Raw genomic sequence first — 144,179 nt, 5'->3', positions numbered from 1 at the left:
AAAGTGGGGAAGTCATCTCATGATGTGTAAATATGAAGAGAGACAAGTCCCAATTGCCTTTGCAAGACAGCTTCTTTTCTGCAAGACTGCTCAGATTTTTTAGCACACTCATGTGCACCATGACTCTCTAGGAGACCAGGTTGAAGAGGGGTTTGAAGGAAAATCTTCATTCCATACCCCTCCTCCACAGCAGTTTATAATGACTCCACCTCTGGGTCCTAGATGCTGTGGAAATATTATTTATGACTATATATTACTGGGTAGGAAATCTGTAAGGTAAAAGTTTATCTATTGTTATTCATTGTACAGTTGTGTTCTATATTTATCCTCAAGAACTTTCTTATGTGAGGACCAGAAAGGGGGTTAGATAATGTAGTAGATTGTCTGCAAAGATAACTGTCCCTCCCACCAAGCACTTAAGACTGTTTTACTTCCCCTTGCCTCCAGTTGATCTTGGGACTTCTGTAACCTACAGAATGCATTGGGAGTGTTAGGCAAGAAGCCAGGCATTAACGACAGGAGGATGGACCTTGGACACTCTTAAAGGGAGCCCCGACCTAGGACCACCCAGGGAGCATCCCATTCCACCCATCTACCAGTCTGTCTGGTCCGTGGTTACAGCATTCTGGCAGCGGAAGAGTTAAGTTTGTTGTGCGCGTTGCACTGGTGCAGAAAGCAGCCGCTTGTCCTTACCTGACCTCTGCCTCTAGAATAGAAATAATGTTGCGGTTTCCTACCCCTGCAGGCATTTCGAATACGTCTTGGGAAAGGACATGCGTAGTTGGTTAATTATTATATAATCCAGGCCTGTCACTCAAATGTTGTAACCCAAGGACCCACCCAAAAGAAAAAAGTGTCTCAAGCCCACATCCTGGACTTTCTGGGGCCTTTGTCTCTTTTGGAGACCTGCTCCTCCCTTGAAGCGTACTTTAATAACACTTTGCTCTGCTTTGTTTTAGTTTCACTGTCCTGCGATTCTTTACTGTGGCAGTGAAAAGAACCTTGGCTTCTTTCTTTTTCCATCTCACTCCTGGTAAAGGAAGCAACGTTGGGCAAGTTCTAGTGCCAGCCCCTAAGCGCTCTGGAAGTTTCTGCCTTCCCTTGTTTATCAGATGAAATAAGAGTTGAACCACAATGTAAAAGAGAGAGAGAGACGACCCAGTCTGCTCCCGGCCATGCTGGCCACCTAGCTGAGGTGCCTGGCTTGTAGGCAAAGCCATTTTGGACACCCCAGGTCACACACAGCTTCCAGCTGACCGTAGTCACAGGAGGGATCCTAGTTAATGCCAAGTGAAAAGAACTACCAGCTGAGCTCAGCTAACTCTCAGAATCATTAAAATTAAATAGATAATTGAAACCACAGTAGAGACTAAAAGAGAACCTGGAGAGAGAAAATCGTGTGAAATATAAAATGAAAACCAATTGTCAGGACAAGGGTGCTGGGAATAGATGGATGGGGAAGGCCCCAGGCCAATAGGAGAGTACAAAACTCCTATCCTGAGTCCTATCCTGAGTTACGGTTCAATTGCTAGGACTGTATATTGCAGATGGAAACATTGATTTGTGGCTATAGGGCACCTGAAATATGGCTAGTACTGGGGTGCCTGGGTGGCTCAGTCAGTTAAGCATCTGACTTCAGCTCAAGTAACAATCTCAAGGTCTGTGAGTTCCAGCCCCACAATGGGCTCTACCCTGACAGCTCAGAGCCTGGAACGTGCTTCGAATGCTGTGTCTCCCTCTCTCTCTGCTCCCTCCTACCCCACTCATGCTCGTTCTCTCTCTCCTCTCTCTCTCAAAAATAAACACAAAAAATATGGCTAGTGGAGCTGGGTTTTAAATTCTGTGTAATTTTAATAAATTGTATTCAAATTTAAATAACACTATATGGCTAGTGACTACCATACTATAGTGCAGCTACTATATCACACGTCAAACTTTACCCTGATGAAGGGGTGAAAATCAATAACTTGCCCCCAAATTGTGCCTTTTCATCTGCTTCTTTCTCAGAATTCTGATAGGAACCTAATTACTTACACTGTGATCTGCTTGAGTCCCAGAGAACTGCTTAGAATGACCACATAATCTGTCAACATTTCCATTTGCAGAACAAGAATCAGAAGTGGGTTCCCCCTTGTAGTGGTTTCTGAGTGAGCAGAGATGAGACTGGGAATAACAACTTAAAAAAAATCTGTCTTTCTATGTTTATAAGTAGTCTTGAAGTGAAAGTACCTATTATGAAGGACATTTCTAAGAACTTTAATTAAGGCATTGAAATTCAAACCCATATATATATGTATGTACACACACACACACACACACACACATATGGCTGCTGTGTTTCCCAAACTTCTTTTAATATAGAAATATTTTGTGTGTATGCCTTCCATTAACCTTTTACAGCAGCAATAGGACACATTTTGGGAATGCTTTTTTAGAAAATGGCAGAATTTTTATTAAACTGGGCTAAATGTCATTATGAAATATTGAACCCTTCAACCATGAATACTACATGATAACTTTCCAAAATCAATTCCATTTCCTTAATTAGAAAATTAATCATTTGAGATTATTAAACAAATATGAGGCAAGATTAAAATGATGATTTTCATTTCCTTATGGGTTAATTTTTAAATATTTAACAAAAATAGGATAATACCCTTCTCAGGGAAGGCAAGATTTTAGCTGAGATTTAGTTTAATTATATGGTAACTAGACTCCAAAATTTTAAAACACTGTCTTTAACATTCCTACCTCCTGAAGGCAATATTGACATTCACATGAACAAAATCGTCTTTCTTTTATACCCACCACTTGGCAATAGGCCATGATTTTCCAAGGAGCCAAGGACAAACGATTATTTCAAGGACAGTTTTTGCTAGAGAGAAATTCTTGCTTTCTTAAAGAGAGAATAGAATTTGTTCTGCTTCACTGTCTGATTTAACACCCCTGAAATTGAAAATGTATTATTTCTACTTCTGTGAGTCCTCAAAAGACTCTCCTACCCTCTGGAGCTTGTCCTAACTGGATTGTCAAATTAAGGTACTCCTCCCTAAATTCCTATTCATGTGAATTTTATTGTTGGTAGCAGTCCTCAAAGATCATCTTCCTTGATGGTTCTCACGTTGGCTGCATATTGGGGGGGGGGCAGCTTTAAAAATATGGATTTCTGGGCCCTACTTCAGACTAATCTCAGTGGGGAGTTGGGGAGGGTGTGGGGAGCCAGCATAGACATCCTTAAAGCCACTTGGGAGATTTAATGATAATTACACTATTGAGCTAGTCCATCCTGTTCACCTAACAGATGTGGGGACTGAGGACTAGCCACCTAAGTGAGATGTCGCCATTTTGTTTCTTATTTATGAGGCTATTAGGACTGAAGCAGCCTGAACAAGCATTGGCTTCCAGCTTGTGCACAAGTTACCAGGGTTACAACTGGGTATCTCTAGGGCCACCTTGGGGGTAAAAGGGGACAGTGAAGGAAGGGGAGACTCTGATCTCCCACCAGAACATCTCTCTTAGCTGTTTGTTCATATTTTGTTTGAAGAGATGGTTCCACTGCTAAAGTATGCCCAGTCTGAAAAATCACCCCTCAAAAAATGTGAACATTGTGTGTCCATTTCTGAGATTTTTATCAAAATATCTTCGGAGCCAGACACCAGTTCAACTATTAATGAAATGTAAAAACACTTAACAAAACAGAGGACTGTTTATTCTTAAGTCACATTTCCCCCCAAGTGTTTGATGAGCAATAAAGGGGCTGTCTAAGCTCAAATATTTGCATCCATGAAAAATATGTGTACCAGGTAAGAATGTCAGGACACAAGTGCAAATTTTTAAAATGCATTTCATTTTTTTGCAACTAACTTAATTTCTATTTTATGTCCTATTACTTTGATACCTGATGCAGCCTGCCCCTGCCTGTGGTTGTGTCTAATCCAGGGGATGTCGGGAATTCTAAAACCTCATGGAAGAGGTCTGGTCCCTGGTCCTCTTCTGTCCTGGATGGCATCCTCTGAAATATACTCTTTTCTATCTGGCCTCAGGTCATGGGTACATGTGGTTTCTATTTACTCCTCACCACAAAGTCACTTATATCCGGCTCTATCAACAGCCTTTGTCCATACGTGGTCTCTCAGGAAAGCATTCTGTTGCTCCCCCAGTCCTCCTGGGTTTGGAGAACCATGTCAGCAAGTCTCAGGCTCCTCTGTGCAAGACCCCTCCACCACATCTATTCCATCGCTTCCCCCATCATGATGCTGAAAGGGAACCCATGAATCTTGCTGCGTTTCCTCGCTTCAGGAGGAGCTGTCCCAGCAGTGGGGACCAAGGCACAGGGTCGGTGTCCTGAAAACAAATGTCTAAGTGTCCTCTGATTCCTCTTTCTTATGGATACTGTGGTTGAAAGGATGGGAACATTGTCTTGAACTGAGAACACTTTCTTCTGAAACCATTATTCTGTACTAAAGCCTTCAGAATCCAGGCTCTGGCAACTCAAAACACCTTTCCTTCAAGACTGTTATTTCTGCTATCATTCCAAAGGTCTATTTTAATACTCAAGCACAGAGAATCGCCTACTTATTCTTCCTTTCTCTTGTGTCACCTCGTCCAAGAAGCCGCCCCTGTGGTGGTGAGGAGAGTCACAAGAGGCAAAGGAGGATGGTGGGGGTGGGCATGGGGGGGGGGGAGGGGTGTACACACACACACACACACACACACACACCAGTTAATACATCAATATCATACCTTTCTACATATGCGTAAGGGGGAAATATTGATCAAAACCTGACCTCCCTTCAATGCTTTCTTGACCTCCCTTCAATGCTCATCACCATTCATCCTTTTCCCCTTGTTCCTTATATTTTCTAATGCTTAGTAATAGGGATTCATAATATAAATTTCAGAATTTCCATATAATGGACAACTATGTAGTTATTTATAAACATATTAAGTTGATATTAAATTGCATGAAAAAACTGCCATGATTCTGGACATTGGAAATGTTAGTGTGCCCGCCCTGACCACACCCAGTAGTAAGGGAAACAGCCCCACCCTCTCCTCTGACAGCAGGGAGTGGGAGGGGAGCTTGTTTGACCACTTGGTCTTCCTTCCAGTGTCTCTGATTGGCTAAGGAGTGAGTAACAGATGCAAGGAGTAACCAAACAGTAAACTTACCAACAACGCAGTCTCTGTGCGGACTTGACAGAAAAATGAGCCGGGCAGAATTTGAATTTGTACTAAAACCCCAGAAAATCATGAGGCAATAAGGGTGAGGGCTCAGTTAAAAGGTCATAAGGTAAAATGGACACTAGCGGAGACAATGTGAGAAGTAGGAAGCTGAAAATATGGGGGAGCAGACATGAAGAACGAGAAAGTGGTTGAGAGAGTGAGTGGTTGAAAGCAGAGCGAAAAAGACAGAGATGGAGGGCAGCCACTAAACTCCAGCTCCCAGGGCTGAGGTCTTGGCAGCTGCTTGGGGTACAGAACTTTACTCCAGCTTGTTCCACACGGGACGTGCCCTAACCCGACCCCAGCTCTTAGATTTCCGAGACAATGTCCTCGGCATTCTTTGTAAATCATTTCAGTAAGCCCTTTACGTGGTCTATGCTCAGTGGGTCCCTAGCTTGCAACTGTTACAAGAGTATATAAACTATGAGCCCAAGTATATATCTTTAATGTGTGCTTACAAGTATGTGTGGATATGAAGCAGAGTCACAAACTTACTAACAATATTCTTAGATGTACCAAGATATGTGGCTCCTTTATTTCTTCATTAACTAATTTGATCACCTAAAAGATGATAATCACTGGGTGCAACTCGGCAATGTTCCAGTATTCTGTGGCACAATGTCTCCATCCAGTTTACATATTCATTTAAAGTTCAATTACCTAGGTTTTTGTTAAAGATATACCTCGTGTAGACAAAAAATGACATATTTACAAGGTCATTCATTGCACTACTGTTTGTAATAGCAAAATTTTATCTATGTCCATCCATAAGGATAGAGTTGAATAAGTTATGAAGCATCCTTACAATGGAAGACTTTCCAAAAAACAGTGACTACATTATATACCATACAGATATGAAAATACCAGTGATGTATTTTAAATGAGAAAAAAATAGTTTTGTTCCCTTTGATTTAAGAAAATGAAAAACAAGATTAAGACTATATATTCACATTTGCTAGTAATAGCATAAACTCTGGAAAGATATATCAGAAGCCAATTAAAATAATGCACTTCGGAAGGAGTGCTCTTGGGGGACTAGGAATAGGGTGGAGGGAAGCAGGTCTTTTTCCTGTAAGTCTCCATACAATTGTATCAGTTTATGGACCATGTAAATTACACTGTTATAAAAATGAGGCCTGTTTTGGGGCACCTGGGTGGCTCAGTGGGCTAAGCGTTTAACTCTTGGTTTTGGCTCAGGTCCTGATCTCATGGTTCATGGGATCAAGCCAAGCCCTGTGTTGGGCTCTGCACTGACAGCATGGAGCCTGCTTGGGCTTCTCTGTCTCCCTCTTTCTCTCGGCCCCTCATCCCTCTCAAAAATAAATCAATAAAATTTAAAAAATAAAAATAAAAATGAAGCATATTTTAAAAAGCAATTAACATCCAACCTATGAAAGTGATTTAAATAGTATCTTTCTGTGACTCTGGGTAAGAAGACTGGTTCCCTCAGACTTACCCTAATTCTCTGATTAGGCATAAATGAAGTCATCTCCCTGGGGTGGATTGAGGGGAACTTGGATCCCTGCAGGTGATCTCTCTTTTCTGCCTGGTCATGCTTTCCTTGCTGGCATCTGCAGCTGAAGTTGGCATTTGCTGTCCTCTACTGTCTGGGCTTTCTTAATGGGTCTGGCTGAGTGGTGCTACCAGGCTGACTTGGTCTTATCTTAGCACTTGCTGGTGCTCAAGACTTCCCGGGCCTCCCCCATATCCTCCCTCTGGCTCTACTTGAGTCTGATCCCACAGCCTCTGCCATAAGACCGTCCTGCCCAGGCCTGCCGACTTCTGTGGAGCCATCTTCGTATTTGACCCCTATCCCCTACCGCATTCCCCACCTTCACATTCAGGAAACCCTGGGCCCAATCAGTGGCACACAGGAACTGGAAGAGTTCTGGAAAGCTATACTTCTGTTCCCTCTGTATCTACCATGGAGAACACTTCCCAATTCACATTGATGCGGCCTACTCCCAGGTTGGTATGTGGAAAACTTGCAAAACTATGTCCCCCAGGGACACAAATGTGAACCTGGACAAGAGCTGCTGCCTTAGTATTCCCTTCCACTTTTCTTACACAATTGGCTTTGGCCCAGAGAGGGATTTTGTTTTATAATTTTCATTTTGAAAATGTTTTTAAATGTTAATTTTCTGTTATTATTGGAGAGAACATGAGAACTTAATGTATTATCCTTTGTACTCTCCTGAATTTGTTTTCTTCTTCTTCTTCTTCTTCTTCTTCTTCTTCTTTATTTGAAGACAAAATATTCATTTGAGCCCTAGGTTTGATGATGTTTGGGAATCATGTTTAGAGCTATTTCTTGGGAGATAAGCTAGGATTTGATTTAGCATAATGACTGGTTTGTGAACTGCACAGGTGAGATGGAGAGGGATTTAGAAAATTAAAAATGGAAGATAACACCCCCCCACACACACACCACAACATATACACACACAAAATGCATCAGTCATTGTTGTTGTTGTTGTAGTTGCTGTTTTACTATCCAGAAAATTGTCTCAAATCACTAGTTATTTGACTAATTCAAATGCAGCCTAGGAAACAGATAAGGCAAGATCACTCACATGGCTCTTCCATAACTATCTTTTCTCAGGTCTCAAAATGTGGTGTTTGAAATCCATCTGTTTGGTCAAGAGAATGCTGACTGTGTTCCTTAGTAATAGCAGATTTTATTTAAGGTAAAAATGTACTCAGAAAAACACTACCTCTTTGGAAATCTTGGCAAGTCTGCCTTCAGATTTCTTTAATGTAGAAAATAACTCTTGTGTTTTTAAGCCACTGCAGTTGGGTTTCTTTTAATACCAACCCAACTTAATGCCTAACTGAAACAATCATGGGTAGGAATATGTTCATTCCTTTATTCATTTATTCAACAGATTATAATTGAGCATCCAGATTCCAGGTACTGTATTAAGTATTTGGTATTCTGTTACCAGATACTGGAATAATGGAGATTTAAAAAGAATAATGGTAACAATTAACAATATTATGTTGAGTCGCTTTTCTATTTGCCCCTCCAAATCCATTCTTCATGCAGCCTGCATTGTGCCCCTGGGGCAGGGGTGGCTGACCCATGTGGATGTTGTCAGTGGACCCCCTAACTCTTTGGCTCCAGTTGGATTATTTTCCCCCAGCTCCCTCCGTGTGGGATTTTCATAAACTGGCTTCATCTCTCTCCTGAAAGTCACAGCTCCTGTCAGTCAGGCCTCTCCAACTATTTCGTCTTCAGGTTCTGACGACTGTCCTTTTCTTGTTAATTTAGGCCTCAGGTGGTCATACTGTCCTGTTATACCCAGCTTGCAGTCTCACTACATTCTTCCCATGCCTTTATAAAGAGCTCCTTTCCAAACCTCTTCTCAAATCAATCAATAGGAATGTCTGTTTCTTTTTGGGAACTTAATAACACAGCCCTCATTTATCAAGAACTCCTTGTGTGCTACACACTGCTAGGTACGCCATTTTGTTGAATCTTGTCCACACTTTATCATGGTAGGCTGACAAATAGAGGTTCAGTTAACTATGACCAAGTTGTTGGCTAGATTCTTTTATTTTCCTAACCAGGACACTTGCAGACATAGGCTCACCCTTATATGAAACAGTATAATCAACAGTCAGCATGGGTGAACCCCTCCGTCTTGTTCCCCACCCCAGCTCCTCTTTCTGTGTCTCTTGCTCACAGTATCGTGTGCTCCCTCTTGGGATTCACTTTTGTGGTGTCTCTCTCTGGTCTGTCACATTGGCAATTCTCCTTGCTCGGACCACAGTTACCTTCCCTGTGGAAGGAGTGGCAGATAATTATTATTACCTCTCTGGATTGGGAGGGGAGGGTAGCAAGAAGCTTAGTTGACCCATTACCTTAATTTAAACAAAGGGCTTAAACTGTACTGGTAGTTTTAGAGACTGCTGTGATGATTTAAAGACACATTTTGATGGTTATGTTCTTATTGGCTGCAGACCCAGGAGTACAAGGGGGTCTTATGAGAAGACACTAGAAAAACTCTCATATTTGGTTTTGTGAAAAAATTCTGTGGCAAATCTCCATGAAAGTAACTTGATTCCTGAAATTGTCTTCCCATATGTGTCTTCAGAAATTCTGAGTTACATATTCTACATTAGGGGAGGAATTCTCCAGGCAACATGTGGATTAACAGAGGTAAAAAAGAAAATCATTTTTGGTGGTGGAACGATACTCCCTGTTACCTTTAATTTGTGTAGAAAAAGCCCAGCCAAGTCCATTTATTGTTACCAAGGACAATAAGTAATTTCACTTCCGAAACACTTTCACATTCTCTTTCCGCAATTGTAATACAATTTTTAAAAAGAGCTTGTCCAAAAGTACATTCAGTATGTTTCCCCAGACAACGTACATCCTATAGTTTCAACTTATTTGTTTCTAGTATTACTGGGAGGCAGAGGGGAAAAAATCCAAATGGTTTGAATTGCATAACAAAACCTACAGGCTGAGAACTCTTTGAGTCACAATTCCAAAAGCAGCCCTCCAAATATGTATGTCATGTTTCCATTATCCAAACAATTTTTGAGTGGTTTAGTGTATCCTAACTACAGAAGCCTTGTTTGTAAAGAATGATAGTGATGGCAAAGAATTCTGCCAAAAACATTCTGTAGCACAGGTATGAGGCTTGCCTGGAACATAGAACTCAAGAAACCCAGTAGTCATTGGTGAAGTTTGGAACATTTAATCCCAATATAAAATTTTCAAGGATACATGGAATCCCTTGCCATATTCTCTTCCTATGACAGTGGAGAGAAATGTACTACTCACTCCTACTTTTCCTTGACGACTGCAGTAACAAGACAGATACTGAAGAGCAGAAAGTCTTCGGCAGTTTTAAGACATGGCTGCAAATTCTTTGACACTCCCATTGAGAGATGGGAGCTCAGCCCTTCCCCTTGAATTTGAAAAGCTTGTGACAGTTTTGACCAAGAGAGTATGGCAGAAGGAATGTTATGTGATTTAGAAGTCTGGGTCATAAAAGGCCATGCAAGGAAGCCTTCTTTGCTGGAACATTCTTCTTAGAGCCGTGAGTCACCATGTAAGAATCGGACTGCCTTGAGTCTGTTGTGCTGGGAAAGTTGGAGTAGGCATTCCAGTTGACTGAGTCCAGGCTTCCAGCCTATGCATCCCTGCTAAGGACACCTGAATGAAGCTGACTTGGACCCTCCAGACCAGCCCACATTTTCTAGCCGAATACCATCAAGCAAACAGAAATTTCCCTAGACAAGTTCTGCCTGAAATCCTGAACCACAAAATCATGAGATGATATTTTGACCACCAAAATTTTGGGAAGTTTGTTTTATAGCAATAGATAACTAAATTATCTAGTCGCTGGTCAGCACACCTATATTTAGTAGAATAGTAGAATATTTACTATAGTAGTATAGTAGAATATCTCATAGGCAAAAATCTGAACCACAATTCACACAGTGCCGCAGGGCTGGCGCATCATTTCAGTGATTCCTGAGAACTGTGTGTTCTTCCTTCACTATGGCATCTCTTCATGTTGGTTATAAAATTTTCAAAGTAGAATATTAAAAACAATTAAGTCCATTGGCTTTCAAATTGTGTTTTCTGGACCCTTAGTGTTCCAATAAAGGTGACTCAAGGATAGAATTGCCAAGAAAGGGAGGTTCTGGCTCTATTTCAAACCAAATTTACTCTGCTTTTAGTAGCTGTATAAAACATACTCATATTCCACTTAAGAGATCTTTAAAAAATGTTTCATTGCTAAAATTATCAAACAAAAAAGTTTTCAGAGTAGTGATCTCATCTGAAATTCTCACTTTACAATTAAAAAGCCAAGTCTTGGGGCGCCTGGGTGGCTCAGTCGGTTAAGTGACCGACTTCAGCTCAGGTCATGATCTCTCAGATCATGGGTTCGAGCCCCACATCGGGCTCTGTGCTGACAGCACAGAGCCTGGAGCCTGCTTTGGATTCTGTGTCTCCCTCTCTCTCTGCCCCTCCCCCACTCGCACTCTGTCTCTCTCTCCCTCAAAAACTAAACATTAAAAAAAAAAAAAAAAAAAAGCCAAGTCTTATGATTACACTTATCGTGGTGAACACTGAGTAATGTATGGAATTGTTGAATCAATATGTTGTATGCTTGAAACTAATATAACATTGTATGTTAGTTATACTTCAATAAAATAATAAAAAGCCATATCCTGAGAAACAAATATTTTATTCAGTATTATATCTAGTTATGGGCTAGTCAAATTCTGATTCCTATCATAGTGATTTTACCATGATTATACAATTAGCCTATGTCATGAATATTAGCAAGACCAAAGATTAAGATGAGTTCATTTATCCAATTAATATTTAACTGAACACTTGTCAGGTACCAGCTCCCATACCAGGTGGAGATGAGGTCTTGAACGCGATGGGTGTGGTCATTGCTCAGAATGAGGTTACCACTTGACAGGATAGAATTATCAACCAGTAATCCATAAGCTTCTTTTCTGTAAATGGCTTTGGTTTCCGTCACCATCTTACTCATAACAAGAGATAGCAATAGGGAAATGTTTAAAGTTGTAGCATTTAGTATCTTGCTGAGGAAAAATGCCGAGTTGTGAGAGAAAGAAAAGGAAGGATGCAGGGAACTATAATAATCCAGAAAGAGTGATAATTGGGTCCCAATTAAGCAGAGAGGGCCATGTGTATAAGAGTACAAGGCAGTCTGGAATTTTTAAATCATTATAAAATTACCGAAATGAATTTTCAAGAAGTGTTACCCACTTCATTGAGTTGTTTATTCAATTTTGTTTGAGAATATGTCCTTAATTGTTCCAAGAATTTTTTTTAAGTACTACATGATTCAGGTAGCATTTACATAGCCTGCTCTATAAAGATTAAACTAAACTTAAGTAGGAATGTGAGACGGCTTTGAAAAAGGAATAGGCCACTTGAGAAGTATGTGGACGTCGATAATTTCTGAGCCGCTCCAGGTACAGAGATAACATATCAAAATATCTCATTAATTGAGTGATAAAAATTCAATCTCTTTAGGCAAACCCATTATAGAACTTATGAACCAAGTAACTCTTAATGACTAAGTTAACACCATGGACTCTTCATTTTTAAAGGTGCAAAAGAGATATTTTAAGCTTTGTATTTTAATTTTAATTTTAATTTAAATAGGCAAGGGCTCTGGTTGAACTCTTGAGAAAATCTAGTTGTAGGAACAATCTTTCCAACACATTCTCTTCTTTAAAGACTCCAATTTTGGCAAAATCACCTTCACTTCATCTACAAATCTTTTACTTTGCATAACCCACGACTTAAACTGAAAGTATTTTCCCTTTATAATAGAAAAAGCTCATTTTTCTGGCATCGTCATCATGGGATAGTGTGTCACTGCAAACTAAAATTCCAGAGAGTGATTTTTTTTTTTAGTTTATATAAATTATTGTTTTTCATATTTATAAAATAGAAACAAAAATACCTCACACAAATGTATTTTTTCTTTTTAAAAATTGCTATTTTATTTGTTTTTATTGGTGTATAATTGACATATAACAGTACATTAGTTTCAGGTGTACAGGATAATGATTTGACATTTGTATACATTAAGAAATGATCACTATAAGAAGTCTAATTAACATCTGTCTACCGTATATAGTTACAAAAATTTTGTCTTTTTTTTTTCTTTATGATGAGGACTTTTAAGTTCTACTTTCTTAGCAACTTTCAACTCTGCAATACAGTCTTATTAAATATAGTCACTATGCAGTACATTACATGACCATGAACTCATTTATTTTACAGCTGGAAGTTTGTACCCTTTCACCACCTTCACCCATTTTGCTCCTCCCCTCCCTCATCCTGGCAACCACCAATCTGTTCTCTGTATCAGCTTGGTTTTTTTAAATTTGTTTGTTTTGTTTATTAGAATCCACCTATAAGCAAGGTAATACAGTATCTGCTTTTCTTTGTCTGACTTATTTCAGACATAAGCATAATGTCCTCAAGTTCTATCCATATTGTCCATATTGTCGCAAATGGCAACATTTCATTATTTTTTATGGCTGAATAGTATTACAATACATTCCTCTGTGTATAAATATCACATCTTCTTTATCCATTCATCCATATATGGACACTTAGGTTGTTTTCCTATCTTAGGTATTATAAATAATGCTGCAATGAACAGAGGCGTGCATATATCTTTTTGAATTAGTATTTTCTTTTTCTTTAAATAAATATCCCAAAGTGGAATTGCTGGATATGGTAGTTCTATTTTTAATTTTTTAAGGAACCTCCACACTGTTTTCCATGGTGGCTACACCAGTTTGCAATCCCAGCCAGCAGTACACGATGGTTCCCTTTTCTCCATACCCTTGCCAACACTTGCTATCTCTTGTCTTTTTGATAACAACCATTTTAACAGGTGTGAGGTGATAGCTCATTGTGGTTTTGATTTGCATTTCCCTGATGATTAAGGATGTTGAGCATCTCTTCATGTACCTGTTGACCACTCGTATGTCTTCTTTGGAAAAATGTCTACTCAGATCTTCTGCCCATTTTTAATTGAATTTCTTAGTTTTCTGCTAGGAGTAGTATAAATTCTTTCTATGTTTTGAATATTAACACTTTATCATATATATGATTTGCAAATATCTTCTTCTATTCAGTAGATTGAATTTTAATTTCATTGATGATATCCTTTGTTATGAAGAAACCTTTGAGTTTAATGTAATTCTGCTTGTTTAATTTTGCTTTTTCTGCATTTTCTTTTGCAGTCAGATCCAAAAAATCATCACTAAAACTCATGTCAAGGACCTTATGCCTGTGTTTTCTTCTAGGAGTTTTATGGCTTCAGGTCTTACATTCAAGTCTTCCAGTTTGAGTTCATTTTTGTGTATGGTGTAAGGTAATAGTTTAGTTTCATTCTTTTGCTTGTGCTGTTCAGCTTTTCCAACACCATTTATTGAAGAAGCTGTCCTTTCCCCATTACACATTCTTGATTTCCTCATTGTAAATTAATTGACCATATGTGCATGGGCTTCTCACACAAACTTATGCTGATGATTATTTAATAATTGATGATTCACATGGCACAACAAAAATTAAGCCTCAATATCACATTGCAAACATTTATTCTCACTGTTTATGATAATGTAAATGATGGCCAATATCAAGCCGGGTCTCTAGTAACGCATGAGTAAAACTTTGAAAAGGCCTTTAAAATAAATCTTGTATGTGAGCTTTTTACCTCCATTTGTTTAAAAAGCATCTCTAAAAATAAAAAAATAAACGTCATACACATACACAAACACACACATAGTTACATATATTTACCTATCTCCCTGAATCAGAGGGAGATTTTGACTACAGCCTTTTTTCTTGAAGCTTTATATATCATGCTGTTAATACAGAAGCCCATCCCAAAGACAGTACTCAATAAATGTTTGTTGACAGAACAGATAATAAATAGTACTTTTCAGCATCTCACTTACATTGATTAATTTTGTTTTGTTTTTCGCAGCAACATTATGACAAAAGAAGGTCAACACAAAAAATGAGGCTTAGAATGTTTGTCACTTTTACAGTCATAGTATTATTATGTGGTGGAACCAGAAGTAGACTTTCCCGACAGATCCTATCTCCTTTCCATCCCTGGATACTAGTTTCTCTTGTAGAAGGAAGAAATAAAAGCTTTCAGGTTTTTAATTGTTATTGTTGTTATTCCAGAAACATGAATGTGTTAGTTCATTCATTCATTCGTTCTCTAGCACTGTGCTTTTCTCATTTGTTTCACCGCACTTACACAATTTGTAATTCTCTATATGAGTGTGTATTTGCTTGTTTATTGCCTGTCTCTCCTACTAAACTGTAAGTTCCACAAGAGCAGGAAGAGGGTGGTTTTCATTACCCAGAGCCCAGCCCAATGCCTTTTGCATACCAGGCATACAAAACACACATAGGCATTCCAAAGACACTTGCTGACTGTTCAAAGTTACAGAATTGTTTCCATTCTGTCTTGAATCCCTAACTACAATGGCGTTAGGAAGCACGTTTCGGGTAGGCGGCAGGTGGCACTGAGGAAATGACGGCACAGCAGCACGAGAACCAGGCACCTACGATCCCATCTTTGTGAACGGGTCACACTCTCAGAGCTGAGTAACTGACATTTATTCTCAAATATTAGCTTTTTGTCTCATTCAGATGTCGATTCCAATAGAATCTGACATTTTTGTCTGAGATTTATTTCCTACATAGGAAAAAAAGTTCAGAACCCTTATAACTTGGTAAGTACCTCCTGTAAATGTTGTAAGCTTTTTTAATTTTGAAAGTAAAACACACACTTGATACAAAATTCAAACAAATAATATATTAAAAATAAATCTTCCACAAAACCTGGTGCCATTTCCAGAGAATACTTCCTGTGTAGTTCCCTAGGTTTGATTAATTTACTCCTGTAAAGCATGTGGGGACATGCATGTAAGTGTGTATGTGTGTGATTTTACGGTTTATCCACATCAGGACACTTTTTAGGGTGAAAGAAGGTGCTGTTAATAATTATGTAGGGGCAGCAAGCATAAACCAAGATTGTCCTTAGCAAACCTTGACATGTGGTCACCCAACCTTGATGTGTTACCCAAACCTTGGTAGTGCGCAACAAGGTCACGGCTGGTTCAGGGCCTGGTTTGCTGAGCTGTCCAGCTCTTCTGCCCCTTTGCTTTAGAGCTTAGCCTGTGATGAAGATTTCACTGGTCCATAGGGAAGAAAGAAGAATTAAAATCCAGTTCTTAGATTTTCTTTATAAGGCTAAAGTGATTGAATTTAAAAATTTATATCCTATTCTGAGATGATGCTCTTCGCACTCTTTTTTGGTACTTAAATGTCATTTCAAGTGTGTAACGGTTGTCTCTTTCTTTCTTTCTTTCTTTCTCTCCTTTATTCTTTCTTTTCTTCAATGTCAATTCCAGCTTGGAATTCAATTGCAAGAAACAATAACCCATTAAAATATATCTAACAAAAGTTTGGAGGTAGGTAGTCATGAGCTACTATAAAGGATCAGTGGTGTCACCAAAGACCCAGGCCCCTTCTATATCTCTGCCCCACCATCCTTACCAGGAAACCTCCTCATTCATGGTAGTAAGGCAGCCGCTGCATTTCCAGGAATCACATTCAAATTCTAGGCAGAAAAAATAAAGGGAAGGGCTTTCTGCTCCTAATGCTTAGCTTATTAAAAATTTGGCAATAGGGGCGCCTGGGTGACTCAGTCGGTTAAGCGGCCGACTTCGGCTCAGGTCATGATCTTGCGGTCCATGAGTTCGAGCCCCGCGTCGGGCTCTGTGCTCACAGCTCAGAGCCTGGAGCCTGTTTCAGATTCTGTGTCTCCCTCTCTCTGACCCTCCCCCGTTCATGCTCTGTCTGTCTCAAAAATAAATAAACGTTAAAAAAAAAATTAAAAAAAAATTTTGGCAATAGATGCCTAGTAGTTGTTCCTTAACACCCTTTAGATGAGTCACTGACCATCAACACAGCTAGAGAAGGGACATCAGGGGACATCAAGACAGCTAGAGAGCTGTGTAAGAGCAAATCCCAGATCATGTGATGCCTCTGCTCAAACCTCCAGTGGACTCCCCATTGTGCTCAGGGTAAAAGCCAAAGTCTACCTGACCCTATGCTGCCTGATTTTCACCGCTATATTCCCTCTCTGATCTTTTCCCTCACCCATTCTGTTCCAACTGCCCTGGCCCTTTTGCGGTTCTTTGACATCCAGCATGTCTCCTCAGGGCTGCCACGCTTGCAGTGTCTCTGCCTCAGATGCCAGTACGACTCGCTCCCCTTTCACCGAGGCTACCATCCTCCACCTCAACCTATCACGTCTTATCTCATCTTCCTCAATTTTTCTCCCTAGCCCACCATTTCACATACTGTATTTGCGTATGTATTTAGTAGCTGTGTCTCCTCCCACTAGAATAGAAGTTCCTTGAGGGTAGGAGCTTTGCTTTGTTCACTGCTGTATGCCTGATGCTTAGGACTGTGCCTGGTTCATAGTAGGTGTTCGACGACACATTGAATCAATGGGTGAATGAATGACCACATGGTCTAGAGTCTCATTATTCACCCTTAGGCCTGAAGGTGAGGCCTACCTTTCCTAATGGCAAGAGATCTCCCTCTCTAACCGAACAGGTGTGACTTAAGCAGGGAAGAAAATGCTGCTGAGAAGGTAACAGGCAGTGTCTGCTACAAGGCTCTTACTTAGGGAAATGAAACATTGAAAACCATCTTTGGTTCCACCCAATTTAAAAAAAAAAACAAAATTATCGTATCTAGAAACCTTCCTGGGCACTGACACTATTGCCTTGCTGGCTCATCTTTGCGCTGCCCTATCTACAGTGCTGGTGACCTTGGTCCTTCCCCTTCGGAGTTGGATGACACTTCTGGGACCCTTCTTAACTGTTGGCCTTCTCTGCCTTGAACCCTGACACTCTCCAGTTCCCAGGGCTGCCCTGTGAGTAGCTCCTTCTCTGCACTCCAATCTGTTGAAATTGGGACCCAAACAAACAAACCACTCTTCTTTTTGTCTTAAACATAAATTCCTAAGAAGCAAACCAACAATAAACCCTAAAAACTATATTAGTTAAAACTGAAACAGAAGGTACAGGCAATAAAACATTTAGCAGTGAAATAATTTCAAAATTATTTAAGTTGAATTTCGGAAAGATAAACTCTCATGCTCTTTGTTACTGATCCGAATCAAGATTTTAGTCCTTGGTCATTGATTGCCATTGGAAATGTAATTAGATTCAAAATAACATGTTCCAAATTGTTGTTTTAACCCTCACAAATTGTTTTCTGACTCTAAACTTTACCCCTCAGCCTCCACTCCTCCCCCCTTCCCCACCCCCAGGCTGTTACTAACTTGTGTGAACAAATCACCTCTATTATTAGTCTAAAATTGTTTTTTAGTAAAATGATGACCAAATGTCAGGAAATTGGTGGCATTCTGCTTAATACCGTATGGCAAAATTTGGAGAGAGGATGCATCTACGATGTGGACAACAGCCAGTGGGGTTGTGGGTGGGAGATAAGAAAAAGGAGGGCAGATTTCCCCCCATCCCTAGAGTGCACAGAACATCTGTTCCTTTATGTTAAATGGAAAATCAGGCTCACCACAGCATGATAAACCAACTTCTGAGGCATACTTGGGTATTTAATATTCAAAAGAAATAGTGTGCTCTATAAAAACAATTTTCTCTTGGCAAGTAGGACTTTATTTTTGAAATTTCATGTAAGATGAAACAAGCCTTTATCACCATTTCAACACTGGATTTCAAAACAAACCTAAAAGTGTTTTGTACTCATTTGGTCTTAAGATGATAAACAGATTGATGGCCCCATTGAGGAGAAACAATGTGTATCTTCTCATAGAATAAGGTGATGGCACCATTCAGTTGAATGTCTCCAACCCCTTGCTTTGTTCCCTGGGTGCACATGTGTATGTATGGGCACTTGTGGGGGACGTACATTCCGTTTGGTTAAATATCTACATATTTGAACAATGGCAAAGAACTGATTGGAGCAAAATTTATGCACTGACCAGTCTTAACAGAACTTCCCTTAATGGTGTGGAATTCAGAGGATGGGAGATCCCTTTTGTTCAGAGTGGGAAATTATGGTGAGTTCTTTTATCCCAATATATATTAAATTGTAGTATTTTTTTCTCTGTCTTGGGTGTTCCGCAAGCTGAATATCCAGTTAGCTCCATACAACCTAAGAACACTGTGTCTTAATTTTTTTAAGTTTATTTATTTATTTATTTTGAGAGAGAGACAGAGAGAGAGAGAGAGAGAGAGAGAGAGAGAGAGAATTCCAAGCAGGTTCTGCACTCACGAAACTGTGAGATCATGACCTGAGCTGAAATCAAGAGTTGGATGCTTAACTGACTGAGCCACCCAGGTTCCCTGAGAACACTGTTTTCTAAAATAATTACTTGGGTTCATATACAAAAGGTTGAAGCTTTCCAATAAAAGCAAATATGAAGACATGGTTTAGGTAAGCTAGGTGTGCCCTCCCATAGTTTTCTATGTCAAACTCACAGAGAAAAGCCCATTATTCCTCCAAATGAGTTTTCTGATTACTTAAACAAATAGAGCATTCTGTTACTCTCATTACTCGTCATAAAGAATTTTTTCAAGTTAATGTAACACAAGGTGAATATGTATGACATTGTTGTTTTCTTACAGATTTGCTGTCAAACTTTGAAATAAACAGGTCTATAGTCACAAGATAGATCTATACGGTTTCAAATATTTTCAAGGCTCATTTCTAGTCCTTCTATTCTAATGTCAGAATAACAGAAGCATAATAAGTGCTTCCTTTCTTGAATATAACTTCATGAATCTAGTGAGAAATATAGGACGCTAAAAATGCTAAGCCTCACGTCTGGAATCTTCCGATATTTGTTAACAGATATTAGCTTCTCATGTTCAGAAGTTGGCTTTCACAGATAGAATTTTCTATTGCTGTTGATGTGGTTTAGAGAAGTGAGATGGAGAGGGAAAAGAGTTGAGGATCTTCTTCATTTCTGTAGGAGAAGATGCTTTCTAAGATGAAGTTCAAGACGTATATAAATGTAGGTCCATTTCAAGTTAATATGGACATTAGGACACATTTTAGGATTATGTAAGTTTAAAAGGGGAAGATTTATTTTGATAGATAAAGTCAAAAGTCAAGGAGAATAAGTATGTATTTATTAAACAAAAGACCAGAAGATATTAAGAAATAAAGTGGTGCCTTTTTTTTTTTTTAAGAATAGGTGTTAAGTTCAGGATGATCAGTAATCTGGCTCCGATTTTCTTTCCCACGAAAAATTTTCCCACGAAAAATTTTCTTTCCTCAATTTTACCCTCCCTAGGTAATTTCTGTTCCCTTACTTTCTCCTTTTCATTTTCAGAACTGTACTATACTATTCAGTGGGGGTGCAATGGGGGTTTAGTAATTCAGATTTTCACAGTAATTACAGTAAATGTGTATGAATGGGTCCTTGAAGCCTCAAAGGAGGCCAAGAGAACTCCAAGCTAAAAAGAAATAAGTATTGGGGCACCTGGGTGGCCCAGTTGATTGAGCCTCTGACTCTTGATTTTGCCTCAGGTCATGATCCTGGGGTTGTGGGATCGAGCCCTATGTCAGAGCCTGCTTGAGATTATCTGTCTCCCTCTGCCCCTCTCCCTAGCTTGTGCATGCACACACACTCTCTGTCTCTCTCTCTCTCGCTCTCTCTCTCTCTCTCTCTCTATATATATATATATATAAGAAAAAAGAAAAAAGAAAAAAGAATAAAAAAGAAATGAATAGCGACAAAACAAAACAACTCAGGAAATGAACACCAAATGAACACCAAATAAAAGAAAAAAAAAAGAAAAAAGAGATGAATAGTAACAAAACAAAACAACTCAGGAAAGCACCAAATGAGCTTTTAACTTTAAAAAGAGCTTTGTTGGTGAACTCATTGAAAGAAAAAAGTTAAATGTATCCCTAGAAAGTGGGTTGTTAACTATAAGGCAGTTAATTTTAGGGGAACATTTTCCAAACATGATGACTTTGGTTATCTGTTACTCAGTATTAAACTAAAGCCTTTTTCTGCCAGTAATTAGAAAACTGGGTCATTTGTCAATTTCATGATGGATCAAAATTAAAAACTGTTTTTAGGCTTTTTTCACATCCACAGAGATATTTGTAACAAGACAGAATAATCATATTTTATGTCTGTAAAGAATCATGGGAAAGTCCTCCCCTATCCTCTCTTTCCCTACTTCTCAACGCACTTTCTGCTTATTTACTGATGAGAAAACATAGAGGCCAGAAAACTTGTGGAAGGCCACCAGCAGAGTTGGAAATAGCCTGGAATCAACCACAGGCAGCACAGAAGTTCAGGAAGATCCTGATTTTTCTCAGGAAGTTCTCACCATCTCAACTTTCTAAAACTCAGCTGCCATCTTACGAACTCTTGGAAAGTCTTATGGAAACCTTCACCTCACCCTTCCTCTGACATTCCTGGGCAAAACCATGACGCACAGTACACGGCATCCATCTGCTGTTTTGTAATCACTGATTTCTCTCTATCTCCTTCATTAGACTGTGAGGACAGATATTGTGTGTCTGACTTTCTGTATGGTCATATATTAGGATATATTAGGAGCTAAATGATCTATGTATTTAAAAGATTCAATCAGTAGAATTATAGTCTCCTTATTTCTAAGGCTACATTTTTCTCTATACATTCTATACTTAGGCAATGTAAACATTTATTTTTATTATTGCACCAAACATTTGGATTTTTTGTTGCTTGTCTGTTTTGTCTACATAGCACCCATTTCCATTTTTCAGTTAGCAATATTGGGAAATAGCTCATTCTATGTGTGGTTGGGTAGGATGGACCTCAGCTCCAGGGGTCTCAGGAGACCTGATCACTATGTTTTATGTCTTTGGCTAGAGAAATTGTTCCATGGAAGAGTATGGAACTCAAGCCATATGGATCTCACTAAATCCTAGGATGCTTTGGGAACTCTTTTGGAGGAAATTCTCCTTAAACTAAAACTGATTATCAGTTTTAACCACCTGGGGCCACTACCTGGAGCCTGACAATGAAGCCAACAGTGAGGAAAAAAGTTGTGAGAAAAACAGATAAAGATTTGATAATATCCTTTAAGCTTTTGAACCTAACTGTACCAGAAATCAGTAATAGCAGTTACAATGGCTTTAGCTGCAAATAACAAAACATTCCATTAGATGTGAGCACTTCATTTCATATAACAAAACATTTACGGGTAGATTGTTCCAGCACTGATTTGGTAGACCAAATTAGAGCTTTGGCCCCACACTTCATCTAACCACTACAGCACCACATCTCACACAACCATGACTAAAGACAGGAAAGAAAATTCTTTTATGAGGGTTCCCAGTTGACTTCTTCTTATATCTCATTGGCCAGTATTAGGTCACAGGCCAAACTCTAGCTACAAGGAAAGCTTGCAGATCTGTTTTTTCTCACTTCCACAGAGACAGGCCTTTCCGGAAAGGAAAAAAGTGGTATGGGGTGGGGGATGGGGGAAGAGAGCCACTACTAGCTGGGTCCACCATATTGATTTTCCATGGGATTTTCAAGTATCTGAGGAAAAATAGTTTATTTATTTAAGTTACTTTGAATCAGTTTCTGTCCTTTGCAACCAATCATGTTTCATTTCAATATATCATTTTAAAACTTTATCTTTTTGCTATAAATTTTAAAATATTTAAGAGAAATTTCTTATAAATTAGTACAATATTACCAAAGAAATAAAAAATTATAAAAGTTATTTCTTTTTAGAATATGGGTTTGCCATCCATATTTTCAGACAGATGACCCAAACATTCATGTGTATTAAGTAGACCACTCATGCACTCACTGAGAAGATAGCTGAGTCATTATCTCACAAGTAGAACTTTGGTAAAATTTCAACATAAAATCAGTTAGTATTTCATAGGGTTCTTCATCTTTATCTTGTTTTCAATCTCTGAGATAAAAATATTTTCAGAGGTTAAGATTACCGTGTTCTTTTATCTACCACACATTCTGTAAATGTCTGTCATTCCATTGTTCACTGCTTACAATTTTTTTTATAGAAAAAGACCAGAGAGCATAAAAACATAAAAGCTTAACTCAGACGACTGGCAGAATTGGACCTCAAAAATATTCTTCTCTTCACACACGCAAACAAACAAACAAACAAAACAAAAAACAAAAAACAACCGAAAGCAAAACGAGGGTACTTCCAGTGAAAATTTTATTTCTTTAGTGCATTTTTTGGTGATTAACTTTTAAAGACTTGAATCATAGTAAATTAGATATTCTTTTCAATTTTTTTTCTAAGTGATGTTGCTTTATTTTTTTCAAAAGCCAGGACCAGATGGCTTGTTTATTTTCAAATTCAATTATAGCTATACATAGGGGAAACAAAATTGTTGCTGCCTTTTGTATTAAATTTCTCAAAAAATTTTGGACAATTTAGGAAATACTAAATTTCCTCGGTTTTCATAATGGGTCTGGAAAATAGATATCATGTCAGCAGGGCAGCTGGACTAATTTGGAATGACTATTGTAAGTAAAAACGAATGGGGTGTTAGAGTGGCTCAGTCAGTTAAGCGTCTGATTTTAGTTCAGGTCATGATCTCATGATTCTTGAGTTGGAACCCCAGGCTCTGTGATGATAGTGTGGAGCCTGCTTGGGATTCTCTCTCTCCCTCTTTCTCTGCCCCTCCCCAGCTCTCTCTCTCTTTCTCTCAAAAAGCAAATAAACTTAAAAAAATTAGCTTTGTACCCCAACTACAATTATAGTGAGATATCAAACTCTTATGAATATAACTATAGATTAGTGAATAAAACTATAATCTGACGAGGGAACCAAAATGAATGCTAATCCTAACTGTAGTTTAGAACTCTCTCTAAAGTCATTCTGATTTTTTTAAACCTATGGTATATTTCAACTTATGTGTTAGAAATAATTACTATTTATTTAGTGCAAACCATCAGTACCTAAAAGATGAAGATGATAAAAATAGACACACTGAGAAAAGTTGGGGATAAAAATCAAACTTGAATGTGACCTTGCCTCTAGAGTTTCTCAACCTTGGCACTATTGACAGGTGAGCCAGATAATCCTTGTTGGGGGAAAGGGGCTGTCCCATGTGCTGGAGGATGTTTAGCAGCATCCCTGGCCTCTTTCCCTTAGATGCCAGTAGTACCCCCATTCACTATGACAACCAAAAATGTCTCCAGACATTGACAAATGTCCTCTGGGGTCAAAACCGCCTGGATGGAGAACTGCTACTCTAGATCCTACTACCAATTTGCAAGAATCTCAGAGGGCAGAGGCAGGACATGCAGTCAATAAAGCCTATAGTATGGGAAATTATAAAGATCAAATGACCTGGATTTTTCTACAAATAAATAGTAAGAAAAAGAAAAAAAAGGATTAGAAGAGACTTAAGAGGCATATCAATCAAATGCTATGTATGGATCATATTTTGACCCTGATTCATACAAAAAAAGTATAAAAATGTTAGGCAATGGTAATAGAACTATGAACACACTGGCTGGATATTTGATGACAGTAAGGAATTGTTTAAATTATGGGACTGCAGTTATGTTCCTAGAAAGAGATCTTGTCTTTTAGAGAGCCTCCTGAAATACTTTCAGAAGAAGTGAGATGTATATTGATATTTGCTTCCAGTGAATCAGGGCTGGGGCTGGAAGGAGGGGAGCAACTTAAATAAAGCAAGATTGACTATGATTTGATAGTGTTGGACCCAAGTGATGGGTTCATGAGAATTCATGAAATTACTCCTCTCTCTTAGGATTATGTTTAATATGTGTCATAACAAAGAATTTAAAAACATAAGGGCGCCTGGGTGGCTCAGTCAGTTAAGCAACAGACCTCAGCTCAGGTCATGATCTCACAGTTCGTGGGTTTGAGCCCCACGGCGGGCTCTGTGCTGACAGCTCAGAGCCTGGAGCCTGCTTGGGATTCTGTGTCTCCCTCTCTCTCTGCCCCTCCCCTATTCATGCTCTGTTTCTCTCTCCTTCAAAAGTGAATAAACATTAAAAAAAAATTATAAATAAACCAAAACATTTATGACTAAATTAATATATATATATATATATATATATATATATATATATATACATCTTTTTAAAACAGTTTTAGCCTCATACACTATCCTTGTACTAGCAGCTGAATTTTTTTACTCAGTGATTTAAGTTATTAATTACTAAGTGAATTGCCAAGAGAAAAACATAGTGCGTTTGCTTTAATCTAAATTTTTGGCTCAATTGATCAGCTTAAGTATCGATAAGTCACTCTCTTATCTTAAATAGAGCAAAATCTGACACAAGGCCCAGTAGGGTAGTTTTCAGGTGGTGCCCTTCATCAGTCCTGGGTTTCTACAGAAGTACTTCCAGAAAGACTTGATTCAAATTTCACCGTTTAAACATTTCCAAGTTTATTTATTTATAATTTCTTTTTAATATATATATTTTCTATTTAGTTTTGAGAGAAGAGAGAGAGAGTGTGAGCAGGGAAGGGGCAGACAGAGAAGGGGACAGAGTATATGAAGCAGGCTGTGTGCTGACAGCAGAACCCTGATGCGGGGCTCAAACTCATGAACCATGAGATCATGACCTGAGCCAAAGTCAGATGCTTAACCGACTGAGTCATCCAGGTGCCTCTCCAATTACTTTTAAAAACTGTCATTAAAAAAATCTCAGTAGGGAGATCTATCTATCTGTTAACATGTGGGCACATTAATTCAATTTTTCTAAGGCCAAGAGCAAAGTTACTTCTGCCATCACTGTTTTATTGAATGAAGAACACCCTAAGAGTACAAGGTGAGTGGTTGAAAAGTAGTATAATTTCCATTACTGGTTTGTGTGATTCCAAGTTTTTTCAGCGTTTTGTAACCTGCCTCCAAAATGTGAATGTTTAAAATACTTTATGACTGCAACTTGCAATCATAATACCCAATATTAACATTTTGTTTATTGTTATTTTTAATCAATGTACTATTATAGAAATGTTTGTATATATAATAAAACAATTTTATGCTAATCAAGTCCTGAGTTGTTTCTATGTTTGAAAAAATGGTTGTACTACAGCAAGAAGTTTGAATATCATTGTCCATGTGGAAAGAAAGTCAGGGCACCTGATGAAGCCTTGGGCATCAGCTTTGAACATTCCAGGTACACCTGAGGCAGGACCACATCTTGAGAAATGAGGCCTTATACGTTAGAAAATTCATTCCATCTAGAATCCCTGTTGGGTCAAGAATCCTATCTGGTTTATTCACAACCATATGCCCAGACTATTACTAAGGTTGTCGCATATGAAAGCTTTAGTTCCTGCCTGAATCTCTATTAGTTCTCACCAAGACACTGAACTCAAAATTTTAAATATATCAGTCAGGATACCTGGAGGGAAGAGAATTCAACTCAGAAGATTCAAGAGTTTCTGATGAAGGACTTCTGCCCTGAGATGTGAGCTGAGTGAAGGGAAACAAGGCATGGTGAGTTACCTAGGGTCCAGGAACCAGGGAGGCCATTGATGCTTCTGTGCCTAAAATGGTAAAGAGAGGAAGTGATACATACCCCTGAAACACAATGGCAGCTGGAGCCGTGAAGTAGAGGCAAAGCCTGGGAAGACATACAGCCACTACTCAAAGCAGGAGGGAATGAGGAAGAAACACAGACCCCTCCCTCTCTTCCCCCATCCTTCAACCACTGCCAGTGCCTCCCACTGGCTGAACCAACCAGAAACCAGTAGCAAAGGAGCCTGGAGATGCGGGTCACAGGGGTCAGGCTCCACAGCACAACCCAGGGCAAACGCAGTGTGAATGGATGATGGCCGTGGACGAACAGAGAATTATCAGAAACCATCTCCCTCCCCACAAAACTGGCAAAATGAATATTTAAAATCCTCAGGCTGATGATGTCATGTATTAAATAACAAAAGAATGAAATCAAGTAAATTCTTCCATGTAGGGTGACACTTGGGTGACCAGTGGGGATTAATGGCGGTCCTTGTTTCAGCTTCTACTTAAAGATTTCGTTTATGTCGACAGGGTCTACGTATTTCTAATATGTTCAAAAATTTCTTTTTGTGGTGATCTGTCAATTGAGCGTTGTTCTCTCCCTGGTGTGACAATCTTGCATGGTGTGACTGCCTCTGCGAGGGGTTCCTGGAGCCAGCAACTTCTACCCTCAGTGACATCTGCTGATGCCGCGCCTGCCTTGCTTTCTCCTTAATTGGAGGTCCACTAGCTGCTGAGATGTGCCTTCACTGCAAGGTCATTTCAGGTTCAGTTTTCTCTGCAATGTTAGTGCCCCTCTCAAAATGTTCAGGGATCTGCCTGCTGCTCCCAAGCTATGCCGGGCTCTGGGAGGGCTGTCAAAAACCTTTTCCCCTGGGCATGGGAACACTTCTCTGTTCCAACAAAGAGGCAAGGGAAATTTTGGAGCCTTTTTCCAGGGCATCTACCTACCTAGACACCTCACAAATCTTCCTCCTCTGAGGTCTCACTGCTTCTCCAGTCTCTATCCAGGAGTGAGGCCACATCCTCTTTATCTTGGACCCCCATCCTGTCTTGGGTGTCTCTTTTCCAGGGACACACAGTTTCTAAGCTCTCTTAACTTCTCATATCTTTCTTTCTTTCTTTCTTTCTTTCTTTCTTTCTTTCTTTCTTCCTGCTTTTAATTTTAGAGACAGAGAAAGAGGGGGAGAGAGGGAGAGGGGCAGAGAGCTAGATAATCCTAACATGGATGCAAGGCTTGATCCTACAGCCATGAGATGATGACCTGAGCTGAGACTGAGTGGGATGTTTCACCAACTAAGCCACCCAGGTGCCCCAGCTTCTCCTCATACTTTTCACCTCCCCTAACCAGTTGAATCTTACCAAGTTTGAGAGTGGTTTCTATGGTAGAAACCAGAGTCTTGACTTTTTTTTTTTTTTTTTTTTTTTTTAACAGCAGAAAACATATGGTTCTAACCGTATCAGATCCAGGCTCTCCTATTGTACTGTATTCTATTCTATTCTATTCTATTCTATTCTATCCTATTGCAAGTAGAAAGGTAGTGTAGTAGGCTCTAAAATCAAACAGATCTGGTTTAAGTCCCAACCAGGTGGCCACTTATTGTGTGAATTAAGCAAGTTACTTAATTTGTGACTCTTCCTCCCTTCTCCTGTATTCACCTTCCTCAGGCAGTGAGGATTTAATAAGATAACATATAAAGCACCAAGTATCATCACTACAGAACAAAAATACCAAGTAAATATTAGCTACTGCTGCTGTTATTATCATGTGTAAAATCTCCAGTTCATAGTTATCATGGGGCTACTGAAAGGATTAAGTTAATATCTAAGCAAACAGACTGCAAACCCATTTTTAAATAGGGAGAATATTTAGAAGGCATAGAAAACAGTCAGAAAAATGGAATGCTTTCCTAAGTACATCACTTAGTTAGCATACTAAGGTCCATAGAAGTAATTTAAGAGTAGGTATGTATGCTATGAAATTAAAGCCATTAGGAAAATATATACTACTATCCAGTAATGTAGGTAAGAAAGGAACTGACACCAATTAAGTTAAATCATAAGCTTAACATTAAGAATAATTGGTTAGTAGGACTATCAAGAATTGTGTTTTCTGGATAGTGATTTTGCTTATCTTTATTCTGCAGTTATTTTTACATTTTTTCCATTTTAATATTCATCTATAATTCAGCAATTGCTAAATGAAGTGGTAAATTCTATGGATACATAGAGGGAATGACCTTTCTCAAATATAATAATCATAGAAGAGCTTAACCTTTGTCAGAAACCCAGCATCTCTTCAACCTGCCCAAGATTCAAAGATTTAATTCCTACTCAACATTTCAGATCTGTATTCTTTACCATAACTTGCTAGGTAATTCTTGCTAATGTATCTTTTGCTAAAAGATAAGTCACAGTTAAATTCTTAACCTCTTGGGTTTTAGCTTAAATTAATAAGAGATTTGTGTAACATAGAGTCACAAAAATCCAAACCAGGGTACAAAATAATTAAAAAAATGAAAGCTGTTAATGTACCCTTTTATACCTTTAGCTAAACACCTTGAAAATAATTTTCTCCTGATCAATAGTGTAAAAATGAGAGGAAGGTTTGTACTGTGAAGTCAAATATAATTAATTATAGAACAAATCAATTTTTACAAAATGTATTAGAAGTAGAACTAATAAAATTACTACAGTAGTACCACATTAGTATACAATAATTAAAGAGAAAATGAGCACATCAAATTTAAGGGATGAAAACATGATTTATAATATCCATAAGGATTAATAACTTGCAAGAGAATTACTTATTTCTGTAAACAGTTTTGGTTTAGTAAAAAATAGAAGTGTGAAATGACTAAGACTCATTGCAAACTGACCTATTTTAGAAAAAAAGCAAGTTGATTATTAGGAAAGCAATTGAGAGCCAAGAGAAATTATCTATCCTAATTGATCATTAATTAATTTTGACTGGTTATTCTTGCTAGACATTTGTATGAAATTATTAATATTGAAAGTACTTCAATAATTTAGCCAAGTATTTGACATAAGTTATTTTAATGATACATGAAAGATATCTTGTTAACATTCTGGAATGAGTAACTTTATTCATACCATCATAAATATGATGATCATAATAATAGATTCAAATTTGTAGTCTCATTTTTTAAATTAATTACTATGGCATCAGACTGACATTTTACCTAGTATTGTATAAACTTTTGATATTAATCTTGTTAATTTGAGGTTTGATATGTAGCCACAGAAATAAATAATAATGATCCTGAAGAATTATTTAATGTTACAAAGTATATGAGAATAACGAGGCTGAGGGTGGAGGTGGCAAGGCTTTTTGTTGTATTTTTCATCTGAAAAATTAAAGACTTAATATTCAACAGATGAAATCCTATGTTTGGTTATACTTCCAACTATAACTTTTCTCCAATAAAAACTGTAAATAAATTTAATATTGAGGCTTACTCTGGCTTTAGAACCCTATCTTAAAAGCTAGATTTTGTTTTATATTTGAAGAGAAAAATTGCTGCTGCTACAAGGAAGAAAGAAAATGAATTTCTCAGTGGACGAATGACTGTATTTATTCTGTGGCGGGTGCAGCTGTACCAGAATGCAATCAAGGAAGGATTTTATTTAAAAGACATTGCAACTGTCACGGCCATTGAGCTCTTGGATGATTAATGTCATGTCTGATATAAACTATGCCAACTGGATCTGGAAGCCAGGAAAACAAGTATCTTGGCAGGCTCTTCAGTGGTGGGCATCTTTTCTTTTTCATTCTCTCTCTTTCTCTCCAGTTAACTGTCACGTCCAACAGCCCTTACAGCTCTTTAGGCTCACAGCTGGAAAGACAAGCCATAGCAGGAGCCTTGCACATATTACTTTAGTCCTGGGGAGGTGAACATAAGGAGATGGTCCTTGGGGAAATCATGTATCGCTACCTAGGTGAAACCCTTGCAAATACTGTAAGCGGTCATTTTTAAAAGATGGAAAAAGCATTGTGGTAGTTTATCATTAACAACCAATTCATGTCCTTAAGTAAATGTTGTCACAGAAAAGACCATCTCAGAAAACCACTCTGTGAAATGTCTTTTTTAATCATATATTGAAATTGTACCTCATGCCATATAATATATATCAATGTTTATATAAATACATAATAAATGAAAGCTGGCAATTTATCATATTGCTAAGATATTTTGGAAGAGCTTGCCAAGATGCCCAGTGGTATATTAAAGGTACTTAATAAGTAGTAAATTTTTTCATTATTTTTATAATGTTTTATAATGATTACATTATTTCTACTTTCTTCTGCAAAATTATAGAATAGAGCTGGATAGATACCCTCTAAAGCCTGTTCTACTTTCTAAAATTCTATGATTGAATCTTTACTCTGAAAATCCTACGATACATTTTGCCAATAGTCATAAAAATTCTGACCTGATTAAGCTATAAAGAACTGACATCAACCCAGATCTTTTTGTGCTAACATTGTTACATGATAGATTTTATTCTGTACCTTAGAAAACCATAGCATAGCATCTGCCTTGTACACTTGGTGATAATTACCAAACCATTCTCATATTTAAAATACATATTTATTTAACATATCTAACCAGTCTTTCTATTAAAATGAATTTTCTGGAACAATCAACATTTTTTTCAGGAGAAAATATCTTTTTTTGAATAATAAAAGGTGGTTAAATGCTTAATCAATAATTTATTTCCTCTAATAATGAATTAAGATATAGAAAAATTCAATAAGATACACAAAGGACTTTTAAGTATTTTTTGCTCATCTCCACAGACATTTTCAACTTACAAAACTCATGTTTGTTAATGCATTATATTAAAAAGTAATTTATGATAATCCAGATTTCCATAGTCTTTCTTTTTATTTTATTAATTTTATGAATTTGAAGCACAGTTAATAGAGGCAAATTTAGTTTGAGTAAATAAGTAATGTCCAAAGTTGAAACAAATTTCACTTTAAATAACAAAATACATATAATTTTGTATGTAATTCCTGTAATTCGCTTGAACACAAGAAACCATTAAGCAAAGAAGCAAAGTACAGTTCATCAGGGCACAACAATATTTTTATTTTAATGTTCATTTATTTTTGAGAGAGAGAGGGACAGAGCAAGAGGGAGGAGGGCAGAGAGAGAGGGAGACATAGAACCCAAAGCAGGCTCCAGGCTCTGAGCTGTCAGCACAGAGCTCAACGCAGAGCCCAAACCCATGAACCATGAGACCATGACCTGAGCTGAAGTCAGATGATCAACAGACTAAGCCACCCCAGGCATCCCTCTGGGCACAACAGTATTTTGAAAGAATATTTTGGTTAGACACTTTTCAAATATGAATCCAGTGTTATGATTAGTATATAGAATTCTTCAAGGTATTTAGAGTTACACATTCAGGAAGACACATTAAACCTACAGATAAAGTTTCAGATTTTATTTATACCATGCTAGGAATAAAAAGTGACATTGTTATAACAACATCCACAAAGCAAAGGAATGAAAATCCAAAAGATGAAGATATTATTAGGACATAAATAATTTAGATGTATATCTGATGACTGTATTCTGTAACATACACAAATGTCCTTTCAAGAAGTCAGAGCCACATTATTTGAGTCACAAGTGACAAAAAGTTTCTTATTGATACTATATACTATCTTACACTTTATTTACTTCAACTAAAGAATTTAGTGCATGTTTTATAAATGAATGATTTCTGGGGCACCTGGGTGACTCAGTTAGTTAAGTTTCCAACTTAGGCTCAGGTCATGATCTCACAGTTTGTGAGTTCAAGCCCCACGTTGGGCTCTGTGTTGATGGCTCAGAGTCTAGAGACTGCTTCGGATTCCTTGTCTCCCTCTCTCTCTGCCCCTTCCCTGCTTGTGCTCTGTCTCTCTCTCCATCAGAATAAATAAACATTAAAAAAATAAAATTCATAAATGAATGACTTCTGTAACTAATAAAGAAATGAAATTATTTTCATGGCAGAGTTAACAAATGGAAAAAAATTAGAGCAGTGATCAGCAAAAAGCAAGCTTTCATTTAGCATTAGCTATTATCTAACATTTAATTTGAGCATAATTAATCAGTTAAGCTTATACAGCTCAAAGTGAAACCTAAATCTTTAAGATTTCCCATTGCAAAACTAGAAAGGACAGAGATAAATAATCCAACCCAGGTGTCTTATATATGAGAAAGAGCTCAGATTTTTCATATATAATTACTCATCACACATCATCATCATTACTGTGATAGCACCAGTCAACATAGCACTTTACAGAATTAACATGGAGCCCGCCCTACCTGCCTGGCCATTCATAACAGCAAATGTCAAGCCAAAACTAACAATCCTGGAGACCGAAAGTTCCTGCTCATGGACAGCTTTAGTGTTCAGTTTATGGTCTTTGTTAACCAGTGCAGAACTGCTAAACAGGCTGACACATTCTGGAAGGTGGTCATAGGATTTTTTCCTGTTTCCTGTGCTGCCTTTACATTTTCAGACAACGATAGAAAGGGCATTTCTTATAAGACTCTATGACATTCTTTCTAGTGTGGTGATCTCAATGGAAGACAGGGGTCAACTACTGAGAACTCAGAATTTTGTGGTGAAGAAAAGGCTGATTAAATTTGAAAACAAAGCAGTTTCATAAACTTGGCTCTGGAATTCATGGTAAGCAAGCGAACTCAATGCTCACCTTGATATCACACATGCACAAAACTTCATTTTTAAGGCCAAAAAAACTTTCTTCCTTCCAAAATTACCTTTGGTTTTATTTTTTTCAGTTATAACTCTTTGACTCACAGTAACATTTCAAAAGTGTTTAAGACTCTTTAAAGAAGTGCATGTTTACAAAAGAAGGTGTGTGTAATTATTTAGATATTTTAGATGGACGTATCGCTGCTTCATGCTGAAATTATCAAGTCATTCATTACACCATTATCTGATTTAAGTCTCAAGTTTTCATAACCTCCTTAATGCTTTCTTCTTGGGACTGGCATTATATAGCTAGGAATAGACCAATTCAATGCTGTTAATGATACTACTGGTACATATTTGTGCCTCCTTGACATTTTTCAAACACCTTTACAATTGCTGGGTGCCAAAACCAAGCCAGTGAAGCAGACAGGGGAAGAATTATTAGTCCCACTTCACAGGTGAAGAAACGTGGGTTCAGAGACACCAACTGACTTGGCAGGTGGATACTAGGTAGCAGGGCTAAGACCACACTTTAAGTCCTGCCTCTCACTTTTGTACTTGCATCAGTCAGGATGGCCTATGTGATGCTGTAGCGACAAGCAATCTCCAGATCCAGAGGCTCAAAACAGCAAAGATATATTTCTTGCTTTTTTTAAAAATTTATTTATTATTTTTTAAATTTTATTTTTTATTTTTTAAAATTTACATCCAAATTAGTTAGCATATAGTGCAACAATGATTTCAGGAGTAGATTCCTTAGTGTCTCTTACCCATTTAGCCCATTCCCCTTCCCACAACCCCTCTAGTAACCCTCAGTTTGTTCTCCATATTTATGAGTCTCTTTTGTCCCCCTCCCTGTTTTTATATTTTTGTTTCCCTTGCCTTATGTTCATCTGTTTTGTCTCTTAAAGTCCTCATATGAGTGAAGTCATATGATTTTTGTCTTTCTCTGACTAATTTCACTTAGCATAATACCCTCCAGTTCCATCCACGTAGTTGCAAATGGCAAGATTTCATTCTTTTTGATTGCCGAATAATACTCCCTTGTATATATATACCACATCTTTATCCATTCATCCATTGATGGACATTTGGGCTCTTTCCATACTTTGGCTATCATTGATAGTGCTGCTATAAACATGGGGGTGCATGTGTCCCTTTGAAGCACCACACCTGTATCCCTTGGATAAATGCCTAGTAGTGCAATTGCTGGGTCGTAGGGTAGTTCTAGTTTTAATTTTTTGAGGAACCTCCATACTGTTTTCCAGAGTGCCTGCACCAGCTTGCATTCCCACCAACAATGCAAAAGATATCCTCTTTCTCCGCACCCTTGCCAACATCTGTTGTTGTCTGAGTTGTTAATGTTAGCCATTTTGACAGGTGTAAGGTGGTATCTCATTGTGGTTTTGATTTGTATTTCCCTGATGATGAGTGATGTTGAGCATTTTTTCATGTGTTGCTTGGCCATCTGGATGTCTTCTTTGGAGAAGTGTCTATTCATGTCTTTTGCCCATTTCTTCACTGGATTATTTGTTTTTTGGGTGTTGAGTTTGATAAGTTCTTTATAGATTTTGGATACTAACCCTTTATCAGATATGTCATTTGCAAATATCTTCTCCCATTCTGTCGGTTGCCTTTTAGTTTTGCTGATTGTTTCCTTCACTGTGCAGAAGCTTTTTATCTTGATGAGGTCCCAGTAGTTCATTTTTACTTTTGTTTCCCTTGCCTCCAGAGATGTGTTGAGTAAGAAGATGCTGCGGCCAAGATCAAAGAGGGTTTTGCCTGCTTTTTCCTCGAGGATTTTGATGGCTTCCTGTCTTACATTGAGATCTTTCATCCATTTTGAGTTTATTTTTGTGTATGGTGTAAGAAAGTGGTCCAGGTTTATTCTTCTGCATGTTGCTGTCCAGTTTTCCCAGCACCACTTGCTGAAGAGACTGTCTTTATTTCATTGGATATTCTTTCCTGCTTTGTCAAATATTAGCTGGCCATATGTTTGTGGGTCCATTTCTGGGTTCTCTATTCTGTTCCATTGATCTGAGTGTCTGTTTTTGTGTCAGTACCAGACTGTCTTCATGATTACAGCTTTGTAATTCATCTTGAAGTCCGGGATTGTGATGCCTCCTGCTTTGGTTTTCTTTTTCAAGATTGCTTTGGCTATTTGGGGTCTTTCTGTTTCCATACAAATTTTAGGATTATTTGTTCTAGCTCTGTGAAGAATGCTGATGTTATTTAGCTAGGGATTGCATTGAATATGTAGATTGCCTTGGGTAGTATCGACATTTTACCAATATTTGTTCTTCCTATCCAGGAGCATGGACTCTTTTTCCATTTTTTTGTGTCTTCTTCAATTTCTTTCATAAGCTTTCTATAGTTTTCAGCATATAGATTTTTCACCTCTTTGGTTAGATTTATTCCTAGGTATTTTATGGGTTTTGGTGCGACTGTAAATAGGATCGATTCCTTGATTTCTCTTTCTGTTGCTTCATTGTTGGTGTATAGGAATGCAACCAATTTCTGTGCATTGATTTTATATCCTGCAACTTTGCTGAATTCATGAATCAATTCTAGCAGTTTTTTGGTGGAATCTTTTGGGCTTTCCATATAGAGTATCATGTCATCTGCGAACAGTGAAAGTTTGACCTCCTCCTGGCCAATTTGGATGCCTTTTATTTCTTTGTGTTTGATTGCAGAGGCTAAGACTTCCAATACTATGTTGAATAACACTAGTGAGAGTGGATATCCCTGCCTTGTTCATGACCTTAGGGGAAAAGCTGTCAGTTTTTCCCCATTGAGGATGATATTAGCATTGGGTCCTTCATATATGGCTTTTATGATCTCGAGGTATGCTCCTTCTATCCCTACTTTCTTGAGAGTTTTTATCAAGAAAGGATGCTGTATTCTGTCAAATGTTTTCTCTGCATCTATAGAGAGGATCATATGGTTCTTGTCCTTTCTTTAATTGATGTGATGAATCACGCTAATTGTTTTGCGGATATTGAACTCTGCATCCTAAGTATAAATCCCACTTGGTCATGGTGGATAATTTTTTTAATGTATTGTTGGATCCATTTGGCTAATATCTTGTTGAGGATTTTTGCATCCATGTTCATCAGGGAAATTGGTCTATAGTTCTCCTTTTTAGTGGGGTCTGTGTCTGGTTTTGGAATCAAGGTAATGCTGGCTTCATAGAAAGAGTTTGGAAGTTTTCCTTCCATTTCTATTTTTGGGAACAGCTTCAAGAGAATAAGTGTTAACTCTTACTTAAATGTTTGGTGGAATTCCCCTGGAAATCCATCTGGGCCTGGACTCTTGTTTTTTGGCAGATTTTTGATTACTAATTCGATTTCCTTACTGGTTATGGTTCTGTTCAAATTTTTTATTTCTTTCTGTTTCAGTTTTGGTAATGTATATGTTTCTAGGAATTTGTCCATTTCTTCCAGATTGCCCATTTTATTGGCATAGAATTGCTCATAATATTCTCTTTTTTTTTTTTTTTTTTATTTCTGCTGTGTTGGTTGTGATCTCTCCTCTTTCATTCTGGATTTTATTTATTTGGGTCCTTTCCTGTTTCTTTTTGATCAAACTGGCTAGTGGTTTATCAATTGTGTTAATTCTTTCAAAGAACCAGCTTCTGATTTCATTGATTTATTCTCTCTCTCTCTCTTTTTTTTTTTTTTTTTTGGTTTCAATAGCATTAATTTCTGCTCTAATCTTTATTATTTCCTGCCTTCTGCTGGCTTTGGGTTTTATTTGCTGTTCTTTTTCCAGCTCTTTTAGGCGTAAGGTTAGGTTGTATATCTGAGATCCTTCTTCCTTCTTTAGGAAGCCCTGGATTGCTATATACTTTCCTCTTATGACTGCCTTTGCTGCATCCCAGAGGTTTTGGGTTGTGGTATTATCATTTTCATTGACTTCCATATACATTTTAATTTCCTCTTTAACTTCTTGGTTAGCCCATTCATTCTTTAGTAGGATGTTCCTCAGTCTCCAAGTATTTATTACCTTTCCAAATTTTTTCTTGTGGTTGATTTCAAGTTTCATAGCATTGTGGTCTGAAAATATGCATGGTATTATCTCAGTCTTTTTGTACTTACTTAGGGGTGGTTTGTGTCCCAGTATATGGTCTATTCTGGAGAACGTTCCATATGCACTGGAGAAGAATGTATATTCTGCTGCTTTAGGATGAAATGTTCTGAATATACCTGTTAAGTCCATCTGGTCCAGTGTGTCATTCAAAGCCATTTTCTCCTTATTGATTTTTTGATTAGATGATCTGTCCATTGCTGTGAGTGGGGTGTTGAAGTCTCCTACTATTATGGTATTACTATTGATGAGTTTCTTTATGTTTGTGATTAATTGATTTATATATTTGGGTGCTTTCATATTTGGTGCATAAATGTTTACAATTGTTAGGTCTTCTTGGTGGATAGACCCCTTGATTATGATATAATGCCCTTCTGCATCTCTTGGTACAGTCTTTATTTTAAAGTCTAGATTGTCTGATATCATTATGGCTACTTCGGCTTTCTTTTGTTGATCATTAGCATGATAGATGGTTCTCCATCCCCTTATTTTCAATTTGAAGGTGTCTTTAGGTCTGAAGTGGGTCTCTTGTAAACAACATATAGATGGATCTTGTTTTCTTATCCATTCTGTTACCCTATGTGTTTTGATTGGAGCACTGAGTCCATTGACATTTAGAGTGAGTACTGAAAGATATGAATTTGTTGCCATTATGATGGTTGTAGAGTTGGGAGTTTCTGGTAGTGTTCCCTGGTTGTTTCTAATCTTTGTTGCTTTTGATTATATATATATATATATATATATATATATATATATATATATATATTTTTTTTTTTTTTTTTTTTTTTTTTTTTTTTTTCCTCTTTTCTCCCCTCCAAGAGTCCCTCTTAAAATTTCTTGCAGGGCTGGTTTAGTGGTCACAAACTCCTTTAATTTTTGTTTGTCTGGGAAACTTTTTATCTCTCCTATTTTGAATGACAGCCTTGCTGGATAAAGAATCTTGGCTGCATATTTTTCTGATTCAAAACATTGAATATATCTTGCCACTCCTTTTGGCCTGCCAAGTTTCTGTGGATAGGTCTGCTGCAAACCTGATCTGTCTTGCCTTGTAGGTTAGGGACTTTTTTTCCCTTGCTGCTTTCCTGATTCCCTCCCTGCCTGAATATTTTGTGAATTTGACTATGATATGCCTTGTTGGTGGTCTGTTTTTGTTGGATCTAATGGGGGTCCTCTGTGCTTCCTGGACTTTGATGTCTGTGTCTTTCCCCAGGTTAGGAAAGTTTTCTGCTATGATTTGCTCACATAACCCTTCTACCCCTATTTCCCTCTCTTCCTCTTCTGGGACCCCTATGATTCTGATGTTGTTCCTTTTTAATGAATCACTGATTTCTCTAATTCTTAAATCGTGCTCTTTTGCCTTAATCTCCCTCTTTTTTTCTGCTTCATTATTCTCTGTAAGTTTGTCCTCTATATCGCTGATTCTCTGTTCTGCCTAATCCATCCTTGCTGCCGCTGCATTCATCCATGATTGTGGCTTATAACATTTTTAATTTCATTCTATTTTTTTTCTTCTTTTATCTCTGCAGAAAGAGATTCTATTCCATTTTCGACTCCAGCTAGTATTCTTATTATCGTGATTCTAAATTCTGGTTCAGACATCTTGCTTGTATCTGTGTTGGTTAAATCCCTGGCTGTTGTTTCTTAGTGTTCTTTCTTTTGGGGTGAATTCCTTCGTTTTGTCATTTTGAAGGGAGAAAAGAAATTAATGAGGTAGAAAAATTAAAATTAAAAAATTAAATTAAAAAAATATTAAAATTAAAAAGTTAAACACACACACACACACAGACACAAAATCTAATAAATGATGCTAGATCCTCGGTTTTGGTCTGGGTGTTTAAAGCGGTGTGGCAGATTAGAGAAAAAAAAGGGGGGGGGAATAAATAGTTTGAGAATTTGAAAAAATGAATACACTGAAGTAGACTAAAATGAGATGATGGGAGCAAGATAGAATTTGAAAAAAAGTTACACAAAAGTAAAGAATATAGTAGAAAAAATTAAAGAAAAATATTTTTAATAAAAATTAAAAATTAAAATAATTTTTTCTTTCTGCATTCAAACAAAAGAAAAGAAATAAAAAAAGAAAAAAGAAAAAAGGAATCGTTTGAAAATTTGAAAAAGTGAATACACTGTAGTAGACTAAAATAAAATGATGGAAGTTAAGGAGAATTTGAAAAGAATTACATAAAAGCAAAAAAAATATAGTAAAAAAATTAAAGAAAAATATTTTTAATAGAAATTGAAAGTAAATGAATTTTTTCACTTTCTGCATTCAAGAAAAAGAGGAAAAAAAGAAAACAAGGAAATCGTTTGAAAATTTGAAACGGTGAGAATACACTGAAGTAGACAAAATAAAATGATGGAAGTAAAATAGAATTTGAAAAAATTTACACAAAAGAAAAATACAGTAATATAAATTAAAGAAAAATGTTTTTAATAAAAATTGAAAATAAAAATGAATTTTTTCTCTTTCTGGTGAATTCTGTGGTTCAGGTTGTGCAGATTGTTGTGTTAATCTTCCAATCAGTTTTCTAGGTATGTAGGACGGGTTAGTGCTGGTCTGGCTGTATTTCATGGCCACGAGACACACAAAAAACTTCCATGCTGTTCCGCCATCTTGGCTTCTCCTATTTCTTGCTCTTAATACATGTCTATCACAAGATTTCTGGGGCTGTCTTTAGTTCTGTCTCTCTCTGCAACCTAGGATATTGTACCATCCACTATCTGGAAAGTTGCCCGTCACTGGGACACCGAGAGAAAATTCTAGCAAATCACATGCTTGCTCTTAAAGTTGCAGGAGAAACACTTCTGTTCACGGTTCATTGGTCAAAGCATGACTCACAGTTGTGACTAACTGCAAATGGGCAAACCTATGAGGCAGTGCACCAAACCAGAGATATTTTGTGAATGTCACTGATTACAATAGTCAGTCCTTCAAGGCTCCAAATATTCAATTCATTCTCCTTCCATAGGCAATATATACTCACCTGTCCCCGAAGGATAAAACTCACAAGTTTCATTTAGTGAGGACAACAAGCACAATGAGCAGGGTCTTTGGATGACACAGTGTAGTCTCTACATCAGGGAGAAATGTTCTTCATGTCTGGGTGTGGCTCCTCTAGAACCAAAAGACCTATGAACCAAAAAGGCAAGTCATTTGCTTGCCAAACATCTAGTACACACTGGTGAAACATGTTCAGGGTAACTTCACTAACTATTCCTATTTAGAAAAGAGGAGTATGGGAGACATAGCACTGTTGTCTCTAGAAGGTATGAAATTCCAGGGGGCAGATATTTTAAGGATCCTCTATCCCAAAGGGAGAGAAAAGTTTCTTTGATTAGACTTACAAGGGGCTTTCCAGTCCATTTATTCTCTTTGTTATATTCTCTGAAAAGTTCCATCTTTGTCTAAGGATGAACAATGGTGACCTTGTTCGGACACGGAACAACTTTTTCAGGTAGCTACACTTGAAGAAGAAAAAAAACAAAGATGCTATGGCAACTTTCCCTTAAAACCAGATGTGTGCAATTTAAGACTGCTCTTTATTTTTCAGTGAAGAATATTACAGACTTCTTATTTTTTTGGTGTTAAAATACCCTTTCCTGTGGGCTTCAATATCAGCAGTATGGTGGATTTCATGAACAGTGATTCCTCTCACTATTGAACAAGTTTGGGTGAAATATAAGTTTTTCATGAAGTATAACTTTCGTACCATTGCTGAGATCTCAGTAAAGAAGAAATATCTTTAAGGGGCTAAAAATAGAATAACAACAAAACCACCAGCCAAACATGAGTTGAAACACATTCCCAGGCACATACACAAATGGATTTGTTCTGTCAGTGGCAAGTCGACGAACCTGCAGCTGAGATTTTTATATTAAACCTGGGAATCTTGGCTAACGGGTCTCAGGTGATGAGAGCCTTATAGCAAATGCAAATACTCCCTTGAAGAAAGTTGAGATTAGCTACATATGAACATCCAGTTAAAGGTTACAAAACACAAGGAAACAAGTCACCATGAGTAAATGTCTGTGGAAACATCAAATTAATATCCTCAAAAGCTAAAAAGAGTAGAATGACTGGATACAGAATATAGAGTAACTATGAAAAAGATTTAAATTAAAATAGAATCATAGGAATTCATAGGCAACAAAAGATTACCCAACATGACAAGGAAGATACCAAAAAGTAACTAAAATGGAACTGTTATAAATGAAAAATGTGATTGTTGAAATAAAGAAACTCAGTGGTTGAATTTAAGAGAAAATTAGACACTGATAAAGAAATAGCAAGATGGAAAACATACTCAGAATTCAGCACAAAGAGGAAAGAAAATGGAGAACATAAAATAAAGGCTAGGAGATAAAGACAAAAGAATAAGATTTAACCTATGTCTAATTGTAGTTCCTAAATTACAGAATACAGAAAACAGAGGAGAGGCAATTTTTAAAGAGTTAATGCTTAAGGATGAAGGGCATAAATTCAAAGTAGCAAGATACATGGGTAGTGAAATAAAGTTGTTAAATGTTAGAAACATTTCTTTTAAAATCAGAAAGAAGACAAGCATGCCTTAGAAGCATGCTTCTATTTAACACTCTATTAGTGGCCTGCCCTAGCAACTGCAATAGGTCAGGAAAAGAATAACAAGAGTTAGAAACAAAAGAAACAACATTGTTATAATGAACACTCAGTTGAATCCTGCCTGCTGCCCTCTGCAAGCCTACCATTTAATTAGAACTAATGAGAGAATTTAATTTATGAAGGATAAATTGGTATTTGGATATAATACCAACAAACAAAAAAAGGGTTATTTTTATACACTAGCCACAAACAGAAAACATATTTTTAAAGCAATTATTTAAAATAGTAAGAAGAGATACAAGAAATAAAAAAAATACGGAACAAAGACATGCAGAGCCTATATGGAAAAAAGTATAAAACTCCTACTGAAAGACATTGAGGAAGATCTAAATTTGCAGTGTTTGTGATGTTCATGGATAGGAATGCTCAATACCCTAAACATATAAGTTCCTTCTAAATTCAATATAATGTTAAGGGGCACCTGGGTGGCTCAGGTGGTTGAACATCAGACTCTTAAAATTTTTTTAATGTTTGTTCACTTGAGAGAGAGAGAGAGAGAGAGAGAGAGAGAGAATGCATGGGGGAAGGACAGAGAGAGAGGAAGACAAAGAACTTGAAGTGGGATCCAGGCTCTGTGCTGTCAGCACAGAGCCAAACCTGGGGCTCGAACCCATGAACTGGGAGATCATGACGTGAGTCAAAGTCAGATGCTCAACCGACTGAGCCACCCAGGCACCCCGAGCATTAAACTCTTGATTTTGGCTCAGGTTATGATCCCAAGGTCGTGGGATCAGGCTCCAGGGAGCATGGAGCCTGCTTGAGATTCAATCTCTCTCTCTCCACACCCCCCATCCCCTGATCATGTGCGAGCTCTCTCTCTAAATAAAAAAAAATAGTTAAATTCAGCACAATTACGATAAAAATTCCAACAGACTTCTTTTTTGTTTCTTCAGAACTTGAGAAAATCTATTAAAACTTTTACATGAGAGATCAGAGGCCCAGTAATAGCCAAGATACTCTTGAGAAGGAGAAAACAATGGTGAACTTTTATGAAGAAAACCATTTCTAGAACCAAAACAGGAAGAGAAAAATTTGTCCTTCATCTAATTGATGGTATTCATGCACCTAAAGAAAAAATTTCCTAGAGAAGGACCTGAGTCTGTCTGGGAAACTTGAAGTAGGTAAGAGGGACAGTGAGGGATGGTGGGAAGCAGAGGGAGCAGCATCAGAGAAAAATTTGAGGAAGTGAATTTGCAAGGGCGCCTCTGTCAGACATAGACACATCCACGTCATGCAGTGTGATGTTATAGCATCATACTACATCAGCAGTTTGCAAAAATATTTGTGCAACACTCCTAAAAGAATTGTTAAAAACTTTTTACCCCTTAATTTTTAAGGTGGCATCTCTTATGCTTTAGCATATATTTAAATAGTTATAAAGGATGTGATTGCTGGTATATTGAAAATAATTACAGTTTAAAATTTAAATATTTATTAACTTACCTAATAGAATCCAAAATGTTAAAGATGGGATACTCAGCCACTATCATCCATTTAGAAAATACATGAACAGCTTTATCTCTAAATTGGAAATTTTACATTGTTCCTTTTCCTACTTGAACTTCTATTTGTATTCCACTTTCTTCACAGAATTTTATGCTTATATAAAATATTGTTATGCTTGAGGTCTTCATTGCTCATCCTATCATGTTTCTCTTCAGCAAGCATATAAATGTAAATTGGAATTTTATACATTTTTGCATTTCATGTGACTGAAAGACTTAATGGTCAAGAGGGTTTTTTTTTGGATTGCAATATTAAAATTAGTAGTAGTATAAAATTGATAACAAAATAAGCACATTACAAATGATAATGGATCAACATCGAACATCAAAAGTAACATTTTCCTGGAAATGAATCTCATAATGAGATAGATGAGCCCTTTTTTCCTTCAGTTTATGTATCCATGGGCAAATGTTAAATAATGCCTAAATGAGCCCATTTTCAACATCAAGTCTACATCTGCTTTTCATTTTTATACATGCAAGCACTGAGCTCCTCATTCATTGCTTATAGCAATGTCAACATCAATGAATTTAATTGTCCCTTTGGCCCCCAGATAGTTTTTATAGCCTGGAACAATGCTGTAGGGTTGCTTAACAGTGACCTTTCTTTTGTCATTTGGGAGAAGGTAGTTGTGCAAGGGGAATCAATGTAAGACCCAGACAACAGACACCTTACTTAAATCAATTTTAGGATGGGGAATGTAAGTTGAAGATCTTGACAGTGATTGCTGTAAAACTGCCCAAGCCCATTAAAACTTTGGAAAGACTTTGTGTCCCGCAGCTTGAGGACCACTGATTCAAGTCATTAACTAATTCCTCTGATTGATTTGCTTGCTCAGTAAGGAGCTTTCTGATTTTTTTTTTATTTTTTTTCAATATATGAAATTTATTGTCAACTTGGTTTCCACACAACACCCAGTGCTCATCCCAAAAGGTGCCCTCCTCAATACCCATCCCCCACCCTCCCCTTCCTCCCACCCCCCATCAACCCTCAGTTTGTTCTCAGTTTTTAACAGTCTCTTATGCTTTAGCTCTCTCCCACTCTAACCTCTTTTTTTTTCCTTCCCCTCCCCCATGGGTTTCTGTTAAGTTTCTCAGGATCCACATAAGAGTGAAACCATATGGTATCTTTCTCTGTATGGCTTATTTCACTTAGCATCACACTCTCCAGTTCCATCCACGTTGCTACAAAAGGCCAGATTTCATTCTTTCTCATTGCCACGTAGTATTCCATTGTGTATATAAACCACAATTTCTTTATCCATTCATCAGTTGATGGACATTTAGGCTCTTTCCATAATTTGGCTATTGTTGAGAGTGCTGCTATAAACATTGGGGTACAAGTGCCCCTATGCGTCAGTACTCCTGTATCCCTTGGGTAAATTCCTAGCAGTGCTATTGCTGGGTCATAGGGTAGGTCTATTTTTAATTTTCTGAGGAACCTCCACACTGCTTTCCAGAGTGGCTGCACCAGTTTGCATTCCCACCAACAGTGCAAGAGGGTTCCCGTTTCTCCACATCCTCTCCAGCATCTATAGTCTCCTGATTTGTTCATTTTGGCCACTCTGACTGGCGTGAGGTGTTATCTGAGTGTGGTTTTGATTTGTATTTCCCTGATAAGGAGCAACATTGAACATCTTTTCATGTGCCTGTTGGCCATCCGGATGTCTTCTTTAGAGAAGTGTCTATTCATGTTTTCTGCCCATTTCTTCACTGGGTTATTTGTTTTTCGGGTGTGGAGTTTGGTGAGCTCTTTATAGATTTTGGATACTAGCCCTTTGTCCGATATGTCATTTGCAAATATCTTTTCCCATTCCGTTGGTTGCCTTTTAGTTTTGTTGGTTGTTTCCTTTGCTGTGCAGAAGCTTTTTATCTTCATAAGGTCCCAGTAATTCATTTTTGTTTTTAATTCCCTTGCCTTTGGGGATGTGTCGAGTAAGAGATTGCTACGGCTGAGGTCAGAGAGGTCTTTTCCTGCTTTCTCCTCTAGGGTTTTGATGGTTTCCTGTCTCACATTCAGGTCCTTTATCCATTTTGAGTTTATTTTTGTGAATGGTGTGAGAAAGTGGTCTAGTTGCAACCTTCTGCATGTTGCTGTCCAGTTCTCCCAGCACCATTTGTTAAAGAGACTGTCTTTTTTCCATTGGATGTTCTTTCCTGCTTTGTCAAAGATTAGTTGGTCATACGTTTGTGGGTCTAGTTCTGGGGTTTCTATTCTATTCCATTGGTCTATGTGTCTGTTTTTGTGCCAATACCATGCTGTCTTGATGATGACAGCTTTGTAGTAGAGGCTAAAGTCTGGGATTGTGATGCCTCCTGCTTTGGTCTTCTTCAAAATTACTTTGGCTATTCGGGGCCTTTTGTGGTTCCATATGAATTTTAGGATTGCTTGTTCTAGTTTCAAGAAGAATGCTGGTGCAATTTTGATTGGGATTGCATTGAATGTGTAGATAGCTTTGGGTAGTATTGACATTTTGACAATATTTATTCTTCCAATCCATGAGCAGGGAATGTCTTTCCATTTCTTTATATCTTCTTCAATTACCTTCATAAGCTTTCTATAGTTTTCAGCATACAGACCTTTTACATCTTTGGTTAGATTTATTCCTAGGTATTTTATGCTTCTTGGTGCAATTGTGAATGGGATCAGTTTCTTTATTTGTCTTTCTGTTGCTTCATTGTTAGTGTATAAGAATGCAACAGATTTCTGTACATTGATGTTGTTTCCTGCAACTTTGCTGAATTCATGTATCAGTTCTAGCAGACTTTGGGTGGAGTCTATCGGATTTTCCATGTATAATATCATGTCATCTGCAAAAAGCGAAAGCTTGACTTCATCTTTGCCAGTTTGGATGCCTTTGATTTCCTTTTGTTGTCTGATTGCTGATGCTAGAACTTCCAACACTATATTAAACAATAGCGGTGAGAGTGGGCATCCCTGTCGTGTTCCTGATCTCAGGGAAAAAGCTCTCAGTTTTTCCCCATTGAGGATGATGCTAGCTGTGGGCTTTTCATAATGGCTTTTATGATCTTTAAGTATGTTCCTTCTATCCCGACTTTCTCAAGGGTTTTTATTAAGAAAGGGTGCTGGATTTTGTCAAAGGCCTTTTCTGCATCGATTGACAGGATCATATGGTTCTTCTCTTTTTTTTTTATTAATGTGATGTATCACGTTGATTGATTTGCGAATGTTGAACCAGCCCTGCATCCCAGGAATGAATCCCACTTGATCATGGTGAATAATTCTTTTTATATGCTGTTGAATTCGATTTGCTAGTATCTTATTGAGAATTTTTGCATCCATATTCATCAGGGATATTGGCCCGTAGTTCTATTTTTTTACTGGGTCTCTGTCTGGTTTAGGAACCAAAGTAATACTGGCTTCATAGAATGAGTCTGAAAGTTTTCCTTCCCTTTCTATTTCTTGGAATAGCTTGAGAAGGATAGGTATTATCTCTGCTTTAAACATCTGGTAGAACTCCCCTGGGAAGCCATCTGGTCCTGGACTCTTATTTGTTGGGAGATTTTTGATAACCGATTCAATTTCTTCGCTGGTTATGGGTCTGTTCAAGCTTTCTATTTCCTCCTGATTGAGTTTTGGAAGAGTGTGGGTGTTTAGGAATTTGTCCATTTCTTCCAGGTTGTCCAATTTGTTGGCATATAATTTTTCATAGTATTCCCTGAGAATTGTTTGTATCTCTGAGGGATTGGTTGTAATAATTCCATTTTCATTCATGATTTTATCTATTTGGGTCATCTCCCTTTTCTTTTTGAGAAGCCTGGCTAGAGGTTTGTCAATTTTGTGTATTTTTTCAAAAAACCGACTCTTGGTTTTGTTGATCTGCTCTACAGTGTTTTTAGATTCTATATTGTTTATTTCTGCTCTGATCTTTATTATTTCTCTTCTTCTGCTGGGTTTAGGCTGCCTTTGCTGTTCTGCTTCTATTTCCTTTAGGTGTGCTGTTAGATTTTGTAGTTGGGATTTTTCTTGTTTCTTGAGATAGGCCTGGATTGCAATGTATTTTCCTCTCAGGACTGCCTTCACTGCGTCTCAAAGCGTTTGGATTGTTGTATTTTCATTTTCGTTTGTTTCCATATATTTTTTAATTTCTTTTCTAATTGCCTGGTTGACCCACTCGTTCGTTAGTAGGGTGTTCTTTAACCTCCACGCTTTTGGAGGTTTTCCAGACTTTTTCCTGTGGTTGATTTCAAGCTTCATAGCATTGTGGTCTGAAAGTACGCATGGTATAATTTCAATTCTTGTAAACTTATGAAGGGCTGTTTTGTGACCCAGTATATGATCTATCTTGGAGAATGATCCATGTGCACTCGAGAAGAAAGAATATTCTGTTGCTTTGGGATGCAGAGTTCTAAATATATCTGTCAAGTCCATCTGATCCAATGTATCATTCAGGGCCCTTGTTTCTTTATTGACCGTGTGTCTAGATGATCTATCCATTTCTGTAAGTGGAGTGTTAAAGTCCCCTCCAATTACCACATTCTTATCAATAAGGTTGCTTATGTTTATGAGTAATTGTTTTATATATTTGGGGGCTCCGGTATTCGGTGCATAGACATTTATAATTGTTAGCTCTTCCTGATGGATAGACCCTGTAATTATTATATAATGCCCTTCTTCATCTCTTATTACAGCCTTTAATTTAAAGTCTAGTTTGTCTGATATAAGTATGGCTACTCCAGCTTTCTTTTAGGAGCCTTCTGATTTTAATGCCATTTGAATGTCCTTAGGCCTATGTGTAATATGCAGTAACACATTGACAGTAAGAACGCCAATGGAACTTCACTTTGTCCCCATCTGCTGACAAAGCTCTTATCCTCTACAAATTTTACCTCTCCTACCTGCCACTCAAGCTCCCAAGCAGTGGCTCTTAAGTGTTCACAGATAAATCCATGTGGCCAGTTCTCATCTCTAACTGGGCATAGCCACTAACCAATGCATTACAGCTGTACTTTCAGAGTTTCACATAGTAGAATGTACTAGAAATGAATCAAATGTAAGTCCAATTTTGGAAGCCAAAAATATATTGTTATTTTGCCAAGTAAGAATCTTCTAAAATACTGTACATTATCACCATTGTTTAACCTGTACAAGAATATTTCAAATATCTTATAATGATTTCTTATTATGACATGTTTGAGGCACACGAAAGAATATATGCAATATATATGTAAGTTTTTAAGTAAACATTAAAATAAATACCTGGGAACCCATTACCCAGCTTAAGAATTAAAACATTACTAGTAGTTTTATATCTGCATGCTCTGTCTCCATCCCATCCCCTTGCCTTTTTCCCAGAGATAGTCACTATGCTGAGTTTTGTTTTTAGCACTCTCTTCCTTTTTAAATATAAGCTTTATCACATGAACATGTTCCTAAACAATATGTTGTTTAGATTCTCTCTTATTTAGCATTATAAAAATTATATATTCTAATACTCTTCTGCAACTTTCTTTCTTCATTCAATATTTCCAAGATTCAGCCATGATGTTATGTGTATCTATGGTTTATTCATTTTTACTGACATATTTCATTGGGTACGCCACCACAATTTTTTTTTATTCATTGTCCTGAAATGAATATTTGGATTGTTTTATATTTTTGCTATTATAAACAATGTTGCTGGTACATATCTGTAAGAATTTCCCTAAGGATATTTGTATATAAAAGTGGAATGGCTTGGTATATACATTTTTAACTTTACAGAATAGTTCTGAATTTTTCTCCAGAGTGATTGAGCAAATTTACATTTCCTCTATCAGTGTATAATATCCTTTTGACCTATAACTTCACCAGTTCTTAGTATTATCAAGCTCCTTAATATTTACCAATCTAGTAACCACAAAATAGATTAAGAGATTAATAGATCTTATTGGGATCTTAATCTGTAAATTGGTAATTTGCAAATGTACAGACTAAAACTGATAATAAAGTTGAGCAACTTTTCACATTTTATTTGCCATTTGGGTGTAATCTCCTACAGTATGTCTACCATAACTTTTGACCATTTTCCAGTAGGATTTTTATTTATTTGTTTTTCTTTATTTTTAATATAGGTACTAATTATTTTTCAGTGGTAGGTGATATATCTTGACTATAGCCAATCCTACTCATATAAGCTTTTCTCATTCAGTTCTCAGTGTTCTGTGGGTCCTGTACAACTGCCCATAGGTGCTGATGTTTCCTTCGTATGAGTAGCAGTTCCTCATGTTTGTGTGGGATAACCAGTTTATAAAGCACTCTCACAAATCTTATCTCATTTGAGTCTCCCAACAATTTCTAAAAAACTAGACAGAGGTCAAGATGGCAGACCAGCATGGAAGTTTTCTGCTTCTCTTGTCCCTGAAATGGAGTTAGATCAGTACCATATCATTTTGCACACCTATAAAATTAATCTGAGGATTAACACAACAATCTGCATAACTTGAGCCATAGAACTCAGCAGGTACATGGCATGGAGAGGTGAAGTGGGGGAGAGAGAAGCTGCGGAGGTTAGGGGGCTGTTTTTGCATGTGGAGAGAGGACAGAGACTGGGGAAGAGTACAGGAAAAGCACCTCCCCTGAAAGCAGCTGGAAAGAAAGAGAAAGAGTGAAAACACCCATAAGGGACCGAACAAAAAAGGGAGAAAGGAGAAAGGAGAAAGGAGAGGGTTTCAATACCATTAGGACTCTACAGACGGGGATACAGAGTCAGGAGAGGGAATAAATACCATTAGGACTCTATAAGCAGGGAAGTGCAGAGTCTGAAACCCCACAGCTTGATACCTGGTGGAGCTCTGGTGGGAAGGGTGAATCCCTAGGAGCAGACAGTGAGGTCCGAGGGGTCCTCAGGATGCATGGGGAGAGGCAGTTTCTCTGCTGGGAGGACATTTGGTAGAGGCTGTGTGGCCTCCCCACAGGCAAAGGTCCCAGCTGATCCCGGAGAACAGCCACATTTGCTGGTAATAGAACAAGGACGTTAAGGTTCACTGAAGCCTAGCACCAGATATGTGTTGTGATTTACCATAATCCCTGAAATGCTGCAGCTACACAATCGCACAAACTTTTTCTGGGGCGGTCTAGCACCCAACCACAGTCTCTGGGCATCTGCAGCAGTGTAGTTGTGCGAACATTCCCAGGGACAGGTTAGTGCCTGGCCACTGCTTGGGTGGATCCTCCCCTTGAGGGTTGGAGCAGGCTCAAGCCACAGGGCCCTAAGAAGTGAGGGGTTTGGAAACACAGCCCCATCTGAGATAAAATTCAGAAGGAAGGTTCCACCTGGCAGGCTGATGGCTTGGTGGTGGACAGTGTAGAAGTGGGGAGTGGATGGAAGCAGGAGACAAAGGAGGAGTGCTTGATTGCCATTTGGCAAAAGCACAGAATTCTCATGCTAGAGACTGGGTAGCTGGTGATGCCATTTTCACCCTTCCCATGCATGCACATACATGCGTACACGTACCACAATGATCCACTCCATTAAGCTAAGCAGTGTCTTCTAGTGGAGAATGGAGCCATTATACTAAGCCCCGTCCAACTGTGTCAACCAAGTTCTAGAGGAAGAGCACAAGTCTCTCCATCTGCTTAGTTTACAGACTATAAAGTGCTTAAGAGTTTGGCTTTTAGGGGAAACTGGATGTAATTTCATTCATAGTTCACTCTATTCGCTGGTTCATCTATTCAATTTTTTTCTTTTCTTATTCTTGAATACAGACAGAGAAAAACATCTTTATTTTCCATTTTTATAAAAAAGATTTTTATTTTTTCTACTACATTTTTTTGGTAATTTTTTAATTCTATTTTACTTTCAGCATTTAATCTTATTCTATTTTATTGTGTTCATTTAAAAAAAAATTTAAACGTTTTCCTTTTTTTCCCCTTTTTTCTTCTTTTCTTTCCCTTTTTTCTCTATTCTATCAAGCTTCTTTCAACAGCCAGACCAAAATACACCTAGGATATAGCATCCTTTATTTAATTTTTTTGTGTTGTTTTTAATTTTTTTATTTAAATTTTTTATTTTGTTAATTCTTTTTCTTCCTCCAAAATGACAAAAAGAAGGAATTCACCCCAAAAGAAAGAACAGGAAGAAATGACAGCCAGGGACTTAATCAACACAGAATAAGCAATATGTCTGAACCAGAATTTAGAATCATGATAATAAGAATACTAGCTGGGGTTGAAATGAGCATAGAATCAATTTATGTGGTGATAAAAGAAGTAAAATCTTGTCAGGATGAAATTAAAAATGCTATAACTGAGATGCAATCTCAAATGGCTGCCATGGTGGCAAGGATGGATGAAGCAGCGCAGCGAATCAGTGACATAGAGGACAAACTTACGGAGAATAATGAAGCAGATAAAAAGAGGGAAATTAAGGCAAAAGAGTACAATATAAGAATTAGAGTATTCAGTGACTCATTAAAAAGGAATAACATCTGAATCATAGGGGGCCCAGAAGATGAAGAGAGAGAAAAAGAGGTAGAAGGTATATGTGAGCAAATCATAGCAGAAAACTTTCCTAACCTGGAGAAAGACACAGACATCAAAATCCAGGAAGCACAGAAAACTCTCATTAGATTCAACAAAAAAAGACCATCAACAAGGCATATCATAGTCAAATTCACAAAGTATACAGAAAGGAAAGAATTATGAAAGGAGCAAGGGAAGAAAAAGTCCTTAACCTACAAGAGAAGACAGATCATGCTCATAGCAGAAATTTGGCATGCCAGAAAGGAGTGACAGGATAAATTCAATGTGCTGAATCAGAAAAATATGCAGGCAAGAATTCTTTATATAGCAAGGTTGTCATTCAAAATAGAAGGAGAGATACAGACTTTCCCAGACAAACAAAAACTAAAGGAGTTTGTGACCACTAAACCAGTGCTGCAAGAAATTTTAAGGGGGACTCTCGGAGGGGAGAAAAGATGAAACAAAACAAAAAGACCAAAAACAACAAAGACTAGAAAGGACCAGAGAACACCACCAGAAAATCCAACTCTACAGGCAATACAATGGCAATAAATTCATATCTTTCAGTACTCACTCTAAAACGTCAATGGACTCAATGCTCCAATCAGAAGACATAGGGTAACAGAATGGATAAGAAAACAATATCCATCTATATGCTGTTTACAAGAGACCTATTTTAGACCTAAAGCCACCTTCAGATTGAAAGTAAGGGGATGGAGAACCATCTATCATGCTAATTGTCATCAAAAGAAAGCTGGAGTAGTCATAATGATATCAGACAATCTAGATTATAAAATAAAGATTGAAACAAGAGATGAAGAAGGGCATTATATCATAATTAAAAGTTCTAAACACCAGGAAGACCCAACAATTGTAAACGTTAATGCCCCCAATGCACAACACCCAAATATATAAATCAATTAATCACAAACATAAAGAAACTCATTGACAATAATACCATAATAATAGGGGACTTCAACACTCCACTTATAACAATGGATAGATGGATAGATCATCTAAGCAGAAAATCAACAAGGAAACAATGGCTTTGAATGATACACTGGACCAGATGAACTTCACAGATAAATTCAGAACGTTTCATCCTAAAGCAGCAGAATACACATTCTTCTTGAGTGCACATGGAACATTCTCCAGAATAGATCACATACTGGGACACAAATCAGCCTTCAACAAGTACAAAAAGATCGAGATCATACCATGCATATTTTCAGACCATAATGCTATGAAACTCGAAATCAACCACAAGAAAAAAACTGGAAAGACAACAAATACTTGGAGACTAAAGAACATCCTACTAAAGAATGAATGGGTTAACCAAGAAATTAAAGAGGAAATTAAAAAGTAAATGGGATTCAATGAAAATTATAACAGCACAGGGCAAAATTTCTGGGACACAGCAAAGGTAGTTATAAGAGGGAGGTATATAGCAATCCAGGCCTTCCTAAAGAAGGAAAAAAGATCTCAGATACACAACTTAACCTTACGCCTTAAAGAGCTGGAAAAAGAATAGCAAATAAAACCCAAAACCAGCAGAAAACAAGAAATAATAAGGATTAGAGCAGAAATCAAATCTATTGAAATTAAAACAAAAGAAAACAAAACAAAAACAGTAGAACAGATCAATGAAACCAGGAACTGGTTCTTTGAAAGAATTAAAATTGATAGACCCCTAGTGAGTTTTATCAAAAAGAAAAAGGAAAGGACCCAAATAAATAAAATCAAGAATGAAAGAGGAGAGATCACAACAATGAAGGAATACAAACAATAATAAGAGAATATTATGAGCCAATATTATATGTCAATAAATTGGGCAATCTGGAAGAAATGGAAAAATTCCTAGATACATATAAACTACCAAAATTGAAACAAGAAGAAATAGAAAATTTGAACAGACTCATAACCAATAAAGAAATTGAATTAGTAATCAAAAATCTCCCAAAAAACAAGGGCTGGATGGCTTTCCAGGGGAATTCTACCAAACATGTAAAGAAGAGTTAAAACCTATTGTTTTGAAGCTATTCCAAAAATTAGAAATGAAAGGAAAACTTCCAAACTCATTTTGTGAGGCCAGCATTACCTTGATTCCAAAACCAGACAAAGACCCACTAAAAAGGAGAACTATAGAGCAATTTCCCTGATGACCATGGATGCAAAAATTCTCAAGAAGATACTAGCCAACGAGATTCAACAATAAATTAAAAGAATTATTCACCATGACCAAGTGGGATTTTTACCTGGGATGCAGGGCTGGCTTAATACCCTCAAATCTGAAAACTATAGAAAACACTGAAAACCATAGAAAGCTTATGAAAGAAATTGAAGAAGATACAAAAAAGTAAAAAAAGATTACATGCTCATGGATTGGAAGAACAAATATTGTTAAAATGTTAATACTACCCAAAGCAATCTACATATTCAATGCAGTCCCTATCAAAATAACACCAGCATTCTTCACAGAGCTAGAACAAATGATCTCAAAATTTGTATGGAAACAGAAAAGACCCTGAATCTCCAAAGCAGTCCTGAAAAAGAAAACCAAAGCTGGAGGTATCACAATCCCAGACTTCAAGATGTATTACAAAGCTGTAATCATCAAGACAGTATGGTACTGACACAAAAACAGACACTCAGATCAATGGAACAGAATAGAGAACCTAGAAATGGATCCACAAATGTATGGCTAACTAATCTTTGACAAAGCAGGAAAGAATATCCAATGGAATAAAGACAGTCTCTTCAGCAAGTGGTGCTGGGAAAACTGGACACAATGACAGGCAGAAAAATGAACCTGGACCACTTTCTTACACCGCACACAAAAATAGACTCAAAATGGATGATAGACCTAACTGTAAGACAGGAAGCCATCAAAATCCTTGAGGAGAAAGCAGGAAAAAACCTCTTTGACCTTGGCTGCAGCAACTACTCAATCGACACGTCTCTGGAGGCAAGGGAAGCAAAAACAAAAATGAACTACTGGGATCTCCTCAAGATAAAAAGCTTTTGCACAGCGAAGGAAACAATCAGCAAAACTAAAAGGCAACCGACAGAATGGGAGAAGATATTTGCAGATGACATATCTGATAAAGGGTTATTATCCAAAATCTATAAAGACTTTATCAAGCTCAACACCCAAAAAACAAATAATCCAGTGAAGAAATGGGCAAAAGACATGAATAGACACTTTTTCCAAAGAAGACATGCAGATGGCTAACAGACACATGAAAAAATGCTCAACATCACTCATAATTAGGGGAAAACAAATCAAAACCACAATGAGATACCACCTCACACCAGTCAGAATGGCTAAAATTAAGAACTCAGGCAATTACAGATGTTGACGAGGATACAGAGAAAGAGGATCTCTTTTGCACTGCTGGTGGGAATGCAAACTGGTACAGTCTCTCTGGAAAACAGTATGGAGGTTCCTCAAAAAATTAAAAATAGAACTACCCTATGACCCAGCGATTGCACTACTAGGTATTTATCCAAGGGGTACAGGTGTGCTGTTTTGAAGGGGCACATGAACCCCAATGTTTATAGCAGCGTTATTCACAATAGCCAAAGTATGGAAAGAGCCCAAATGCTCATCGACAGATAAATGGCTAAAGAAGATATGGTGTATTTATACAATGGAGTACTACTCAGCAACCAAAAAGAATGAAATCTTGCCATTTGCAACAATGTGGATGGAACTAGAGGGTATTATGTTAAATGAAATTAATCAGTCAGAGAAAGACAAATATATGACTTCACTCATATGTGGAATTTAAGATATCAAATAGATGAACATAAGGGAAGGGAATCAAAAATAATATAAAAACATGGAGGAGGACAAAACATAAGAGACTCTTAAATACAGAGAACAAACTGAGGGTTGCTGGAGGGCTTATAGGTGGGGGGATGGGCTAAATGGGTAAGGGGCATTAAGGAAGACACTTGTTGGGATGAGCACTGGGTGTTACACATAGGGGATGAATCACTGGAATCTACTTCTGAAATTATTGTTGCACTATATACTAACTTGGATGTAAATTAAAAAAAATAAAATGACAAAACAAAACAAAACAAAACAAAACAAAACAAAACAAAACTAGCTGGGTGGGGCACCTGCCTGGCTTAGTCGATTAAGGGTCTGACTCTTGATTTTAGCTCAGATCATGTTCTCACGGTGGAAACCCCTGTCTGGCTCTGCACTGACAGCATGGAGCCTGCCTCAGATTCTCTATCTCCTTCTCTCTGCCCTTCCCCTGGCTTTCTCTCCCTCTATAAATAAATAAATAAATAAATAAATAAATAAATAAATAAATAAATAAATAAAACTAAAAAAAAAAAAAACTAGCTGGCTATTATTATACTTGTTTTATAGATAAGGACACTGAGTGGCTTGCCCAAGGTCATATAGCTAATGAGTCTTCAGATTCTGTATTCCATTTCCTTCTTATGATTATATGATGCTTCTGCTATTTGTAGATTATGGCCTATTCATTTAGACAAATGCTGCACCTCTGTTTAGCATCTTTACTTCAGTTTCTTTTCTCCCTTTTTGTGTGTGTGTGTGTGTGTGTGTGTGTAATTTAAAATACAGTTCTAGTCTATGAAGTTCATTTTAAATGCATTACCTACAAGATAACACATGAATCAAGGAAGCACCAAGAGGATTCTTTAATAGGATTTTTTAAAGAAAGTCTAGGAGGATATCAGAAACCACAATAGTTACCTGTTCTGGGGCAAATCACATTTTAAAAAATAATAGGTTTATTATGTAAGAGAGCTTATTTCAAGTTCATTATCTCCTTTCTTTGGCCCTTTAGAGAGTTAAAAAGGCGAATGTAGGGAATAATGAGAAGAAAAATATGTTTTAACATTTATTCATATTATCTAAATTGACTGTCCTATGTCAAATACTGATTTTATATTTATTAATTATTAAATATTATCTGTTTATTATATTAGAGATGAGATACTTATAATTAGTCTTAAATGTTGAAGTTATCATGGGAAGTAATATTGGTAGAACAGAAATGCCACCATTCAACCTTCAGCTGAAGCTTTTACACTTGGGCAATTAGGCGGGGATCCATCAACTGTGGGAGCCCAAGGAAGGTGGGATGTTAGCTCTTGAATGAGAGATACCCAAATATTATCTTTCAAACAGTTGAGGTGGCAAAGGGTAGTACTTCTTACTTTCTGGGAGTTTTAAAATTCATTCATTCATTCATTCATTCATTCTCTAACCAAACCACTGCTTGTGAAATCTTTAACATTTTTTAGTTTCCATCTATTTTTATGTACATCACATGCATCAGAGAAAACTATGATGAAACTACCAGAAGGACCTGGGGATAAATAAGGAAACAGCATTCCTACTCTGAGGTATTTTAATCACCATATAATAGTTATATCTTAAGCACTTCCTGGGCACATCCCTTGATGAATAATAGATAGGACTACATCATATCTTCTCCAAAGAGAAAGGTCTTTAATAGCAATTGTCAATTCTACAGACAATCGCTAAATATGACTTTTCCTAGATCTTTTTCTTCAGTATTATAAATAAATGCATCTCCAGTTAGTATTTATCAAATATTCCTCCATCAGTGTCCAATTTGTTTTGAATTGGCTGGCTTGCCTCTGTTCTCATGAAGTGATGGCTTCTGTAAGTATTTTGGTCTGAGTCTAAGAGCTGTGTGTGTTACATGAGAAATAATATATGCCTGATGATGAGCTCCCTGTGTGTATTTCTTTTATGAGTCAGGTACTCTACTAGGTTCATGCCGCTCACTGTGAGTAGGGGATAATTATACCACAAAATGGTAAAGCATTAGAGAGAGGAGTGCATTGGGGGAAGGGTACCTAATGGCTTTGGAATTCAGATCTGTGTTTGGAGAGAATGAGATGAACTCATTGTGTTGGTAATTTTCAGCTCTCCATATTTTATAGTTGTGTGTAAGGATATGGTCATCTGTAATGACCCATACATTCCTAATTGTAAGGGGATGTCATTCCTAGCTGGGCAGCTTCTATTATCACCTAGTCCAAAGGGCCACAAAGAGGCAAATTACTTATTTGAGAGGAAGGGCACTCTTCATATTTTCAGAAGTAAATCTACAAACTAACTGCTTAAAAAAGGGCCTTGTGGATAATGTGACCATGCAACTTAATATCCACTTTGGACAAGTGCACGATTGGTGGGACGTTGGGACAACAAACCCAAACAGGGAATGTCTCAGGCAAATAAAAAACATGGTCACCCTATTTATGGAAGGAAAAGCACCCAAGGCCTTCTTCTGTGAGGTTGCGGGTGCAAGAGTTGATTTGGTTGATTTTTCCTGTAGGAGAAAAAAACGTCAGAAGCCAAAGCAGTGTCCTGTTGCCTTTCCAAGGGTAAGTCAGGATAGGCCAGGATAGTGGATTATAAGGACCTTACAGGGTTCTGAAATCTGTAGCACTTCAACTTTGATTTTTAAAGATTCCATTCTTTCCCATTATGATTAATAACAAAACTCTTCAAAAAAGTCTTTGTATGGGTCTTTAGGGACAACAAAAAATGGGGCTTTGGGAAAATAATACCTTATTCTGCTATCAGAATGGGAAAGAGTAATGGGAAAGAGTAATGAAGTATTTTGCAAGAAAAGAATAGACTACTTTCAAGAAAGAAGTCTTTGCAAGAACAGACTACTTACGTGTTTGCGGTGGGGGTATCTGGAATTACAAAGAAACACTGGGGACAAAAGAAAAGACCTTGTGAAACGTCTGACATAGTATCTCTCCAGCTTGATCAACAGGGCCTTGGGCTTCCAGTGACCCTGAGTGACAATGCTCTGCTGTGTGGGAGCGCTTGGGAGCAGTGTCCCTTGGTTCTCTGGGACTGAGGCCACGGGCTCCTGGTGACACCGCGTGTCCCTGAGTCGTCCGCAGGAAGGCAGGGACGGCAGCCTTGAGTCAGCCAGCCGCGAAGGGCCTTGGCTGGGAAGCAGGCAAAATGCACTGGGGCGTGCCTCGAAAACCACCTGCCTAAACCCTGTGCCTGGCCAGGTGCGCTCAGTGGCCAGTGTACTCCCCACGGCCCTGCCCACTCTTGTCCCAGACCCGCCCACTCCCCAGTCAGTGCCTTAAACCTGCCTGCCGCGCCCCACTCGCTTCGCCGCCGCACTGAGGAGGGCTCGGGTCTCCTCGCGCTTCCGTGCGGGAGGCCCGGGCGCTGCCACTGCGCGTGCGCCCTCAGGCTGGAGGCCTCCTGCGCCCCTCCTCCTGCGGCCGGACTTGGTACGGCCGGGCCGGCGGTTGGTGTCCTCTGCGGCTCAAGCGAGCGGCGGGCTTTTCAAATCTTAGGAGGAGCGGCGGCGGGCCTGGCAGTGGTGCTGAGATGGAGGCGCAGACCGTGAGGGGTCCCGAGCTCCGCCCGGCGGGCCTTCCCGCCCAGCAGGTGAGTGAGGAAGGGCCGGACTTCCAAGTCTTCAAGCCACCGTTTTGCCTCGTCGTGGAGAAAGCCCCCACTCCGCGTCTCGTATTCAGCCGTGTCCAGAAACAAAGGGACGGACTAGGAGACCGCACTTTGCAGGCTCCAGTGGAGCTAGGAAATCTCCTCATCCCCCTCCGGCCCCCGATTTCTTTTGGAGGAGACAGACCCGAATGGGGAAGCGATGCCGGAGTTCCTCCGTGCGTTCCCCGGGCGCACCTGCCGGCTGCTTCCTTCCACACCTCCCCGCCACCCCCCCCCCCCCGACACACACACACACACACACACACACACACACACACACACACACACACAAGGTTTGGATCCCAGTGTAGATGACGCAGGGGAAATGGGGGTCCCGGGATTTCCAAGAAGCCCACCCGAGACCAAGGGAGGACGGTTTGCTTATTACTCGATTTGACGGAAAGCACAATTACTGGAGCGATGTCCACACACGACATAAACTCGATGGGGGCAGGCTGGAGAAGCAAACTGCAAACTTGGAACTTTAGAAAAATTTGGTTTGATAGTGGATTCTTTTCGAATCGGATAAGAGAGAAGTTTGAGGTTTTGCTATTTCGCCATGTAAAGTATGTGTTTTTTTACTGAATAGAGACCAATCAGTTATTAAAGTGTTATATTTTCCCCTGAACTCTAACTTTAGAGTCTTAAAACTGATGTCTTTATGCTTGATCTTCCCTTTAATCTCCACCTTCTTTTACCTAGTTCTGAAATAGATTAAACCATGTGAAAATGCCAGTTTTGTAGGTCAAAATTAGTAGACTATTAGCACTTTTATATGGTCCAACCTATTTTTTTATTAGAAACCTGGGTAAACCTAACCTTCTAACCTTTGCTTAGAAACCTGTTATTTTGTTTAGAAACCTCAGCAGATACAAAATTGTTAGAAATTCTTCAATAATACTGAGGGAAATAAAGCAAGACAGTAAGAACTATTATGCAAACCAAAGTCCAACTCCTTTATTAGTAATGCTGTTTTATGCCAGCATTTTCAAAAATTTCAGACATTTTGATGTAAAATGCTTTTCTGTCCTATCTGTTAAGTACTTTGTTCTGATAACAGAATCTTGATTTCTAGTGAATGGGCGATCTGTTGAGGTTCTCGTATTTATTACATAGGTGTTGGTGTAGCCCTATATTTATTTAGCTGTGTGCAGCAGTAATATTTAGGAATTTTACAAAAGAGACAAGAAGATAAGGTCATGAAAGAAGTTTAGCTACATGGAATGAAAGTAAATAAATATACATAAGAACTGGGTTATTTACATGTGAGATGGTACAGTAATATTTAATGATTTCATAGGCAGTAAGAAAACCAAGTAATTGAGTTGTGGAAATTCCTTGTGTTTGGATCTTGGATAAAAATTGCAAAATAGTAATAGGTTTCAATCTAACAGGAATATTGAGGGTAAGAGAATTTTATACTTGACTAACAGTGATTTCTTATTTGCTCTATTTCCTCTGATATTAGTGAAACTGCCACCTAATAGGGATAGGACCAAAGATTCTGAGGTGGTCATAACACTAGTGAAACATCTACTGAAACCTTGGAGTCAGCTGTGAGTACTCGCAGCATAAAGCATTGGCTTTGGAGTCAGATTAAGGTCAAATCCAATTCTGCTTGTTGAACAATCTCAAATAAGTTAACCTGTCTTTTCTAAGTCCTTGGTTTCCACAGTTGTAAAATGGGTAAAATGCTTATCCTAGAAAGTTACTGGGAGTTGAGAACCTTTTTGAAGTACTTAGCATAGTACCTGACACTCAGAATGTGCTTGAGGGAAAACTTTTTCTTACTATCTTTTGTCCCATTCATCTGTTGGGGCAGCCACCTAACCTTTCTTACAAACTTTCAAGCTTTTGAAATCTTAATAAAAAAGAAATTCAAGAAGTAATGCCATTGATGCCGGCAGGCTGGTTCAGGGATCCAGAAGGGGTCCCACAGGACCAGTCCTTGGCTTCCTGCAGGATGGAAATCACATGTAAGCCAGCAGGAGGTGAGTTTATTGAAGATACAGAGAAAGCAGTTACAGACAAAAGTTCAGGAGACTCTGAAAGGAGAGGAGCACGAGTCTTGTCTTCATTCGGGGCCTGGGGGTTTTTACTGAGGACGATGGTCTAGTGTACGTGTCCTCTCAGGCATCTAGGAACCTGTTAGAACAAAGATGAGGGCCCAGGTATTATTGCTTGGAGCCAGGGGGTCTTGGCATTGAGATGTCTAGTGCCAGTGGTCTGGAATACACATATAGTAGCTTCTTCCAGTCATTCTCATCTGGTTCATCCTTAGATGTTATCTATTCTAGACAAATCATTAACTCCTTGTCCCTTACAAGGAGGACATACACTATTTTCATTATAAGACATGTGTAAAGTGGAGTGTAGGGGCAGGTTGTAGCAAGGATAGAAGCAGGAAAAGGAGCAAAAAGCATATTTTAATGGAGTTCTTCAGTTTCCCTGTCTCACTATCTCATTGTAGTAAACATATACAGAAACATGGATTTAAGAATTCTTTCTGTAATACCATTCCACAGAATAACCACTATTAACAGTTTCCAGACTTTTTCTGTACATAAACAATTCCTTTTTTTTAAAGTTTTTTTTTAAGTGTATTTATTTACTTTTGAGGGGGGGTGCAGAGAGAGAGAGAGGGAGCAATAGAATCCCAAGCAGACTCTGCATTGTCAGCATGGAGCCCAATGTGGGGCTTGAACTCATAAACCGTGAGATCATGACCTGAGCCGAAACCAAGAGTCAGAAGCTTAACCGACTGAGCCACCCAGGCACCCCTGTACATAAACAATTCTTAAAATACACACAATTTCTTTTAGAAGGATGTATGCTATATATACTATTTTGCAGTCTTCTCTTTCACCATGGTCTCTTAACTAACACAGTTTAACTATATCCATTAGGTGGGTGATATTTTCTATCTGGATTACTACAGTTGTCTTGCAGCAGCCCAGCTTCATTTATTTTTAAGTCAGTGCTTAATTTCAAAATTAAGTCCATTTTCAGGGGAGCGTGGGTGGCTTAGTCAGTTGAGCATTTAAATCTTGACCTCAGGAATGTGAGTTCAAGCCCTGCATTGGGCTCCATGCCCAGTGCGGAGCCTACTTAAAAAAAATATTAAGGCCATTTTTTTTTTGCACTTCCTTTGTCCCATTATGCTCTTAAAACCTGGTATCTTTCTGTTTTCTACATAATCTAGATTTGCACTTTTAAGTCATTTCCCTGTTTCATTTTTAGCCTTGCCCTGTCCATTTTTATCAGCCTGACTAGGTATCTACATGATCAGGACAGTACCATAGGCTTCTGTTTGACTTGATTACAAGGTAGCTCATATTTAGAAAATTGAAGGAGAAATGGCAAGAGGAAGGTTTCCCCCCACCCCATTCTTCCCCACCCCAGTTGCTCTTTCTGGAGACTTGCTTTCAGACACTTGTAAGAGGGATGAATACATGCTTTTGTCATGGGTCCTAGTCAGTGTTTACTCTGCCATTATGGTTGAGGCAGCAGCAGTCATGATTTTAGCTCCCTGCCATACCACTTTGGGGTTAGTAAGCACCATCACTGAATGCTCTATGCATGCCCTCATTACGTGATCATTGTTCTCACTGTGCATGGCACACCGGCTCTTAACCCCAGGAGCACTTTGCACCCCTTACTAACTAAAATTAAGTTCTTCCACTCTGAAAAGACTTTCTTGGCTGCAGTAGTTATCACTTGACCAGATGGGTTTCCCTGTATGTGAAGTATAGATGTGTACTAAAAGAAGTTGCATGGAGAACAAAAAACGGGTAACACCATACCTCTTTTTTTTTAAACCCCAGTACATTCAAAAGCATACATATGCTTAACAATTCACCCCACTCATGTCAGCCCTCCCAGATCCACATCTGCTCACTGTAGAATAGGGGAGGTAAGGTCATAGTTTACTATGTATGTTAATTTGGCTGAATTAAGGATCAGCAAACTATTTCTGTAAAAAGGCAGATAGTAAACATTTTCAGCTTTGTGGGCCACATGGTCTTTCTCGAAATTACTCAACTTTGCCATTGTAGTTTGAAAGTAGCCTTAGATAATACAAATGACCGTGATTGTGCCCCTGTACAACTTTATTTACAAAAACAGGCATTGGCTAGGCTATAGTTTGCTGACCCCCACGCTATTAGAATTCTAATACTAATATCTGTTAGATATATCTTATTCCTTAATGAATATTTAATCTTACAAATAAGGTGATTTAAAAAACAAGCCTTAACTTTGCATTTCATTTTTGCACTATTTCCCAAGCCTCTATAATTTTATAGTCTTTATCAAGTGATGAAGAGAAGACAGTCTTCATTTACAAGATGGAAACCCTAGAAGCCCAAACTGATTCTTTAATGTGTTTGTGGCCACCTACTGGTTTCTTAAGGTTGTTGCAACTTTCCAGGTCACTGGAATTTCAAGTACTACCGCGTATCTCTACCCTCGCTCTACATTGAGTCACCGAAGGAACTTAAAAACCAAACCAAACCAAACCAAACCAAAACAAAACAACCTCAGGCTCCACCTCCAGAGAGCCTAATTGTTTTGGGGTGCGTCATAAGTTCAGGTGCTTTTATAAAAGGCTCTTCCTCTACCAGAGGTGATTCTCATGTGTAGCCAGCTTTAAGAACCACTGTGCTGGTTCAGCTGGCTGCCTCACTGTAACATTTAAAAAGCAAAATTGAATTTAATGGCACCAGATGGTATTTGTTTATATTTGGGTTGTGGGGTAAAACTATTCATCTTGCTTCAGGTTGCCTCCTATGTGTGTGTGCTCCCCAATACTAACCAGCTTGACAGAGCTTAATCTTATAGATATATGGGTCACATAGATAATTCTTAAAATTCGTTATTAATTACATTAAAGAAGAATTTACTTTGGGGCTGACAAAGTCATACAAAGATGAAATGGAGTTGTTGAGATTCAGCCATGTGTAAAGAAGGAAAACTAGCAAATGACTACATTTATGTAGTGTACCAGTTTTGAGTTCTACCACTAAAGAAGGTTTTTATGTGGTAATTACGTGATGTAATTACAGAAGGTAATTAAACAGATCTGTTTTCTTCATGTGAATAGTATATTTGATTGATTTGGATAGTCAAATCATCTACTATAGCTTCTCTTTAAAAAATTTTTTTTAAATGTTTATTTATTTTGAGAGACAGAGAGACAGAGTGTGAGCAGGGGAGGGGCAGAGAGAGAGGGAGACACAGAATCTGAAGGAGGCTCCAGGCTCTGAGCTGTCAGCACAGAGCCCGACACCGGTCTCGAACCCATGAACCGTGAGATTATGACCCGAGCTGAAGTTGGGCTCTTAACCAACTGAGCCACCCAGGCACCCTTATAGCTTCTCTTTTAGCGTAATTTTCATTGACTTTCCCTCCTAACTTTTAGGTTTTCTTTTTGAAAAGATTGTCTTTTTAATACCTGGAACTTTTGTTATTAGGTTCCAGTTACATTTTTTATATAGATTTTGATTCAATTAAATGGTAAATTATAGCATTCATTTTTTTTTTTTTTTTACCACAGAAGCCAGGATAATGGTCACTTTACTTTTAAAAATAGATGCACTAGAGCATTATTGTGTTTGTAGTTTAGTAAAGAGTATATCTAATGATTTATAATTGTTTAAAAAGCCACTGTGAATTAAATCAGAACAGTACATTTCAGCTTCTAGAATTCTATTGTTACATGTGTAACTTGTATATAGAGCTGGCCACTACAAGATCATTGTATGGAATAAAAGACTTTCAGAACTAAAATGATTTAGTAGTTTCATGGTGACTCTTTAAAATAAACAAAAATCCAAAAATATATTCTACATCTCTGTTCCATCTGATAGCTAAAGCTTTGGACATTTTTTAACACAGTGCTTTCCCTCTGTAGCTTCTGAGATTTTATTGACTTTGTTTACCATAGCTGCTAAACCTCAGTCCCTTTTCCAGCATCTGTTCCTTTCCAACATCTGTTTTTCCTTGGTTAATTCAGTGTCATCAACCACATCTTGCTATCCCACAATACAACTTAAATAATATGTACATGTGCTATAATATTCACATTAGTTACTATACATATTATTGTGTTCATTTCCTGGACTGTCCCTTAACAAATTACCAAAACTAGGTGGCTTAAAACAATGGAAATTCATTCTCTCATCGTTCTGGGGTCCAGAAGTACGAAATCAAGGTATCTGCAGGCCCATACTCCTGCTGAAGGCTGTAGGAAGAATCTTCCCTGCCTTTTCCAGCTTCTGGTGGTTGCTTGGTAGTCCTTGGCTTATAGACTCATTACTCTCATCTCTGTTTCAGTCTTTACATGGAGTTCTCTCTGTATGTCTCTCTGTCTTCACATGGCTTTCATATAAGGACACTAGTCATTGGGTTTAGGGCCCACACTATTCCAGTATGACCTCATCTTAACTAATTACATCTACAAAACCCTGTATCTGAATAAGGTCACATTCTGAGGTTCTGGGAGGACAAGAATATTTGGGGGACACTATTCAAACTTGTGAAGCTATGCAAAGAATATGTAATGTTTCTCACCCTTGTTTCTGTTGTGTTTCTCCACTAGATTGTAGACTTCCTAATAAAGCAAGAAATTAAGGTTTTGCAAAGAGCATTTTTGAATAGCTATATTTTTTGTACTATCATACTTCAAAACTTTGTTACTTTCCCAATATGTTATAAAATCACTAGCACATTTTTACTAATAAAAATAAATGTTATAATTTTGGATTTTTGCTATCTTTAAAAAATGCTTTTCTCTTTTTTTTAAGGACTGCAGCATTCAAGAAAAAATAGATTTAGAAATTCGAATGCGAGAAGGAATATGGAAACTCCTTTCTCTGAGTACTCAGAAAGACCAGATCTTGCATGCAGTTAAGAATCTCATGGTATGCAATGCTCGAATAATGGCTTACACATTGGAGCTACAGAAATTAGAAGAACAGGTTGCAAATCAAACTGGAAGATGGTTAGTAGTATAGTTTTCCTATGGATTTTAATGTACTGAAGTATTTGAATTAAGAACACAATATAATTTAATCTTAATGGCAAATATCAAATCACCAAAGCTTTTTAAAAAATAAATACACTGAAATAGACTCTGATACTATAAACATTTTGATAGTAGAGCTCACAGTAAAGTTATTATTAAAGTAGCAGTTTTCACCAGGCGATTTTGTTGTGTTCCAGATTGTAAAATGAAGTGGTTAAGAATCAAGAACTGAGGGAATATTTTAAAGAGGACCAAGACTGATAATTAGTATATAGAAATGTGAATTTTTTAAAAAACGAGTTGCTTAGAAAATGCTAACAAAGAGGTACTAGCTGAGAGTAATGGAAACAGGTATAGAAATTGAAATGCACACCCCTTTCACATGGTGAACATAAATCCTAGAGAGGCAAGCAACTTAACTCAAGGACTGTAACTGGCTAGTGACAGAAGTTAACAGGAGGTTGCTTAGGATTTGCCAAATAATGTTACTCTGTGCTGCCATTTTGGATTGGGTCTAGAATGTGTGTATGAAATTTACATCCTATCCTATTTACAATGCCCAGTCTTGTGCTCGCTTCAGCAGCACATATACAATGCCAGGTCTTACTTGAACCCAAGAATTAGCTCAACTTAGTGGCTAGATGGGGATTTCTTTTCTAATATAAGTTGTCTTACATCACCCATCATTGATTGGTCTTAAAACTGTACTGCTAGTGAAGAGTTTCTTTTGATACGTTAGTGGCTATGTGCTGTTCATAGCTCATCTGCATTAAATTCTTGAAAAGTGAGATTTTGTAAAAATAAAATGTTGATGAGATTGTGATATAATAAAGACTTGTGTACAAAGTAACTAATATTTATTAGCTGTATTGCCTTTGGATAGCTATTTAATCTCTTTGTGTCTCAATTCCTTAATTACTGTTGGTAAGATAATATTTACATTTTGAAAATTAAGATTATATATATTAAAAACCTAATTTAATACTTTTTACATATTTATTATTCAACACATAACAAATAATTTTCATTATTATTTATCCCTGATGTTATAAAATGAAATTATTCTTACGTCATAATTCAGGAAAATATTTTTCACATGGGCATACACTGGTTTAAGTCAGTGCTTCTCAAACTGGGTCATATAAATCACTAAGAGTACATAAGTATGTGTCAGGAGATATAAAAAGCCATAGAATAAATATGACACACCTTCTTTATTAACCGTGAATTTTTAAGAAAAAATGAGAAATTTATAATTGTGGCATAATTTGGGCTGTTCTACTCATGGAGAGAGATATATGTTCTCTTATCCTTTTTAAGGATATTCGGTCAGGAGGGGGCTGTTTCAGTGGAAGAGTTTGAGAAACACTGGTTGAAGTACAGTGTGGGACTAAACACTTGCTATTATATCATCTCTCACAGTTACATGAAATGCTCCTCTGGAAATCATATCTGTCCTCCACATTTATGTTCTTTAAATACTTATAGTGAATTGTGAATTGACTATTTTCTTAATTTGGCAGTATAACTTTTCTAAAGTTACTGATTTGTAAAAATGCTTAAATAAACTTAATCCTTATGGGATTTATATAAAAAAGATAGGAAAAAATATCTGAAACTCTCAACTGGAAATGTGCATGTTTTTCAGTTTCTTTAGAGATTATCTTCATTAGATGAAAATAGCTTTGCTGCTATACATACATTTATATTCATTATTCCTATAAAAAATTGTCTCCCTTAATTATAAAATTATTTCTTTAAAGAAACCTGAATATTCTCTATGAATTCTTTTGTTTATAATTCCATATTGTTATGTGCAGATAGAACCTGATTTTACTGATCATATAAATATAACTGGAAATTATAATACTTACCTTCTTATTACATAAAAATGACCTAAATATTTTTTTATTTCTATTTTTTAAATTTTAAAAAATATTTATTTATTTTTGAGAGAGAGAGAGAGAGAGAGAGAGAGAGAGAGAGAGAGACAGCATGAGCAGGGGAGGGGCAGTGAGAGAGGGAGACATAATCTGAAGCCGGCTCCAGGTACTGAGCTGTCAGCACAGAGCCCTACATGGGGCTCGAACTCACCAACTGTGGGATCATGACCTGAGCCAAAGTCAGAAGCTTAAACAACTGAGCCACCCAGGTGCCCCCAAATGATCTAAATAGTAAGGCAAGTCTTATGATAAGTTTTTTCAGTATCTTGAAGAAAATTATGTAAATTATGCCATTTGATGAATCAATCAAATATTTACCAAATATCTACTACTTGTAGAACAATTATTAAGTACTGTGCTAGAGTGTACAAATTCAAAGAACAGAATATGTCAAAATATGAGAATATTTGTATATTCAGAAGCCAAACATTTTACCTTTAGAGATGCAGTAGTCTGTTCCTTAGCTTGGTTTTGATAGTCTTTGAGGTAGAAAAATGGTTTGCTTTTACATTGCTGCCAGAGTTAAAATAGCATTTTAATGAGTCTACTGCTTACCATTAGTCTACCTTCTCTAAAATTTTACTATAAAATATAAACAAATATAATTTTTAGCTTTGTTAAAGAAGAATCAAATCAGGATGAAATGATAGAATTGAAGAAGATCTAGTGGAAGAATTGGGTCTTCATGATCTTCGAGATTATGAAGGATGATCTAGTTTGGTTGGGTGAGTAGGAAGAAAGTAGCATTTCAAGAAAGAAAAATAGCAAAATAAAAGCTCAGGGTGAAAGATGACCATGAATTATTTTTTTTTAATGTTTATTTATTTTTGAGAGGGAGAGACAGAGTGTGACAGGGGAGGAACAGAGAAAGAGAGGGAGACACAGAGTCCGAAGCAGGCTCCAGGCTCCGAGCTGTCAGCACAGAGCCAGAAGTGGGCTGGAACTCACAAGGGTGAGATCATGACCTGAGCTGAAGTCCGACGCTTACCCGACTGAGCCACCCAGGCACCCCTGGCCATTTATTATTTAAGAGCAGTGAAGAGATGTGTTTGGTTGAGGCTGAAGATGAAGCCAAAGTTGAAAAGCAAAGGGATAGCAAGATTCAAGAAAGTTTAGAAGGCTAGCTAGCACGTTAACAGTTGTTAACTGACAGACTTCTAGGTGCCAGGTATGCTAAGGGTGCATAAATATCCCATTATAAACTGAAAGAGGTATAAACCTTGGTTTTAATTTCCTAACATTCTTTTTGTCAATTTCTTTGTATATTCTTAGGTTCTGACTTTTGTTGTCCTCTATGCTTGCTATGTTACAGATTTTCATTTCTTATTCCCTACTTTGTTCAGTTTTTTAATCAACTTTTTATTATGAAATTTCATATGTAAAAAAATAATAAGAATAGTATGATAAAAATTGTAAGAATAGTATATTCTCTACCTTGGTAGACCATTAATAGTTTACCATATAGTTCATCTACTCACCCTCTGTCTTTGTGCTACATGCACACACATACCTTCTTCCTTTTTTGTGTTGATCCATTTGAAAATAAGTTGCAAACAACATGGCATATACATCTCAGTGGTTCTAAAAGGAGGAACATTCTACTACATAACCAAAATATGATTATCATGTAAATTATTAACAATAATTCCATAGTAATAATCTAACATTCAGTCTGAATTCACTTTCAACTAGTTGTTAAAAGAAAATCCTTTCTGGTTGTTTTTCTAAAACCAGAATTCAGTCAAGGTTCATATAATACATTTGGTTATGTCTCTTTAATTTCTTTTAATCATTTTACTTTTTTATAAAGACTCCTTGCCATTAATGCCTTGAAGAGTCTGCACTTCTAACAAATATCCTTTATGAATGTTCTGCATTTTGTATTTAATTGTTTCTTATGGTATCATTGACCTTTTATCCTATTTCCTGTTTTAGCTGTACCTGGAATTTGCATCTAATGGCTTATTAATAAGACTCAGGTTAAACATTTTTGGAGCAAGAATTGTTTTAGGGCAGATTGAGCAAGATACATGCTGCCAGTGTAATGTGAAGAGACAATTGGTTTTACCACCCTGTGTGATGCAGTTTGATCCCTTGGTTTGGATGGAAGTTGCCTGATTTCTCCTTTGTGGTATAATGGTTTTTCCTTTGCAATTCACAAGTAATCTGTGGGACATTATATTCTGTTATCTGTTATATTCTGTTATCTAACTAGCTTTCACTTAGCGGTTTTATCCATTTATGATCCTTGCCTACATTATTACAATGAGGTTTGCAGATAGTAATTATCTGACCCTATTATTTTTTCTATACTTTTTAGCTAATCTTCTGTAAGAAAGGGCATTTCTCTCCTTTCTCTCCCACTGCTTCATGGATTGTTATTTATTCAGTGTGTTATATCATTTATAGTCATTAATCTTTTTGATAGATAAATTGTCCCAAATTTGTTTGATGGAATTTCCTTCAAAATGGCTTCTTTATTCTTTTGACTTGCCTCTATTAGTCTTTAAGAACTTCCTTACTTTCTAGCACAAAAAGATGACCTAGGCTTGTCTTGCATTTTCTGTGCCATATACCTGGAATCAGCCATTTGTCTAATGAGTTCTGGTTCCCTTTAATGGTAAATGATATTTTGAAATCAAGATCTGGGCACTGGGTGTGCTCATTGCTACTGGGGATCACTGCTTTTAGACCTTTTTAGTAGACATAGCTAAGGGAGAGACTTTTTAAAAAATTAGGAGTTTGTGGGGTGCCTGGATAGCTCAGTCAGTTAAACATCTGTCTTGATCTTGGCTCAGGTCATGATTTCATGGTTTGTGGGTTCAAGCCCCCCTGTTGGGCTCTGCACTGTGTCACAATGGAGCCTGCTTGGAATTTTCTCTCCCTCTCTCTGCCCCTCACCTCACGCATGTGTGCTCTCCCTCAAAATAAATAAACTTAAAAAATTTTTTTAAATTATGAGTGTGTATTGATATTTTTAGGTTTTTTGTTTTCTTCAATTATTTTATATTTGCGTCTCTTTGTTATTCTTAGAATCTTAATACATAATAACAGTAATCCTATTTCCTTATTTAATAATGTGATTATGTAAAGTAGTTTCATAGTTTTAGTATCAATATGATTACTGACCTAGGCCAGTTCAAGATTTCTTTGCAGTTTTTTTCCAGCATACAGAAATTAGAAAAAATTTCCAGTATACAAAAAGATTGAAAGACTTGTACAATGAAGACTCATATACCCACCACCTAGATTCTACAATTAATATTTTAACTATATTTTCTTTATTCTAAATTCATCTGTTTATCAATTCATCTTATTTTTTGTGATGCAATTCGAAGAAAGTTCTTTTTGTACATGTGTCTATGCGCAAACATGTATACATTCCTGTGGATAGACAGGAGACCATGATTAAAAGTTCCTTAAAGTGATCTTTTTCTTTCAGTTTCATAAACAGGGTCATCTAGTGTTTCAATTTGAGTTTCCCTTTTTACCCTTGGACTAAATTGAACTTCTTGGATATGTCATGTTTCTTTTTCCCCAACTCCCAATTAGTATTACCTACCTCTGCCCCTACTCTAAGGGCAACCATTGTTAACTGATTTTTTTTTTCCACTATAGGTTTTGCCTATTCTAGAACTTAATGTAAATGCAATTGTCCAGTATGTTCTCTCTTTTTGCCTTTGTCATACATAATACTTTTGAGATTCATTATGTAACTAGCATGTATCAGTGATTTTCTCCTCTTTATTGGTAAGTAGTATTCCATTGTATGAGTATACTTCCTTCTAGTGTTGATTCTTCTCTGACTACTTCTTACTTTTGGTTGCTTGCCAGTCCCTTCAGGTAGTTGTTTTTTAAGTAGTTTTTCCAGACTTTATATTGCTTTCTGTGGAAAACATAAGAGGGGGAGGTAGAGTTTTTCTAATATGAGCTACTCTGACATACCAAAAGAGGAATGCATTTTTTATCTTGATCAGATTTTTATTTTTACTATCTTAAGAAATATAATTTCTTTCTGACTTAATATAGTTAATTTTCATAACTTTCACAGCCTTTTAAAGTTCTCACATTTCTTTTTATCAGGGTACAAACTTTCATATATGTTCAAAAGATATATGTTACTGTTTTTAAAATCTTCTACAGCCTGGCTTATTTTTGGGCCACTTGAACTGTCTTGGACTGAAAGATAGGTTGAGATCTTTGTTACTAAAGTTTTTCTGTCTTACCCCTTGTATATCTCCTACTTTCCGTTTTATGAAACGTTTGGTATCTTAGTGCTTGTTACACACATGTTGTCAATTGCAGCCTTTAGCATTGTTATCAAGTGTTCTTTTGTTACTGTTGTCACATAGTGCTTGTCACATAGACTCCAATTCAGGGGTTGCCTGATAACAAGATCATAATCCCAGGCATTTTTAGTGTTTGCATTTGTTTGGTTTACCTCTGCCCATCTCTTTATTTTAGCCTTTATGAATCACTTTGTTGAAGGTGTATTTCTTGTATTCATCCAGAGTTGGGTTTTATATTGTGAACCTATCTGAAAATCCTTTAACTAGGGTATTTAATAAGCTTATTTACATTTATATTACTGATATATTTAGCTTTGACTTTGTTATATTCTTTTATGCTATGTTAACTTATGTAATAACTGCGGTTTGTTTTACAGTATGTCGCCTATCTTCTCTGCTTTTTAAAATTTTATTTAATTTAAAAAGTTATCGGTTATAGTAGTTACTAGAACTTTATATTAAAAAACTATATACTGGTAATTTTATAATCACTTTAATTCTTTTTTATTCCTCCCCTTAGGCTTCTACTGTTTTGTTTTTCTACTTTGAATGATATCATTTTATTTTAACTTTTCATCTACGTGGAGATCAATGAACTCATTTTATTTTTCCATTTTTTCCTTCTGTACCTTTCTATTTTATTTTAGTTTAGTATTATCTTTTTCTAGGTTGTGGTCAGTTCTCCTGTGATGGAGTAGATAATACATACTAATCTTGTACTTATGTCTCCACTTTTGTTTTAGTCTTTGATCCACTTTTAAACATGTATAATGTTCACTACCTGACCTTTTGTTGTACTTTCCAAAATCATATCTTGTTTGAAGGAAGTTTATGATCTAGTAGATTTCTCAATGTGAGTATAGCTTTCTTCATATTCTTTTATCTTTAAGTGCTTTTCTTTAGTGTTGGTCTTTAAAAGGACAGCTTGGGTGTATACAAAAATCCTTGGCCAATGCTTTCTTTCCTGGAGTTTCTTGAAAACCTCACATCCCTGTTTTCTTATAAAAAAATCTAATGTCTAATTTTCCTTGCTTTGTAAATGACTTGGTCATTTTGTCTAGAGGCTGAAAATAGTTTTTGCTATCCAAAGTCTGGTAATTTTAGTGGAGTATGTTTAAAGGCTGACCATTTTGGCTCACTTAGAACCCTTTCAGTATGTAGATTCAGTTCTTTTATTTTCAGACAGTTTTCTTGGAGTTAAAGCCTCTAGAATAAAGCACTAAGTGTCTCCTTACTTTGTTTTTCAACTCTAAGGACTTCAATTACACATAAGTTGGATCTTCTTTGCCTGTCTTCTATGTCTATCACTTTCCTTTGATATTTTTAAAATCTTTATCTAATTTTGCTCTTTTTGCTCTTTTCATTCTCATCCATTATGTCCCTTAATATACTTTCAGTTTTATGTCTTCATTCTTGGGCACTGTGTATTTTACCCTTCATTTCAGAAATGATTTTATTTTTCTTTTTCCAGTTTGTTTCCTGTTCCTACCTCTCATTTTTAAATGTTCTTTTTTTTTCTTTTTTTGCATATTTACCTATTGTTTGTCCTTTACTAGTCTGAGGCTTTAGATTTCAGATTCCCCACTTCTTTCACATTTGCAATAGCTTATTTAACTGCACTCAGTTCATTTTGGAGTATTATATTTTTGTTATTTTATATTTTTTGGAGAGTGGTTTGTGGAATGTTGAAGCATTTTGATGACTCCTACTTTTGTTTTATTGTAGCTTTCTATGGATGTTTGGGTCCTTTTCTTTGTCCCTAGTTAAATATGTAGCATGTAGAGTTTTCTTGGGCCAAGTGATGATAGGTGCGCAGAAGGGCTTACTTTTTTTTTTTTTTTTTTTTTGTCTAAGAGTGTTTTCTATTATTTGAACTGTGAAGACAAATTTCTTTAATAAATGATGACTTAGGGATGTTGGTTAGTTGGTTTCCTGATTTTTTGGTATGATTTTGTTTCTTGGGGTTTTTAACTTCAGTTGCTTTCTTCTTCTTCTTCTTCTTCTTTTCTTCTTCTTCTTCTTCTTCTTCTTCTTCTTCTTCTTCTTCCTGGTTTTTTTTTGTGTTTTTTTTTTTTTTTTTTGGCATGGCCAGACTTTCAAAGGATACCTCCCTCATTGTGTGTCTCTCTTCTCCACAAGACTAACAACTTTGGAACCAGAATTCTTTTGGAGTCCTTCCCTTTCAACTCCCCAGGAACCAGTGCTATGGTATCCACCAGGTCTTTTATCAGTTTTCTTTTCTTCTAGGGGACATCAAGAGTTGATATTGTGTTTTGCAATGGGTATCTGACTCTACTTGGGTGAGGCCTCCAGGAGCTGGCTTTGATGGTTTCAGTTGTTAATTTCTCATACTTACATGTAAATGTAAATTTTTTATAGTCTCTGTTTTCTAGTTACACTGTAAGTATGGGCTATACGTGATTTTATTTGCTTTCCTTGTTGATTTGAAAACTTTTATAAGATACCTGAAGAAATTCAAATTTAACTACCATTATCTTACAGGAACTGGAACTGGAACTCTGATCACTTTAACAAATGCTTTAGTGCCTCTTCCATGTAAGCGCCATGTTAAATACTGAGGCCAAAAATATAAATACACAGTAATCCTCAGTAATCTTTGTATTTGTGTAACATTTCTAAGAATGATCTAGATTCATTGAAAATATTATTTCATTCAGTACCTATGAGGTAGATGGATACTTCTGTTTTACAGATGATGATACTGAGGCCAAGAGGTTAATGGCAATTCTTTCACATAACTAGTTATTTATTGATGGTAAGATTCAAACCTAAGACTTCAGTCTGAATCTACTAAATGTTTCCTGCTCCATCAAAATGGCCATATATATTTCACTTCATTTAGTATTCACTAAACATTTATTGAGTGTCTTGAAGATACTGGTGATTCAGCAGTAAACAAAATAGGCCAAAAAAATCCATATGCTTACAGAGCTTACATTTTAGCAATAATATTCCCTCCTACCCAAACCTGCCAATATATCTCTTAAAATCTGAAATACTTTATTTGGTTTTGTAAAAACAATATTAGTCAAAGCAATTTGTAGCACCTAATTATGTATATCATTCAACATAATTGTGATTTTAATAATGCCACAATAACCAGTTTCTTATACTCCAGTTGCCTAATTTATTACTTATATACTATAACTAAAAAAAAGAAAAAGTATAGGTGGCAAATGAAAATTGTGTACTCCTGGTATTTCTATAATAAAACATGGTATATTAAAGACATTGTTGATTTTATTTTTTAAACTTTATATTGTTTGGGTGTCTGTTGAAAGAGTCTGTTATATCAAGGTTTGAAATAGAAACCTCATCTTTCCAATTTTAAGATACTTATGAAGTTATTAATTTTATACCACATAATTTTAGGATGGTTTAAAATTCCATAATAAAGCACTTCTGAATATTTTAGTTTTCACTTATTTGCATAAGAGGTGAAGGATTTTATAACCTGCTTCCAAATAATGGAATCCCAGTTAGAATTCTTTTAGTGCTTCATTAAGAAAATATAAAATACTTTCATCAATTTCTCATTATACCTTGTTAACTTTGGCAAATAAATGCTATTTTAAGTTCCCATATTGAATAATATAAAATGTGATAATCTGTATTTACTCAATACAGATTTTTGAGCAACAAAGTGGTTGATTGGCACCCTCTGTTGGTCATTTTATTTACCTACAGGCAGAAATTAAGTAATAAAGCGAAGTTAAAAGTTTGTCTTTCATATTTTTATCTCTTTTAAATTAGCTTTTACAAGTCTTACCAAAATAATGCTCTAAACTAGGTCTATAAGAATAAGGTGTGCTATTATTTAGCTGTGCTTCGGTTTAGATAATTTTGTGGTTATTTGCTTTTTCCTCAAGCTGGCTCTCTAATTGTAGCATTTAGAATTGGCATTAACATTGCAGATTTTCAAACAAGTATTTATTTAACTGTAGCAAACTATTAGCTACAGTAGCACATTATTAAACAGAGAATGTTTAATGATTTTATTGTCAATTTGGATTAATTAGAAAAACATCACATTTTAGCACCCTAAATAACAGTTTGAGGAGTTATTTGAATTGAAAATAATTCAAGCATCAGCAAAATGAGGCTTAATTGCTTCAGTTTGTCTCATTTTTTAAAACATAGACTTAATTTTTCTATAAGAGAATATGGTTAAATGGATCTATATTATAGTTTGATAATATTTGATGTAATAACTTTGTTGGCTGGCCCTGGAAATGCCTGTGTAAGCGATGTAATTACAGGGAAGAAAGCTATACTCTGCCAGGTGATTGAAGAGTTCGGAGGGGAAAAATTTTTTTTTTTGATAAATATTCAGCCATTTTGCTTTTGGTGGTTCTAATATTTCAGAATTTCACTTACCTGCTAAAGCATTAAGTTTAATCAAATTTAGAAATACCTAATGGATCTCAACTTTAGTGTAATCTATGACCTACATTCTATAATACTCAAGTTACTTACCAATATTAGAGCTTTCTTGTATTTTCTCACTGAAATAAGTATTTTAGGAATTTATATTATGCATTGCTCATATAGAAGGTGTTTTTAGAAATATTACTTAAAAGTGCCAGCCAACTGTATTTATATTGTACATCTTACACCAACCTGAGGAAATTGAGATTTGTGTTTGATTTGTAGTGTGCCTTATTCAATTGAACTTTTCACTTTGTGATGAACTAATAAGCAAGCTAATGTTCTCCAGTGTGACAAACTAAGCTTGAGTATAAAATACTGAACTTGACTCTTTTTAAACTTATGATTCAGTGAAACATTATCTTGAAATAATCAATGAGTACTTTTATTTTTTACTTAATGAATTCCCTATTTTAACTTAAATACTAGTGCGACCATAAAGTAATTAGATAGTATCCTGAGAGTTTATGGCTTTAAATCTACTACATTACTTTAGTTATACCTCATGTAGTTCTAAAAATAATTATATACTTGTCTTATGTAAGTTTATCAACTTAAGTACATCAGTGTATTATTTTGCCTAAAATGCTTATGTGCTTAATTCAGTAAGAGAGTAAGAGAAGTAGACTTATATATTTTGTTTTCAAGTTTTGGCATATGATAATATCTTTGCAATCTTTTTAACAAGCCTACTGAAATGCAATGAGATGGTGTCATACTCTTCTGAAAGTTAGTTATACTTAAAATCCCCCCCAATCTCCAAAAGCTCTCTTAGAATGAAACAGTATTCAAATGGAAAGTTTTTATCTTATCACATATTTGAAGTACCTAATTAAATTAGCCAGTAGTTAATTAGCTAACCAAATTAAGTGGAGACCAAAAAAAAAAAAAAAAAAAATGTGCAAAGAATACTCTTGGAAATATTGTCCCAGAAATGGAATGCTAATTTCTTCTTCTTTTTTTTTTTTTAGGTTTATTTATTTTGAGAGAAAGCGAGAAAGTGCTAGTGGGGGAGGAGCAGAGACAGAGAGGGAGAATCCCAAGCAGGCTCCATAATGTCAGCACGGAGCCTGATGTGGGGCTTGAGCCCAGAACCTTGAGATCATGACCTGAACCGAAGCTGGATGCTTAACTGACTGAGCCACCTAGGCGCCCCTGAATGCTAATTTCTAAGTGCAGGATATTAGGAAATAGAAAATTAGAAAATATTCAAGGGATTGATTTGATTTAGCAGGAGATAACTATTTTGAAATTTTTTTTTTATCATAATAGTGTATTCTAAAGTCAGATCTGGGAGTTTCTTGTATACCTAGAGATTTTTTTACTTGAGATTTTTTACTTAAGATTTTTTTCTATTGTCATGATAATGTTTTCCTCTCCCCATTTTATTCTCTCTGCAGAGCCACTCCCTTCCTTTAGCACCTGAGTTAATTTATTGTTTTAGTATGTAGTTTTTTTGAATTGCAAGGAAATGAATGATATATGATATTATTGCATATAAATGTATAGCGGAGAATAATTTTTTTGATATTTGTTAGGTTTTTATAAGGAAAAAGTACTCCTGAGCAGCAAGTTCATGGTTGGGAAGCTCTTTAACTTTTTCAGGCAACTATAATGTGGTAAGTTAGAAATATAATTTGTGAAGTGGTGATCCAAGGTATTACACTTCCTAGGACACTTCCAAATATTGTACATCTTGCTTATAAATAAATGTTCACAGAAGACTTTCATTGTAGAGTAACCCAGTATATAATCATCAGGAAATGTAAAGCTTACAAGAAAAATCAAAGAGAGTGTCTGTATGTATTTCTCTTAAAGCCAGCTAGCTGTTGACTAAACATCTTGAAGTTTGAATCAAGTAGTTTATATTAACTGGAAGTCATTATTATGCATGGATATATGTCACGTTTTAATATTTAGGCATTTGTGAAAGGTTATTAAAACATTGCTTATTAGAAAAGATCTTTTTTTCATTAGGTTTTTTTTCCTTTTGACAGTGATGCGAATTTTGAAAGTAAAGAACGAGCGGCATGTAAAGGAAAGATTGCCATATCAGGTATGCTGTAGATGGGTTGTTTTTGTATTGCTGAATCAGTTGTATAAAGTATCTTCCTAGAACTGGTGGGATTTCAATTCCCTGCGCCCATTCTTTTCTTTCATTTTATTTTGCATACCTCTATCTATATTTGTTCTAAAACACTGTTTTTATCATTTGCTGTACTTTTGTGTAAGATTTTACAGTTTGGAAAAGCTGTTCCATACGTACTACATATATTATGCGGTTTTCTGTTCAGCGTAGTTTTGTGAAATAGGTAGGATAGTTCTCTTTTCCTAGACTTGAAGATTAAATAACTTCCTGTAAGTCATTGAGCTGGACTGCAAACTCAAATCTTTGACTCTCTGTTCCTTTTCTGCTCAGAAGTTTCAATAATATTTTTAATGTTTGTCCAGGCTAGAAGCTCCTGGGTTGGGACAGTGTTTGTCTTGCCCCTCACCCTGAAGCCAGCATGGTGCTTGTGCATAGTAATTGCTCATTGATGTTGATTGGATGGATGACTGTTTCTTGTTTTCCATAGGATAAAAACCAAACTCCTGTCTTCCCCAGAGTTTTCCCTTCTGACCCAACTCTTTTTCTAGCCATATCTTCTACTCCTGTACATAAACTGTCTGCTTTAGCCAGACATTTCTCTCCCTGTTCCGTCAGTACACTGCCTGCTTCTGACAGCCAATTAGCTCTTGAAATAACTATATTATCTTCGCGATCTGTTTGCTCATCTATAAAGCCTTCCCTGTTATCATTCCAGCTGGAAATGATGTTTTCTTTCTTTGAATTCCTAATGCAGATAGAAGACCCTTTACCACTAGATGGCACTTAATGCTCTGTTGTCTCAGTTTCTCCAAAGTGTTAAGGAAACTAGACAGTGGCTTGGAGATGCCACAGATTGAAATGAACACAAGGCTGACTCGTGTACACTAGTTAGATAATGTACCTTTTACAAATATTATCTCATCAGTACATTTTGAGTACAGCAGACCTCCATCACCCCTTGAGTAATAACTAGCTTGTTTCATTGGCCCGAAGCCTTGTTCTCTTAGCTCCAGGGAACATGCTGCTGCATTTCAGGCTCTCTCACCCAAGGAACTGTTTTTAGAAATGTCTTTATGGATAAACAAAATTCTCATGCAGGAAGGATAGATTTGGATTTTACAGGATGTAATTGTCCTAAATCATAGGAATTGCCCTCAGCAAAAATTCTTCAGAAAAATAACTGTATAAAAATCTGTTGCTTGTTTTATGGTTATTTATATTCATGTTTTCATCTTTCCAATTATAAGACTGGAATAAAACATGGTTTATACCTCCTTATATGCTTTTGATGCCAAACACAGTACCTTTACATAGTTGTGCACTATGTTCAATACATTTTAATGTGAATAAGTAAAATATTATTGATCTTTAAGGGAGATTTTCTAAAAATACTTTAAACATAATCTTCTATTTCTTGCTTCTGATTTAGTGCCAGTAAGTACACAAATGAGATATGTTAAATTGCTCTTGAAGATTCAAATGACATGATAGACTTAACATCTATTGACATCTTATAATAGTTTATTGGCTACAGCAATTTGTGAAAATAGCATTTACTGTACATTTAGAAGAGTGATAAAGTAAAATCAGTTAAAATAAGAAAAAAAAACTATTTTCCTGACCACAAATACTTCAGTGTAGAAATTAAACTTATTTCTGCATGTGTTCCTTCTTTCCAAAAGATAATTTTAAATTAACTTAAGGAACTGGAAGTCTCAGAAAATTACATATGTAATTTATTTTCATCTTTGCTTAGTCTTAATTATATCTTATCTGTATATTTGTAAAAAATTTGTAAAAAAATAAATGAAGAAAATTAAAAACGAATTCACCTTAAAACGAAACATATTTTCTTTTGACATTGGGATGAAAATGTGACTTTGATTTTGATCAAAATGAATAGTTGCTACAAAGTTTCATAATGTTCTGAGTTTTCTCTGATTACTAGGTGAAACCTGGGTTTTCCATTTTCAGCTTTACCACTCATGGCCAGATCATTACAAAATTAAAAAGAATAATTCAGGTATATCCTGATCATTCCTACTAAGTACCAAATAATTGTATTGTAGCAATTGTCTTAGCTTATTCACTGACTACTAATTCAATATCTAAAGCCAAGTCAGTTCACAAAGTTCAAAAACAAAAGTTTTTACTTTTAAAAATAATAGAAAGACTTCTAGGACTTGATAGCATCAAGTTAGCCGTTGTATTACATAAGTCTTTTCATTTTATAATACAAGTGTCAATGAAGACATAAAAAGAGACAAAAGCAAGAGTACTGTAAACTAAAACTGAGTCAACCATTTGCAAGAATCTGTAAGGAATTTCTACTATTTGAAGCTGAATTAAAACACATATTGGTAGGTTACACATCCTTTGTCATCTGAACAGTAAATAGACCACCTGGTAAATAGATAAGAAATGTGTGCCTTCTCTCAAGGATTTGACTTAGCTAGGCATGGGAAAAGGCAAGACTGCTATATGCCATAGACTATTGGTGTATAGCAGAGAAAGTCAGGGTTCATGTTCCTCCCAAGATAGTGTAAATGGTTAATACCACCCTAATAGGACAAGAACAGCTGTGAACAAGAACAGTTGTGAAATGAAATGAGTCAGCAACTGTGGTCAAGCAAGAAGCAGGCTCTTTGACAGGGTAGCAGCCAAGTCATAATTATAAAACAATAAAGACAATCCCATTAAAATGAAGAACAAAGTAAAAATGTCTATTATATCAATATAATTTTAACAGTTTTAGAAATTGCAGCTAAAATAGCAAGAATGAAAGATGAAACTGCTAAAAAGAAATAGAGAAACTGAATACTATTTTAAAATAAGAAATTGCATACCTAGAAAATCTAAGGAAAGCTACTGAAACACTATTTGAACTAATAAAGAATTCAGTAAAAGTGGCTAGATTCAAGATAAATATACAAAAAGTGGTAATCTCTCAAAACCAGCAATAACCAGTTAGAAAATATGGCAAAAGAGTCTCTTTTACAATAAAAATAGCAAAAAACCAAAAACATCAAATACCCCAAGCATAACCTTAATAAAAATGTAAGGATGACTGTATCATGCTACTGTATATATTGACAGAATATTATAAAGTTAATGGCTCTCAAATTAATTTGGACAGTAGAATTCTAATGAAACATTTTGGAGGGGGAGTTTTGACAATATATTTCTAAAATTCACATAAAGAAATTAGCAATTGGGAATAAGATGTTTTGGAAGGATATATTTCTAACCGATGACAAAGTGTATTATAAAGATTCTGTAGTCATAATAGTATGGTATTGGTACTAGGATAGACAGTAATTAATAAATGATTCAATTAGATCTATAAAGCTTATAGCCAAAGAAGAGATACTTAGTCAGAATGGCATATATGATAAAGAGCCATTTAATCATTAAATCAGCAAGGAAGAGAAGTCCTATTAGATATATAAATGGAGTTGGAACAATTATTGTTATAGGAAGAATCTTTATATTTTTATTACATATACCCAATATTCTCATATAGATTAAATAATTAACTTTTAAAAGTATAAACCATAAACTATGTAAAGAAAAAAGTGGGTCACGGATACAAATATTCACTGAACTGACTAATAAATGTGTTGACATTCTTCTTGTTAATCAAGAAAATACAAATCTAAACAAATCTTATCAATTGACTATTAAATTAGTAAATATATTTTTAAAATTATAGTTGGATGAGATGTATATAAAGTATTTAGCTTGGTACATGGAGAGAGCCCAATAAGTAATATTTTTTATTAAAACTGCTAAGGCAGCAGTGGTAAGGGCACTCATACATACCTACCTGGTTGGATAGGGTAGGGATGAAGGAGTATTGTAAAGCTTTTCTAGAAAGGAAATTAGAAATAGGCATTAAGAACCTTAAAAAGAATTCTAAACAAATGAAAATGTGGACAAAGTATCATAGGATTTAAAGTGAAGCACAACAGAAATGTAGCCAAATAGCTTATGTTCATAAAGAGTTGAAGGTATTTGAAAGTGGCATAATTAATAGGTATAAAAACATGCACATAAATGTCCTAAGTGTAATTGGGAAATGTCTTAGAGAAATTTTCCACAAAGGTTTGAGGTATTTATACTCTGAGTAATTAAAACAAATTTCACTTTACCATTGAGCTTTCTACTGTCCTGTGTTATGCTGTAATTCATACATCTTAATCTATTTGGTAGAACTTTGATTCCTTTGAAGGTATATAGATAACATAGGAATGTCAGGGGAAAATTGTTAATTGAGTATTAAAAGTAAAGGGAAGGATGGAGGAAGCTAAGAAGGAAAAATTTTGACTGTGACAAAGGTCTAGATTAACATCTGAAATAAGGATCATTAACACAATTACTTTCAAATTTGAAGCATGTGTGAACGAGAGAAAATGTATTTCCATCACTTTTAGAATATATACCTTTTTCCTGGTCTGAAGGAAGGAATGCATTGCTCTTTTTAGTTTTCTTAAGGGAAATGCTGTAGTTTGTGTAGTTTGTAACATGAATATACAAAGATCTTGCAAATTCTTTTGTAGACAGGTTAAATCTTCTTAATGGAATGAATTTGGTCTGTATGTCACAAACAATGATCTTAGACAAGTCATGGAGTTTTCATCTTTCAAGTTTGCATAGTAGAAGCCTTGAAGTCCTTTCTATCTACTATTTTATGGTTTTGAAATGTTTTTAGCTATGTTTGTTGCTACTGCTTACCCAAAGGAGAAATTCAACTATTTCAAAAACATAAATCACAAAATGAAAATGTTATGGCATAAGCGTATTACAGATCTTACTTAATTTCTTGAGTCATAATTGGTAGGATTTTTTAGTAAATTATTTAAATAAATAGAACAGATTTTATATTCCTGGTCTAAGCTATTTTTGAGAAAATATTGCCTGTGTTAGAATATTTAAATAATAAATTTTATATTGGCTTTAATGGTCAGAATCTATTATGGAATTCAGAGGTTTATTTCACTCTAAGAAATGAAATTTATCAAGACTATTACTTGTCATTTCTTTTTCCCCTCCTTTGTAGATATTCGAATACCACTAATGTGGAAAGACTCTGATCACTTCAGCAACAAAGAACGTATGTATGATTTTAATTTATAATTGGAATGTATTCTTTAGGGTATAGTAAATTTGTGATTATTGAGAGAAGAGCTGCTTCCATGGTGAAATAAATTGATGTCATTTGACAGAATAAGCAGTATCTTGCTGAACTGTGTTTTTTCCTAGTTTTAGTAAATATGTTGTAATTGCTTGATACTTACTAAAATAATGCCTATCTGATGTACTTGTAGTTGTTGATTGGAACCTAGGCAAGGACAGTTACAGGTTGTGGGGAAGAGAAGTGTGTAACAAAGGAAAATGTTTAAGGAGAAAAGGTAAAGGCAGCATTTCTATCTGACCAGAATCTGGGAGATCTTTTCTGCCTTGTTTTGTTACTTCAGATTATTTAATAGGATGTAAAAGAGAAAGATTTTTAGCTTGATCTGATTTTTCCCCCTTCAGCATTTTATGGCTTTATATAGTCTTCACAAATCCATGTATTGCTAAGGTCATAGAAATTAACCTCAAATGATTTCTAGCTGTTAGAGGCAAAGCAGAAAAGATATGATAATCCTTTATCTTTCTTGTCTATTGTGATAGCTTTGTTCTTCATACTTTAAAAACTGAATCATATTGAGCATAATTAGTTTTATATGAAGAATCCAAAATCAGGTTAGTATATTTGTTATTCAATTAGGAAATATAATTTACTTTAAAATGGAATGCATATGGGGATTAAGCGTATCTTTCTGATTACTATGGAGAATAAGTTTTTCTGAAGAGCTACATTTTCTCAATAATGAGGTTTTGGCCCTTTAATCACCTAATACTTTTAAAAAACATCACCAAATTAAGAGGCTCAGCAGCTATGTTTTTTGGACTCACATGTCTACTTTTTATTGTTTTTGTGGTTTCCTCCCTTGCTGTCAGTTTGGTGGAAAATGTTTTGCTGTTGTTAACGTGCCTGCTTTTGGTCTCTCACAATAGAGAACTTCTTAAATAGACTTGGATGCCAAATGACAGAGGTCGTAGTAGTATATATACAATAATAAATTTGCTATTAATTAAAGCCTAAAGAGTTTTCTAGGAATAAAATTTATGAATGTGGTGGTTACAGTAGGCTGCTGAGAGGCCTATATTTTCGGTTTTAATGTTTGATATTTCCTGGCTTAGTTGCTTTGTTCTGGTTGGGTAAGGTATTAACGTGTACTGACAGAGCAGTCACTATAAAAAGTTAAGGTTACAGTGTACCATGTATGAAAATAAGAGTCTATTAATAAATATTTGAGATAACTTTGTCATTTTCAAGGAGCTTTTAACATAATATAGGTATGATACATCTCATGGGGCACTGTTTTTTCCCTAGGATCACAGCACTATGCCATTTTCTGTTTATTCAAAATGGGAGCTGAAGTTTTTGATACTGACATGGTGATTGTGGATAAAACAACCACAGATATATGTTTTGAAAATGTAACTATATTGTAAGTATATTTAAATCTTCAAAGAATGAGAATAATTTAAAATTCTAAAATTCTAAAATTTTAAAATTCTTTAAAGGAAGACAAAATTTTTGGGTCTTTGGATTATTTTTGAAGCATTAAGGTGTTTAAATGTTAAATTGATTTTGAAAATTATTCAAAAGAAGTCCATTTTTGCATTTGAAACTTTTCAACGTAAAATAAAGTGGAAATCATGTAGTATTAGTAAATATTTGACTCATTGGATATGGTAAATTTTTATTAATTTTTATTAATATTTATAGTGTTATTATTAACCAAGCTATGAATACAATGGAGTCTCATTATACCAGTATTTTCTAGAGAGTGAATTTGGGGCATAAAACAGGTTATTACATTTCCTACAGGATGTTTAGGTATAGCAATACTAAAATAGTTATAACAACTTTACTTATAAGATAGTCCTGAAATATGTACCATAAGAAAAGCACTTTGGTAAAATTTCAAGATGTTCTTTTTCTTATGGAGTGCTCCTTTCATGTACTTCAAAACAATAAAAGATTGGGTGATCCTCAGGGTTGTTTTTATTGCCCCTGCTCTTTTACAGGCTCATTTTATTGTGGTCATAATACAGAGCCAGAAGGAACTCCTCAGGTAGCCATAGAAATCATTTTTAACTAACATAAGTTTTTCCTGGCCCTTTCAGAGGTGCTATTGGCCTAAATCAGTGTGTGATTTGTATTTCTTTCAGGGTTTCAAAAACACCATCTTTGTATCTAGATATTAATAGCTACTTAACTAATAGTTAAGTAAAATTGAATGTCCACGTCTTTTGCCATTTTCAGCTATGGAGGTAAACAGTTGAGATTTGAGAGTAGTTTTGCCACTCACGTAACATTAGAAAAACTATTGCAAGCCATGTTTTGTGGCTTCTGTCCAGTGTCCCATAAATAACTGTGCAGCATGGAAAAATAACATGTACTGTTCTGAGTTATTAGCAGTTGTGCAGGCCTTCTTACAAACTCTTTTGAACCAAAGGAATAAGGAATTTATTTAGGATCCCCAAAATATCACCAAATGTTTACAGAATTGAGACTAAAAGGATAAATTTCCTTAGTTATCTAAATACATTTATTTCCATTATCAACTTTGCTATGCATTTTTTTTCTACCAAAATTGTCCTTTTAATGATCTCTTTACTTCACATCACTTTGTTATTATTTTTTTTTACCACAAAGGCAAAAGTATGATTTTTTTTCATTGAAAGAATGATGTGAGTTACTTGGGAAGACAACACGTGATTTATAATTTTTACAAAAATTCTGTAAATATTTTAAATTGTTCCAAAAATAACTGCTGACAAATGTTCTAAATGTTGTTTAAAAATGTGCCTTTGTTATGATTGCTTTTAATAAGTATTCAATATTTATGAGTCTCTGGTTTTTCTCTAAATATTGACATTTGTTAGTCATTACCAGGAATACTGTATGTTTAAAAGTTGCCAAGTAAACTATAAAAATATCTGGGAGTTACTCCTTGGGTGTATCCAAACTATAGATTGGCCATTTTTATTCTCTAAGACTGATGGATCTTCCATCTAAGGCAACATCTACCGCTGATGGCCCTCTCTTGCGGTTTTAAGTAAATTTTGTTGTTAGTAACACCACCGCAATCTTTTATAGCAAAGGTAGTTCACTGTGTCTGGAAAAGGGTAAAGCCAATCTTAGCATTTGCTAAAATTGCGGAATTCTTGCATATGGGTATAATAATGCATTGAGTACCTTTTATGCTAAGTTAAGAATACAGAGATTACCCAGGCAGCACTCTCCCTCAAGGAGTTCCTGCCTTGTAGTATAGCACTTTATACTGTTTCTTGCTTGCTTGTTATCCTTTTTCTTTAGTACTATGCCTGTATACATAGATTGAATTGAGTTAACTTTGCCCTATTTTAGAAGCTCTGGAAGTTGCAGTGACTCTCTCAGGTCATTTAGATACTAAATAAACACAGGGAGATTCTGCCTCATTAACATATATTAACATAAACTCATTTCAAATTGTGATTTCAAATGTTATGAAAACATCAAAGGGTGTTACGATTTTATTTTCTACCAAGTTAAATTTCTAACATTATGAATGCTCTTGATTTTAGTAATGAAGCAGGGCCAGACTTTCAGATAAAGGTAGAAGTATATAGCTGCTGTACAGAAGAATCTTCTATAACCAACACACCAAAGAAACTAGCCAAGAAGCTGAAGACATCTATAAGTAAAGCTACAGGGAAGAAAATAAATTCGGTGCTTCAAGAAGATCATGAAACATGCTTGTCCTACAGTTGTGCTATTTCGTAAGTTTTTTCATACAGTATTTATAGTGACATAGTATTACTATATATTTGTGACATTTTGAAGTATTGTATGTGGAGTAGAAATTTACATGTTAAATGGAAATAACATCCTGAAGCAGAAACAAAACTGACACTCACCCAATTGAGGTATCCTTAATATCTTCCTTTGAAAGTAGGAAGTTGGGTAACCGTGTTTTTTAGTGATTTGGAATTCCAGTATCTACCACAAAAGCAGAGACGTTTTTCTTTCTTTCTTTTTTTAAAGTTTATTTATTTATTTTGAGAGAGAGAGAGAGAGAGAGAGAGAGAGAGAGAAGAGGGAATTCCAAGCAGGCTCCATGCTGCCAGCTCAGAGTCTAACACAGGGTTCGATTTCACAAACTGGAATGGTGACCTGAGCCAAAATCAAGAGTTGGATGCTCAGCCTACTGAGCCAGTCAGTCACCCCTGGAATGTTTTTCTCAAAAATGGACTATCTTTATGTCAGAGTGTTTGCTGTGTGTCAGTCTAACTGGATTTCTATATATGTCATGCATCATTCTTACAGATTTTTAACAATATTTTATCTCTTGATAACAGAACCTCATTACCATAATCACATCTAACAAAATAAAAAAATAAATCCTTAATATCATCTGATATCCAGTCTGTATTCAAATTGCCCCAATTGTGAAAATGTCCTCTTATAATTTGTGCAAATCAGGATCCAGATAAGTTCTACAATGTTCCATTTGAGTGATTAAGTTTCTTTTAGTCTTTGATTATTCCCTGTCTACTTTTTTCTTGCCATTGTTTATTGAAGAAATCAGATCTTGTAGAATTTCCCATATTTTGAATTTAGCTAATTGCATCTTTGTGGTCTTTTTATTTTTATTTTTTTATTTTTTATTTTTTTAAAGGTGTTAACAATTTTAAAGTTTATTAATTTTAAAATGCAATCTTTAAGATGATTGTAATTATATGTAAAACTTTAACTTAAGACCATGTTGAACAAAATATATTCATCAGAAAAATACCAATGGCAGAATATTAGACAGAATATTATGAAACTGATTAAAGCACATTAACATATACCAAGAATATGTCATTTTTAGAGTTCAGATAATAGATATAAATAATTAAATTTTTTATATATGATGATACCTTTCTTCTTTCATTCTGTAGAAATAATTTCATTTTTAAAAATAGTTTGTGAACAGACTTTATAGATCTGCCATTCTAATAAAATTAACATGTAGGTCAATACATACACACTTTTAAAAATATGTAATTATTTTTAGTACCCCTGTCATTCTTAAGTGTCTAGATTTGAAAAAACAAAAGTGTCAAGATTTAAATGATGAATTATGTGATCACTCTTTCCATAAAGAGGCATTTTCAGACTGATAGTTATTGCAAAAAGTGGACTACAGATCGTTTGGTGGCTCAGTTAGATCAGAGTTAGGTGATCCTAAGATGAGGTAATGGATGGACTACAAAACACTGACTACACCAACAATGGACAAAATGCCTCCAACGATGTCCACCAATTTGTGGTCTTTTTAAATACTTTTTCTATCCCCTGTGTCTGGTAGTTAGATCTAGAGGACTGATTTGATTCAGGTTCTTTCTGAAGAATCAATATAATCATATTGATTATAGGTACTTCCTACTGTCTCCCATTAGGAGGACTTGTCCCACTTACAGTTATGTTCAGATTGACCAGTGGGTTCAGGTGTTGCCAGCTTAATCCATCCTTTGTAAAGTTCCCTATCAATTTTTTATCTAATGGTTTTAGCAGCTATTGCTGATTATTTCATTAAGGATTATGATTTGCTGACTTTCTAAATTTATCATGCCTTTTTTTTTAAACTTGGAATTTTCTCAAGAACTTTCCTTCATGAATTCTCTGGGTATAAGTGCAAAAAATTGATGGAGGAAAGGGAGAAAAAAAAATACTTGATTCTTTTATTTACCCAATTTTAGAATAATAAATTGATGTCCTAGCAACCATGGAGGTAATCAGTGTTTGATTTTATTTGAACTCTTGAATTGTTGTATATATTTGCGTTTCAATCTGTTACAGTTGTTATTCTCTTTGAAGCCAAGTTGTCCCATCTTTGATCAGTGGGAAATCTTCAGCGACTCCTGCAGCTTTTGACACAACCTAGTCTCTGATAGCTTCTTTGTTTTTCTGACACAAGGTGTTCGATATTCATCTTGTATTTTTCTGCCCAGACTTGGTTTCTTCAAGGAGCCCTGGTTTGTTTCAGATACTTTCTTCAAACATTGTGTTTATTACTTCACAGTTTTATGTTATGTTTCTTTTCTTCTTAAAAAATGTTTATTTTACTTAGAGCGAGAGCGAGTGAGCATGAGTGGGGGAGGGGCAGAGAGCAAGGGAGAGAGAGAGAATCCCAAGCAGACTCTAGGCTCAGCACCCAGCCTGAAGTGGGGCTCGATCTCATGACCATGAGATCACGACCTGAGCCAAAATCAAGAGTCAGATGCTTAACTGCCTGAGTCACCCAGGCTCCCCTATGTTTGTTACTTGAGAAAACTGTTGATCAGTCTACATTCCCAGAATTTCTTTGCATGTCTCTATAGAGTTGGCTCTTCAGCATGTCAATAATTTTACTATGATTACAAAAAGCAAAATATTTCAGGTATGGAAAATGTTTTGGGATTCTAGCATTGTAGCTTTCAGTCTATTTTGCTTGAGACCCATGCTAAGAAATACCCTCATGACTGAGTGTACAGCAGAATAAGCAGATAGATTTCGTGAGGCAGTACTTAGCCCTACCTATTTATAACACCGTGATCAGACTTTTCTGTTCTATATTTAGTTTTTTAAAAATGCTGTTTATGAATCATAAATTGATGTCATGATTCAGTGAATGGGTCCTATCCACTGAAAAACAGTCATAGAAGATGTAAGTCTTTTCTCATAAAAATGTCATTAAAAAGTATTGTAATATTTAGTAATACTATATTGTATTAAATATTTAATATATATTAACTATATTCAATACAACGTATTAAATACAAATGTATTATAGTACAAATACAAATGTGTTATAGTATAAATATTAATACAATGTTAATTAAATACAATATTAATTCAAATATTAACATAATAACAATATTGACTGTAGATACCATGCTGTAAATTACATCCTCTTGACTTGTTTATAACTGGAAGCTTGTAACTCTTGACTCCCTTTCACCCATTTTGCCCATTCGCCAACACACCTGCCCTCTCACAAACACCAGTCTGTTCTCTGTATTTATTAGTTTTCTTGTATTTATTTGTTTTGTTTTTAAGTTCTACATAGAAGTGAAGTCATATGGTATATATGGTGTTTGTCTTTTTCTGTCTGACTTACTAGCATAATATCCTCAAGGTTCAACCATGTTGTTGCAAAGGGCAAGATTTCATTCTTTTTTATGGCTGAGTAGTCGTCCATTATATAAATATACAACATCTTCTTTATCCATCCATTGATGGACACTTAGGTTGCTTCCGTATCTTGGTTATTTTATTTTTATTATTTTTTCAATGTTTATTTATTTTTCAGAGAGAGAGAGAGACAGAGACAGAGCACGAGCAGGGGAGGGGCAGAGAGAGAGGGAGACACAAAAATCTGAAGCAGGCTCCAGTCTCCAGGCTCCAAGCTTCAGCACAGAGCCCAACGTGGGGCTCAAACTCACGAGCCATGAGATCATGACCTGAGCCAAAGTCAGTCGCTTAACCGACTGAGCCACCTAGGCGCCCCACTTATTTTAAATAACGCTACATTGAACATCCGGATGCATACACATTTTTGAATTACTGTTTTCATTTTCTTCAGATAAATACCCAGGAGTGGAATTGTAACATTAAACTCAAAAACTTCTACACAGTGAGGGTAATCATCAACAAAGTGAACAGGCAGCCAACTAAATGAGACAAGATATTTGCAAATCATGTATCTGCTAAGGGTTAGAACTTAAGAGCCAAAAAAAAAAAAAAAAAATCCAATTAAAATATGGGCAGAGGATCGAATAGACACTTTTCCAAAGAAGACATATGAATGGCCAACAGGCACATGAAAATATGTTCAACATCAAAAATCATCAGGGAAATGCATATCAAAACCACAATGAGATATCACCTCATACCTGTTAGAATAGCTGTTATCAAAAAAGATAATAAATAACTATTGGTGAGAAAATGGGGACCCTGGTGCACTGTTGGTGAGAATGTAAATTGGTGCAACCATTATGGAAAACAGTATGGAGGTTCCTCAAAAATTAATGATTGAAAAAAATAAAAATATAGTAAACATTTAAGAATTGTAGCTCTTTCCATTATTATTATTTTTACTGTTGTGAGACTAGTGCTTTTTCTGAATTATTTTCTTCAAACTTATGCTGAAGCATTGCAGTTTAAAAACAACATAGGATTATAAAATGTAAGCAGATACTTTCAAATTTAAAACCATTGTTTATAATTTCATGGAAGATGACCTAAGTGATATTAGAACTTGCATTTAACCTCTATTTTTCTTTGAAGTCTGGCAGAAGTTTTGAGAGTGATTGGTGTTAAGTTCTTTTAAAATAGTGACTGACATTATTTGTCTTGAAGTGTTCATTCTCCTACTAGATTTGTTATTTTACTTGTTTTATACCTGAATCCAAACACTAATTTTCTTTGTGAACATGCTCCCATGTAACTTGCATGCCATTTGCTTATTTATACCAATTAAAGTTGGTCAAAGACAAAGTAAAATCTTTTACATTTCACTGACTCATGTTCTGCTAATACCTGTATTCTACTGAGTTTCTGATGTGAATCCAGAGTATACTAGTTAAAGTCATAGCCTAGGACCACTCTTAAGTGATAATTCCTTAACTGACCGTGTGAGCACCATATAGGAGTTCGAGACTAGCACTAGTGATCAGAATGTATAAAGGAATCAGTTTTGTTTCTTTAATAGTAATCTAGTTCAATGAGAAGATTCCCAATATGGCTATTAATTTTTAACCAAAATGGACATAAAAGATCAAATTTGGGCTGTATAGATCTTCTCTAGTAATATGGCATATAACCACCAAATATAGCTGTTCTTTTTGCGTTTTTAGACTACCATTTAGACTAGTCATTTATTTTTTCATAGCATTTTTGAACCAATCTCCCCCCCCCCGCCATAAATGTTATAACAATTGGTCTATTTGATTAAAAAATGTAGCTGATTAAACTGTTGGGAACTGAATATTAGGGTTGGCTAAAAGGAATGAGTGTAATGTTTTAGTAAGAAAATGTTATCCTGACAGGAATGTTTTAAAAGTGAGATCATTGTTGGTTTTGGAAGCATTGGCGTTGTAATTAGTCATGGTTTAAAAATGAAGTAACTTGAAATATCATCATAAAGTATTGTTTGATCTGAAAGAAGACAGTGAACATTTTTGGTAATTTTTAGCATGCTCCCTGATGTGATTCATTTATTCATTTTATTTGTGGAATCTCACTTACTGAAATTCCTTTAGCTGGATTTTCCCAGTGTCTCTAATAGCTGAGTTCACTATTTTATGCCCCTTGAGAACTATTTCGAACATTATTCGTCACTGTATAAATATACATCATTTTAAACAATCATTTTGTGAAAACTGGTAAAATTGAGAGTGATTATTTACTTGACAAAAAGGTGTATTAACTTAAAAAAATAAGCCACTATACTACATTTTAAATTAAATTGAAGTTGTAAAACAAGTATCTTAACACTTGTCCAGAATAAATGGATTATTTATGTTTTGAGGAACAATGATGTTAATGTTTTGGTCATTTGAAAGACAATGCAGAGTTCAAACATAATTAAGGAGTACTCAGCCATTGGGTGTAATTTCTTCATTTACTCATCTTAGAAATGATTATTCAGCAGTTATATCATATGGCACATTGGATTCCAAGGTCAATGAGTCATGCTCCCTGCACTCAAAATTCTTGCAGTGGTGAAATATAGTCGCTTGTATCTGTTTTAACAGAAAAAGTACCAAAATTTTAAACCATTTCTTAATGAAGTATAAAGGTAGTAGGTGTAGTATAGTGGGGTTCTCTTTCCATTATACTACTTGCTAGGTATAGGCAAATCAGTGATATTCTCTGAGCTTCAGTTTCTTTATCTGAAAATATGGACCAAACTATCTGCCCTGCCTACCTTGAGTAGTTACTGTGAATCTTTAGAAAGATATTGCTTGTCAAAATGCCTTAGGCTGTACCTATGTGCTATTATAATTCTTCACATGTCTCTGATTTTTATGGGAGATTTCCAACGTACTACCACATTTATTATTTGATTATAAAAACGATCAAATAGAATCTAGAAGAGAAAAAAGTTATTCACACGCCACTCTAAATCAAATACTTTTTATAATTTTGAACTGATAATTTTCAGGTTTTTAAATACCTAGCTTTGGGAGATACTTAGATATTCATAATTACACATTTGGCTCTTTTTCTGTGCTCATTACAGAGTCTTCACATAATCATTTTAATGACCACATTATCTAGCAGTTGGCTCTTAGTTTATTTAACCAGACTTAGAAGTTGTCAACAATCTTTCTCATATTGTTATTTTCAGATACATCATTCATTGGAAATAGAGGCAGATGTGTTCTATGTTGAGGAAAAGTTGTCTTAGTTACAATTATTTCTTAAGGCCTGAGAAAAAATATAAACGTATACTTGGGTGATCACATAATTTCAGCCTACTCTGCCACACAGGTTGCTTTCTGAGCTTCCTGCCTCTCCAGGGCACTGGTGCACGTGCGCAGCCTATAACCCAGCTGCTTCCTGTGCACACTCATAGCACTAGCATTTTGTATTATACAATGTATTGAAATGATGCTGTTCCTCAGGTGAAGAATACTCAAATGTTTTCAGTGGTTAGTAAGAATAAATTACAATGTCACTCTGAAAAATAAACCCAAAAAGTATCTTCATCTCTTTCTCTCCCTCTCCCTGCCTCCCACTATTTCAGATGTTTCTCTTGATGGACTTAAAATGACATGTAGACTATCCATCTAATACCTTGACCTCTCAGTCCCATGACCTCCTGCCTGCAGTGATCTTGTCCTTTTGCCTGTTTCAGTCGTCCACCCCATTGTTGTTACTAAGTTACTTGTTGTTATTAATAATTGTATATGCTCTGTGATCTTCATAGCAAGTATCTTGCTGCATCCACCTCCCACATTTCCAGCTTGTTCCCTTCAGTGCTCTGCCTTGAACTTAAAGTAGACTCCATGATTTACCACTTTATTTTTTCTTAGCCTTTTTCTCCTTATGTCATACTTACCTTGGAAAAACTCCAGCCTTGGTTGAATCTCCTTTTAGATCCTCTGCAGCTGCATTCATGAGAAATAGATGAGGAAGCTGGAGAAAAACAGTCGAAGGGGCTGGTCTCACTTTAGACACATGATCAGTAACTTTAGGTGAGTTCTCAGTATGACTGAGCAATCCTACTAAGTTTCCATGCCTTTCCACTTTGCCTCTCTTCAGGGGAAGTATATCCCATCACATTGCTCTCTCTTCCGAAGCCTCCGATTCCCTTCCTCTCTGCTCATTCAAAGCTGATGACTTTGTCTCACATGTCACTGACTCTGCTGAAACAATCAGGAGAGAACTTGCATGTCCTTCATCTGCCAAATCTACCAGCCTATCTGCATCTGTGTCTTTATTTGCTGCTTTCCTTCCTTGGGAATTCTTTCCCTCATCTAATGCCGCCTTCTTGCACACTAGATCCCATCTTCTGAGCCACTCAGAAGTCAGGTCCTGCACATGTACCCCGCTCCCCCACATTATCAATTTTTCTTTTACTGCATCATTGCTACAAACATATACCTACTGCCACATTTCATAGCTATCCTTTACAGAAAAGAGTTTTCTATATACCTTATCTCCACTTCTTCACCTCTTACTCTCCCTTAGACCACTGTAGTCCATTTTCATCATGTTACCTCTGTTAACTTGCCTTCCAGGATACTATTTCCCTGGTTTTTCTTCCACCTGTGACTGTTCCTCACCTGTCTCCTTTGTTCATTGCTCTTCAACTTAATCTGAAATTATGAACTGTGTCTCAGTATTCAGTCCTTGGACTTCACTTGACTTTCTAACTTTAATTAAATTGCATTTGTATACTGGTAACTCCCAAGTTTAATTCTTCAATACCTTTTTCCCTCCTAACTCCAGATTTGTATAGCCAGCTGCCTACCTTGTAGCCCATCTAGATATCTAAAACTATTTTAAACTTGACTCATCCACAACTCAACTCTTACTTGTCTGGTCTTCTCTCAGTCAGCCTCACTGCAGTTTCCAACAGTTCCAGTTTTGTCCTCGGGCCCAAAGCCTTGCAAGTGTTTTCAGCTCTTTTTTTCTTTCACATCCCATGTCCACATTGGGTCAGCTTTAAGAATATGTCAAGAATATTGCCACGTCTCACCAGCTCACCCGCTACCATCCTATTCCAGGCCTGCATCAGCTCTTTTGACCTCCAATCAGGCCCATTGCAGAAGCTTTCTAGTTGGCATTCCCATTTTCACTGTTGGCCCTTGTGGTATGTTCTCCACATAGCAGCCAGAGGGATCATTTCAAAATGCAAGTCAGATCATAGCACATGCCTCTGCTCAAAACCTACCATTTGCTTCCCATCTCACTCAGAATAAAATCCAGTGTCCTTCTGACGCTGTACAAAGCACTGTCATGTACAGTGTCCGCCCCCTACTTACCTTTTGGACATCACCTCTCCTCCTTCACTACTCCAGCCACTCTGGGCATGTTTGCCAGTCACACCTGGCATCTCTCTCTCTCATCACGTACCTACTTACTGACAGCTGTTCCTGAAGATAACACACTGCACTAAAATGCTACTGGGGAGTCTATTTCCCTCTATTCTAGGTGGGAGTCATTAAAATGCAGTTCTGTAAACCTTCTATATCAGTGACAAATTACCACATTGAGATAATGCTTAATATATTGGACCCTGATCACCAGACAATTAGGGATTGTTAGTAGGCCATTTGTGCATAGTAATGTTTGCTCTTCCGTTGTAACTGCTCTTCTCAAATGCTTTCCACAGTTTTCTTTAATATTTTCTCAACTTTTTTGGTGGGGGGGAACTCATTGTGTAACACTAGGGAGAAATAAGAGCTAACTATGGAAGACTAGAAACCCAGGCTAAGTGGGTAATAGTAGAGAATGGCCCACACTGAGTATGAGGCTGGTGCCATTTAGCTCTTGCAACAGTGGAGATTTTTTGGTGCTTAGTGAACTTTTCCAGGAGTTTCCATATGAGTCTGACATCATACCAATTGTATTCAGAATGTACCTTGAAATTGTAGTCCTGTGTCGTTTCATTAAAAAATTTTTGTTGAGTTTTAGAGACAGAAACATAAATTTTCTTTTATAAACACTGACAAAAGACATTGGATATTGAGAGATATTTCTAGTCTTTGGTGGTTGTATATTAAAAATAAAGATAAAGCAAGCCGCCATGCTGTACTTAGTAAAGTATTTCAATTATTTCTCAATAAAACTGGAGAAAAAATAAACCAAGAGCTCTTCTCCAAGGGAGTAACGTTCTTGGGGTATGCTTTACACACCTACATGTATACATACTTTTTCTCTGTAGTAGAGATTCTATTAAAGATTTAGTAAGAGATGAAGAAGGTTTATGAAACATATCACCTGATACAATAAAAATTCCCATCAGAAGTTTCTCTTCTATGAAGTTTGTGTACATTTCTGTCTGTCTGTCTGTCTCATTTTAACATGCTGTGTTTTGAATGTTGAGGTTTTGCTGTTTTGGAAAATAAATAATAAAGTTAAGAGAAGTCTTGAAATAAGATTGCTAGCACAGAAAATATAATTATTGAATAAAAATTCACTTTTTATCACCACAAGGTACCAGGATATGAAATTTAGGATCAGAATTTTTAGATACTTTGGCAAGAGTGCTATTTTAACACAAGTAGCGTAAAGGGAACTATAATGGAAAAAAAAATGGAATTGGTAATGAAGTCCTCCATTTTCCCATATGATGGGTGAAAACCCCAAATCTTTGAAGTTGGTAAACTCCAGGAAGTAAATGCCAATCCGATCCCATCACTCCCTTCTTCTTAACCTTCTCCAGTGACTTCCTATTCTACTTGGAATCAAATCCGCCCTTCCTCCAAGCCTCACAGCAAAGTCCCAGGGATCTAATCCTTGCCTGTACCTCTGACCTTGGGTCAAGTAGGGTGGTGTTTCCTGCAGGCTCCTTATGCTTCAGCCACACTGCTCTTCTTTCAGCCCTCTCTGTTTGGAATGTTTTCCCACATTCTTAGCCTGGATCCATCATTTTATGAGGTTATAACCATTACCCCTTAGAGAGTCCTTTCCTGCTTCTCCTTCTTAACAGACCCCTCAGTTTTCTTACCCCTTCGTTTCATAGAAAAAGTTGCATTATAACTTACAAATGCCAATGTCTTATTTATCCCTCTGCTTATTCTTTTTTTCCCTCCCCCTTGCATCAGAATGTAATACTGAGTCCTGTTTGTCATTAGTGTCCCATCACCTTGCATAGGACTTGGCACATATTAGGTATTCAGTTCATATTTTTGAATGAATGGAGATCTTCCAGAGAAACATTAGTGAGTTAAACCAAATAACTTGAAGGTTTTCATAAGATAAAATAGCATAAAGAGATAAACATGCCAAGTTGATAATTCATTTATGTTTATAATCTATCATCTATAACATCTAAATATATTTTACATTTTTTATCGTGGTTAAATATATATAGCACAAAATTTACCATTTTAACCATTTTTAAGTGTGTAGTTCAATGGCATTAAGTGTGTTCACAATGTTGTACAACCATCCCACCATCCATCTCCAGAACTTTTTACCTTTCCAAACTGAAATTCTATACCCAATAAACAATCACACCCTGATCCCCCCTCCATCCAGCCACTGTCAACCTCCACCTCTACTTTTTGTTTCTATGAATTGGCCTGTTCTATGGGCTTTAGATGTGGAATCAAGCAGTATTTGTCCTTTTGTGATTGGCTTATTTCACTTAGCATAATGTCTTCAAGGTTAATCCATGTTGTAGAATGTGTCAGAATTTCCTTCCCTTTTTAAGGCTGAATAATATTGCATTGTATCTATGTATCACATTTTGTTTATTCTTTCATCCTTTGAATGGACAGTTGGCCTTCTTCTACTATTTGGCTATTGTGAGTAATGCTGCTATTTATACAGGTGTACATATATCCATTTGAGTCCCTACTTTTAAGTTCTTTTGGGTATATACCCAGAAGTGTAATTCCTGAATCATATGGTAATTCTATTTCTAATTTTTTGAGGAAACACTGAACCATTTTCCATAGTGGCTACAGCATTTTTACTTTCTCATTAGGAATATACAAAGGTTCTGGTTTGTCTACATTCTACCCAACACTTAACTATTTTCTGTTTTGTTTTGTTATTTTTAATAGAACATATCCTAATGGATGTGAAGTGGAATCTCATTGTGGGTTTTAATTTGCATTTTCCTAATAATTCATGATCTTGAGCATATTTTCATGTTTTTATAGGCCATTTGTATATCTTCTTTGGAGAAATGTCTATTCAAGATCTTTGCCTGGTTTTTAGTCAGGTTGTTTATTTTCTGTTGTTGAACATCTAACTATTTTATGTAGTAGAAAATATACTAAAATACTTAAGGTATGTCTTATTTCTCTCTATTCTTAGGGGTACAAAATATAATTTGCTAGCGCATACTACTCTGACCTTGGAAAGTGCTGAGGATAGCTTCAAGACCCATAATCTGTCCATTAATGGAAATGGTGAGTACAGTCTATATTTTACTTACTGTGTATGTTATGTCAATAGATAACATTGTGGCAGTAGTAATTTCTAATTTTAGTATGCCCCTCTGAAGCAGATGTTGGCTTAAATAATGTAGGCATGCATGATTCTGTAGGTTCTTTCTAATATGTCCATCTCCTCCCCCAAAAGAGAAAAAAATGTTATGTTTCCCTCATGCCATTTGCCAGAGATTTGTTTGTGAGGCTACTAGCTCAGTGAGAACAGAAAGGGTTTTGTGTATTCTGAATCCTTGTCTTGGACTTGAAATTGATTACTTCAACACCCTTCTAGTTGGCAAAGACCTATCTTATTTTTATTTTTATTTTTTTATTTTATTTTATTTTTTTAATATGAAATTTATTGTCAAATTGGTTTCCATACAACACCCAGTGCTCATCCCAAAAGGTGCCTTCCTCAATACTCATCATCCACCCTCCTCTCTCTCCCACCCACCTATCTTATTTTTAAAGTTGAATTTGAGGAAGCCAACCCTTATGTTGGTAGAAACAGAAGATTGGGGAAGGTAGGACCAAATTAATCTTAACTGTGTTATCTCTGGATAATATTGATAGTTGTAGTGTGTCCCCCGCCAAAAAAATAATAATAATAATTCAGCAAGGTGAAAAAGGGACTTAAGCAATTAGGAAGGTTCATAAAATTTAGCATAAGCATTCTCCATTCTCCCAGATTATTTTACCTATGAGGAATCATACAGAGTGGTGATGGTAAAGTAGTTTGGAAATATAACTTGGCCACTTATTCTTGTCCATTTTCTGAAGCAGAATATATAAAATTACGTACTACCCTATTTGTACATATTGTTGTAAGGATGCGTGGCTCTGTACTGATGAGATAGATGTTTTTACAACAACATTTTTTAAGTTTTATGCTAAAACTTACGTTAGGGGTGGCTGGGTGGCTCAGTCGGTTGAGTGTCCAACTTCGGCTCAGGTCATGATCTCGCGGCTCGTGAGTTCGAGCCGTGTCGGGCTCTGTGCTGACAGCTCAGAGCCTGGAGCCTGCCTCTGCTTCTGTGTCTCCTTCTCTCTCTGCCCTTAACCCACTCACATTCTGTCTCTGTCTCTCTCAAAAATAAATAAACATTAAAAAAAATTAAAAAATATATATATATATAATTTACTAAAACTGATCCAAGAAACCATAAACCTAAAGAACCCTACAACTATTAAAAATAACTAAATAAGTTACATACTGATATAATCATATAATGAAATACTTTAAGCAATAAGATATATAAATACTGAATGAACAAAAACCAAGTCACTAAGAAAACATAATGTGATTTTTATCCATATAAAGTTCAAACCAGAAAAAAACTAAATTGTATTATTTAGAGAAGCACACATAGGTGGTAAAACCAAAAATAAATGCAAGGAAGTGAATACCATAAAAATTGGGCCACATTTACATCTAGAATAATTAAGAAATAATGTTGGCAATTTTCTTTCTGGACATGGGAGTAGTTATGCATAAATTCATCTCATAGTTATTTGTTACATTGTACATTTACATTTTAAGAACTTTTCTCTATTTTTTAGTGTAAGTTTTATTTTTAAATTTTTTTAATATTTATTTATTTTTGAGAGAGAGAGACAGAGACAGACAGAGCACGAGTGGGGGAGGGGCAGAGAGAGAGGGAGATGCAGAAGCAGAAGCAGGCTCCAGGCTCCGAGCTGTGAGCACAGACCCCGTTGTACGGCTCGAACCCACAAGCGTGAGATCATGACCTGAGCCGAAGTTGGACACTTAATCAGCTGAGCCACCCAGGTGCCCCAGTAAGTTATATTTTTATACATATGTGTGTATTCTAAAATTTCGGGTTCATAAGCATTAACTTCTTCACAATAGCTTTATTGAATTTCTCCAGTACCTGTAGTGATGTTTCTCCTTTCCAACTGATAGTGGCTTTTTGTATGTTCTCTGTCTTTTTATTATCATTCTTGCAGTAGGTTTGTCAGTTTTTTTTATTCAGTAGTCTGTTCTATATATTCTAATTATTTGTTAGAAATAACTATTGTAGTCTATGTATTACTATGAGAGGTCTGATAAAATCTGCTGTGATTGTGGATTTTTCTAGTTCATAGCCATGTCTACTTTTGTTTTATAATATTTGAGCCTTTATTGTTTGATACACACAATTTTTAAATTGTGCACTTTCTTCTACTCTTTTAGCCTCAAACTGTTCTTATTTTTATATTGTAGATATGCCTCTTCAAGCAGGATTATATACTGGATTTTAATTTTTATCCAGTTTGACAATCTTTGTGTTTTTTAATGGAGCAGTCATTTTGCATTTGATACCAAATAGTTTATAACCCATATTATATGATATTAAATATTTATGTTTAAATCTGCCATCATATCCTGTGTTTGCTGCTGGTCTTATATATTTCGTGATGGTTTTTCTGTTGTTTCTTGCCTTTTTAAGGATTGATAGTTTCATCATTTCAGTTTTTCCTTGTTCCAACTTAAGTTGTAATTCTTTTTCTCATCTTTTAGAAATTACTTCTGGAAATGCCATTAATCATATATGTTAAAGTCTAAAATTAAAAGATAGTTTTACAGGGTGCCTGGGTGGCTCAGTTGATTATGTGTCCAACTGTTGATTTTGGCTCAGGTCATGATCTCACAGTTCACAGGATCAAGCCCTACATCTCTCTCTCTCTCTCTCTGTCTCTGTCTCTGCCTCTATCTCTCAAAATAAATAAATAAACTTAAAAAAGATAGTTTTACCTTTTTTTAGGCAATGCAAGGACTTTAGAACAGAAACTCCATTTCTCTGATCTGTGTGCTATTATTATATATTATAATTCTATTTGATTTTTAATTTCACAAGATGTTTTATACATTTTATATTTATTTAAGTTTACCTAAAGTTTCTGTGCACCACTTGTATCTAATACCTTACATCTGGGATCATTTTCCTTATGCTTGAAGTATAATCCTTAAGAATTTCTTTTAGTATGTTCCACTGATATCATACACCTTTGTTCTTGTGTTTGAAGATAACTGTTTTTTGCTTCATTCTTGAAAGATATTTTTATAGGATACAGAATTTTGGTAGTTCCCATTTTTTTCTTTTTGAATATTACAGATATAATTCTACTATCTTCTGGCTTCTTTTACCAGCTACTGAAAATCATGTCAGTGTGTCACTTCTGTGACAGTAGCTTTCTTTTCCTTTTAGCTTTGGTTTTCTGAAGTTTCATTATGATAAAGGTACATAATTTAATTTTATTTATGATGCTTTTGGAACTCTAACTTCTTTAAATTATTGATTGGTGTCTTTCATTAGTTCTGGACAAAATCTCAATTTTCCATTCAGAGAGCCTCTGCTCCTCCATTCTCTTTCTTTTCCCCCAGCATGCCTGTTAAACCCGTGTCAGTTGTCCTCACTTTATCCTCTCTGTGTGTTACCCTTTATGATGTGTTTCCTGCATGCATTGTCAATGTTATTTCTTAGGTTTTTGGTGAAAGAGCATGCATTGCTGTTTTATAGCCTGTGACTAATAATTCAGATGTATAACGTCTTTCTGGGTATATTTCTATTGTTTTTTCCTACAGGTCATGATGTCTCAATTCCTTGCATATTTGGTTATCTTCATATAGTTGTCATTAAAATCGAAAGTTTATGTACAGGAATAAATTGATGCAGGCACCTGGAGGGACTATCATTAGGGGCCCACTTTATTCAAAGATCATGTCTGAGTTTTTCCGGACTCCTTGTATCCCCATCTCTAGGCACTGAGAGTCCTAGGCAGCAAGGCTGGTTTATTTCTGGTTCACTGCCTAGGAACCCTGTCGGTGGTTCCTCTGGGATGTCAGCCTAGCATGGGGAGGATCTCCCATTAACCTTGTTACATAGTTCAGGCCCTAGACTTTGATTTCTGTTCTGCTTCCTCATCTTGCAGGATCATTAAATCATAACCTCAGCCTTGCTGGGATTGGCAAATGCTCTCAGGACAAACACAGCATCTGTGCTCACTTAACTCACTGGTTCTCATCAAATTTGTACTGGTAATTTCTTATGGTCTTGTTACCTTTTTGTCGCTCTTGGAAGAAATTTGAAATATATTTGATACAGCATTTTCAATAGTTGTCAGTGGGAAGATTGGTCTGCCCAATCTACCCTTCTTACCCAAGATTTGAAGTCCGCAATATTATTAGCATTATCAATTTTATCACAAAATCTAGCAGATGAAGTTTATTGTCATTTCATTTGTGTCAGTTCTCTGATTATCAATATTGCCATCATATGTTGAGTGTCTATTATGTATCAGACACTGTTCTATGAAATATTATTCAGCCTTAAAAAAGAAGGAAATTCTGCAATATGTGACAACATGAATGCCCCTTGACAACACCACACTAACTGGAATAGCCAGTCGCAGAAGGACAGACACTGCGTGGTTCCATTCACATGAGGTATCTACAATAGGCAAATTCAAAGAAGCACAAGAGTAGAATGGCAGTTACCAGGGGAAAGAAGGAGTTGCTAATTAACAGGTATAAAATTTCAGCTATGCAAGATGAATAGGTTCTAGAGACCTACTGTATGATGTAGAGCCTATTGTTAACAATACTGTATTGTACATTTAAAAATCTATTAAGAGGCGGGGTGCCTGGCTTAGTTGGTTGAGTGTCTGACTCTTGATTTCGGCTCAGGTCATGATCTCACAGTTTGTGAGTTCGAGTGCCACGTTGGACTCTGTGCTGACAGTGCAGAGCCTGCTTGGGATTCTCTCTGCCTCTCCCTCTGCCCCCCCCCCCCCCCCTCCCGCTCTTGGGCACACACACTCTCTCTAAATAAATAAATAAATAAATAAATAAATAAATAAATAAACTTAAAAAAATCTCTTAAGAGGATAAATCTTCTCTTAGGTGTTTTTACCACAATAAAATGTAAATAAATAAATAAGTAAACAAACAACCAAAGAAACAAACAAACACTTCTAAGCAATTTTCATTCCTAGTTGTCTGTGGGATGTGTCTATAAAGAAGCATTACCATGAAGTGATTAATGGTGTGGACTGTGGCACCAATCAGCCTTGGACTCATATTCTAGTTCTAGCACTGTCTAGTTCTGTGACCTTCACAAGTTCTTCATTTTATTGTCATTTACATTTTACAGATGGGTAAATTGCAGCCTAGAGAATATAACATGCTAGGTCATGTAGCTAGGAAGTGGGTGAGCCAGACTTTAAATAATCCAGGACAGGCTGTGCTCTCTCTGCTATGCTTTCTGGTCAGGGATGATGACTATTAAAGCACCTGAAGACTCAAAATACTATCCATGTGTGAATAATGGAATTGATGATGAAAGGCCCCATTCTTTCAACCAAATCATCCGAAAAGTTGAGGAAAAGAATACAATTCATAAAGGAAGCATTAATTTTAGCAGTGATTCCTCAGTTGTCTTCAGTGTTCTGTAAGATATTACTAGACTCTTGTTCAATAAAATACTCATGGGTAGATCAGCATGGGCACTGTGTGGTATGGCTCTTTTTTAGAGAAATGCAATACAGACTCACACACTGTGAGAAGTCTGAGACTGCGCTTAAAAGAGTAACACCCAAAACTGTGGGCACTGGAGTTTGTGGACTCCACAGAAGAAAGTTAAAGAAACAATAACCCATATGCCTAACTCTTCATAGGAGGTATATTCCTAGAATGTGTATGAATTAAAATCTTGTAAATCAATCCTATTTGGAAAAAGAAGAAATATTCTAATTTAAAGGAAACAATTTTATACTGAAAAAAAGCCACCCTCAAATTTATTCATTAATATAAATCTATGTTAATACATTGGGTTTTCCTGAATAAAGTTATGTCAGTGTCTGTAAAATCAAGAGGAAATAACTATATTTTCTAAAATTTATAACTCAGTTTTATTATTCTTGATAATTGAAAGGAAAAGCTAAAATGGTATCTTCATCATCAAGAAATTTTTATTCTTTTTATGAAACAATGAAACCACATTGTGAAGATTGACTCACAGGGAACTAAGATGTTATCTGGATTCTTTCCCTTGCCTGTGTTTTGTTTTTGTTGTTGCTGTCATTTTTAAACACCATTTTGTTCTCCATTTGAAAATATAAATGAATTAGATAAAATCTTTAAGTAGTGAAAAGTTAAATTGCTTTTTCACTTCCTGTTTCATTTCATTTTGTCCTAATGTCGCCCTTGGTTAGAAAAGAAGAATTAAGCATTTGGATTAGATAATTTGTGCAGGGATGGAGGCAGCACTGAAAATGGAAAGGGCGTGGTCTGGGGAGTGAGACTGCCCTGGATATGAAATAACAGGAAGCTGCTATGTGACAGACACAATGATAGATGCCATTTCCACATTATTTGATTTTCACAACAGCCCTCCTTCTGAAGATGGGCAGTATTTTTAAACATGAAGACTTGGTCCTCAGCTGGGTTAAGTGACTAGATGGATGCCATGTTTCCTGTCAGAAGTAGAGAGAAGAAGCTGTGACTCTGCACTTCATCCACGGTGGTCCTCAGCTGTGAAGAGACCCTGGTCAGAAGGGATAGGTGATTGCAGAGTATATGGCAAGGGGTCTGCAGAAAAAGGAATTCTACATCCAATATTGCTTTCCAAGGACCATAGTCAGGAGGAAATTATTTTTCTCTGCATGCTATGAAATCTAAACTTCTTTTACTGGAGAAGCACATTTGTTACGAGTGGTACTTTCCAGGATACATTAGTGATGGAACAAACTTTATGAACTCGTATGAAAAGCTAATCATCATTTATGGTTCTATTTTTTAACAACGTGTATCCTAACTTAAAAATAACTAGCCTACAGATATTTAGAACATAAGCCATCCATAAATCTAGGATTGCTACATAAAGAAATTTGCTTTCAAAGTTTAAATTCATAAATCACAAAGTTGATTTCAGATGTTTTACTCAGATGCCTGCTTTTATCGAATTTTTATTTCATTTCCTGCCTATTTTAGAAAAGGAGTTTCTCCTATATCTATTTATTTATGCCTGTGTTTTGGAATCATTGCCTGTGTTCTATTTATGCATTTATTTTTCCAAGGTCAAACCCTTTATTTCTGAAAGGTAGCAGCTTTACCAAGATATTAGTAAAAAAGATTTGAATAGTCCCAGACAATTTGTTGTGCTCTATTCTTAATAATGAGCAGGCAGGTTGTTAAAAAACTTTTTTGTTTTCCTTTGTGTACTTTATTTAGGCACATCTTTTTCATGTAACTGATGTACCAAACCTTGGCATGGCATCTGTATATAATTGTACTTTTACCAAAAAATGTTTCATTTTCCAGAGTTATTTTCCAGAGTTTCCAGATTATTGACTTTGGGGTCAAAAATCGTAACAACCAATGGCTAGCAATTTTATAGGCACTACCAACAGGGATGCACTGAAAACTTTGAAAATCAGTTTTGTGTGGTCCATTGTGGGCAAAGGGCCACATATTGGGAATCAATTACACAATGCTTTCTTTCCATGCAGATGTGAAGGCTGTATGTCTATCTACACACTACATTAAGGGAATATCTTAATGTTTTTTGAAAGAACTTTTTTAAACAATTGCAAACTTACAAAAAAGTTACAAGTTAAATGTCAAGATCTTTTTCCCAAAAGAATTTATGAGAGCAAGTTTACGTGATTCTCCACTGCCTCCAAATATGTTATTATATATTTCCTACTAATAAGACATTGGTTACATCACTACCACTATTCCAAGTCAGTAAATGAATATTAATACATTACTACCATTTAATCATCAAACTCTATTAAATAAAGTATTGCTTCTTGTCCCAATAATGTCTTTTATGACAGAAGGATCCAGTGCAGAATCATTCATTGCATTTAATTATCACGCTTCTTTTAGTTTCTTTCAAACTGGACCATTTCTTCTGTCTTTTCTTGGCATTCATAACATTGACATTTAAAAAAAACTTTATGTAATGTTTATTTATTTATTTGGAGAGAGATAAAAAGAGCAGAGGAGGGGCAGAGAAAGAGAGAGAGAGAATCCCAAGCAGGCTCCATGCTGTCAGTGCAGAGCCTGACATGGGGCTTGAACCCATGAACCACAACATCAGGACTTGAGCCGAAATCAAGAGTCAGATGCTTAGCCAACTGAGCCCCCAGGCAGCCCAATAACCTTGATATTTTTAAACATCATAGTCAGTTACTTTGCAGAAGGTCCCTAAATTTAGGGTTGTCTGATGTTTTCTTGGGATAAGACTTAGGATATGCATCTTTGGCAGGAATATCACAGAAATGATACTGAGTTCTTACTGAGTTCTGTCAAGTGGCATGTAATTTTGATTCATCTCAATACTGATAATTTTTACTTTGATCACTTGATTAGTGTGGTGTCCGCCCAGCTTCTCTACTGTAAAGTTGCTCTTTTGTTTCCCCTTTGAAAGAACTTTTAATATGTATTTTGTGTGGAAGAGGGCGGTGGCTTGAAACTATGTAAGTGTATGTCTTTCTGGTCTTTCAATTTATTCATTTGTTTATATCAATATAGACTCATGTTTTCCTGTTTTATTCAGTGCATCATAATCTGTTAATATCATTGCTTGTTTTAAGGTTCAAGTTGTCTCCAATCTGGCCAATGGGAACACATTCAAGAAGGGTTCTGTTGTCTTTTTGACAGTGTTCTCATCATGAGTACTTCCTTGCTTTATGGCATAACAAGGTATTTCAGGTTCATCCTGTACTTTCCTTGCCCCAGTCATGGAATCGGTCATTTCTCCAAGGAATGCTGGTTCTTTGTAATGGAAATAATATTTAGAAGACATGAGCTGGGCTCTAGATATATTAGAGTGGTACTGTTAGAGTGTGGCTTTCCATGGGCGCTCTCAGTGGACACAGCCGTACACATGCTTATGTGTTTTGTCCTGTATTTCCTAATCTCTGTATGTTGGAAATCATGAGTCCATACCAGTGCATCCAGTTCTAATCTAACAGCACAGAGTTCATTCTACACATTTGTAACTCCTTTTTCTGACAGAAAGAAACCTGTCTTTTGTACCTTTAATGCATTTTCTTCTTTGATCAGCCTTCCTGAAAGCAACCATTCTTTTATCTCCCTTGAATAGATACTCTCTTCTCCTTGTTGGAGCTCTGACTCCTCATTCTAGGCTGCCTCTTGCCCCGTGTAGACTCTCCTTACCTTGCTGAGGCTCACACAGGCCTGGCCACCCCAGGCTTAAAGTTCCCCTGCCTGGCTGCCCTCTCCCTTACCTCAAGTGGACACCCTCCTCAGCTGGCCTGTGCTCTGACACCCCATGCCCACTGCCTCTGTTCTCAGATGCCCCCCTCACTGGGCTCTGACACACTTTTCTGGGTCACTGAATGTGACCTTGCTGCTCTCAGACTCCAACTGCCATGGCTGAGTCACCTGCCAAATATGCACACTCTCCTTACTCTTTGCATTCTGACTCCTCACATTGGGCAGCCACACCATGTAGACATCACTCTGCTTGGGCCTTGACTCCCCACACCAGGCCACCCCCTGAGGAGAAATCCCCCATGGGCTGTGTCCCACGTGGTCCATCTTCCTCAGCCCATTCAGGCTCTGACACCTGGTGCTTGACAGCTGTCCTACTCACCATTCCCATCCTTCCTGGCTCCAGCACCTGGCATAGGTGCCCGTGGGGGTGGGCTCTACCTAGTGACTTACAACTGAATTGTGCAGGAAGGGAAGGGAAAGAAGAAAGGCCAAGAGGCTTATACAAGCATTATCTTGAAATTGTCCTCTGAAATGTTATGTTCAGATCACTTTATTAGATATTACAATGAAAATCAGAACACGAAGTAGAATTTGACATATAAAAATCATTTTATTAGAATGTTTTTTATTTTAAATGAGTTTACTTATATGCCCTGAACTACCTTCATTGGTTAAATACTTTAAGATCAAACCAGAGATCAAGAGACTAAAAGCTCCACGTCTGTTTTGGGTAAAAGCATTATCAGTTTAACATCATCCTGTCCTATTTTCTCATATTTGATTTTTTCGTTAACAGTGGCATCGCTGTTTGAGTATGATGAGCCTTTACATATGTTCTTATACACAGCAAAAAAAATTGCAAAATAGAAAAAAAATGAAAATGTATAATGACCTTAAATACACATGTTTGTAACTTGCTTTTTTTTCTATCTTGTTTAACTAGAGGAGTCTTCATTTTGGCTTCCCTTATACGGCAACATGTGCTGCCGCCTAGTTGCCCAGCCAGCGTGCGTGGCTAAGGATGCATTTGCAGGATTTCTACATCAGCAGGTTGGAGGACTTTGAATATCCTACAATTATAGCTACAGTCTAGATCTTAATATACTGGCAGTTTGGTCTTCTGATAATGAAAAGTATTATTTTTAAAGTGTTCCTTTAAATGGCTATTTTCCCAATGTTAGGCATAGAATGGGGGTGAGAAGGTGGGAAGGGGAGGGGTCTAATGCAGGCTTGATGGCTAAGGAGCCACTTCCAGGTCCCTCTGCTTCATAATGGCCGTAGCAGGACAATCAGCAGCAGGGACCCCTCGTGGAAGCAGATTAGGGCTGTTCCCCACCTTTCAGAGAAGGCCTTCCTGGCAGACAGCTTTTGGCACACTTAAGGCCTCTGGGCTTCCAAAGTTGCTTCTGTGGCACCTACTCCTGATTTATTTATAACCACAGTTATTTACATGCAGTAAATAATTAATTACGGGCTTCAGTGAATCAATACCTTTTTAAAAAAGATTCCATTAAGAGGAAAGAAAATTTGCATTCTTACAGGGTAGTCAACATTTTCCAGTATTCTGAGAACAGTAAGGGAAAATTATATTTTGAGTATTGAGTTATTTTTATAATTTTTTTGAGTTATTAGATGGATTGCTGTGGAATTTGAAGCACTAATTTTTAATAGACTAGCTTTTCTAAAACTGCATTGATTTATGATCCTATATGTGTAAAAGTTATGTGGTAATCATTACCTCCATTTGCTTAATGCTTTTGAGAATTCCAAACCTTTCTTCTGTGATATTAACTTACTCTTTCATTTTGGACTATTGACTTATTGTACATTAAATTAATGGGTAACTCTATCACATTAAAAAAATTTTTTTAAACTAACATAACTTTGGTAATTTAAGTATTTTGTTGAATTTAATGTTAAGATGATAAATAATGATTAACGTTGATGGCTTCTTGAATTTTTTTTCAGCAAATGGTAGAAAGCCTGATTAGTTGGAGAAGGTTGTACTGTGTTTTAAGAGGGGGTAAACTCTATTGTTTTTATACACCAGAAGAAATTGAAGCCAAAGTGGAGCCAACTTTGGTAGTGTCCATTAACAAGGTAAATAAAACGCTGTTTTGAAAATAAAGACATAACATTTTATAGTTTGTTCTTTTCCATACAATTCACATTATTGCCACTTTATGAAGGAAAGGGAAGGACTGCTGAAAATAGGTTAGTTCATAAAGATAAATTAATCTTCTCTTTTTCTTCTATTACAGAGCTTATCCAGTAAAGGAAATACTGTATATTTCCTAAGAAAACATAGTAATTGGAAATCTATACCAGTAAATAGATTTTAAAGCAGAGAATGTAACTCCACATTAACAGGATATTTAAATTTTTCATGAATTTATTTAAGAGATAATATAAACATAAACTGACAGCTCATGTTACAGTGATGCTTTTTCTAGAAAGTTAGTATTCAAATGAACCCATAAAAAGATATTCCCGGGTGTACTTCCTGATTTCTTAGGGGATTGATGGGCAGTTGTCCAACCTTCTGTCAGAAAAGGAAAGCCTGATTCTCTCTCTCCCCCTCCCCCCCTCTCTCTTTCTCTCGCTCTCTCTCTCTCTCTCTCTCTCTCTCTCTCACACATACACACACACACACACACACACACACACACACACACACTTATCGCATGATCTTAAATTTATCTTCACCTGTTACCTAAATCTAGTGTTTATTAGAGGGTTCCTCCCCTTTTGGCATTCCTACTCTAGAGCACTTCTTGGCATTTCTAGAGCAGAGTATCATGTTTTCTGTCCATAGTCTATACTTACTTGTTTCTAGTTGTTTTACTTTGCTTGTTTTTGCTTTTGGAGTGGTTGAATTGAAGTATCTGGTAAAATATGAGCCATCACATCTGTTAACTGTACATGTTCTGCTTGACTTGAAATTATCTTTTGAAAAAACATAAAGTTGTATGTCTTGAAAAACATGTGGATACTGTTTTACTAATCTATAAAGACTTGAGTTAATTTCTGTGATCATTTCCAATAATGACATTTAGTCCATTTCTATCCTGCTTTTAGAAATTATACTGCTTTTTCTTAAAGGAACTTCTTCAGTGAGACCTTTTACATTAAGGTCCACTTAATTGATCTGTGTTGTGTTTTAGAAAGATTAGTGTTGCTCTTAAATAATATAGCTCAATATTAAAACATGGTGAATTTATTTTAGTTTAGATAATTAGGTTGGTTTGTGAAAAGTATATTTTTTATTGGAAAATTGATATATTTTTTCATTACTTGCCAATGTTTTGTTTTGTCTTGTCTTGTTTATGCAGTGTCCACTTTTGCCTGGTCTTTTGAAAATTGCAGATGTGCAGAAAAGTTGAAAGAATAGAATAACAAACACCTATATACTTTTCACCTAGAGTCTTTGGCTGTTGTTAATATGTTGCCATATTTGCTTTTTCTTCACATAGTTTGAGAATTTTTTCAGAACCATTTGAAAGTAAGTAGCCCACAGCATAACATTTCTTCCCTGGAATATTTCAGTATGTTTCAGCTAAAAACAAGGACATTTCCTTCATGACCGTATTATTTACCACAGTCATGAAATTTACTGTTGATAAAATATTATCTAATATATAGAGAGCAAATTGTCCCTAAAATGTTCTAATTTTTCTTTATTGTTTGATCTAAGACCCCCATCAAGGATCACAAACTACAGCTGGTCACCAGGTCTTTTGATTGTTTCCTTTTTACCTAAATTGGACCCATCACTCATTGCCTCTTTTTTCTTTTTTTGTCTTTTACTATATTGACATTTTGTAAAAATCCAGGCTAGTCCCTAAATCTGTTTTTGACTAATTGTTTCACTAGATTCGAGTAAATATTTTTGGCAAGAGTTCTGCATAGATGATTTTATCTAACCTGGTTTTCACTAGGTAGCTAGGTAGTGAAAAATGGAATTCTACCGATTTTTTTCTTACATGTTGTGCAGTGGAATATGGATAGTCAGACAACAAATTAAAATGTAATCTAGACAGATGATATTTTAAATTCATTTATTTTATTTGAAAACAGTCTTCAAGGTATTCATTTTACCTTATCAGTCCTTTATGGTAGACAGAGCAGGTAAGTCAGCCCTGTTTTATAGGTATGTTATTTCTGTTTTACAAGTGAAGAAACAGACTCACAGATCAGATAGAACTTGTCTAGCTAGTAAGTAAAATTATATGGCTCACTGTTTTTCTGTTTCCTTACAGACATACTGCTAGACTAGATTTGGAAGGCAAAATTAGACTTTTTCCCATCTCTGTACCCACTCTGAATAAGTTATGAGAGTAAAAACAGCTCTGAAGTGAGGTTTTGAGTCTGAGGCCACAGTTAACTACCTACCTATAGGCAATGGCTTAGACACGTATTGAATCTTTACCATTTAAATTTAAGAGGCAGTTATAATGGAACCCCTTTGTTACTGTAACCAGTGTATTTTCTTGTCTGATGACAAGGGTGTAATTCCAAACAAGCAGTTAACAGTGTTTACATGGTCTGGCTGAATTAATCTTTTTTCAATTGACTCATTTTTCCGTGTAGTAATAAAAGCTGGTGGCCTGGTGACTGATAGGATTCTGTAGTCAATCAGCTCCATTATTAAGATGACTAAAATCACCATACTTAGAAATCCCAGTGGTGGTTCCACAATTGACCATTACAAATTCACAGGAAAATGATTAATCTAGTAATTTGTATAACCTCAGCCTTAGACTTGGGGCAGTATGGGCTGTATTTGACCCTGACGACCGATGACATAAATTGTCATTGCACATGACTTTTGTCTAAAGTACAAAAGAGAATTTTAAGATTAAACCATGAGGTAAGGGTTAGGTCGAGAAGATTAATATAATTTAGTTGCTGATCTCAAAGATTAAACTGATAACACAGTCTTCCATTCTCTAGCTTTGTGACATTGCTGTCTTAATTTTCTCCAGGACTGATTCCTGCCCTTTCTCTGTAGCAGCTTTTCTCTTTGCAGTTCCTACTTCTACCTCAGGCTTCTTTTGAACCCTTCCATTTACCTGAAAACTTCACTTTTAACAGTAAATGCCCTGGTCTTCTTGTTTAAATATGACTATCTCAGTCAAGAAATGTATTTGTTACTTCTGTAAACCTGGCCGTTATGTAATTACATCTCCTATTAAAGTAATTTTTACTTATTTTTTTCTCAACTTAGAAAATTATTCAAATTTATAGAAAAGTTGTAACAATACTATAGTGACACTTTCATACCACCTAGCTTTAACAGTTACCATTGTTGTCATCTTTGCTTTATCTCTTTTTTTCTTTTGGGGGGGAGTTTAAGTGTTTTTTAAAAATTTTTTTAATGTTTTTTTATTTATAGGGAGAGAGAGAGAAAGAGAGAGTGTGTGTGAGCAAGCGAGGGGCAGAGAGAGAGAGGGAGACACAGAATGGAAGCAGCATCCAGGCTCTGAGCTGTCAGCACAGAGCCCTACGTGGGGCTCAAACTCACAAACTGCGAGATGCTGACCTGAGCCCAAGTCAGAGGCCTAATTGACTGAGCCACCCAGCTGCCCCAAAACAAAAGTATTTAAAAAAATTTTTTTAATGTTTATCCATTTTTGAGAGAGAGAGAGAGAGAGAGAGAGGAGGGCCAGAGAGAGAGAGGGAGACACAGAATCGGAGGCAGGCTCCAGGCTCTGAGCTGTCAGCACAGAGCCCAATGCAGGGCTCGAACCACGAACCGTGAGAACATGACCTGAGCCAAAATCAGACACTTAACTGACTGAACCACCCAGGCGCCCCATAAACTCTTTGTATTTAGTTTTAATTTGCTTTATGATGGTATAGTTGACATAAAATAAAATTCACCAATTATAAATGTACAATTTGATAATTTTGACAAATAATATACAGTTGTGTAATCATTACTACAATCAGTATTGGATTATAGGTTTTTTTAAGCTTTTTTGTGACAACATTTAAGTTCTACTCTCTTAGTAAATTTTAATCATACAGTAGTGTTATCAGCTATAGTCACCCTCAGATCTTATTTATCTTACAGCTATAAGTCTGTAAAGTCTCTTATCTGTATTTTTTGCTGACCATTTGAACATAAGTCTCCAACATTGATACTTTATCCCTGAATACTTCAACATGCAACTCTTAAAAATAGGACCCTTAAAAAAAAGTGTGTTGTGTAGATGAAATTACAATACCATCGTCACAGCTAGCCAAACTGACAATAATTCTCTTATAACTTCTTTTTTTTTTTTTTTTTTTTTTTTTAATTTTTTTTTTTTCAACGTTTTTTATTTATTTTTGGGACAGAGAGAGACAGAGCATGAATGGGGGAGGGGCAGAGAGAGAGGGAGACACAGAATCGGAAGCAGGCTCCAGGCTCCGAGCCATCAGCCCAGAGCCTGACGCGGGGCTCGAACTCACGGACCGTGAGATCGTGACCTGGCTGAAGTCGGACGCTTAACTGACTGCGCCACCCAGGCGCCCCTCTTATAACTTCTAATATCCAGTCCATATTCAAATTTCCCCATTTTCCCTAAAGTGTCCTTTTAGCTTTTACTTTCAATCTAGGAACATTCAAGGATTGTACATTCTTCTCAACTGTAAATTAGGTCTAGAGGTTTGCTTAGATTCATTCTAAACATTACTTACAAGAATATTTCATGCATAATGACAGATACTTTACAGGGCATTCTGTTCAGAGGTACATGATGCTGGGTTGTCTCATTTTGGCAATGCCACATTTAATGACTTGGTTAAGGTGGTGACTACTAACTCTCTCCTGCATAACGGTAAGCCATCCTCTTTACTATTAGCAAGTAATCAGTGAGGTGATAGTTTGGCACTGTTTGTATATCTTTGTTGTCCAGTAGTCTTTCACATAATGGTTTTAGTGACCGGATTGCCCTTGTCTGAATTGGTTATCACACTGGAGATTGCATATGTTGTTCTCACAATACCCTTCATTCTACATGTATTAGCTGGCATTCTTTTATAAAGAAGGACTTTTTCTCGTCAAGCAACAATGAATTCCAGTCCCTCCTGAAATGGCAGGATAAAAGCTTCCTGTTTTAATTACCAATTTTCAGAGTAAGGAGTTGGTATTTTGGTCTTGTATTGATATTGGCAGTATGTATCGGAGCAGCATTACTCCCTCCAGAAGAAGCAAATGAATGTTGTGTCTATTGTGTTCCCCCCAGATTAATGGTAAACTCATAGATTTTTATTTATTCAATGTTTTAAATTACTTGATCTTAAAATATAAGGTAGGTATTTTAATTGTTTGACTTTGGAAATTTCTATGGGATACATGCTAAACAGGATCTTTGATAAATGCCAACTTGGTATTTTCTGATATGTAGAGCAGGTAAGCACCAAATAAACTTCTTTTAAAAAATTTTTTGTTTTTAATGTTTATTTTTTATTTTGGAGAGAGAGAGAGACAGAGCATGAGCAGGGGGAGGGCCAGAGAGAGAGGGAGACACAGAATCTGAAGCAGGCTCCAGGCTCTGAGCTGTCAGCACAGAGCCCGACATCGGACTCAAACCCATAAACATGTGATCATGACCTGAGCTGAAGTCAGACGCTTAACTGACTGGGTCACCCAGGTGCCCCCAAATAAAACTTTTAAGAATGGTTTTGTTTCAGTTTTTAGTATATTTTCAATTCTGGGTCTCTAACATCTTTTTATGCTTAATACTGTTAAATATTAAATATAAATCAGAGTTCTTTTCTCTTTGCTGTCTTTCTTCTTATCTCATGATTTAGAAAATAATAATTTTGCTTAATGCTACTATAAAAATTATGTGAAATCATAAATTTTGCAGTTGCTAAGGTATATAAACAATAATTCTGTTATTTTGATCACAGGATCTGTTCTCTAACTGTAATTTTTTCTCAATGGCATTTCCTGTAAAGCTAAGTCAGTTTATTAATTTTCATAGGGAGCCATCTGTGGAAATAGTTACATTAAGGGAAGAAAAGCCTGAGCTATTCCCCTCCTGTTTTCAATCCAAATTTGAAAGGATGATTTACTTCAAAGTGATTGCTTCAACTTCAAAAAACTTCACTATTAATGTTGTTGAGCAAGACATTCCCAATAAGGGATACTTAACAGTGCCATTGAATCTTCTATATATTGTAGAAAACATTTTATTAGCCAGTTTTATCCATTGCCAGTGGGGTGAGTAGTGGAATGGAAAAGTGGTGTGGGTCTTTGAGATCAAAAGTTTTTTCTTGATTTAGATACTATACATCATTTCAATAATGAATAATAAAATTTGTACTAACCAAATCAATATTACTACTTGGTCTGATAGATCTTTGTTAAATTATCTTGAAATTGCTTTAACCATTATGTTTGTCATGGACCCTAACAAGCAAAATTATTATGAAGCACATGGGATTTTTTTTCTGATTATGTTAGTCCTTTAATGTCTCAATCCTATCAACTATTTAGATTGTCGTTTATTAAATACAGCAAAAATAGTTACTTAAGCCTTTTCCTTTAGGAGTTTACATCTGATTTCATTGACATAAATTGAAAATAATTATATCACACTAATACTAATCCTTCCTAATGCTTGGTTTGATTTATGGTTATGGTTTATGTGTTTCCAACAGTCCTTGCCAAATATTGTGAAAGTATGCTTTCTTTGTTACTAGAGTGTGTATGAGGTCTAAAGCTTGTTTTTCGTCAGTAACATTTTGTCTTCATTCCTGATTAACAAGACTTTAGACCAAACACCTTTCAAAGAACTCATTTATTCTTAACAACATGTTCATGAGGAAGCTGTGAGTGAAGTAATATTATCTCAGCATTATAGGTAGGAAAGCAGGCACTTAGTTCTTTGTACTTGTAGCTTATTTTTAATTTGGGGAGGGGACATTTAAAGATAATCTTTAAAGAGAATGATAGAAATAAACATGTCTGTATCCTCGTACATTGTCCATCATAAAATTATTTTGAAGCAAATCCTGGAGGCTATATGATTTTACTTATAATTATTACAATTATCATACTTAATGAAAATTTATAGTCATATATATAGTCAATATATCATCAAAAATTCAGTGTTCAAATTTTCCAGCCTTGTAATTTTTTAAATAGCTTTTGAATCAGGATTTTAAAATAATGGTTATATATTGCATTTAATTGATTTGATCTCTTAAATCTGTAACTCTGTTGGAGTTGTCTCTTGGTCTCATGCATACACACACTCTCTCTCTCACACACACACACAATTTATTGAAGAAATTGAGTCATTTTTCCTACAGAGTTTTCCATACTCTGAATTTTGCTGATTGCATCTTTGAGTTGTCTTTTTTTCTCCTATTTTTGGATCAGATTTTTGTTTGTTGGTTGATTGGTTAGTAACAATATATCTTAGGAAATATTGTGTACTTTTATTGGGAGACATTTAATTGCCTGGGTCTTCTAATCATGTTAACATCCATAGGTGAGTATTGATTGCATCCTTTATTTCATTAGGGATTGCAAATTGGTGGTATTTTAACATTCTTTCTTCATTTATTAGGTGGGATACCTCTATATTATCAGCTATTTGGTTGAGGTACAATTCTTATAGGAAAGACAGAATAAAGACTTTAAGATTTAACTAGTTGCCAAAACAATGAGGGGGTTCCTTAGCATCCTTCAAAAGTGACAAGTGAGTCCATTTTTTTTTTAAATTTTGAGAGAGTGAGTGAGTGGGGGGAGGGGCAGAGAGACAGACAGGGTGAAAGAGAATCCCAAGCAGGCTCCACACTCAGCACAGAGCCTGACACGGGGCTTGATCTCACAACCGTGAGATCCTGACCTGAGCCGAAATGAAGAGTTGGATGCTTAGTTGACTGAGCTATCCAGTTACCCCCAAATGAGTTCATTTTTAAATATCATTAAGAATTTATGGGTTTAAAGACATTTCATGCATTAATCCATTACCATTGGATTCTTATTGACATTTAGATAGTCCCATCTTTGGCTACTGGAAGCCTCTTCAGTTTGGCTCTCGAGTCCTTTTGATACAATCCTATTAATCTTTGATTTTTGGTAGGATAAGAAGTTCAGGGATTATCCTATATATTTTCTGGCCCAAGCTAAGAATTAGCCATGTCTATAAAGAGCTCTGATTCCTTTTAGTAGGAAATAATATTTAGAACCCATAATCTGGGTACGGAGTAGACTTTTTAAAGATCGTATAGTCAAAAGTAAGGTAAGAAACAGTGCATAAATCTAGTCCCAATTTAGTAATTTTCCATTACCACAGAAATAGAGAGGTTGAAGTACAGTTTTAATTTAAAATAATGAACAGCCTAAAAGAAACTTTCCTTTGATTTCAGAGTAAATTATATTTTGTTACAAAATTGACTTCTCAGATTATATCTGTATTGACTTCAGTTGGCCTTCTCTGGGTCCCCACCATCTCATGCAGTGGAAGGTTCCAGTTCAGTATGTGTTGACTGATAAAAGGAGATCCAGCCAAAGATTAAAATTTCACAATGAAGTCTCAAATTTATCTGCAGAGCAGTAAAAGTTGACTGTAAAACCTCCCTAATCAACTAAATGGTTTGGGATTAGCAAAAAGCAAGACAGGAAACTCTGATTTTAGATAGAAAACTTATTTTGGGACATAAGTTTCCTCATCTATAAAGTGTTGGATTAGGACTATTTCTGCGATCCTCATATGTCAACCTAAAACTGTCATTATCTGAGTTGCTCTTCTCTTATCTCATTAATTTATTCTTCATGTATTTTTCAATCACTTAGTGAGTGCCAGGCAGTATTTTAGGTGGGAGAAATAGTGGGAGCAGAAATGCCTGTTTCTTGCTTTCAAACCCTGCTAAGAGGAGACACTGCCCTCATCTAAGCGTCATGTGAGCCCATAATGATAACAGTCCCAAAATTCACCTTATGTTTTCTAATCCATTCCTCACTGAAGTTTCAAGAACTCTTATTGATACTTGGCCCAGAATGAAAAACAGCTTGCATGGACTTTCTGACATTATCAGAAACTTTATTTAATGACTTTTTCTTTGACATCCAGTTTTTGGTTGAAAAAATTCCCATTAGTTAAATTATTTGGGGTGATAAAATATAGAAGTTAATTCAAATGATCTATTCTGCGTTTCATTTGCACCTTTTAAAAGCTTCTCATGTTTGAAAAATTTAGTGGTATTTATGGTCCTCAGAGCTAATGGAGTGTATAGTGTACAGTATTTATATATTATTGCATTATATTCTCTTAGAAAGATATAAATGATCCAGTTCATCAGATTTTCTACATAGCTATTTTCATTTGAAATGATATCTTGGTATTATTACAAATGTACATATTCATCTATAAAAATCACACTTTCCATATTTAAAAGTTGAATCCATTTTAATCCTACATACAAAAGGTAGTCATAAATTTGTATTCCGATAGATTTGAATGGAGAGAAAAGCACAATTTCAACAACAAGAATAATTCATATTTTATTGTTTTTTTTTTAATACTGAGAGAATAGAGGGTTCTCCTGCCTTCCTCCCCCACTGAGTCAGCCTTCAGTAAGTCTTACTGAGAGCATATTAAAGATTCTTTCTGGAGCTTCAGTCATTCTCTGCTGGTGATAATAAGCGTTATACTTAAAGAGGTTGATTACATGCATTTTCAGCCTGCAAGGATATCAATTAGGGTACCATTTTGTTTTTATATTGTATAAATAATTGCTTAAAAGAGTTAATTCACAAAGTTTATTACCATGGCATAGGAATGTAAAAAGACCATTATGTTAAATTACAATGTTGACCATAAGTCCATTACAATCCTCTGAAGACACTTACACTCCTACATTTCAAAAATGACAGTGTCTCTAAGATGGTTACTAATCCTTATGTTTTGTGATACTCCAGACTTTCAAAGTTAGGTTGCTACTTCATGCAGCATACATTTTTTTCTCATGTGATTTTTGCATAAGAATTCCTTCCTTCAGGAAAGAACTTCTGTCATCCACAGTAGTCCCTTCTTAACTGCAGGGCATATGTTCCAAGACTCCCAGTGGATGCCTGATACTGTGGACAGTACCTAACCCTATATATACTGTGTTTTCCTATACATACATACATACCTGTGGTAATTTGGTTTATAAATTAGGCACAGTGAGAGATTAACAACAATAACTAATAGTAGAATAGAATAGAATAGTTATAACAATATACTGTAATGAAAGTTACATGAATGTGGCCTCTCTGCCTCTCAGAATATCTTATTATGCCACACTCACCCTTGTGATGGATGTGAGACCATAGGATGCCTGTGTGATGAGATGCAGTGAGGTGGGTGACGTAGGCATTATGATGACGTAGAAGCATTAGGCTCTGCTGACCTGATGACGTGTCAGGAGGAGCATCATCTGCTTGTGGACCACAGTTGACTGGGGCAACTGAAATTGCAGAAAGCACAGACTGAGGATAAGGGGGAACTAGTGTTTATATGGTGCTCACCTGTCTGTATTTTCCCATGCTTCAGGGAATGTATAGCTTTTCTTTGTAAGTCTTTGCTCCTGTCCATAGACATCATTATATGTATATGTTAGTTTTGGTATGTGAGAATACATGCAATTTCTCTTCACTCAGTACTGAAAGAAGTGAGGAATTTCTTCTCACTCCTAATCAGCTTTTGTAACTGCCAACTAAATCCTCTTCTGCACACACTACAATAGGTTTAAACATATTCCTCTAGAACTCTTCTACCCAGGACAGTAGACACTAGCTACCAGTGGCTGTTACTTATAATGTGACTGGTCCAAATGGAGATGTGCTTTAAGTATAAAATAGACACTGGATTTGGGAGACTTAGAATGAAAAAGTGTAAAATATCTCAAAAAAAAGTTTTTCAATCACACATTAAAATAATATTTTGGATGCATTGGGTTGCAGAAGAACATTTTATTTTTTTAATTATTTTTTTAATGTTTATTTTTGAGAGAGAGAGAGGGAGACACAGAATTCAAAGCAGGCTGCACACTCTGAGCTGTCAGCATAGAGCTTGACGCAGGGCTCGAACTCACCACGAGATCGTGACCTGAGCTGAAGTTGGATGCTCAACCTACTGAGCCATCCAGGCGCCCCTTTTATTTTATTGTTTTTAAGTTTTTAAAAAGGTGTTTATTTATTTAGAGAGAGACAGAGAGTGTGAGCGGGGGAGGAGCAGAGAGAGGGGGAGAGAGAATCCCAAGCAGGCTCTGCGCTGAGGCTTGAACCCACCAACTGGAAGATCATGATGACCTGAGCTGAAATCAGGAGTTGGACGCTCAGGTGCCTAAACCACCCAGACACCCATAAAAACGTTATTTCAAAATATTGTAATAATTATTACATAATTATTTTCACCAGTTTTCATTTTACCTTCTAATGTGATACTAGAAAATCTTCAATTACACGTGTCTCACTTATTTATTTATTTTTTTAATATTTACTTTTGAGGGAAAGAGATAGAGCGTGAGCAGGGGAGGGACAGAGAGAGACAGGGAGACACAGAATCCGAAGCAAGCCCCAGGCTCCGAGCTGTCCGCACAGAGCCCGACATGGGGCTGGAACTCACAAACCATGACGAGATCATGACCTGAGCCAAAGTCAGATGCTTAACCAACTGAGCCACCCAGGCGCCCCAGATGTGGCTCACTTGTGCAGGACAGCACTGCTCTAGAATAATATCACTCATTATCCAGACAGCCAAATCCCCATTGTTTCCCCAAAACTCCTTGGAAACTACATGTAGTTGCTAGCTTGTCATGTGGCATGGGGGTGCCTGTGTCACTTGGGAACAGACTTTCTACATGTAGACACAGTAAGCACCATAATGTCGTACCTAGTACCACTCAGAAAAAAAGCTTAAGACTATAAACATGAATGAAACCATTGCCTTTGTTGTAGAGTGTTGCATTCAGCATTTAAAAAAATAATTGTTACCATCATGAAGGTTATAGTACTTCGTGGATCTTTAGCTATTAGCTTTGTAAATGAATGTTACATATGAAATAAATGTTAATGGGAAAAACCTAACTGCTTTGCTGCAGTAAACACTAAGTTATGGTTTTACTGCTTTAAGTGATAACACTGTATGTAATGCCTGAATATTAGAATAACAAACGTACTTTACTGATTCTTTTATTTTATTACTGTTGGAAATGTAGTTAATATAATTCACATTACAGTTATGACATGCCATACTTGTTTTATTGCAAATTTTAAGATGTATATAAAAGACAGCATACTCCTACTTAAAAGGATCAAAACAGGTTATGTTTTAATCTCATGTAATTTAATGTAAGTTCTATATGTAGCATGCTTTGAAACACTGTTCAGTATTTTTACTACAAAGCATTTTTTAACTCGGTGATCTGAGTCTGAATTTTGAAAATTCTCAAAGTTCCACATTTTAAATGATCAGCAACAAGATTTATAAATGTATCTGCTCTAAGTGTGGTAGTGAGCAGTAAAATACTTATTTGTTAATTACAAAAATATTCTCTTGTAAAACATTAATTTTGTCTTAATTTTTAGGAAACCAGAATTCGTGCAATGGATAAGGACGCCAAGAAAAAAATTCATAATTTTTCTGTTATCAACCCTGTTGCTGGACAGTCTGTAACTCATATTTTTGCAGTGGACAGTAGAGAAGATCTCCAGAAATGGATGGAAGCCTTCTGGCAGCATTTTTTTGATCTTAGTAAGTTAATTTTTGGATTTGCCAGTATTATATTCATGTATCATGAAAGGATGCACAAAGCAATCTAAATATTACAATTATAATGTTATAATTTGTATCAAGAATTTTTTATGCTCTTGAATAAAATGATAGTATATCATCAATGCATTGATCACTTTTTCTCTCAACTTTTCCCCAATGCCTGACTTTAACTATAGTTTATTATACATTTGAATTCCTAGTATCTCTACCTGTTACTTTTTAAGTTCCTCTGGTCCCTAAAACAACTAAACCACATTTTTTCAAAATATTAGGTTTTAATTGGTTAAAGCAGTGTGTTTAATCAAAGGGATAACAATCCATTTGAGGAGTGAAACACTTCTCTAGGTTAGTGATGATTCTAAAATGTTGAAATGTTCAGAAGGAAATTCATTTTTATGTAACCTTCTGTTAACTCCAGATTCGTTATAATATCATTTTGGACATCATCCAAAAAATTTTTTTAAACCATACATGTGGTTTTTCAGCTTCAATAGTACAGCCCATGATTTTAAAAACAATGTGATAGTAATATAATAAGAGTTTTACTATGTAAAATGTGTGATCTAGTATTCTCAAGTTAAGGAGGAATTTTATCAACAAGAAAATATTGAAATGATATATTGAGATAGGAGGGAGGGAGATGGGGGATGGGCTAGATGGGTGATGGGTATTAAGGAGGGTACTTGTGTAAATGTGAACTATTGATAAGGGCTATTTCTAGTCAAACTAAGCCTACTGTTAGATTCAACCAGCATTTTATATCTTTAGAATGCTTTTTTATAGAATTACAAAGGATAGCCATTTCCAAACAATCAAAGTTATTTCTTCAACCCCTAGAAATAATCCAACAGAAATTTTAGGACTTCTTAATGAGCTATTTTGGGAAACTTTATAAAAGAGTTAATACCTCCTGTCCCCAGTGTGATCCATGGCCTGGTCAAGTATTCTAGTGATGGTTGGGGAGGACGCAGAAAGGGAACTGAACGTATTGATTACCTTCAACATACCATATAGCTTCATTTATTTCTCACAACAGCCCAGCAGGGCAGAAATTATTTTCCTCTGCTCTAAAGTTGAGAAAATTGAGGCCTGAAGAGATGTCTGGTTTACTGCAGGAAACTAGAGGACTCCCTCTATAGCCTTCTGGAGTTCTTTAGGACTTGTTTTCCTTAAGTACTATCCCTAGGCACTCAATAGGCGTTTGAATATTTGTTCCATGCTTATCAGCATGCACTACATTTTTTTTTTTTTTAACTTCAGCTGATCTTAGATGTGTAACTTAAAAGACAACAACTTCCTTTTGTTTGCTGATCACATCTGAAATTTGAACTGCTTTCCTAAATGCTCTGCTTTAGAGAGTTTGTCTTACAAAGACTATATTATTTTTAGAAGTGATTCTATAAAAATGTTTATGTGTATAAAAACAGGAACAGGGTAAGAGGAGGTAAAAATGCAGAATATTATAGTCTGGATATCAACTACTACTAGATGATCTCATGTTTTTATTGTCCAGATTACATAAAGTAATTTATCATGCTAAAATAGGGAGTTGGAGGGATATAAATCTCGTGATACAACTGTCGAAATAAGAAAGCGATGACAACTAGGTTCTTAGATCTGGCTACTTCTTTAGTATTTAATGATTTGGGATAAAATCTGCCAATCTATCTAGTTTTTGAAGTATAAATTCTATTAGATTCACATTTTACAATACATTGTGTATGGGGCACCTGGATGGCTCAGTCAGTTGAACATCTGACTTGATGTCAGCTCGGGTCATGATCTCACAGTTCCATGGGTGGGTTCAAGCCCCGCTTCAGGCTCTGCGCTGACACTATGGAGCCTGCCTGGGGTTCTCTCTCTCTCTCTCTCTCTCTCTCTCTCTCTCTCTCTCTCAAAATAAATACATAAACATTTTTTAAAAAGAATTCATTGTGTATGAAGATATGAAGCAAAGATCAAATCCTAAAGATTGACTTGTACTTTAAATGTTTTATCTTCCTCATGGTAAGTGTAGCCTGTTGTGATCTTAGGTGAAATGTGATATGTAGAACATAGTAGAGGATGGATATTCAAGGCAGAATAAACTAAGAGTAATTTAATATTTAGAGCAAATTTCAATTATTTGACTCTGTGTAAGAGTAGAAAATTGAAAGAGTGAGATTAAAAATCACAAGAAAACATTAATGGCACTAAGCCTGCAGAGGAACAGAGATGAATGAAGAGTGGAGGTTGGAAGCCAAGGGGGATGTGATAGCTAATTTTTAATATTTGAGAGCTGAAAAACGCGTAAAAGGAATGACACTCTTCTGGATAATCAAAAGGGGTAGGAGTGGTGGGTCAAAGATAAATTTGTTTCAAGTATTTAATAATATACATATTGAGTCAACATAAGCAGCTTAGCATAACAGATCATTTGACTGGGAACATTATAACAAATATTATTGTGGTAAACACCTCCAGTAGACAGATTTTATGTGAAGACAACATAGCCATTTAATATTTCATACTGGAGCCTTTTTTTTTTTATGTTAACATGTTGGTATCATGTATAACTTTGCATACTAATTTATTCACTGGTAAAATAAATGTTTCCATTGTAAAATTGACCAGTGAACATTCCACACTTGTACCTCTGACTTCAGTTACACATGGGTAACATGACTTTATATTCCAGTTTTCAACATGATTAATATTCTGCTACCACTTTAACAATGAACAGCTTTAATCTATCAATATAGAGAAAATACGGCACTTTGTAATTTGCCTAAGATTTGACAGAGAAATGTTTGCTAGCTTAAAGTATTTCATTATTTTTCCAGTAGATAAGACCTTAATTTTTTTCTGCCCCAAGAAGGAAAAGCTGGCTTTTATATATTTATCTAAAAAAGGAAGTAGAGGGGAGGAATAAGTTATCAGATCTCAGATCCTACTAGATTTAAATTCTGCAGAGCAACCTTTGAAGCCTCAAACTCAAGATTTTGTTCTCTCTCTGAGATGCTATGTGGGCTATTTTGAAATTTTTGCCATATTCTATACTTAGCATTGTAATAAAACACACTAAAAGGTTTTTTATGTTTCTTAACTATTTAAAGTGATGGATTTAAAATTTATGCATATTACCATATAACCATGGCTGTATATTAGATTTAAAACAACAAAAATGAATAGATAATTTGACTAAACGTGAAATGTCTTTCATTTTTAAGCTATCGAATATAACTAAATTGGATATTGAGAATATAATAAAAAGGAAGAGAAATATAGTTCATAAATCATTCCAAAAAGACACATATGTGTATGACATTTACTTTTCTACAGATGTAAGATAGAGTGTAAGCATAGTGAACCCCAGTAACCTGCTTTTATAATATGAACAGAGAGATGCATGGTTTCTAGCACAGCTGTTACCCAGTGCGTAGGTGCACAATAAATATGGAAAGGTTAAGTTGTTTATATCCACCACTCAGAAGAGATTAATCTGAGAATTTTAAGATGAAAATAATAAAACCTAATTAAAAGAAAAATTAATGTTCACACTTCAAAATTTTAACTTAAAAATTGAAACAACTTATTTAAGAGTACTTTTTATTCCTAGTAACTACTGGCTTTATTTAAAGTGTCCTTCCTGAATAAATTAGATCCAGTTAGAATTTGGAGTAATGTGTTTTTATTGTAATGGGCTTTTATATACCTTTTACTTGACTGAAAATGCAGCATTTTTCTAGTTATGTGATTTTTGAAAAGCATAATCATTTGAAGAAATAATTGTTAAATAAACAATTCTTATTTCTTAGAATTTTCAAAATTAAAGCCATTTTTGAGAAGCATTATTTCTAACTATATTTTGGTTGATTTTTACCTTTCAAATGTCTTAAATACTGGGTATTTTTATTTAATATTTAACAGAGGAAAACTTGTGCCAACTTTTGCCATGAATAGAAATTTTAGTTATTGATCATTACTGTGCCAGTGAAATCGTACAGTATTTAATAGCCTAGAGATCTTAGCTTCTTATATCTGTGCACAGAACTTATTCTTAAAATAGATTACTTTTGTGCTCAGACGTGGACTGTAAAATCATTGGTAGTATTAGGTTTTTGTGGCTTCCTTAAGGCAATGCTTTATAAATTCACTGTTATTTTTCACAGCAAAAAAAAATATGTTGATATCTATTGAAAATGAAGTATACGTCTTCACATTTATGTTTTAAACTAGCCTGCCTTTTTCTGTCTTTCTTAGGCCAATGGAAGCATTGTTGTGAAGAACTTATGAAAATTGAGATTATGTCACCACGGAAACCACCTTTGTTCTTGACAAAAGAGGCGACCTCAGTCTACCATGATATGAGTAAGTGGGGTTTGTCTTTTCTAAGCTTCGGGGTAACAAAAACAACATTGTCCATACTCAAGCAGCTTATTCTATTGACATTAAAATGCTAAAATTTTCAGGGTGCAGTCAAAACGAATGAAAAAAGACTATGATTATAGACTGAGGAACTCATGTTTAATAGATGAATTAATACAAAATTAATGAATACACATTTTTCATAGTTTGAATGCTTAAGATCAAACAAAAATGTTAAGGCTTCAAAATGAATAAAGGTGCACTGAAAATAAATATTAGCTGAGTAGCTGATGAAAATTCTGAAAATGTGAACTTGCAGATTCTAAAATATAATCACGTTCTATAATTTTTTCTGTATTTTATTAAATTTGTTTTAAAGTAATGTTGATAAATGAATACTAGTAAATGGAAGTGTTCTTTCATCTCAGGTCAAAAATTTGGTTAAGTTTAATGCTTTGGAAAATTTTAAATTTCTAGACTCATTAATATTCCATTTTCCCACACTTTGAAGGGTAATTATTTATCTTTGTAGGATTGCCTGAGTGAACAGTGCTGTGAACACACTAAATTCTAGTCTGTTTTGCCACCAATATATACTTTACACTTACTTTAAAATGTTAGATTAAAAATGATAGATTTGGGTTTACACATTTGAAAATACCAGTGATTCATTTAATAGACATTATCTCTATTCTCTTATTTTTCCCAAGGAAAAATTCATCCAGCACCCTTATCACCAAAATGTTTCCTTGGGTTTCTGGTTTTGGAATTTTTTTCTCTATGAACAGAGACTTTTGCTAGTCTACAGGAAAGGATACTAATCCAGTTACATTTGTCCCAGTTTACATATCAGGCTTTTATAAAAAGGGAATCCACTCTTACCTAGAAATCAGAATAGATTTTAAATCCAAGAAAAGTTATTTAATAAGTACTTAATCTACAGAATTGAAAAAAAAAAATCCTGATGTAACTCTACTCCTTTGAAAGCTGAGTTTTACGCGTTTATTTAGGAACATTTATGCATGTGCGTGCATGTGTGGCGCACAGTGAATGAGCTCCTTAGTTTTTGGTTCTGTTGGTAGGGGAAGGGTTATTTTTACAAGCAAATGCTTAAAAAAAAAGAAAAAGAAAAACAACTCCAAATCACTTGCTTATCCAGTGTGTTTTGATGACCGTTATAGATGTTGGTTTAGAAAACAATAACTGACTCAAAGTGTACACAGCTTCTGAATTTTCCCCATGCATTTTCTTCTCAAAATCATTACAGGCATTGATTCACCTATAAAACTTGAAAGTTTAACTGAGACCATACAAAAAAAACTTGAAGAGACAAATGGACAGTTTCTTATTGGTCAGCAGGAAGAACCCTCACCACCTCTTTGGGCCAGCCTCTTTGATGGTAATCATGAAGTGGTTATCCAGAAAAAGGTGTTATCTCCTGCAAGCAAGCAGTTACATGACGGGAAAGGGAAAAAGAGACGTGCTCCCCTTCCTCCTTCTGATAAAGCTCCATTCAGCTTAAAAACACAGAGCAACACAGATCAATTGGTTAAGGACAACTGGGAAAAAGCAAGTGTATCTTGGGCCTCGCCTTTGGATACCAAATTATCAACCCTAATGCATCACTTACAGAAACCAATGGCTGCTCCTCGAAAACTTCTCCCTGCCAGGAAAAATAATTTAACTGATGGCGAACTCACAGACACTAAAACCAATTTTGAAGCCAAGCCAGTGCCAGCTCCGAGGCAGAAATCTATCAAAGACATTTTGGATCCTCGATCATGGTTGCAAGCACAAGTATAGAAAACCCTTAATGTATAAAACATTTAAGAAAATCTATAACTGTTAGGCTTAATTCAGAAGCACTGGTGATATAGTAATACATAATTATGTTGGTAAATATGATAGTGATTTACATCAATAATTAATAAGCTATTAAGTATAAAAAATGTTTTATAATGAAGAAATGGATTTCTCTTTTACTTCTGATTTTCAGAACGTAAGTGATTTCCCCAGTAGAGTGCAAGAGGCAGTTTCTAGACAATATCCTAATTGTTGGAAGGGTTAATTTATTCCTAAATTAGTACCAGCAGTGAGCAAGCACTAGGCAGAAGGCGGCATTAAAATTTCTTTGGGGAGAGACTGTCTAGTAACTTAAAATGTGTTAAATCTGAGCCATATTCTCATTGTGAGAATTTTAATACTAATGGAATGTTTCAAAAGTTTTATTTAAACCACAAATTATAGAATCCACCCAAGAAAATTTCTTCTTAGCATTCTGGAATTCTCATCTAATGGTTCACTGGCTCTCATCTATTGTTTAACTCACTAGTTAACTCACTGACCTTTCAAATTCCTGGGATAAATTTTGGAATATTAAATTCTTCATCTTTAAAGGGGATTTATAATGTGCTATTCAAAGTTGCTTCCTTGATGAGCCCTGAAATCCTGTTGACATTAACTCATAAAGTGAAGCATAACATTTATTAGTTTAGAGAAAAGGTAAATGAAATGTTCTTTATTTCCACTTTTCTATGCATGGTGCTAATTTCCATTGTGACATTGGAATTTGGGGAAGTGAGTAGCTGATTAACACCTTAAAATTCATTTAATGCTTATTTAAAAAGCAGATGGCCGATTGAAAAATATCAGAAAAGTTGGCCATGATGATAATTTTCAGAATTAATCCTTTTAAAACATTTTAATTAAATTTCCTTTTTTCTAGTAAGGGTTGATGTCTGCTATTGATATTATTCATTAAAAGTCATATTCTTACAACAATGACATTGGAATCATTTCCATAGGAGGTAATTTCCATAGCAACTAATCACAGTGACCCAAACAGGATTATGAAATCAACAGCAAGAGGATGCATACCTTAAGGAACAAAAAAATCCATTTTTTAAATAATAATGATTCTTCTAGACAAGAACTGAACAGTTTTAAAAATCAAATCAGAATTTTCAAATAAAACAGTTTCCATAAGGTGTCAGCAACAGCACCAAAAAATGTGAAATCACACTGAACCCTAAATGTCATTGCAAGACATAAAAATTCAAGAATTAAATTACTGGCCTGCGTATAATCTCTAGAGATCTTTTTAAAGCTCATGAGAACTCTATTTGGATCAGAACTACATTATTACAAAGTAAAATGAACACTTGACAAAAAATAACATTAATTTAAATGGAGTCTTTCATTATTTTTAGATAGCAGTCTTTTTTCATTTATAGAGAATGATGTAACTGCCAGGTTACTTTTGTGTTTCCCCGGGCCTCCTAGTCAGAATTGCAACTCGAGGGAGTAATGATACAAAAGGTCTCTTGTGACCACGAACACCAGGACAGACATAGTATTTGATGAGAAGGAAGCCCCGTATGCATGCCTTAAAGGGTGTAGAGACAGTCACGTGTATGAAAACCTGCAAAGGTAGGATTAATTTGTTTTTTCTAACTAGGAGGCTCTCCTCAATGTCTGTTGTGGTTGCCAAATCAGTAAAGGGCATATTAAAAATCTACAGGATATTATGGTTTGAATTTTTGTTTATTTTTTAAGCCTCACTGCTGTTTTTGACAGCATTTGTGACTGTCATCGCCACTAAATTATTGAGCTAGAAGATGCTGCAGGCAAAATTGTTTCTGAAACTGGCATCTAAGCATTTTTTTTTTTTTTTTTTTTTTTTTTTTTTTTTTAGTGGAAGCCTTCCTTATAACAACCGGTGTTAAAACTTCCAAATTATATTCTTGTCATTTCCTCATGCATATTATATCAAGAAAGATTTAGGGTGTACTGGAAAGAGAATGTACTCCTAGAGAACCTACGTAGCAGTTGTGCCCTCAGTGGGGCACTTTGAAACAAGGCTGAAGCCCTTCCTGCTAGAACCGTCTATGTGAAGCCTGACCAAGGGCCACCTCCCTCCCGCAATTATTCAGGCCGTTTCTGGGGGCCGGTCTCACTGTACGCTACGCAGCCTTTACACTCAGGCTGAAGTTTCCAGCCTCACTTCCTTTAACGTTGTGCTCATTAAATGTTCATTCACTTCCCCCCAAAAGGTATAATACAGAGTTGGGGCTCCCTCCCTTCCTTCTTTCCATCTTACTCCCTTCCTTCCTTCCTTCCACAGTTAAAAAAAAAATCTAAAAATACTTAAACACTTTGTCAAGGAGTTCGTCAAAAGAAGTATTTGTTTTCGCATTTCCTAAACCGGAAGTTTATGACATATAAAAATATGCCGTGTAATGAAAGACATTTCAGCTTTTTATGAGCTGGCTTTTCACATTCTTTGTCCTTTTAATTTGTTTCTTGATAGATGAAGACCATAAACTTGAAAACAAAGAGTTAGCTGTCAGATCTTGATAATAATATTATAATTAGAGAAAAAAGAATAGATATTTTATGATATTATGATAATTCTGGTGATCTGAAGATAATGTCTTAGAAAATTACATTTACATTTCAAACTCTGGGATATAAATTACAACAGCATTAAGATAGTATTATTTTTACTTGCTACAAAGTGGTGAGCTTTTTATTTAAACATCTTGCCAAGGACAAAGAAGGCATCTTGTTACTGGAAACACACACCTCCTAAGGTAAACAGTCTTTCAAAATATCAGGCATGCCAACTCTTGGGGAGTTTGGTTAAATCCTCCTTAACTGTCTTCAGTGCCCCCTGACTTCTTTTAAATGGATGTGCATGTATGTGGAAAACTGATTCCATTTATTATAAATGCCTTATCTTTACCCTTTAAGATCCTACTAAATACATTTTTCTAGTATTTATTAAAAATGGAAGCTGCCTTGAGTTAGAGACAATTCATCTAAGGTAGGTTAAGCAGTCAAGTATTTCCTTAGGCTTAATGTTCAGCACCTCAGTCACCTACTGAGAAGTTAATTAATTCAGTCCAAAATGAAATTGTAGGGCAGTTTGATGCAATTTATGTTAAATGCCAGTTGAATGTAATCACCTGTGTTACCATGAATGAGGGGCAACTGTACTAGATATAGATAGAGTGCTATACCATGAACAAGAAGAGAAATGCTTTGGCAGGAAAATATCTGTCCCTGTGGTCAGAATTTATCAAAATCCTTGTCTTTTTAAAGAGTGAATTATTGAACAGTAATTAAACTTTAACTGATGACCATTTATACAGGGATCTATTAGTCTTAAACTATAAAGTAGACAGAGTTGACTTTGTGCACTTAGATTTCAAAAGCATCACTATTTTTAAATGTTTACATGTTTAATGTAACTCTGCTAATAATAGTCATGAAAAAGCAGTTTATTTGGGATCATGCATATTTTTAGTTAACACTAGAAAGGGTATTACCTTTGAAGTTTTAAAAGACTTCATTTGAAAATATGGTAGTGTGTGTTATTTTCTATGACATGCTTGTATAATTGGCATTTTTGTAATTTTTATTTTGTTTTTTTAAAGTGTATTTATTTTGAGTGAGAGCTCGTGCAAACGGGGGAGGGGCAGAGAGAGAGAAAAAGAGTATCTTGAGCAGGCCCTACACTATCAGCATAGAGCCCCACATGGCACTTGATCTCAAAACTGTGAGATCATGACCTGAGCAGAAATCAAGAGTAGGAGGTTTAACCGACTGAGCCACCCAAGTGCCCCTGTAATTTTTATTTTTTATTTTTTATTAATTTTTTTTATGTTTTATTTATTTTTGAGAGAGCATGAGCTGGGGGAGGGACAGAGGGAGAAGGGGACAGAAGATCAGAAGGAGGCTATTATGCACTGAGAGCAGCAAGCCTGATGTGGGGCTCAAACTCACAAACTGCAAGATCATGACCTGAGCCGAAGTTGGGTTCTCAATGGACTGAGCCACCCAGGTGCTTCTCATTTTTACTTTTTAATTAAATGTAGGTCAAGTATCTGGATTAAGACATATTCTATTATGGTTATATATATATATATATATATATATATATATATATATATATGGATATATATATTTATATATATATAGATATAGATATGGATATATATATATATATAAGAGTACCAGTGATTGGTAAGGAAGCCAAGGTCATGTGATTAAAACTTCTATACATTAAAAGAACTGATTTATGAAGACATTTGCTTGATTTTTCTTTAGATACCCCTCTGTGCTACATTGATAGAAGTAAACTCTTGTGAAGTCAGTTTAATCAGAGAAAGACATACCCAGTAGCTGGTGCTTCTTATTATAAGACTAATATTTGATATCCTACATATAACTAACAATTATTAAAATGTTTGTATATAATCCTTCTTATAGGATACTCTTTTAAAAATCTACTCATATAACCTTAGCTTTAGGCTACTGATGCAGAATTTGCCCAGAGCTTTAGGTCACTCTAATGATAAATTAGGGACCTGGGATACTCAGTTGCTGTAGCCACAAGGAGACTCCTTATTGTAATGTACCTCCCTCAGTGCTTAATTTATTCCCATGGAGCTCCTCAAGGGAGGGGGAGAGAAATGAACAATCCTGGCTCAATTATATTATTTCAACATTTTATTTTGAAATTGTGAAGCGTGACCAGAAATATTTAACATTTCATTTTAGGAAAAGCTTCTCTTTCTCTGAGGAGATTTATTACAGAGGTATTTTTATTAATCTGAATATCGGAAAATACCAGTCCTGGCATGTTTGATCATTAGAAAATTAGGCAAGATCATTCCAAATCTTACTGAAAATTGTGTTTTAAATCACAGCAGTTTGCTTTCGGAGATATGGTAATCTCTTATTGTAACTACTAAAGGAGAGAGGGATTGAAAAGACCTTGTATGTACATAATTGTGCCATGTCATAAACATGTTTCAACATTATCAAAATAGAATGTCTTAAACAAAAAGCAGAATCAGACCTATAAATACAAAGGACAAACTGATGGTTGCCAGAGGGAAGGGGGCTGGGGGCATGGACAGAATGGGTGAAGGGGAGCAGAAGACACAGGCTTCCAGTTATGGGATGAGTAAGTCACGGGAGTGAAAGGCATGGCCTAGAGAGGACAGTCAGTGATACTGTCATAGCCATGCATGGGGACAGGTGGTGGCTACACCTGTGGTGAGCACAGCATAGCGTATAGGCGTGTCGCATCACTGTGTTGTATACCTGAAACTGACTAACGCCGTGTGTCAGCTATACTCAAAAACATTTTTAATAGATTTTTTGTTGTTGAAAATGGGTACTTTCCTGAGTGTTATATTTTTACGTTTGTTAAAACAAATTTTCTCTCTGTGTGTGGATATATTTTTGTTGAATTTAGCCATCTTAATAAATGCTTCTTAATTCGTTGTTGGCAATTTTAGTTTTATATTAAAGAGGAGAGAGTGTTAAGAGTTATCCATCCTCTTAGCTCGAGCATTAAAACATGTTCGTTTGTATAAAATGTAAAACTATAGATACATACATATACTGTTAAGTCTTCAATCCAGATATTTTCAATTAGTTTTTGAAGATGCTTTTAAAAGTATGTCCAGTGCTGGCGGAATGGAAGTCCAGACCTCTCCACAGCCGACAGAAAGCGTCCCAGTCTCACTCCAACCTCCCCCACCCTGCTCGGCCCATTCCTCTGCTGCTTTCAGCATGTGGACTTGCCTCAACAAGTTTCTGCTTGCTCATCACTTTCTTGTGCTAGCCCCTCTGCCTAGAATATCTTTCCTCCCTGTCTTCTCCATGAAGTCTTCCCTCAACCCACAGCCAGCAAGTTTCATTCATTCTTCAAAATGGTAGCACCTCTAAATTCCCCAAGACTTCAGGCTTCTTCAGTCTCTCCACCTAGGTAGGTCCACTCCGTTTGTGCTTTATATCTATGTCTGCGGCCTAAGCCCTTGTTCATAGTGTTGTGTCCCCCTGCATAACAAAGTACCATGAACTTATCAATTTAAAACAACATCCATTCATTATCTCACTTTTCCTTAGATCAGAGGTCTAAATGGGCTCCACTGGTTTCTCTGCTTGGGATCCCACAAGGCCGACATCAAGGTGTCCACTGGGCTGGGCTCTAATCTGAAGCATCTGGGGAAGATCTGCTTCTAGCCTTATTATTCCTGCTGACACCAGAATTGTGTATTGGTCAGGGGTCACTCTCAGCAACTGGAGATCACTCTTCAGTTTTTGCATCTGGCCCCCTCAATCTAACTTCAGCTCATTAAATTTGCTCACAGAGGAGTTGAATCCATTGGATTCAAGTCTGTCTTACTTTTCCATCCACTACCAGCTGGGGAGAACTGCTCTTTACAGGCTTATGTGAGTATATGCAGCCCACCGGGATAATTTCCCTTTTGATAATTCACGGCCCACTGATTAGTAACCTTAAGTACATCTGGAAAAATCTCTTTTGCATTTAATATGGCATAATCATGCGTATGCTATATTCATAGGGCAGGAAGTCTTGGAGTGCCATTTTAGAATTCTGCCTACCATAAATTAGATTTTTCAAGGACAGGAAGCATGTCTTATTGACCTTTTAACCCTGTCATGGTGAAATGATAAGGAAGGAATATTACTGGGTAATTATGTGTAGGGCATTGTGCTAAGTACATGAATTAACTTCCTAGCCCACTAAGCAAATGTCGAAGACTTGCCCTGGGTCACACTGCACGGTAGCTGAGAGTATAGACTCTGGAATTAGACACGGATTAACTTGAGTCCACATGACCTCGTTGTATGATTTGGGGCTTTTTTTTTTTTTTATTTAAAAACCTCATCTAAGGTTTTTTTGTTTGTTTGTTTGTTTGTTTTTTATCCTTTAATGTAAAAATAGTATTTGCCTCATAGGATAGTCATGATTATTAAATTAGATAATACATGTAACACAAAGCCCAGGGCCTGGCATATAAATTCTTACCTTGTTTCTATAGTGTGCCATATAACATTGTAACATACATAAAGAAAGGAATGAGAAGATATAGCTGATATACACACATGCATTCATATATTCTACTTTTTGTTTTTAATGTTTATTTTTTTTTATTTTCGAGGGAGAGAGACAGTGTGAGCAGGGCAGGGGCAGAGAGAGAGGGAGACACAGAATCCAAAGCAGGCTCCAGGCTCTGAGCTGTCAGCACAGAGCCTGATGAGGAGCTTGAATTCACAAACTGTGAGATCATGACCTGAGCCGAAGTCGGATGCTCAACCAAATGAGCCACCCAGGTGCCCCTGCATTCATATATTCTTAAAAGAACTTTAACCCAGCCCCGTGTTTCACTTCATGTGAACATGCTGGACTTACAGTACCCAAAAATGTGTTCAGATACTTGTTGTCCCTGTATTAGAACCCTATGTAAGGCATTATTGGGACTTACAAAATTAAAAAGAATACTTATTCTAGAGAAGTTCATGTTCTAGTTTGTAGGAAAAACCATAAGGTGAATTACTGTTTGAACTTGCATTCCATATCTCTAACATTAATATGTCTGTAGAAAGACCTTTAAAACAATCCCTATCTATCATCAGTGAACTGGAGGAATTAGTTGAAAAGATGATTCATAAAACAAAAATAGGCGATAAAAAGAGAATTCAGTATAACACATCTAATTTTGTTATGAGAGATCAGAGAGGGGTATGAGAACTTCCACAAAGCAATTTTCAACAAGTGTAAAAGCCCTTGTATCTTTACCACTAAACTGAGGTAAGCAGTGCAAAATTATACTCTGAATATCATGGGGCAATGTGAGAGCAAGTCATAATGGGAAGATTGTTCAAATCTAGGAGAAATAAGGAAAATAGGAGTCAGTTTACCCAGTAGGTTTCCGGAGGAGTTCAATTTTACAGTACTCAAAGTTAAAGGGGAGTGTAGTCATGGAAGTTGTGGAAAGGAATGAATCGGATAAGGCAGTGAGTCTATTTTTAAGGTAAAAATCCACAGAACATGATAAAGAGTAAAAATGGCAATAGGGGAAAGGTAGGATATGTTGGACCACAGGCCATGAACTTGAATGTCAGTTCAAGAAAACAAGACAAACTTAAGAACAGTTGACGTCAGGAAGAGAGTTGGCAGAGTTAGTGGAAAGAGAATGTGGTTTATAGGTTGGGAGAATTGGATTTTAGTCTTTGGTTTACCATTAACCAGCCATGTTGCCTGGGCAAGCTATTTACTAATCTGCTCAGCTTTCCTATCAGCAAAACCACTGAACTGACTGTTGGTGTTTGTCTCATACGAATCTAGAGAGCCCCAGGCTCCTGAGTTGGTACCCCTAGAGGTAGCAACCAGAGAGGGTGATGCCAAGAGAGTGAGCCTCTGGTTCTCCCTTGTCTAATTCAGCTAGAGCAGCTCCAAGTTGATCTGTCTTCTGTTTTAACCCTTCAGGGTGGTATCATAAGAGTCACCATTTTACAAATGAGCAATTTAAGACACAGAACAATTAAGTAACTTGCCTAAGGTCTTGTTGTGAGTGAGATAGGATTTGAATGTCACCATTCATGATCCAGAGTGTTCAATATCCTCATTGTACTACCAGCCTCTAACAAATGTGAAATACAAAAAAAAAAAAAAAAAAAAAAAAGCATTAGGAAGTTTTGTTAGAGTGGCCTCCAAACTTTTTCCCTAGTGATGTGGTCACTTGGTATATCCCTTTGTGTTAAAGCCCCAAATGAAAATCCATTTCATTCACAATAAGATCTGGCCTGTACTATTCTGGACATGATGCTTGGCCCTGGGAGGCCTTCAGGAGGGACCTGGTTTAGGTACATGTGAACCTTGAATCTACTACTAAGCTGTGGAACTCATTTTAATGGACATATGAAGGGTAAGAAAAGATAAATTCCATCTAAGGAAATCAGGGAGAAGAAGTAGTATTTGAGCCAGGCCTTGAACAACAACAACAACAACAACAACAACAACAACAACAAACTGGGGCAATTTATTGAAAGGCCACTGGAATCTGGAGTGAAGGAAGCCTTAGAAAGATTGGGCAGAACAAGTCAGGGTCTTCAGCAGCATGAAGACTGAAAGAAGAAAATCATGTTCTTCTAGATTGTTAGAATAGTCTTTTAGAGTAGTGACTACACCAGCATATTAAAACTGTTTAATATTGGGGTTACAGATAAATACAAATAAAAATTCCCCTCCCCTTGAATATGGACTTAGTGATTCACTCCTAACTAACAGAATATGATAGAAGATGATGTCATGTGACTTGTGAGGCTGGGTCATAATAAGGATAGCTTACACCTAAGCACTCTCTCTTGGATAACACGCTCTGAGGGAAGCCAGCAGCCACACTCACACGGTCCTGGAAGAGACCCACGTGAAGAGGAACCAAGACTTCCTCCCAACAACAAGCACCGCCTTTTGAGTGAGCCACCTCAGTAGCAGATCCTCAAGCCCAGGCATGACCACAGCCTCCTGAGAAATTCCAAGCCGGAACCAGCCAGCGACTCGCTTCCTAAATTCTTGACCCCACAAGCTTACAGTAAGATAATAAATGCTTCTTGTTTTAACCAGTAACTTTTTTTTGGGGGGGGGGGGTCGTCTGTTTCCATAGCAATAGATGACCTTAAAAAACATGAAACTATAGGGTATGCCAAGGGCTGGCAATGGTTTAATTGCACATGGTTGGGGATTAGTGAGGAGTCAGATGATCAATGGCCCTGAATGTCAGACAGACGTGCCTTCCATTTAGTTTCTGGAGAAATCTGCCATGTGGGCTTAATACATCCAGATCACATCTGACTTAGTCTCTGTTAGAGCAGTGAGGGCAGGAGTGGCTACAGTTGGTATTGGGGAGCATGCTCACCATGTCTCTAGAAGAAAAGGAACAGTAGCCAGTAGGTGCCTCCACTACATGTTAAGTCCATGGATAGCAGGGACTATTTTTTAGTCATGCTTTGTTAATACAAAGGTGCTGGCAGGATCAAGCATCCCCTGGCTTTACAAAAAAAAATTTTCCTTTGAGAAAAAAACTTCTACCATGTATCCAGGTCACTAATGTGACACCATTGACTTGATTCTTCTTACCTACCAGCCTCCTTTCGAGGAGAAGGTGATACTTTAAATTGCTTCCACCTGTGACATCTTAGCATGACTGAGTTTATCAAATTCTCTTTTCAGTAGGCAAGAGGGAAGGAGAAACCTGAAGGGTGTGAAGAGTGACACAGAGAGGTGAACAGGTTAAAGGGGGGAAACATTCAGGGTCCCAGGGCAAACCTCATTTACATGTGTCCACACCAAGGGTTCTGAATGGAATCCATGATTCCTACTCCTCTCAGTGGGAAATTCAACTGTACTTTTTTTTTTTTTTTTTTTTTGGTTTGGGTGGTTTTCTTTTTTTCATGATTTGTATTACCAAAAGTGTTTTTCAAATAGTCAATTATGAGAGCAAAGCTGACATCATTCCCAAATGAGTCACTCAAAATTTCTTCAGGAAATTATAATAGTGTGCCCAGTATCCTTCAACACCTTTGCTATATCATTCAGCAAGGCATCCCAAGATATTAAACTCAATAAAAATTCAGAGATATGATTTCACTTTAGATTGATTTCAACCCAAATCAATTACTAAAATAAAATGCTTAGATGGAGAGCCCAGAAAATGTTGGACTAAATGTACCACAAGCCTTATCAACACCAGTGAAAATACTGTTGTTTAATTTTCTGCCATGAACTTCCTGGGAAGTAGTGGATAGCTAGGACTATTAATGGAATCGGGAAAACACAACATGCATTCGGCCAACACTTTACTAGTCCCCATCCTATGTGGGACTCTGCCAGCTGCCTGGGCATGTGAAGACGAGGATGAAGGCTGTCCTCCCGGAGGATACAGACATTGATATCTGTCCTCCTGGAGATTATAGACTAGTTAGATTGATTCATGGGATTTTCATTGCAGTGTCAGAAAAAGACACAAGTAAGTTTCTGCTACGTAACCAGAATTAAAATGACAAGTATACAATACTATGCTTTTGTTTCAGCAGCAGAACCCCTTTTCCAAACCAAATCTCACATAGGCCTTTTAATACACATAACAGATCACAGCGCAAGTACTCTGGAGTGGAAAGGGAGTGAGGAGCATGTGGCCTCTGCAACCTGCTTCCTACCCATCCCCCTAGCAGTCCCAGAAGCTTCTCTGTAGGACCTGGGGATTTCCCACACCAGTTTGAAAACTGCTGGTCTAAGGCACTCCTGGAGTCCTAGGTGTTGCTAGATAGTCTAATTTAGAAGCTGATGAGCTTTAAATTTTTAAAAAATGTTTATTTTTGAGAGAAAGAGAGAACAAGCAGGAGAGGGGTAGAGAGAGAGGGAGACACAGAATCCAAAGCAGGCTCCAGGCTCTGAGCTGTCAGCACAGAGCCTGAAGTGGGGGTCGAACTCACAGACCATGAGATCATGACCTGAGCTGAAGTTGGACGCTTAACCGACTGAGCCACCCAGGTGCCCCAAGTTGATGAGCTTTAGATTAACTCCTCTTTTTCCTTTTTTTCAATTAATTGGCCTTCTAGAAACTTATATTTTGACTGTTCAGTACTAGATTACTCAATAGACAACACTAAGCAAATCTCAGTCCAACAACACATACGAGAGAGAGAGAGAGAGAGAGAGAGAGAAAGGGAGAAAGAGAGAGAGTCCAGATTTTTCAATAAGAAAAAAAGAAACTATATTAATTCCAGCATGCATGTTAAGATTTATATTTGATGGGTTGGTATCATACTACCGTTTTTAAATTATATAAGGTAGAGGGAAGAGGGCACCAAAATCTCCAGTATCTCCCAAAGGCTTAAATCCTCACCAATTAGCCCTGAACTGATTCCTGGGACTATGAATTGAGGAGAGAACATATCTTATTAACCCATGCATGTTTTTCTCTCACAGGGCTAACAGCCATGTCCCCTATGGTGCCAACTCCCCATTCCAGTTGAGACAGAAGAATGCCAACACGTTCACTGTGCTCTTTTCCTCCATGGTCACAAAGTCTCCACACTTGTCCCCTTTAAATCCAGAGAATGTTCCCTCATCAATTCTGTTTCTAGTAAATCGCTCACTTGACTCGTCCTTCTTTGGCAACACTTTACATAGATATGTAGAGAGGAAATCTTTTTGGAACCTCACAATATCTAAATGCATTAAGTAGAAGCTTTAGCTGAAATTTAGACTGTTCCCCTAAGTGAAACAAGACAAGTACAAAACACACACATGTTAAGAGTAGGTGAGAATGAGATCCCCGAGGAAGGGGAGTTAGGCACAGAGAAGAGAAAGGGGAAGGGGCAATGGCCTGGCTCCCTCCCTCAGTCAGTGTTATCTCACAGTCTCCATCCATGAACCTTGGGTTGACTCTCAGTGGTGCTGTCCTCACTGACTGGCCTGAGGCCAGTCAATATAACTCTGCTACGCCCCAGACCCATAGGACCTTCTTCAGAGGGTCATTACAAGGATTTGGTGAGAAACTTCCCATAAAGCTATCTGTAAGGTTCCAAGAAAATAGTAAGTGTCCAATAAGTATTAGGTACTAAGGCTATTATTATTGTCCCACCACCTGAAGTTGTTCTAATCACGAAAAACTTCTGGCGCACTATTTAGGAGAGAGCCCAAAATGGCGTGGCTGCAAGGTGAGGATCCAGTGGTCATATGCATCTGCAACATGAATTCTGATATTAGGTTAACCTGGACTCTTCCTAAAGGAACCAAACCAGGAGCTCCTCCTTTGAGGTCTCCCTGACATTTGACAATGAGACAATGTCTTTGCCAGGAGCATTTTTTGAATCAGAGTCAGAGGAACTGATGCAATCAAATGCTCACTTGCTTAGTACGCAGCACCCAAGTGCCAGTCAACTTGGAGAGGCTGCCAATCAAAAATGTGAGTTTTTATTTTTACGATGAAGGTCTTATTTAAGAATAATTATAGATGCGAGGGATGGCAAGCTAAATTATAAGATGAAGCAAGAGTCATCTGAAGTTGGCACCAAAATCAGAATCGTGGGTGGAAAGTTAATTAGAACCAGGAGGCAAAAGCAAGAGGAAAGACATTAGCAACATTTCTGGGAGAGTTGGGGATGCTGGTGGTGACGGATGGCCCTGGGCTGAGCGTTGACCAGTTAGTGGTGTACTGGTTAAATCTGACAGATGTTTGGCCTGTGAGTTGTAAGATTGCCAATGAACTTAAGGCATATGAAATACCTGGTCAAACCTATACTTTCATTTAACTCTCTTCAGTAATTAACAAAGCCTGTTTGTTTTCTTTAGCTCCATCTCTGGTTTGAGATCATTGTTAAATATAAAATATAAAAATAGAGTATTAGCATCTTGGGTGTATTTGATTGTTGAGAAATCTTTCTCTAGAGAAAATATAACTTCACAATTGTACTTCAGGCTCTGAAGGAAGTTCAAAGGAACTCTGAACCACCTTCCAGGGGCAGGAAGGCTTTCACCACCTTCCAGGGACAGAAGGTGCTCCCTGAAGTCCATATCTATGGATATCTAGCCTCCATTTGACATAGGTTTTGTTTGGGTGTTTTAATAAAAAATTTACATTGTTTTTTAGAACCCTCAGTCTGATTTCTTGTAAGCTCTGGTTCTAAGAAAGGTCTTACATATAGAGATGGCTCATCTTTCCTGAGACTCGCAACTTTTTCCACTGACAGCACTTTGTGATTCTGCGTGGTGGTGATTTTCTGGGTTTCTCCTTACCTTTGTGGGACTAAAAGTGATTTTTTCAAAATAATAGTCATCAACTACGTAATTTCCAGAAACGGATATAACCAGTGAGTTCCAAATTCCTCTTCACATCTTCTCCAGCATCTCAGATACTTCATTAAAACAGTTACCCCAAACTTAAAATACAAGGTGGCATTTCTGTGGCAGAGTGTAAGCTTCATGAGGGAAAAGACATGTGTTTTCTTCTTGTATTAGTAGCACCTAATACAGTACCTGACACATAATAATGGCCTTAGAAGAATTCTTAAGAGGCATCGAATGAACGTTTGTTAGAGCTGTCATTGTTTATTATTTTTCATTCAGCGTGTACCAGTAACTTTCTTTTAAAGATGTCTGCTATTTAGACAATCACTTCATTGTT

At 36.3% G+C, this 144,179-nt stretch overlaps 1 protein-coding gene across 3 annotated transcripts; it reads left to right on the top strand.

The window, feature by feature from the left end:
• The first annotated feature begins 58,948 nt into the window (after nt 1-58,948).
• On the top strand, nt 58,949-131,233 carry RTKN2 (rhotekin 2). Of its 3 annotated transcripts, XM_042908535.1 has the most exons (12): nt 58,949-59,211; nt 66,072-66,268; nt 78,971-79,029; nt 84,122-84,175; nt 85,505-85,622; nt 87,748-87,942; nt 99,692-99,786; nt 109,998-110,104; nt 111,023-111,154; nt 123,633-123,798; nt 128,062-128,169; nt 129,434-131,233. In XM_042908535.1, the coding sequence occupies exons 1-12, from the start codon at nt 59,152-59,154 to the stop codon at nt 129,967-129,969; spliced, it is 1,827 nt and encodes a 608-aa protein (XP_042764469.1). In that variant the 5' UTR covers nt 58,949-59,151; the 3' UTR covers nt 129,970-131,233. The 3 variants fall into 3 exon arrangements, with proteins under 3 accessions (XP_042764469.1, XP_042764471.1, XP_042764470.1); XM_042908537.1 differs by lacking the exon at nt 66,072-66,268 and having other exon boundaries at nt 59,165-59,211; XM_042908536.1 differs by lacking the exon at nt 58,949-59,211 and having other exon boundaries at nt 66,086-66,188.
• Nucleotides 131,234-144,179: the final 12,946 nt, after the last annotated feature.

Source organism: Panthera leo, chromosome D2 (assembly GCF_018350215.1).
Source record: "Panthera leo isolate Ple1 chromosome D2, P.leo_Ple1_pat1.1, whole genome shotgun sequence".
Taxonomy (NCBI): Eukaryota; Metazoa; Chordata; class Mammalia; order Carnivora; family Felidae; genus Panthera; species Panthera leo.
The sequence above is the reverse complement of the archived record's forward strand: the minus strand, read 5'-3'. Positions and strand labels throughout refer to the sequence as shown.

Coding starts and splice junctions, on each gene's coding strand:
- RTKN2 (XM_042908535.1), top strand. CDS start 59,152: ATGGAGGCGCAGACCGTGAGGGGTCCCGAGCTCCGCCCGGCGGGCCTT. Junction 79,030..84,121: donor AGGAAAGATTGCCATATCAG/GTATGCTGTAGA, acceptor CCTCCTTTGTAG/ATATTCGAATACCACTAATG. Junction 111,155..123,632: donor TGGTAGTGTCCATTAACAAG/GTAAATAAAACG, acceptor CTTAATTTTTAG/GAAACCAGAATTCGTGCAAT.